Here is a 144179-nt window from a genome sequence, read left to right on the forward strand (position 1 = left end):
ATAAACAATAAACCCCAAAACCCAAACTCCCCAAGCCTTTAGTCCCGGTTGGTGTTACCAACCTGGACTATAGGTCCCCGCCCCCAGCGCACTCTGCCAGCCACGTGGAAGGGAATTAGTCGTGGGTCATGGCAAACCGGGACTAGAGAGGGGGGGCTTTAATCCCAAGTTATTAGTCCCGGTTGGTGAACCGGGACTAAAGGCCCTTACCAACCGGGACTGAAGCCTTGTTTTCTACTGATGACCCGAATGACCGAGGCGAACATGCCAAATCTTGAACTCATCAAGATTCTTAAAAAATATCTTGTATGCAATATGCCTCTCTCGTTTAATGTATGTATAATACAACTCAAAAGATAGAGAAGACAAATTCTCAACGATTTCCTTTCGATATCCCTTTTGACGAGTTATGAGTAGGCATTTAACCCCACTCTCCATTATTTTGCACATGGAAACCATTTTTGCGGACATCCTCAAAACTTAGAATGGTACGAGTAGATTCTGGATATAATAGAGCATCCTAGATTACTAATTTAGTACCCATAGGGAGTGTGATTGTGGCTTGATTAGAATCAACAATTACTATGTCTCGACCAACAATTTTCATGACACTTCCATTACTCTTTTTGAGTGTGAAATACTTCATATCCAAAGTAGTTTTTAGTAGATCCACTATGCACTGAACACATTTTCTCATTCATTGTATTATTTATGAAGTTCTATAGAGTAAAAACATTGAACTAGTGGTACATGAACGCTTGGCAGCTTGGCATGTACGGTGGATTAGTTACACATCTTCCGTGACGGTCAGATAACAAATGATATTCATCTCCCAGGAAAAAAAGACATTAATTGACATTTAAAAAACCACATACATATGTTCAACCTTCTACGGCTGGTCAGAATAGGAAATAACATATACTACTATCATACATGATAGTAGTGTATGATATTACCTCTATAATGCATAATATCATAATTTGATATCGTAGTGACTTCGTATCTTGTCATGTCCGACACATAATAGTATATCATAATATGATACTTTATTATATTATGATACACAATCCTCCTTTTCCTCATTTAATTGTGTATCACCTCGGCAAAAATGCCAAGTTGACATGCATATTACATACTCCCTCTGTCCCAAATTACTTGCCGCAGGAATGGATGTATCTAGACATGACATGTAAATCGAGATGATGGGAGTATAATACTTTCATTTGACTAGCCTAAGATATTAAGCTCCCTAATTTTGGAGTGTCCGGATGCATTGAGGTTGTGGGGGTCGATATGGGCCTCCTTGTAAGGGTATGCAACACAGTGGCGTTTTTAAGGTTAGAAATAAGTTATTGAGTTATTCCCTTTGTTGTATAACATAGTGCATATAGATATTTTGAAAAGAAATTACATCTACAATACTAAATACATATCTATACATACTAATAAAAAAATGATACTCTTGGTCCCTCATGCTGTTTTCCAGACAACCATTAAATGTTTCTGGTAATCAAGCCACTCTTCAGTTTTAAGTCCGATTTTTTGCTTTCATAGAAAACCCCCTAATGTTTTTGCTAATCAACCTACAACCCAGTTAATTTAGATTTTTTGCTTTTGTAGGAAATCCCCTGATATTTGGTTAATCAATCCGAATACATATTAAATAATGTTTTAAAATACCATGCAGTTTAAAATCTAACTCCAAATTTAACATGTTATAAATGAAATTTTATTAGAAAAATATGTAAGATCTGAATATAATGTTACTTTACATGTTAACCATATTAAAAATGTAATTATGGGGTGCAAACTTAATCAATAGTGCATGATGCCTTTTCTTTATAGAGTGCCAGTGTAGATTGGAAATGAACAGCTCAACAAAACTAGGATAGGAGACGAAAGAAACCACATATAGCCACACATGCACACCTCGTCAACACCTCATAAAAAAATAGTAAATTTGTCATCTTATGCCGAGAGAGAGACGTCTTAGGATTGACATCATTCAAATGCGTCGTGATTGTGTGAGCACTGAGGCCACGGTCAACAAGGAAGGGAAGGAGGGTAAGTGACAACACAGATTAGATGTCATGTGTTGAAATAAATTATGTGGGCCTATTTGGCTCTTGAGACATAATTATTAGGTTAGAGAAATGTGATATTTTTTCCTCCCGTTGCAATGGGCTCTTTTACTAGAGTCATTAAATTCATTATAAGATGTAGTTTCATATTTTATATATTTGACATTGTAGGTATAAACACTTTTGTTTATAAACTAAGTCAAAGTTTGTAAAGTTTGATATTTCAAAAATTCTATACTCATCGCATTATAAAATGGAGGAAGTATATATTAAGGGTTGTGCCAACGTCTCGGTGTAAGAGATGGTACATATGGCGACTCTTTACAACCAAAAAGCAATGAAGGACTATAATTGTGCATTGTGCTCGCACCTACAGATGAAACCATTAATCACTTGTTTTGGGACTGTCGGTATGCACTATCCTGCTGGTCTTCTTTCACCCCTTTGAAAAGCAGAGGCATTTCAGTCTATGATGAGATCATGTTCACTATGGAACAATTACCCACAGATATTGCAATGAAGATTGTAATCATGGGATGCTGGAGCATCTGGTCAGTCAGGAATGACAAAACTTTCAGAAGATAACCTCGAACACTAAACATGTGAAATACTATTTGAAAGAAGGATTACAGATGACGCAAATTATAGCAAAGCAAAGTAAAGCAGACAAGATCAGCATCTGGTCACAACAGAATTCGTAACTTAATTTTAGTGTTTGAGAGAACATGCATTGGGTAACCTGATTGTAAGATACTTTGGTATTTACTTTTATGCTTTGATTAATAGAAGATTACTGTAGAACAATTGTTCTACGGTTTCTGCTCAAAAAAACAATTTAACGCCCATCCTTCTTCCCGTCCTGTAACACCGTTTCACTCCAGATTAGCCCACACACTTTTTTCAGTCCAGTACTGTACACCCAGACGTGCCCAGTACCACTTGCATACATGCATGCACATCATTGGAGCGTACATGTAGTTAAGTCGAGCAGCACAGTGATCGCTTTATCGTACATGGGCACGCACAGGAAATCAATAACCAAACTGCACCGGCCGGCAGCGAGAGACGTACGCGATGCACTAGATAAAAAGAGTTTCAGATCCAGCGTTCACTTATACATATGCGTGCATTTCCATTTCTAAAAGTTTAGCGCGTGGCCGGTTTTGGTATGACCGGAAATTACACGTTGAACTCTCTAGTACACGATGATTTGATCCCGCAACTTGAGAAACATTATAATACCATCTCTATATATGCGAATACATAACACTCTACGGTCCCTGAACGGTAGAGCACCCTGGTACCATCACATGGCGCTGCGTTTTTAGGCTGAACGGGTAGTATCATATACTAGTATCATGCATATGATACTAGTATATGATACTACAACCGTAATGCATAGTATCATATGTTAATATCATAGGGTGGTTCATTTATTGCCATTCAAGACACAAAGTAGCACAACATTTAATATGATACGGTATCATGATACGATACTCAACCTTCTCTTTCTTCATTTAATTCTAAGTCACCTCATCAAAATTACTTAGTTGACATGCATGATACTAGTATACTACCTATGATACTCCCATTACGGGCATCCTTATGGGTAACCCCGCGCATTATGCGGAAACATCCCCTGCTACCTCGGTCCATGCACCCTACCAACTGGTCCACGCGGACCCACTTGTCATTGTCCCGCGCAGAGTAGTCAAATAGACACAAATTTATTCAGTAAGCCAACCGCATCCTACACCACCACTCTAAGCCCCTTCTCTTCCTTGTTTTCCCAAATTTCGTCATCCGATCTCGTCCATATCCCTAACTCTTCTCGCCTGAGCCAATCAATCTCCCAAACGTCGTCGTCCAATCTTCAATCCTCAATGGAGACCATTCCTTCGTTGTTCAAATCCTTGTTTAAATGGTCGTTGGCGATGCGGAGAAGCTCACCCGACTACGTGAGATATGCTCGTGGTTCCCTAACATTGCGATGCTCTGCGAGGAGGCGCTCGTCATCGCCAATGGTTTCACAGGCAGGGAGAAGGACAACATGCCCATGAACCACTCTCTTTCTATGGAGTATCTCTAGTAGGCGATGATGGAGGCGGAGAATGATGATCGGGCGTAGAGGTACCGCTAGAAGGCATACAAATCAATCCATGTCGATGGCGCGCCTCATGGGGCTGAGCGGGGCTCGAGCGCTGGTGCAGGTCATGCGGCTCGTCGGGGCGGCCATGGTGATGCGACCCTGGACGCGTCTGGTTATGCCGATGCGTCTCTCGATGCCTTGCCCAATGTGTTATCACCCAACCTACATAGGAAGAGGGCGCATGCAAAGCCAAAGGAGGTGACCTTGCTGTGTCTCTCTCCCAGCTTCCTGTGGCGCTCTCCGACGATTGCACACCGTAGATATATAACCAATCTCAATGTTATTGTAGCTAGGTAGAAAATTTACATTAGGGTTTAGTAAGCATAAATAAGTAGTAAAACATAGTTTTAATTATATTGTGTTATTAGACACATTTGGAAAAGAAATTAGTTTGAATTCCGTTGGGTTATTAGGCACATTTAAAAAATCAGTTTGAATTATGTTGGATTATTAGGCACATTTAAAATAATTATTTTGAATTTTATTGGGATGCACATTTAGAATTTTCAGTGTGAATTATATTGCGTTATTAGGCCCATTTAAAAAAATTGTTCTATTTTTTTTGGCTATTAGGCACATTTAAAAATAATAGTTTTAATTATATTGTGTAATGAGGCAAATTTCAAAACTTTAGTTTGAATTTTGTTTGGCTATTAGGCACGTATAAAAAGGTTAGTTTGAATTATGTTGTGTTATTAGGCACATTTAAGAAAAGATGTTCGGATCATATTGTGTTATTAGCCACATTTAAAAAAATAGTTTGAATTATGTTGTGCTATCAGGCACATTTAAAAAATAGTTTGAATTATATTGTGTTATTAACCATATCGAAAACAAAGTTTGAATTATGTTATGTTATAAGGCACATTTAAACAATTAGTTTGAATTATATTGTGTTATTATCTTAAAATAGTTTGGATTCTATTGTGATCCTAGACACATTTGAAAAAATTAGTTCGAATTATGTTCACTAGTAGAAAATAGGACTTTCGTTCGGAGCATTAGTCTTGGTCTGGTTTTGGACCGGGACTAATGTGACCACTAGTCCCGGTTCCAAAGGCCAAGCTTTAGACCCGGTTCATTTGTGACCTTTAGAGTCCCGGTTGGTGTTACCAACCGGGACTAAAGAGGTCGTGGGAAGTTTGCGTGAGGCCTAGGCCCCTGCAATCCCCTTTAGTCCCGATTGGTGCTACCAACCGGGATTAGATGTCCATCTCTAGCCCAGGTTTGTATCACCAACCGGGGCTAAAGATAACACTATATATAGTGTTTCGTCCAGCCCGAGCCCAAGGGCTCTCCTTTCTGTGTTTTCTCTTCTCTCCTCTTCTCTCTTCCCCTTGCTCGAGCTCATCCTCCATTTTTGTCAATATTTGTCAAGATTTGATGCACCCCATCAATTGAAGTGTTCACAAAGGTTAGCAACTTTGTCCTTTCATCCCCTGTTGCTAGATTAGCTCGTGGAATGCTCTATAAGTATAGTGATTTGTGGGTTTTAGTTGGGGAGTAATTATATAGGAGTTTATTTCATTTATATGCCATTTGAGCTCAAATTAACATCTTAGTTTGCATATGTGTAGGTGTGGTTTACTTAGTGCCTTCCCATACCCGTCCTAACCACCGTCGTTCGCCCACACCGTCCCGTCGCCGGCACCACCTTCTCTTGTTCTTACCATTTGTATAAAAAAAATCTTATTTGTATGACTTAGATAGTTACTTGTATACTTTTCTTACTTGTATGATTGTTTGTTATATATAGTGCCATGCTTTTATTATCCATGCCCGTCGGCCCTCGTCCGATTTATGATTCGAATGTGGTATATTCTCTTTTATAACTATTTGTTGCATTTCGTGTTTATGACAATTATGCTCATCAAGTTGACATAGATACTTTTATCTATGAGGTATGTGAAACGGAAATTGCAACCGACCCTCTTGTCGAGAAGTTAAATTTAGTTGAAAAAGAAAACAAGTATTTGGAAGAAAAATTGAAAATAATTGAAGAAGAGAAGATGAAATTGGAGTTGTATGTTGCTGATGTCGTCGATGATCACAAGATCAAGATGGATGCAATGCGCTTGAAGATTAGAAAGATTAGAAAATATGCCATTAATAAAGAGGCTTAATATCATTATGCTATTGGATCAATTATTACCTTAGTTGCGGTTTTAATTGCATTTGTTGTTGCATTTAAATGCTTTAGCTAGATAATTTTATGTTGTTTTATGAGAATAGGTGTGAATGAACTTTATGTATGAATTTGTATTAATTTGGTCTTCTTGGTGTTGTGTAATGAAGATGAGTCGACAATGGATGTACGATGACACACACTCTCCCTCATTTATTGACGGCGTGCATAGTTTTCTGCATGCGGATGGGGCAAACAAGTGGAATGGCTTTATGTGTTGTCCATGTGGTGTCTATAAGAATGATAGGAATTACTCTAGCTCAAAAGTCATTCACGTCCACTTGTTTACGTCCATTTTCATGTCCGGCTATAACTGTTGAACCAAGCACAGAGAAAGAGGGGTTCTAGTTGAAGAGAATGAAGAAGAAGAGGATGATGAAAACTATCATGGGTTCCCTGAATGTGATGGTACTACAATTGGGGAAGAGAATGACGAAGAAGAAGCTGAAGAAGAGGCATCGAATGAGCGTGCTGATGATCTTCGGTGGGCCATTGCTGATGCAAAGAGAAACTACGAAAATGGAAAGGAGAAGTTAAAGTTTTAGCGCATATTAGAGGATCACGAAAAAATGTTGTACCCAAATTGCGAAGATGACAAGGAAAAGTTGGGTACCAGACTGAAATATCTGCAATGGAAGGCACAGAATGGTCTATCTGACAAGGGATTTGAAAAGTTGCTGAAAATGTTAAGGAAGATGGTTCCAAAGGACAATGAATTGCCCGATAGTACGTATGAAGCAAAGATGGTTGTCTTCCCTCTAGGATTAGAGGTGGATAAGGTACATGCATGCCCTAATGACTGCATCCTCTACCACGGTGAGGAGTACGAGAATTTCAATTCATGCCTGGTATGCGGTGCATTGCGCTATAAGATCAGCAACGATGATCCTGGTGATGTTGAGGGCGAGCGCCCCAGGAGGAGGATTCCTGCCAAGGTGATGTGGTATTCTCCTATAATACCACGGTTCAAACGTTAGTCCCCAAAAAATAGCATGCCAAGTTGTTGTGATGGCACAAAGAAGACCATAAGAAAGACAGGAAGTTGAGAGTACCCGCCGATGGGTCGGAATGGAGGAAAATTGAGACATAATGGTCGGAGTTTGCAGATGACACAAGGAACTGTTGGTTTGGTCTTAGTTCATATGGCATTAATCCTTTTGGGGATGAGAGCAGCAATCATAGCACGTGGCGTGTGACTCTATGTATATATAACCTTCCTCCTTGGTTGTGCATGAAGCGGAAGTTCATTATGATGCTAGTGCTCATCCAAGGGCCTAAGCAACCCGACATTGACATTGATGTGTACCTAAGACCATTAGTTGAAGTACTTCTACAGTTGTGGGATATAAAAGTTGTACGTGCGTGGGATGAGCACGAAGTGGAGGAATTTGACCTACGAGCATTGCTGTTTGTAACCATCAATAATTGGTGTGCTCTTAGTAGCCATTCAGGACATGCAAAGGGATACAATGCATGCACGCACTATTTAGGTGAGACCGAGTGTATATATTTGGATAAATGTAAGAAGAATGTGTACGTGGTACATCGTCGATTTCTTTCGATCAAGCATCTCTTAATAAAGAAAGGCAAGCATTTCAAAGGTGAGGCACATCATCGAAAGAAGCCTCACCACCGTACTGCTGATCATATACTTGATATGGTCAAGGATTTAAAACTAATCTTTGGAAAGGGTCCTGGCGGACAATCTTTTCCGAATGACATGGACATACACACACCCATGTGGAAGAGGAAATCTATATTTTGGGACCTATCCTATTGGAAAGTCCTTGAGGTCCGCTTTGCAATCGACGTGATGCACGTGACGAAGAATCTTTGCGTGACCCTTCTAGGCTTCTTGGGCATGTATGGGAAGACAAAAGATACATTGGAGGCACGGGAGGACCAGCCACACATGCACGGAAAAGACGACATACATCCAAAGCAGTATCAAGGTCCTGCCAGTTACGCACTTAGCAAATAAGGGAAGAAAATTTTCTTTTAATTCGTGCAGAGTATGAAGGCCTTGTCTAGCTTCTAATCAAATATAAAGGGAATAATAAATATGGTAAAGAAAAATTCCAAAACCTTCTCATGACTGTCACGTGATTATGACGCAATTTCTTCGTGTTGCATCGATGGGCCTTCTACCAGAAAATGTTTGATTAGCCATTGTGAAGCTATGTGCATTCCTCAATGCAATATTTCAGAAGGTAATCGATCCAGAAATCCTATCAAGGTTACATAATGATTTGGTGCAATGTCTTGTTAGTTTCGAGTTGGTGTTCTCGCCAACCTTCTTCAATATCATGACACACATCTGATATGTACCAAACGTATCTATAATTTCTGCTTGTTCCATGATCTTTTGGGTGACATTGTTACATGTTTTGCTACACTTTTATATCTTTTTATAAATATTTGGACTAACCTACTAACTCGGTGCACCCAGTGCCAGTTCCTGTCTGCTGATGTATTTTTTGCACTAACTTTTACCCTAATTTTCAGAGCCCCAAAAATCCTGAGAAAAATATATAAAAATCAGCGTGACGGATGCTTCGGAGCACCGAAGATGGGCCAGAGCGGAGCCACGGGCTGCCCAGGCGGCCTCCCTGCGCGGCCTGGCCCCTGGCCGCGCCCACAGGTCGCCTGGGTAGGCCCCACCTCCTTTGATGCCCTCCTTTGGCCTATATTTACCCCTCTGATCGAAAACCCTTCCAGCATATCCAGAATCGCGAATTTCTCCATTGTTCCGCCGCCGCAGCACTTCTGAGATCGAGAGCGTCCGGAGACCTCTTCCCGACACCCTACTGGAGGGAGGATTGACCTCCGGGAGTTTCTCCACCACCATGGACGCTACCCGGACGTGCCATGAGTAGTCCTCCTTGGACCATGAGTCCATGACCAGTAGCTATGTGTTTTTTCTCTCCAATCTTGTGCTTCAATGATTAGCCCTTGTGAGTTGCCCTACATGATCAAGGCATCTATGTAATTTTCCTGCTATTGCTATGCTCGGTTTGCTGGGATCTCATGGATTATGAAATTATGTTCAGATTGTGATGAGTTATATATTTGATTATCCTTTTATATTATGTTCTTTAGTGATTCATGCATGTTCTCCGTTGCTTTTTATTGCTTTGGCCGAGTAGTATATTGTAACTCCAAGAGGGAGCGTTATGCATGATTGTGGGTTCGTGCCCCCCCCCCCCGATGTCTAGCTTGAGTGACATAAACATGAGACTAGGGGATGTGTTGTTGCCACCAGGGAAAAAACAACTATGCTTGTGACCGCGGTTGCAAGTAATTTTTACCTTACGCAAAGTTTGTTAATGAAGTTGTCTGTTGATTTGAGTTTACACTTTGGGTGGGGCTCGCAACTTAATACCAGCGAGATGTTCTAGATAGATATCTCAAGGTGGATGATTAGTAAGTAGATGTTGATGAATAAACGGTCTACTTGTCTTGGCGTACTGCCCATTACTATTGAGCCTCTAACTTTCAAGTAGCATAATTAGCATTGCGGTGCGTTTATAATTCTGTCAATTGCCGAGTTGTAATTTGTTTACCCATGCATAATTGTTTGTCGTCTTTTTGGAGAGATACATCACTAGTGAACATCATGTGACTTGGGTCCATATTACCACTATTGCTTACGCCTCCACCATTTACCGTTTTTATTTACTTTTCCATTGCAATCACTATCACTATCCCCGCTTGTGTTTTGATCCTTTGCAAACTACAAGGCCGGAGAGATTGACATCCTCTCTGTACTCGTTGGGTGCAAAGTTATTTGTTGTGTGTGCAGGTCCACGTCTTCTGCTAGCGCCAGAGCAGCGAACAACTACTTGTTGATCCTCGGAGTCCTCCTGGTTCGATAAACCTTACAGTCCCCGTGTAAGGGAAATCTGCTGCTAACTACATCTCCACCTTTCACTTGGGGTAACCAACGAGGGGCAAGAAGTATATCCATCAACTCGTCATCAAGCAAATTTCTGGCGCCGTTTCTAGGGACTCCAGTCTTTAAGATAGGGGAGTTGCACTCTATCTTTTACCTTTGCTTTTTTAGTCTTGTTAGTTTGCTTTCTAGTTTTTGCTTTAGAGTCTTATACCAAAAACCACAAAAAAATTAGATGACCGTGGCTTAATGGAAAACAATCAAAATATCAGAGAGCTTTATAAACTTTATCTTGAACTAGGACATGAAGTGTTTGAGGATAAAATTAAAAAACCTATGGAACTGTATTATTTGCATAACAATTATGATGGTGGCAATGTTATTAGTATGCTTTCTTTGAATATCAATATTGCTAATGACATGGAAAGCTCTAAGCTTGGGGATGACGGGTTTGATGAACATGATATTTTTAGTCCCCCAACTTTTGAGAAGAAAATTTGCTTTGATGATACTATGCTTCCTAAATATGATGATTACCATGATGATAATGATTGCTTTACTCTCACTATTCCTAATAAGAAAGATTTTGCTTATAAGAAGAGTAATGATACTTTTATGCTTTTGGATCATGGAAATAATGCCTTATGTGATAGTTATATTGTTGATTTCAGCCATGATGCCACTGAAATTTATAGTTAGGGGGGAGACATGGTGCTAAATATCTAAAAAATAAGAAGTTTCCCCTCTTTATGTCGAAGGTTTTGAGGTTGCGCTTGTTTTGCCTTCCTATGCTTATTGCTTTGTGCTTCAATGATTTATTCTATTGCAATATTCCTATGCATAGGAAGCATGTTAGACTTAAATGTGTTTGGTATTTTCTTCTTGATGCTCTCTTTTGTTCTACAACTCTTATTCCTACGAGAGCATCATTAAAATCTTAAGCCTATCTTTATGGCTATAAAGAAAGAGATCTAGGGAGACAACCCTTGTTATCTTTACTTTGAGTTTTTTACTTTCAGTTTTAGTGGTCTTGATGCTTGTTACTACTGTAGCAACATCACTGTATCTTTATTTTCAAGCTTTGTGCCAAGTTTTAGCCTCCGATTGCAAGAAAGTTCAAAAGTTGTGACATGCTGTCCAGAAACAGATTATGTCTGCCTGACGGAAAAATTCTCCAAAACTCAACAGATCATCTTTTTAATCTGATTTTTTTGAACGCATGCTCTATATAATTTTATTTCTGGCATATGTTCTGAGTTTTTTGATTTGAGTTGCAGAAGTGCCCCGAACAAACTATGTACTACCTGCTCTTCTGTTTTTCTCAGCTTCTGCCACGTTTTGTGTTTTCATCATTTTGCAAATCTTAAGCTTGCTTTTTCTTTGCAAAAACCTTTTGGCAATCTTGATATACAGTATCTCTTCATGAAAATCCTTATTTCCAGTAGATAATAAATTATTTTATCATGGGCACTAACCACTCTAATCAGGTTATGATGAGTTCCGTATGAAGGGAGTTTTCAAGTATGCGATGGAACATGATGAAAGAAGATCTAGGAGTGTCAAGCGATCAAGCTTGGGCATGGCCCCATGCACCCCCAAGAAATATTCGAGGAGACTCAAGTGACTAAGCTTGGGGATGCCCCCGTGCATCCCCTTCTCCATCAACAATCATCAGTTCGTCCATCTCCATGCTATATTTGTATCACTTCATATGTTATGTGCTATGCTTGGAGCGTCCCGCTCTTTACTTTTTACGTTTTTCTAGTTTTACTTGTTTTTAATAACAAGTTGGAACCTAGCCTTCCTTGTTTGGGAGAGAAACATGGTCCACTCCACCCTAGAACACAACATTGGTTTTCATGCTTATCTTTTTGTGTGTTCTTTATCTTTCATAGCTGATGTCATGCTTAGCTCTTTGTTTTCATACTTTATATTTTTAAGAGCTATTATTTAGGTTGCTTTTGGAACTATCTTGAGTTATCATGCTTATCTTGTTTAGAGAGTTGGCTTGTTGCAATGAGTTGCGTGTCTTGCATGAGTAGGTAATTGAGGTTGCTATTTAAGTATAATAGTAACTTGCAATAGTTTTGAGGTATTGATTTGAGTAATGTTTGGACTATTGGTGCCAAGAGCTTGAGCCTATTAGTGTTAGGTGTCGTATTTTGCGAAATCCTTGTGTTTTCAAAAACTAAAAAAAATAGTTGAGAACTCTAGCTACTAAATTGATCGCTAACCTCTCGAGGGGTTAGAATATATAGAGTACCCTCATGTTACCATGGGTCGAGGATGCGCAAGGATAACCAAACCCCCAAACAATCCTCCTCGGGGTAGTTGTCCCTTTGTGAATTTCCTAATAGATAGAGAGTTACCGGTAATACGTGTATGCGTTCTTCGGACTAATGCGAGTATTCGATTGTTGGCACTTCCACCATCCATATTTTGCTAGCCTCTTCGGGACCGTGCACTGCCCTTTCTCATCTTGAGAGTTGGTGCAAACTTTGCCGGTACATCCAAACCCTTGGCATGATATGCGCTGTCATCATAAGCCTCATTATATCTTTCCTCAAAACAGCAACCATACCTACCTATTAAGGCATTTCCATAGCCTTTCTGAGATACATTGCCATGCAACATCCACCTTCTCATGACTTGATCTTCATGTCATACATGATTTTGCTTGATCGAGGAGACGCATGCTAGTTTGGCCTGGCCCTTATTGTTGCTACATGACGCGCTAGTTTCATGGCATATCCTACTACACTGGCAGAGGCATACATTTGCATACATCATGATAGTTTTCATTTGTCTTTATGTGAGTACTTCTTATAAAGTGTGGTGATCTTATTTTTATTCTTGTAAAACATAGAGTATTGCCCATAAGTGAGGAAAAGATCCTAAAGAGGACAAATTAAAAGATCCCAAAGAGGACAAATGAAATATCCCAAAGAGGACAAATGAGAGATAAATATAAAGAGACAAAGAGGCCACACACAAAAAGAAAAAAAAAAGAAAAAAAGAGAGAGAAGGGGGCAACACTACTATTTCTTTTGAAAGATCCACACTCGTACTCCATTGTTATATTTGTACTCCATAGAGATTATTATTCATGCATAACTATGTGGGGACCCTTACACTATAGAAGTTGGCTTGTATATTCCAATGATGAGCCTCCTCAAATGAGCTCTAGGTATTCATGAGAAAGCAAGTTGGATGCACCCCCACTAGTTCCATTAGAGAGCTTAGCTTAGCTCATATGTGCATCCGTTGCATGGCAATCCCTACTCCTCACATCATATCTATCATTTGGCTTTCTCTCGCCTATGGTTGTCCTCATTGATGTGAGCCTTTCACACCTTTTGGTCTTCCTCCCCCATCATTATTTTCTTTGCCATCCTAAGTGCCAACATATCTTGCTTGCGCTCATCCATTGCATGAGTGCTCAAAGTCGAAAGGGAGAGGATCATTTTGACTTGTGCCTGACTAGTGGTCTCGGGATGAGTCAAAATAAGATTCCGAAGGAGACCAAGTGTGAAGTTTAGTAGATTGAGCTCTCAATTAAAAATATATTTTTATGCTCTAAACCCATCTCCCACTCCTTACACGCAAACACCATTTGGAAACATTCGAGTCACGGGCAGCTAGAGCTCTTGCACCTTTATGTTCTTACTTTGCTATTTTCAATACTAAATATAGACTCTTGCTTGTTATTGTCTTTACTTGAATTGCATATCTTACTTGCTTTACTTTTAAGTTCTTATATGTGTGTTGGCATGTCACCCCAAAAATTATTTGTGTTATTATTTACCTACTCGAGGACGAGCAGGAATTAAGCTTGGGGATGTTGATACGTCCCAAACGTATCTATAATTTCTGCTTGCTCCATGATCTTTTGGGTGACATTGTTATATGTTTTGCTACACTTTTATATATTTTAGACATATTTGTACTAACCTACTAACTTAGTACACCTAGTGCCAGTTCATGTGTGATGATGTCCTTTTTGCAGGGACTTTTACCCAAATTTCCATAGCCCCAAAAATCCCGAGAAAAAATAATAAAAATCAACATGAGGAAGCTTCCGGAGCACCGAAGATGGGCCACAGGGGAGCCAGGGGCTGCCCAGGCGGCCTCTCTGCTAGGCCTGGCCGCTGGCCGCGCCCGCAGGTCGCCTGGGTGGGCCTCACCTCCTCTGACGCCCTCCTTTGTCCTATATTTACCCCTCCGATCGGAAACCCTTCCAGGATATCCAGAATCGCGAATTTCTCCATCGTTCCGCCGCCGTAGCGCTTCCGAGATCGGGAGCGTCAGGAGACCTCTTCCCGGCACCCTTGCCGGAGGGAGGATTGACCTCCGGGAGTTTCCCCACCACCATGGACGCTTCCCAGACGTGTCGTGAGTAGTCCGCCTTGGACCATGCGTCCATGACTAGTAGCTATATGATGTCTTCTCTCCAATCTTGTGCTTCAATGATTAGCCCTTGTGAGCTGCGCTACATGATCAAGGCATCTATGTAATTTTCCTGCTATTTCTATGCTCGGTTTGCTGGGATCCAATGGATTATGAGATTATGTTCAGATTGTGATGAGTTATATATTTGATTATCCTCTTATATTATGGTCTTTAGTTATTCATGCATGTTCTCGGTTTCTTTTTATTGCTTTGGCCGAGTAGTAGATTATAACTCCAAGAGGGAGCGTTATGCATGATTGTGGGTTCGTGCCCCATGATGTCTAGCTTGAGTGACAGAAACATGAGACTAGGGCATGTGTTGTTGCCACCGGGGAGAAAACTACGGTGCTTGTGACCGCGGTTGCAAGTATTGTTTACCTTACGCAAAGTTCGTTAATGCAGTTATCTGTTGCTTTGAGTTTACACTTTGGGTGGGGCTCACAACTTAATACCAGCGAGATGTTTTGGATAGATATCTCAAGGTGGATGATTAGTAAGTAGATGCTGAAGAATAAATGTTCTACTTGTCTTGGCGTACTGCTCATTACTATTGACCCTCTAACTTTCAAGTAGCATAATTAGCATTGCGGTGCATTTATAATTGTGTCAATTGCCCAGATGTAACTTGTTTACCCATGCATAGTTGTTTATCGTCTTATGTGAGAGAGACATCACTAGTGAACATCATGTGACTCATGTCCATATTACCACCATTGCTTACACCTCCACCATTTACCGCTTTTATTTACTTTTCCGTTGCAATCACTATCACCATTCCCGCTTGTGTTTTGATCTTTTGCAAACTACAAGGCCGGAGAGATTGACAACCTCTTTGTACTCATTGGGAGAGAAGTTATTTGTTGTGTGTGCGGGTCCACGTCTTCTGCTACCGCCGGAGCAGCGGATACCTACTTGTTGATCCTCGGAGTCCTCCTGGTTCGGTAAACCTTACAATCCCTATGTAAAGGAAATCTGTTGCTGACTACATCTCCACCTTCCACTTGGGGTAACCAACGAGGGGCGAGAAGTATATCCATCAACTCGTCATCAACATCCTAGTTCACCTAGTCAAAGAGATTGCCATTGTGGGTCCTGTATTTCTACACAATATGTTCACCTTTGGGAGGTTCATGGGAGTCTTAAAGAAATATGGTCATAACCATGCTAGGCTAGAAGGAAGCATCTCCAAGGGCCATGAAAAAATAAGGTTATTGAGTTTTGTGTTGACTTTATTCCTGACCTTAATCTGATTGGTCTTCCTGAATGGTGGTATGAGGGGAGACCGAGTGGAAAAGGCACACTAGGAAAGAATTCGGTAATATGTTGGGACGGGAATTCTTGGGCGCAAGCACACTACACATTTCTACAAAATTATACCTTCCTGGCCCCGTATATCAATGAACACAAGAATATTCTATGCTGTAAACACCCGGAGCAGTCTGACGACTGGATTACACGTGAATAGATGGGGACTTTCGACGGTTGGTTGCAAACACATCTCATGGGTAACAACACTCTTGGAGATGACTGGTACTTGTTGGCCAAGACACCATCTTCGATTGTATTGAGTTTCGAAGGGTATGAGATAAATGGGAATACATTTTACATGATCTCCCAAGATAAAAAGAGCTCCAACCAAAACGGTGGTATCCGCTTTGATGCACCAAACACCAATAGGGCGAAGGACACATATTATGGTTACATAGAGGAGATATGGAAACTTGACTATGGACATGATTTTAAGGTCCCTTTGTTTCGGTGCAAATGGGTAAACCTGATAGGAGGCGGGTTAATGGAAGAACCATTGTACGTGTGACAGCCCGAAGCCGACGTTACAGAAGATTCCCTTTTCTTTCTGTTTTCGTCGTGTGTCTATTTTTCTTTTGTCGCATCATCATCGCATCATGCGCATCATCAGCATTGCATCGGCGTCTTCGTTGCCGCCCGTTTTCAAAACTTGCATCCGTTGTTAGTTGCCGGTTCTCGTCGTTGTTCGTTCTGAGTCCGACCGCACACGCACGTGCCCGCAACACCGTCAAAAAACCTGTTTTAAAAGTGTGCGTAAAACCTTCTCTGATTGGGTTGAGATTTGACGTGCGGTCGTATTTTAATATAGGTAGGCCGCCTGTCAAGTTTCGTCGCAATCGGAGTCCGTCTGGTACCCGAACGGTCGACCGCAGCAGCACCGTAGTCGGTCTACCATCTGACGTCTGTTGGTGTTTTAAAATACGTTGCCGGGTCGCCCGTTTTCCCTCTAATCTTCGCCTAACCCCTCTGCACAGTGCGTCGACCCTGCGCGCGGCCCAGTCCGAAAACCTCCAGGTACCCGAACCGGACGATCGTGACCGTTGGGTCCGGATCAACCCCATTTTACCGCAAATAGTCATCAGTTTGTCCAATGGTCTCCCTAACCTAGTTATTTTCCGACCATCTGATTTAATCGGAGGGTCCAAATACCCCTAGACTAATGCTTTTACTTTATATATTCTGCTTAGCCTAGATCAGACCAAAACCTAGGGATCCTCCCTGTCCCGATCCAGCCGCCGCCGCTAGCACCTGGTCTCTATTTCGTTTTGCCCACCGGTCCAACCGCAGCTCACCCGCAGCCCTCTCCTCTCTCGATCTGAGAGCTGGCCCGATCCTGACCGCAGCGAGGAGTCCTGTGTCCGCGCCTCCCAAGCCAGCCAGCTGCCGTGCCTCAGCGCCGCGCTTGCCTCCTCCCCGCGATCTGGATCAGGGATCCAGATCGGGGGCCATTCACCGTGCCGCCCGAGGCTGCGCTGGCCTCGCTTCTCCCCCTCCCCCCCCCCCCCCCGTTGACCGCGCAGCGCCAGCTCTCTGGCGTCATCCCCGCTCGCCCCGCCTCGTGAGACAGCCGCCTGCCCAATCCAGCGAGCGGCGAGCAGCGCGCAGCGCCTCCCTCCCCTCGGCGCGTTGACCGCGGCCCAGGGAGCCAGCTAGGCCTCGCCCAGCGCCAGGCGCGCCCCCGGCCCAGTCTGCCCGTGTCAGCAGCCGGCCTCGCCCCGGTCCATCACCAACCGTCCAGCGAGCCCTTCCCCAACCGCCGGCCCAAGGAGAGGTGAGATCTTCCCTCGCCTGTGCGTCTTTTATCTAAGTTGAGCCCACTGTTCGGCCTAGTAGGTTTATTTTGTATTTTAGGAATTAATAAATTCCAGTAAATATCCGTATATTAAAACGCCCGTAGTTTTAAATTCGTAAGTCGGATCGCGACATATTGTATATGGTTTTGGGTTAGTTTTGCGCGTAGATCACAATTTCACAACTTGCATATTTGTTTGACGTCGTTTAGCATGCCGGATGCCTAGAATAACGTGCTGTCTTAATAGGATATAGTTCGTATTTAATTTTCATGCAAGTCCGGATTGCTCGTATGCCGTAGATTAAATGCCCATGTTTTAGGAATCCTTTTTGCATGTATTTTAGAGCGGTCAATTGTATTTTTACGTGTAGGGATTTGCCGGTAATTTATTTTTCCCGCGTAAAGGTATTTTTCTCGCATTATGTGCGGCATTATTTTGTGTTGTAAACCCCACATATTTTATATGTTTCCGGGGTAGAAAAATCCCATGGATTTTTCTGTGCAATTAGTGTTAGCTTTCGAGTAAGTTAGTTCGCGAGATATTTTGCTATGTTGCCCTTTTGATTAATTCGTAGGATTTATTTCGTGCGTCGTTTGACGGAGTTGTCAACTAGAGAGTTGATCTTGGATGTTTTGTTTAGCCGCTGGTATTTTTGGTTGCAATAGAAATGCATGTTTAGGTGTGTTTTGCTTGCTCTCAAATTGCTAGAAATAGTGCTGTTTTGGACGTGCTGAAATATTTCTAAGTCTGGAATCTGTTATATTTTGTTGCTGTCTTGTCTTGCTTACATCTTGTGATCTGTAGCTATTTTGAGGTTGGTCCAATGGAGTTAGTTGTACCCCTTGTGTTTCTCTAGCATGCTGTTAAGTTTCATGCCATTTGGAGTCCTGTAGATATAGGTTTTGCTGCTGTCAATATTGCTTCAGATCGAAAACTGCACTTTCATGAGGTGAAATTTTCACTAAGTCTGAAATAGTGTGTGAGATGCCATTTTGTGTCTTCTTTTCCTAGTGCTCCTTTCTGCCACGCTAGTTGTTTTTGTTGTTTGTTTGTAGTAGTGTTTCTTGCCCTCTTCCGTGCCGTGTCTTGCTTGAGCATAACGGAGTTGTGTAGTCGTAGTTGTGGGGCGTAGGAAACGCTATGTGGCTGATTTTGGCAGATTGTAGACATTTATTGTTTTGCTCGTAAATGTTGAACCGTAGCTCCGATTTGATCGTTTCCTACATGAAACTTGCTTAGAATCTCGTGTAGTTTCATTTTCTCTTGCTGGTTGTATGTTTTGAAGTGCTCGTGACCGTCGATGCACACATACTGCATTCATGCCATCATATCTTGCGGTGCTTGTATCTTTTGAACCGTAGCTCCGTTGGAGATGTTCTTTTTGTGTAGATTGCTTGCCTTGAGGCGTAGGATCACGTGAACCTATTTGTTTTGCTGTTTAACAACTATTTAAAGGTGTTAATTCAGATCTGGACAGAATTGTAAATTAACATTTGAGGTCGTTTCGGAGGTGCTATATGACATTTCCGACCTCATTTAAAATGCCTAGGTAGGTAGTTTAATTGCGCTTCACCTCTTGCCATGTTTAACCACATTTAATATTGTCGTGTATCTAATCGGGATAGAACTAAATAATTAACGTGGAGTTTCGTCAATATGCTACTCGTTGCATATTGAACTTCACTTAATGTGTAGTGTCTGATTGTGTGAATTGTCATGCCGTTACTTGCATGTATCCAGCTGCTCATGCATCATTTGTGTTGTGCATCGCGTGGTGAATTCCGTGTGATGATTTGTGTTCCCGGTTTGCTTCGTCTCGATAGGGCTCCGCACGCTTGCCGGATTGTGAGGACCCGTTCAACTACGTCAGTTCGTCTGCTTCATGGAGGAATTCTTCTTCCAAGAGGGATCTCAGGCAAGATGATCATTTCCCCAGATACCATTACTATCATTGCCATGCTAGTTTTACCGTTTCTATCGATTATGTCTCGTTGCCTACCACTTGTTAAATACCAGCCTCTCAACAATGCCATGGTAACCTTCAACCTGTTCGACCTAGCAAACCACTGATTGGCTATGTTACCGCTTGCTAAACCCCGTGTTACCGTTGCTAGTTGAAGGTGTAGTTGCTTCCATGTGAAAACATGGGTTCCCTGTTATATCACCATATTTAAATGTTATTTAATTTAATGCACCTATATACTTGGTAAAAGGTGGAAGGCTCGGCCTTTCTAGCCTGGTGTTTTGTTCCACCTTTGCCCCCTTAGTTTCCGACTACCGGTGTTATGTTCCATAAACGAGTGCTCCTAACACGATCGGGGTTATTATGGGGACCCCCTTGATAATTCTTTTTAGATTAAAGCTGGTCCGGCAAGGCCCAACATTGGTTCTACATTTGCCCAACATAATAACTTTGTTAATATTGAAATGCATAGGGCGTCATGAACCCGAGGAGTAATTTTACATAAACAGGGAGGCCAGTGCTGATGGTGTTGGTCCCAAACGGTCTGCCTGCGGGGCCACCACGGGGAAACTCGAGGTTTGGCACCCGTAACTAGTTCCATCCGCCGTGTCCTGAGAACGAGATACGCGGCTCCTATCGGGATCGTCGACACGCCGGGCGGCCTTGCTGGATTAGGTTTACCTTTGATGAGATATCTTGTGCATCGGGATTCCGGTGATGCTTTGGGTAATCTCAGAGTTGAGGTTTTCCACTAGGGAATCCGACGAGATCGCGAGCTTCGTGATTGAGGATTTCTATGCGGCTTGTGGTAATTTGTGATGGACTAGTTGGAGCACTCCTGCAGGGTTAAACATTTCGGAAAGCCGTGCCCGCGGTTATGTGGCAACATGGAAACTTTGTTTAACACTGGTTCTAGATAACTTGAAGTTAACTTAATTAAAACATGCCAACTGTGTGCATAACCGTGACTGTCTCTTTCATGAGTTCTTTCTCCGATCGAGGACACGGTGGGGTAATGTATGACATAGGTAGGTGTTCAGGATCATTCATTTGATCAACAGTAGTTCACGTTCGCTATGCGTAGATTTCCCCCCTCTTATTTGTGGTACTCGTAAGTTAGTCACCAAATATATGCTTAGTCGCTGCTTCAACCTCACCACTTAACCATACCTCACCCATTAAGCTTTGCTAGTCTTGATACCTTTGGAAATGAGATTGCTGAGTCCCCTATGGCTCACAGATTACTACAACACCAGCTGCAGGTACAGGTAAAGGTTACTTGACGCGAGCGCGTTGATTGTTCATTTGGAGTTGCTTCTTCTTCTTCATCGATCTAGGATGGGTTCCAGGCCGGCAACCTGGGATAGCAAGAATGGACGTCGTTCTTCTTTTGTCGTTTGTTTTCGTCCATAGTCGGACCCTGCTCTTACTCTTGATGATTATGTAATGTACTGATGTGACTCTGATGTAGCTTGTGGCGAGTGTAAGCCAACTCTTTATATATCTCTTCTTTTCAGTACATGTACTTGTAACGATATCCATTCTTGCGACACGACGAGATGCGCTTCTATCCCTGACGAGGCCTTCGTGCCAAATTGAGGATAGGGTCGCATCTTGGGCGTGACAAGTTGGTATCAGACCAGTACCGACCTAGGAGCCCCCTTGGTTGATCGAACTTGGCCGAGTCGAGTCTAGTGAAAAACTGCTTTGAGTCTAGTTATATAGCGGAGAGTAGGATTCTTTTTTCTCCTCTTCTATGCTCTAGTGAGGAATCTTGACGTAATAATTTATTCTACTCCTCTTCACACTCAAATTTTTTTTAGGATCACGCGGGTATTTTTGGAATCTATATGATGCCGATGTGACGGAGTTCTGTCTTGGTGCCTCCTGTCTGACTTGATTTTCTTCCGGGGAGTTGAGCTCCAGGGGATTCTTGAGCACATCGTTATCATTCAGATTTCTTAGTATCTCAGGACGAAGGATGTTCGTAATTGCTTCAATACTAGTAGTGGCGAGATAACCCCGATGTCCCCAGTACTGGTGCAGATTGTTCGGGGGTACTGCCATACTTTGTATCGTTGTGATCACGAGGGTCTGTCGTAGATGAAGGTCCGAGATTCTGGTTGTGTGTTGACGGATGTGATACAGGTGACGGGTTAGTATAGGAGTTGTGTGTTATTACTCCTTGTATCCGTGTACCAGATTGCATGACCAGATATTTCGGGAATTCATAGGTGGGAATTCAAGTAGTTACTTATAGGACATTCTTCCAACAAATGCATGATGTTAGGTTGGGGTTCGACATCTAGTGGATTCGTTTGTTCATGGCCGACTTACAACGGTACACGTTGTGTCTTAAAGAGTCCTTGTAGCTTGCTACGACTCGGGGACGCTTCGTATGTCGGGTGCACTGCCTTGCACTTGATGGCTACTGTAAAATCGGCCCGTGCGATCCTGTCCACGAAAATATCATACGAAATCTTTCTCATGAGTTTGTTCTAGCTTGTTTCATAAGCCACACCTTTTGTTTTTGTTGAATATGGTAATTCGTGTTGCTTCGATGTCAAGTGGTGATTTCAGATCTTTCCTAATCTGTGTTCTCATATTTTTATGTGAGAGTGATAATCCTTTTGCTCAATCAATTGTCTCATCAATTTTGTCAACCGGAGTCGTCATGTTAATTCTTTTCCAATCGGTGTGCTTCTCTGCAACTGAATTCAATCTTCTCAAGTTGTTGCAGATCGTTCTCTCATTTCATACGGAGTTCATCTCATCTGTCCCAAGTCGTCTTTGTTTTTCCCCGCCCTCCCACCCTTTTCTTCAGTGATTGGATGTCATCCAAGTGCATTTCATTTCATTGTTGCTTCCGCTATCTTTTCTTCCTTTCGTAACCGGTGATTCATGGTGAACATTCTCAGGAGCTTCATGTTCATCTTTATTCATTCTTGTCATCCTTACCGGTGAATTCATTTCAGTTATCCAAGGTCATCATATCCTTTTCAACCATTAAATTATTTCCGACGTTGGAAATACTTTCAGCCTATCTTGTTTATTAATTCCTCTCTCTTTCTATCCGGAGTGTTAAATATATTTCAGTAGTTTCTCGTTTCCAATCTTTTCAATTATTTCGAGGTGCTAACCTCATCTAGTTTTCTTATACCGGTGCAATATCTATCGTTCTAAGAAATCTTTTCATCGGTGGTTTCTATGAGTGGGCCCATAACCCACAGGTTATTTCCCAGGATCTTTCCTGGCTCTTTTAATTCTTCCCCGGAGATCTCCAATTCTTGTCAACTATGACGTAAGTATGATTTTCATTAGTCATATCCCTTCGTCAAGATCTATTTGAATTAACTCTCATATTTGGCTAAACCTTGCATTCTCCTTTATTCCGGAGTGTCTCAGTATTCTTGGTGATGTTCTTCTCGTCATTCTCTCCATTGAAGATTCGAAGGAGTGTTTCTCTCAGTCTTTTTCCATTCTTGTGAAGATTGTCATCTCAGCTTCGTGTTATCATCTTGAATTTGTTTTCTATCATGAGTAATTCCTTTCTTGCTATCCGGTGCATTTCTGAGTTGTTTTTATTTCTCGTTCCTCCGAAGGCCATCATTTCTGAAGATTCTTCATTCTCAGCTTTCAGCTTTCATTCTCTAATTCTTCTCAATTATTGTCTCTTCGTTCGTCTCTCAATTGTTCCGATGCCTTGTTCTAGTTTTTTCTCTCATGTGGCTCATGATTTCTTCATTCTCGTGTATCTCCATTCATTCATGGTTGCCTCGTTCATTTCAATTCTCACCGTTGTTTCTTGCAACATTTCTTCTAGTTTGTGCTCATATATCTCTCCTAAATCATTTCTAGAAGAATAAGGGGTATGCTAAATCCGTTGATTGTCATCAGTTTAACTTGATGAAGGATAAGCTTAACATAATTCTTATTCTTGTTCGTAGTATTTTGAATTCTTCTTCCGGAGTGGCTCATGATGTCAATTCTTTTCTCAAGTGTTCTCATCTTTTTTTTCCGGAGTTCCAAGTTTTATCAAGAATCTTTTGTGAAGCTTCATCTAAATCCTGGCAAGGTCATAATCTTATTCTTTTCTACCTTCATATCTTTGCATCATTCATTTATATACGGAGGTCCTTCTTGGTGGTTCTTCAAGGTTTCAATTCATTCTCAAAGTGTTCTTCAAGATTCTTGTTGGAGAACCTCAAGTATCCTTCCTCTTGCATTTATATGTGCAATTGTTCTTCCTTTATCCTTTGAGGTGGTATTATAGCATTCTTGTTAGTGTAGGAGTCTCGAAGAGAATTCCTTTCAAGAATGAGATAATTAAATCCACCAATCCTTTGATCATGAGATTATTCTTAACCCATGATTTCTTCATTGAGCTATCTTGGTTTGGATTTCACCTAAAGCTTTTCCTATGGATTGTGCTATCATGTTGCTTGTCATTAATCCAAGTTCTCAATGTATCCTCTTGGTGTAAGTAATTGTTCATATCTTGTTTCTCGTAAGCAATCCTTGTTTCTGTTAGTGGCTGGTTGTCACTTCATTAGTTTGAAAGGTGTTCATAAGCCCACTACTATCTTGTTCTTTTCGTTGTTGTTTTTTCCAACAACTCTGTTCAATTCTTCGTGCAAGGCTGCTTGCCAAGTTCATTGTAGATAGTATTGTCATGTTTCTCTTCATTTTCTTCTTCCGTATGAGCTAGTTCGTATTCTATTGTTCCGGAGGCATTGTGATGTTGCTCTTTTGGGTCAATCTTGTTGTTCTATCAAGATCATGGTGTTACCTTGCTCTACTTAGTTGTTTGTTATAAATATTGTCTAATTCTCTCTTCTTATCGAATTTTTTGTCCCAATTTCCTACCGAAGTGCTGCCGAAATTTTCCGTGAATTCTTGCTTCTTCCTCATATCAGTCCTCATCTCTTTGTAACCTTCAAGGATCGTTGGTTTCACTCGTTTGTCAAAGAAGCGACTAAGTTTTTACCTCTTGTTCTTTCTCACCCTCTCCCCCTTTCATTCTTGGATCTCAGGGCGAGACCCTCTTGTAGTGTAGGAGACGTGTGACAGCCCGAAGCCGACGTTCCAGAAGATTCCCTTTTCTTTTCGTTTTCGTCGTGTGTCTATTTTTCTTTTGTCGCATCATCATCGCGTCATGCGCATCATCAGCATTGCATCGGCGTCTTCGTTGCCGCCCGTTTTCAAATCTTGCATCCCTTGTTAGTTGCCGGTTCTCGTCGTTGTTCGTTCCGAGTCCGACCGCACACGCACGTGCCCGCGTCACCGTCAAAAACCCTGTTTTAAAAGTGTGCGTAAAACCTTCTCTGATTGGGTTGATATTTGACGTGCGGTCGTATTTTAATATAGGTAGGCCGCCTGTCATGTTTCGTCGCAATCGGAGTCCGTCTGGTACCCGAACGGTCGACCGCAGCGGCACCGTAGTAGGTCTACCGTCTGACGTCTGTTGGTGTTTTAAAATACGTTGCCGGGTCACCCGTTTTTCCCTCTCATCTTCGCCTAACCCCTCTGCACAGTGCGTCGACCCTGCGCGCGGCCCAGTACGAAAACCTCCAGGTACCCGAACCGGACGATCGTGACCGTTGGGTCCGGATCAACCCCATTTTACCGCAAACAATCATGAGTTTGTCCAATGGTCTCCCTAACCTAGTTATTTTCCGACCGTCTGATTTAGTCCGAGGGTCCAAATACCCCTAGACTAATGCTTTTACTTTATATATTCTGCTTAGCCTAGATCAGACCAAAACCTAGGGATCCTCCCTGTCCCGATCCAGCCGCCGCCGCTAGCACCTGGTCTCTATTTCGTTTTGCCCACCGGTCCAACCGCAGCTCACCCGCAGCCCTCTCCTCTCTCGATCTGAGAGCTGGCCCGATCCTGACCGCGGCGAGGAGTCCTGTGGCCGCGCCTCCCAAGCCAGCCAGCTGCCGTGCCTCAGCGCCGCGCTTGCCTCCTCCCCGCGATCTGGATCAGGGATCCAGATCGGGGGCCATTCACCGTGCCGTCCGAGGCTGCGCTGGCCTCGCTCCCCCCCGTTGACCGTGCAACGCCAGCTCTCTGGCGTCATCCCCGCTCGCCCCGCTTCGTGAGACAGCCGCCTGCCCGATCCAGCGAGCGGCGAGCAGCGCGCAGCGCCTCCCTCCCCTCGGCGCGTTGACCGCGGCCGAGGGAGCCAGCTGGGCCTTGCCCAGCGCCAGGCGCGCCCTCGGCCCAGTCTGCCCCTGTGAGCAGCCGGCCTCGCCCCGGTCCATCACCAACCGTCCAGCGAGCCCTTCCCCAACCACCGGCCCAAGGAGAGGTGAGATCTTCCCTCGCCTGTGCATCTTTTATCTAAGTTGAGCCCACTGTTCGGCCTAGTAGGTTTATTTTGTATTTTAGGAATTAATAAATTCCAGTAAATATCCGTATATTAAAACGCCCGTAGTTTTAAATTTGTAAGTCGGATCGCGACATATTGTATATGGTTTTGGGTTAGTTTTGCGCGTAGATCACGATTTCACAACTTGCATATTTGTTTGACGTCGTTTAGCATGCCGGATGCCTAGAATAACGTGCTGTCTTAATAGGATATAGTTCGTATTTAATTTTCGTGCAAGTCCGGATTGCTCGTATGCCGTAGATTAAATGCCCATGTTTTAGGAATCCTTTTTGCATGTATTTTAGAGCGGTCAATTGTATTTTTACGTGTAGGGATTTGCCGGTAATTTATTTTTCCCGCGTAAAGGTATTTTTCTCGCATTATGTGCGGCATTATTTTGTGTTGCAAACCCCACATATTTTATAGGTTTCCGGGGTATAAAAATCCCATGGATTTTTCTGTGCAATTAGTGTTAGCTTTCGAGTAAGTTAGTTCGCGAGATATTTTGCTATGTTGCCCTTTTGATTAATTCGTAGGATTTATTCCGTGCGTCGTTTGACGGAGTTGTCAACTAGAGATTTGATCTTGGATGTTTTGTTTAGCCGTTGGTATTTTTGGTTGCAATAGAAATTCATGTGCTGTTTTGGACGTGCTGAAATATTTCTAAGTCTGGAATCTATTATATTTTGTTGCTGTCTTGTCTTGCTTACATCTTGTGATCTGTAGCTCTTTTGAGGTTGGTCCAATGGAGTTAGTTGTATCCCTTGTGTTTCTCTAGCATTCTGTTAAGTTTCATGCCATTTGGAGTCCTGTAGATATAGGTTTTGTTGCTGTCAATATTGCTTCAGATCAAAAACTGCACTTTCATGAGGTGAAATTTTCACTAAGTCTGAAATAGTGTGTGAGATGCCATTTTGTGTCTTCTTTTCCTAGTGCTCCTTGCTGCCACGCTAGTTGTTGTTGTTTGTTTGTAGTAGTGATTCTTGCCCTCTTCCGTGCCGTGTCTTGCTTGAGCAAAACAGAGTTGTGTAGTCGTAGTTGTGGGGCGTAGGAAACGCTATGTGGCTGATTTTGGCAAATTGTAGACATTTCTTGTTTTGCTCGTAGTTGTTGAACCGTAGCTCCGATTTGATCGTGTCCTACATGAAACTTGCTTAGAATCTCATGTAGTTTCATTTTCTCTTGCTGGTTGTATGTTTTGAAGTGCTCGTGACCGTCGATGCACACATACTGCAGTCATGCCATCATATCTTGCGGTGCTTGTATCTTTTGAACCGTAGCTCCGTTGGAGATTTTTCTTTTTGTGTAGATTGCTTGCCTTGAGGCGTAGGATCACGTGAACCTATTTGTTTTGCTGTTTAACAACTATTTAAAGGTGTTAATTCAGATCTGGACAGAATTGTAAATTAACATGTGAGGTCGTTTCGGAGGTGCTATATGACATTTCCGACCTCATTTAAAATGCCTAGATAGGTAGTTTAATTGCGCTTCACCTCTTGCAATGTTTAACCACATTTAATATTGCCGTGTATCTAATCGGGATAGAACTAAATAATTAACGTGGAGTTTCGTCAATATGCTACTCGTTGCATATTGAACTTCACTTAATGTGTAGTGTCTGATTGTGTGAATTGTCATGCCGTGACTTGCATGCATCCAGCTGCTCATGCATCATTTGTGTTGTGCATTGTGTGGTGAATTCCGTGTGATGATTTGTGTTCCCGGTTTGCTTCGTCTCGATAGGGCTCCGCACTCTTGCCGGATTGTGAGGACCCGTTCGACTACGTCGGTTCGTCTGCTTCACGGAGGCATTCTTCTTCCAAGCGGGATCTCAGGCAAGATGATCATTTCCCCAGATACCATTACTATCATTGCCATGCTAGTTTTACCGTTTCTATCGATTATGTCTCGTTGCCTACCACTTGTTAAATATCAGCCTCTCAACAATGCCATGATAACCTTCAACCTGTTCGACCTAGCAAACCACTGATTGGCTATGTTACCGCTTGCTAAACCCTGTGTTAGCGTTGCTAGTTGCAGGTGTAGTTGGTTCCATGTGAAAACATGGGTTCCTTGTTATATCACCATATTTAAATGTTATTTAATTTAATGCACCTATATACTTGGTAAAAGGTGGAAGGCTCGGCCTTTCTAGCCTGGTGTTTTGTTCCACCTTTGCCCCCTTAGTTTCCGACTACCGGTGTTATGTTCCATAAACGAGCGCTCCTAACACGATCGGGGTTGTTATGGGGACCCCCTTGATAATTCGTTTTAGATTAAGGCTGGTCCGGCAAGGCCCAACATTGGTTCTACATTAACCCAACATAATAACTTTGTTAATATTGAAATGCGTAGGGCGTCATGAACCCGAGGAGTAATTTTACATAAACAGGGAGGCCAGTGCTGATGGTGTTGGTCCCAAACGGTCTGCCTACGGGGCCACCACGGGGAAACTCGAGGTTTGGCACCCGTAGCTAGTTCCATCCGTCGTGTCCTGAGAACGAGATACGCGGCTCCTATCGGGATCGTCGACACGCCGGGAGGCCTTGCTGGATTAGGTTTACCTTTGACTAGATATCTTGTGCATCGGGATTCCGGTGATGCTTTGGGTAATCTCAGAGTTGAGGTTTTCCACTAGGGAATCCGACGAGATCGCGAGCTTCGTGATTGAGGATTTCTATGCGGCTTGTGGTAATTTGTGATGGACTAGTTGGAGCACCCCTGCAGGGTTAAACCTTTCGGATAGCCGTGCCCGCGGTTATGTGGCAACGTGGAAACTTTGTTTAATACTGGTTCTAGATAACTTGAAGTTAACTTAATTAAAACATGCCAACTGTGTGTGTAACCGTGACTGTGTCTTTCGTGAGTTCTTTCTCCGATCGAGGACACGGAGGGGTTATGTCTGACTTAGGTAGGTGTTCAGGATCATTCATTTGATCAACAGTAGTTCATGTTCGCTATGCGTAGATTTTCCCCCTCTTATTTCTGGTACTCGTAAGTTAGCCACCAAATATATGCTTAGTCGCTGCTGCAACCTCACCACTTAACCATACCTCACCGATTAAGCTTTGCTAGTCTTGATACCTTTGGAAATGAGATTGCTGAGTCCCCTGTGGCTCACAGATTACTACAACACCAGTTGCAGGTATAGGTAAAGGTTACTTGACGCGAGCGCGTTGATTGTTCATTTGGAGTTGCTTCTTCTTCTTCTTCATCGATCTAGGATGGGTTCCAGGCCGGCAGCCTGGGATAGCAAGGATGGACATCATTCTTCTTTTGTCGTTAGTTTTCGTCCGTAGTCGGACCCTGCTCTTACTCTTGATGATTATGTAATGTATTGATGTGACTCTGATGTTGCTTGTGGCGAGTGTAAGCCAACTCTTTATATACCTCTTCTTTTCAGTACATGTACTTGTAACGATATCCATTCTTGCGACACGACGAGATGCGCTTCTATCCCTGACGAGGTCTTCGTGCCAAATTGAGGATAGGGTCGCATCTTGGGCGTGACAGTACGAAATGACAACAGTTGATCTCAACAATCTTGGGTACACAGACGAACCATTCGTTCTAGCCAGTGATTTGGTGCGGGTTTTCTATGTGAAGCACATCTCTACCAAACCGAGAAAAGAAAATATGAGGAAGCAAAAACATCATACGATGAGCCAAAGCGCCACACAGTTCTTTCACGGAAAAGAAACATCGTGGGAGTGGAGGACAAGACACACATGTCACAAGATTATGAAACGTTTCATGAAATTCCTCCCTTCACAGTGAATACTGACCCAATCATCCTTTGAAATGATGAAAATTCTCCGTGGTTACGGTGCAAAGGAACACACGCGAAGAAAAAGTTTTATACCCCAAGATCCCATTCTGGGTTGAGACCAGTTCACCGTCATCACTTTCTTCTCTAGTGAGTTTCCATGCCTATAGCTGGAAAGTCCAACTTCGGACAACCCGGAGGGAATCTTTGTAAGAGATAGGGTATACATGTGTTTTGGCATTTTAAACGCGAAGTAGTAAACCCGCGCATATTGAAGAGTTAGGGTCATTTAGCTCAAAAAATCATTAGATACATGAAAATAGCAAATGAAGTCGGAAAGGGTTGAAAATTGATGATGTGGATTTGAATGGTGCATATTGCACACACAAAAAAGTCTCGAGTTTAAATAAGCTTATCATGAAATGTCCTTGTTACAAATGTGTTTTCGTTCAAAACCGTGAGACTTCGAAAGAGATTGTCTAGTTTGTACACAAAGTGCATCCAGTTTTTGCCGTAACCCTCTCAACTTTTTAGCACATGCTATGTGGATTAAATGATGATACCATGCCAAATTTCAACCTTATTAGAGTTCATTTGTAGTTTTTTTCCGTTTCAGGGTCATTTAGCTCAAAAAAATCATTAAATGCATGAAAAATAGCAAATGATGTCGGAAAGGGTTGAAAATTGATGATGTTGCTTTGAATCGTGCTTATTGAACGCACAAAAAATCTGGAGTTCAAATAAGCTTAAAGAAACGAAATGCTATGTAACACATGAGTTTTCGTTCAAAACTTCGATACTTCGAAAGAGATTGTCCAGTTTGTACACGAAGTGCATCCAGTTTTTTTCCGTAACCCTCTCAACTTTTTAGCACATGCTATGTGCTGAAATGAATATACCATGCCAAATTTCAACCTTTTTAGAGTTCATTTGTATTGGTTTTCAATTTCAGGGTCATTTAGCTCAAAACAAATCATTAAATGCGTTAAAATACCAAATGAAGTCAAAAGGGTTGAAAATTGATGATGTGGCTTTGAATGGTGTATATTGAACGCAAAAAAATCTGGACATAAAATATGCTTAACGAAATGAAATGCTTTGTAACAAATGAGTTCTTGTTCGAAACCCTGATACTTCGAAAGAAATTGTCCAGTTTGTACACAAAGTGCATCCAGTTTTTGTCGTAACCCGCTCAACTTTTTAGCACGTGCTATGTGGGTGAAATGATGATATCATGCGAAATTTCAACCTTTTCACAGTTCATTTGTAGTGCTTTTCGGTTTCCGAGTCATTTAGCTCAAAAAATCATTAAATGGATGAAAAATAGCAAATGAAGTCACAAAGGGTTGAAAATTGATGATGTGGCTTTCAGTTTCAGGGACTTTAAGCCTTTGTGACTTTAAGCTTTTGCTTTAAGCATTGTAGCAAATGAAGTCACAAAGGGTTGAAAATCCAAATTCCAACCTTTTCATAGTTCACTTATAGTGGTTTTCAGTTTCAGGGTCATTTAGCTAAAAAGTCATTAAATGCATAAAAATAGCAAATGAAGTCAAAAAGGGTTGAAAATTGATGATGTGGCTTTGAATACTACATATTTAAAGCACAGAAAGTCTGGAGTTGAAATAACCTTAAAAAATGAAATGCCTTTGTTACACATGAGTTTTCGTCCGAAACTGTGATACTTCGAAAAAGATTGTGTAGTTTGTACACGAAATGCATCCAGTTTTTACCATAGTCCTCTCAACTTTTTATCACATGCTATGTGGGTGAAATAATGAAACCATACCAAATCTTAACCTTTCCAGAGTTCATTTGTAATGATTTTCAAATTAATAAGTGCAAAATTAATTATGGAATTTCCTCTAACAATGGTACTATATAGTTGATAGAAATCTTCAAGATGAATCCATAGAAAGTTGAATCAACTCATTGGGTTTAGTTTGAAATTGTTATGTATTTTACATGAATTAATTTCAATACGTAAAATTGAATCTATCGAATAATTTAAACAAAGGAAAAAGGTATAAAACTAAAAGAGCTAAACCAAATCTGTTTTTGATTAAAACACCTATTTAAAATATCATAAAAATTCCCAAATTGAACATACATATAAAACACACTAATATTAAACAGTAGGAAAAAGAGTCACTCGAAAATCTATTTTTAAACTAAAGTTATTAAAAAACTAGTGATTCACACAAATTTCAATGAATTCAAATTTGAAAACTACTAGCACTAACAGAAATTTATAATTTTTTTTGACCTAAAGCAAAAAGATTCACCCAAAAATCCTAAATATTCTAACATTTTTTCAAAATCTAAAAACAGAAAATGTTCTCTTTAAAAAAAATGCATCTTTAGTCCTAGTTGTAATCACCAACCGGGACTAAAGGTCCCTTCCTGCACATAATTTGGCCCACCAAAAAGGATGCCTTTAGTCCTGGTTGCTCATACCAACCGGGACTAAAGGATCTTACCAACCGGGACTAAATGTCCTATGGTATTTAGTCGTTCTCTTCTCCCTCCTCTCCATTTTCATCAAAACAGAGGAGATCGAAGCCGCGAGCTCTCGCGACGCCGTCAGGCTTCCCAATCGCACCCCTCGACGTCCGCTCCCACCGACTACTCTTCCTCTTTGATCGTCACCGCCAGCTCTCCAGTCGGTCACTCTACTCCACGCGCCGCTCCTCCATGCGCCGCCCGACCGTGCCCTCGACATCCGCTCCCGCCGGCTGCTCTCCGTCTTTGGTCGCCGTCACCGGCGTGAGCCGCTCCTCCATCTTCGGCGTCCTCCCCGCCTCCCTGCACCCAAATGATACCGACAGTGAGCCTCTCCTCCCTATTTTTTTTCAGTTTTAGATGCTTAGATATGTATACAATGTATATATATGCATGTATGTACTAGCAAGATCTTAGTCTACAAAAGTGCAATTTAAGATTCCACGGGTCTTGTATTTAAATGGTTAACATATAAAATAACATCTTATTCAGATTGTACATATTTTTCTAATCAAATTCCATATATAATATGTTAAATTTGGAGTTACGGTTTAGAAGATATGAGTATTTTAAAAAACATTTGATATGTACTATGTTTTTGATGTTAGAAACATCAAGGGGTTTTATATAAAATAGCATGACGGACTAAGAATACCTATTTTCTTTATTAGTAGGTATAGATATTGTAGTGATTTTATTTGTGGAATAGTGAATTACTTTACGCCATGTGAGTTAAATGAGGGGTGAAATACATATTAGTTGGTATAGATCTTTGATACGCCTCCGTCGTATCTACTTTTCCGAACTCTTTTGCCCTTGTTTTGGACTCTAATTTGCATGATTTGAATCGAACTAATCCGGACTACGTTGTTTTCAGCAAAATTATCATGGTGTTGTTTTTGTGCAGAAATAAAAGTTCTCGGAATGACCTGAAAATTTATGGAGAATTTTTTTGGAATTAATGAAAAATACCTGCGCAAAGATCCACGAGAGGAGGTGAGCCAGTGGGCCACAAGCCCACGGGCGCGGCCACCCCCTGGCCGCGCCTCGCAGGCTTGTGGGGCCCACGTGGCTCCACCGCCTTCAAACTCAGCTCTATATATTCCGTTTCGCCCGGAAAAAAATCAGAGAGAAGGATTCATCGCGTTTTATGATACGGAGGCGCCGCCACCTCCTGTTCTTCATCTGGAGGGCAGATCTGGAGTCTGTTCTGGGCTCCGGAGAGGGGAAATCGTCGCCATCGTCATCATCAACCTTCCTTCATCGCCAATTCCATGACGCTCTTCACCGTTCGTGAGTAATCTCATCGTAGGCTTGTTGGACGGTGATGAGTTGGATGAGATCTATCATGTAATCGAGTTAGTTTTGACGGGGATTGATCCCTAGTATGCACTATGTTCTGAGATTAATATTGCTACTACTTTGCCATGCTTAATGCTTGTCACTAGGGCCCAAGTGCCATGATTTCAGATCTGAACCTATTATGTTGTCGCCAATATATGTGTGTTTTAGATCCTATCTTGCAACTTGTAGTCACCTACTATGTGTTATGACCCGGCAACCCCGGAGTGACAATAGCCGGAACCACTCCCGGAGATGACCATAGTATGAGGAGTTCATGTATTCACTAAGTGTTAATGCGTTGGTCCGGTTCTTTGTTAAAAGGAGAACCTTAATATCCCATAGTTTCCATTAGGACCCCGCTGCCACGGGAGGGATGGACAATAGATGTCATGCAAGTTCTTTTCCCTAAGCATGTATGACTACATACGGAATACATGCCTACATTAGATTGACGAACGGGAGCTAGTTACTTATCTCTCCGTGTTATAGCTGTTACATGATGAATCACATCCGGCATAATCATCCATCACCGATCCAATGCCTACGAGTCTTTTACTACTGGTCCTTACTACGTTACTTTGCCACTACTGCTGTCACTACTGCTGTTACTTGTTACTTTGCTGTTACCTGCTGCAAGACTATTTTCTGGCGCCGTTGATACAACAAGTCAGGAATAGTCTGCCGTCAACAGACCTTTTTCTGACACCGTTGCTATCATACCACTTTGCTACTGATACTTTGCTTGCAGATACTAATCTTTCAGGTGTGGTTGAATTGACAACTCAGCTGCTAATACTTGAGAATATTCTTTTGCTTCCCCTTGAGTCGAATCAATAAATTTGGGTTGAATACTCTACCCTCGAAAATGTTGCGATCCCCTATACTTGTGGGTTATCAAGACAATTTTCTAGCACTGTTGCCGGGGAGGCACAACTATATTCTCTGAGTCACTTGGAATTTTCGTTTGCTGGTCACTATGAGGAATCCGATAGATCCAAGAACTAAAGTCTTGCCTTCTAGCTCTGCACTTGATTCACCTTCAGTTATGAGTAAGTTTGTGACATCACCTCCTGCTAGAAATCTTGATATGTCGCCTGTGGTTGATGATGCTACTGTTGGAATTATGCCCTAGAGGCAATAATAAATATAGTTATTATTATAATTCCTGTATCAAGATAATAGTTTATTATCCATGCTATAATTGTATTGAATGAAGACTCATTTACATGTGTGGATACATAGACAAAACACCGTCCCTAGCATGCCTCTAGTTGGCTAGCCAGTTGATCGATGATAGTCAGTGTCTTCTGATTATGAACAAGGTGTTGTTGCTTGATAACTGGATCACGTCATTGGGAGAATCACGTGATGGACTAGACCCAAACTAATAGACGTAGCATGTTGATCGTGTCATTTTGTTGCTACTGTTTTCTGCGTGTCAAGTATTTATTCCTATGACCATGAGATCATATAACTCACTGACACCGGAGGAATGCTTTGTGTGTATCAAACGTCGCAACGTAACTGGGTGACTATAAAGATGCTCTACAGGTATCTCCGAAGGTGTTAGTTGAGTTAGTATGGATCAAGACTAGGATTTGTCACTCCGTGTGACGGAGAGGTATCTCGGGGCCCACTCGGTAATACAACATCACACACAAGCCTTGCAAGCAATGTAACTTAGTGTAAGTTGCGGGATCTTGTATTACGGAACGAGTAAAGAGACTTGCCGGTAAACGAGATTGAAATAGGTATGCGGATACTGACGATCGAATCTCGGGCAAGTAACATACCGAAGGACAAAGGGAATGACATACGGGATTATACGAATCCTTGGCACTGAGGTTCAAACGATAAGATCTTCGTGGAATATTTAGGATCCAATATGGGCATCCAGGTCCCGCTATTGGATATTGACCGAGGAGTCTCTCGGGTCATGTCTACATAGTTCTCGAACCCGCAGGGTCTGCACACTTAAGGTTCGACGTTGTTTTATGCGTATTAGAGTTATATGGTTGGTTACCGAATGTTGTTCGGAGTCCCGGATGAGATCACGGACGTCACGAGGGTTTCCGGAATGGTCCGGAAACGAAGATTGATATATAGGATGACCTCATTTGATTACCGGAAGGTTTTCGGAGTTACCGGGAATGTACCGGGAATGACGAATGGGTTCCGGGAGTTCACCGGGGGGGGGGGGGGGGCAACCCACCCCGGGGAAGCCCATAGGCCTTTGGGGAGACACACCAGCCCTCAGTGGGCTGGTGGGACAGCCCACAAGTGCCCTATGCGCCAAGGAGAAGAAAATCAAGAGAGAAAGAAAAAAAAAGGAGGAGGTGGGAAGGAAGGGGACTCCCTCCCACCAAACCTAGTCCAACTCGGTTTGGGGGGGGGGAGAGTCCTCCCCCTTGGACTCGGCCGACCCCCTTGGGGCTCCTTGAGCCCCAAGGCAAGGCCCCCTCCCTCCCACCTATATATACGGAGGTTTTAGGGCTGATTTGAGACGACTTTTCCACGGCAGCCCGACCACATACCTCCACGGTTTTTCCTCTAGATCGCGTTTCTGCGGAGCTCGGGCGGAGCCCTGTTGAGACAACGTCATCACCAACCTCCGGAGCGCCGTCACGCTGCCGGAGAACTCTTCTACCTCTCCGTCTCTCTTGCTGGATCAAGAAGGCCGAGATCATCGTCGAGCTGTACGTGTGCTGAACGCGGAGGTGCCGTCCGTTCGGTACTAGATCGTGGGACTGATCGCGGGATTGTTCGCGGGGCGGATCGAGGGACGTGAGGACGTTCCACTACATCAACCGCGTTCTCTAACGCTTCTGCTGTACGGTCTACAAGGGTACGTAGATCACTCATCCCCTCTCGTAGATGGACATCACCATGATAGGTCTTCGTGCGCGTAGGAAATTTTTTGTTTCCCATGCGACGTTCCCCAACAGCTACTTCTGCTGCCCATGATGCTTATGATGATGCGATGCTTGATACTATGCCTGATGATGCTATGCTTGATACTATGCCTGATGATGCTGTGCTTGATACTATGCCTGATGATGCTATGCTTGATACTATGCCTGATGATGCTATGCTTGATACTATGCGTGATGATGCTATGCTTGATACTGCTTTGCCACTAGGTGCATTCCTTGATGCAAAAATTTCTAGAGTTCCTGCTAGATAGGATGATACTTCTGAAACTGTTGATACTATTGAAGTAGAACCTGCTATTTTGCCTGCTAGAACTAGCTCTCCTAGACCTGATATGCCTGTTATGCCTGAGCGTTATGTTATGGAGGGAGAGATAGCTGAGGATTTTCTTGTGTGTAAGGATAGCTATGATGTTGAGAAATTACTGCACAAGTGGAAAGAAAAATCTCTGAACGCTAGGATGAAATACGACCCGAAGTTTGCTACTTCGCCTATCTTTGTGACCGATAAGGATTATGAGTTCTCTGTCGACCCTGAGTTAATCACTCTGGTCGAATCTGATCCTTTTCACGGTTATGAGTCTGAAATGGTTGTATCCCATCTTACCAAACTGCACGACATAGCCACCCAATTCACTAGTGAGGAAAAGATCCGCCACTACTATATCCTCAAGTTGATTCCTTTCTCGCTAAAGGATAATGCTAAGACCTGGTTCACTTCTCTTGCTCATGGTTGTGTGCGTAGCTCCAGGATATGGTCTACTACTTCTGTGAAAAATATTTCCCTGCCCATAAGAAGCAAGCTGCCTTGCAGGAAATATACAGCTTTGCTCAAGCTGAAGAAGAGAGTCTCCCACAAGCTTGGGGGAGGCTTGTCCAGCTACTGAATGCTTTGCCTGATCACCCTCTTGAGAAGAATGAAATACTTGATATCTTCTATAATGGACTTACCGATGCTTCCAAAGACCACCTAGATAGTTGTGCCGGTAGTGTTTTTAGGGAACGATCTGTAGAACAAGCTGAGATTCTATTGAATAACATCTTGTGCAATGAGAATGCTTAGACTATTCCCAAACCACCTCCTAAGCCAACTCCGAAGAAAAGAGGTATTCTATTCCTCAGTCCCGAAGATATGAAAGAAGCTAAGAAATCTATACGAGAGAAAGGCATTAAATCTGAAGATGTCAAAAATCTACCACCTATCGAAGAGATCCATGGTCTTGATAACCCGATACAGGTAGTAGAAGTCAATTCTCTGCGTCGGTTTGATGAGAGTGATATTCCTTTTGATAAACCTGCTAGCTTATGCCTCGAAGAATTTGATAACTTTATTGCCAAACAACAGAGTTTCAATGATTATGTTAGCAGACAATTGGAACAGAATGCTCGTATGCTTAGTCATTTAAGTGCTTGTGTGGACAGAAACATCAATGATCTTAAACTTCTGAGTAAACATGCCTCTATGGTTACTACTCAGGTAGAACAAGTACTTAAAGCTCAAAATGACTTGCTCAATGAGTTGAATGACAATTCTGTCAGAGTCGTCACTAGAGGCGGTAGAATGAACCAAGAACCCTTGTATCCCGAGGGTCATCCGAAGAGAATTGAACAAGATTCTCAAGGAGTTAGCACTGGTGCACCTAATCATCCTAGAAATAAGAAGAAACATGATAGGAACCTGCACGCTAGCAACACTGTTGCTGCTACACCTGAGAGTCCAAATGATGTCTCTGTCTCTGATGCTGAAACACAATCTGGTGATGAACATGAGCCTAATGATAATATCAATAGTGATGTTCATGAAGATGCTCAACCTAGCAACAAAAAGGATGTGGAGATTGAACCTGATCTTGATAACCCACAACCTAAGACTAAGAGATACGATAAGAATGACTTCGCTACTAGGAAGCATGGTAAAGAAAGGGAACCATGGGTTCAGAAACCCATGCCCTTTCCTCCCAAACCATCCAAGAAAATGGATGATGAGGATTTTGAGCGCTTTGTTGAAATGGTCAGACCTGTCTTTCTGCAAATGCGTTTGATGGATATGCTCAAGATGTCTCCGGATGCTAAGTACATGAAAGATATTGTGACTAATAAGAGGAGGATACCTGAGCTTGAGATTTCCACCATGCTCGCTAATTATAACTTCAAGGGTGGAACTCCTAAGAAACTAGGTGATCCCGGTGTACCCACTATACCTTGCTCCATTAAAGGTAAATACGTTAGAACTGCGTTATCCGACCTTGGAGCCGGTGTTAGTGTTATGCCTCTCTCTCTTTATCGTAGGCTTGAACTGGATAAGTTGACACCCACTGAAATCTCTCTGCAAATGGCCGACAAATCAACTGCTTTCCCTATCGGCATTTGCGATGATGTGCCTGTTGTGGTTGCTAACGTCACTATCTTAACAGACTTTGTTATCTTGGATATTCCCGAGGACGATGCCATGGTTGTCATCCTCGGAAGACCCTTTTTAAACTACTGCAGGGGCTGTTATAGATTGCAACAAAGGCAATGTCACTTTCCATGTCAACGGTAATGAGCATACGGTGCACTTTCCGAAGAAACAATATCGAGTACATTGCATCAATGCTATCGAAAAAACTTCATTGATTCTTATTGGTAGCTTTGAATGCCCTATTCGTCGTGTCAAGATGAAGTATGATTTGCTTGTTGAGGAGATACACATCCCCATTGAGGTAACCTAGTGACTATTCCAAAATTCTCCGTTCTCTTTTGCGATTCGAAAAGTTTTGTCGAGGGGATTTGATCAACCCCATTGACAAATTTCTTTCGATGACCATGAGATGGATGAATCAAGGAGTCACAAACCTCTGTTCCAAGCTTTCACTTTAGGTTGATTAGAAGAAAAACGATAGGTTTAGTTTAGTTTTCCCTATTTTCTGTCTTAGCGTCCCGTGGAAAAGTACCCCGAAAATAAAAGTTCTCCGAACGTCCTGAAAATCAATTATGATTTTTTCTGGATTTTTTGAAAAATACCGAGACGAAGAGCTTGTCTGGGGGCTGCACCAGTGGGCCACAAGCCCAGGGGGCGCGGGCACCCCCTGACCGCGCCACCCAGGCTTGTGGGGCCCACAAGCACCCCCTCCACTCATTCTTGCTCTCATCCGCTTCTCCTACATCCAGAAAAAATCGTTTCACAGCTCAAACATGTGTCCTTGCTCCTCTTGCTGGGATTTTCGATCTCTTTGCTGAAAGCGCCATTCTCCGAACTATTTTGGGGAAATTACTCCTTGGTAAGTGACTCCTCCATTGGTCCAATTAGTTTTTGCTCTAGTGTCCTATACTTCACGTATTTTTGCTACCTTGGTGACCCTGTTCTTGAGCTTTGCATGCTAATTTTAGCTGGTCCCAAGTAGTTTTGATGCGTAATATGGCCTCTAGGCACTTGTGGGAGTAGTTGCTACAAGTTTTGTTGAGACTTGTTCGCTTTTCCTTAGAGTCACTAAAATTTTCAGAAATTTTCAGAGATAGAAAAGGAAAAGACGAGGAGGTTCTTAAGAGGCTCTTCAAGTCGTGACCCCAAGGATGATGGGAGTGAGACGAAGCCCAAGTATCTGGTCCCTCGAGTCGCAGAAGTTCGAGCGTGCGAGTGGCCAAGCGACGTGTTCTTACGCGCCGCTGAAATTTATGAGGACTTTTATCACTTTGTGGAGAACGCAGGCCTTACCGCCTTCGTTGAAGATAAGTGTCTGCAATACCTCCTCCTCAATAATATCTTCGTACAAAGCTTTAACTTCTATCCGAGGAAGAATCCTCCTATGGTTGAGTTCGAACTTTGTGATATCCGCCAGCGCATGTCATCCAGGATTTTTGCAATGCTTGCAAATTACCTTACGTTGGGGATATTCATGAACCTCGTCCACGGGACTTGGAAGCTTTCATCGATACAATTGTTGTAGGAGAGGAGAGAGGAGTGTCTTGCGCTAGAGCTGATAGCATTAATTTTCCCGTGCTTCGATACTTCTCATTATTTGTGGGAAAATGTTTGATTGGCCGTGGGAAAGCTGGGTCACTTAGTTCCCCAGATCTTGCGGCCTTGCGAAAAGCACTTTATAACGATAAAACTTATAGCTTTGGCTCTATAGTAGCTCAACGGTTGAACACAAACCGTTGTAAGGGCATTGTCTATGGAGGTATCTATGCTACTCGTCTCGCTAGACACTTTGAGATACCTATTAGACTGGACGAGGAAGAAGAGGTTCTTCTTCCCGAGAAATATCTAGATTATGATAGCATGGTTCGCCATGACTTTCTTGATAGAGATATAAATAGAAGGATGATTTATAACCTGGTATTTAGTCAGGGTACTCGTGAGACTATTACTTTGCCTGCTCCTTGTTTGTTCAATCTTCATGCAAGCAGGTACATTATTATGCCATCGGACATCTACGCATATTGGGGCTTATCCCAACCACAGGTGCCCGTGCCCGAGCCACCAGTCGAGTACCACACGCCAGTTTATCAGTGGGACCCAGAGGACCTCACACAGCAGTGGCATCCTCAGTCCACTCTGGAGTACCCCAGAGCTGGTTATTTCCCTCCTTGGGAGTAGACCAACTTAGGCCAAAAGCCTAAGCTTGGGGGAGTATGTGTTCTCACTAACTTTACATTCTTGCTTATGCTTTCACTTTCACTACACCACAACACTACATTCTTAACACACAAGTTGGTTGGTATAACAACTTCCACCATCAGACAGTCTATTGGGAAAAAGTATTGCCGACCGATCAGGTCTGTTGGGGAAAAACCACACGGGAAAGCCCATTGCCGACCGACAAAGTTTTGCCGACCAACAGACCGATGAAAGTACGAAGAAGTGCCGACCGACAGTCCATCGGCGATGTCATGGATCTTTCTCGACCGACGACATGTTGGCCTTTGAAGTAACCTTTCCGGACCGATGTGTCGTTGATATTTTTGTTTTGCCGACCGACTGTCTGTTGTCCATGTATGAACCTTTCCCAACTGATGGCCTGATGGTGGCTTCTTTGCCGACCGACTTGCCGTCAGCCCTATCATAAACATTTCCCAACCAACAGTCTGATGATGTTTTGTTTTGCCAACCAACAATTCAGCAGAGGTTGATGATATATATTATTTGGACTTACTTATAATGCCAACCAACAATTCAGCAGAGGCTGATGATATATATTATTTGGCCTTACTTAAACAATATCAACCACGTTAGATATCTAACTCACCATACAGTATGCATGTACTCCGAAATATTAAGACAGATGCAAACATATCAATTTTTCTTGCTCCGTTACACTTGCAAACATTTATGTTTGTTTGCTACAAAATACCCAGCTAATTAACGAGAGCCAAAATGTGCATTGTTTCTACTCCATTGTTCCCAGTATGGCTAAATGATCCACCATTACAAAACGATAGCTAAGAGATCCACCATTACAAAACGATAGCTAAGAGATCCACCATATAGATTTACAAAACGATAGCTAGATCCACCATACAGGCTCAAACTACCAGCTTCATGGTGCCTTCCTTGTCCTCTTGTCTTTCCTACAATGTTAACAACAGAGATGACATAGTAAGGGTCATAGCGGATTTATAAAAATGCTCAGTATTTTAAGACTTTTATGTATTTTTTTACTATTAGCAAGTAAAATGGCATCTAAATTGTGGAATATGAACATAGGCTCTGTGTCACTAAGTGACATGCACACAAGATCTTTTAATGATCAAAAGTTGGTTGCGACAGTACAGTCTAAACATACAGTACAGTCACAACATCGAAAATGCATCCAACCATACAGTCAGGTTAAAATAAAGCTCTGTATAGTCTTGGGTAGACAAATAAAGCTCCATTCATAAATTACTGACCACTACCAAATTAGTTCCATACTAGAGAGCTCAGAGAAATAAAAATTCATGCCCTTAAAATAATTTGTCAGCCACCAACAACTATTAACCCTGTCATTTCACAGCATATGATACAGCCACCAACAACTATCCTGCTGCTGCCAATTCACAGCATATGATACAACATATGATACAGCCACAAAAATCATCCACACTCCACTTTCCAATTCACAGCATATGTAAAGCTCTAACTCTGCTACAACACGCAGTATAAGCAGTATAAACAATATGATGTGTGCTGCGGCAACAAAAGTCATTCCCTGGCGCGTAGGAATTCTTCTTGTTACTTCTCTGGTTTGCGTCGGTTTTTCCCTTGAAGAGGAAAGGGTGATGCAGCACAGGAGCAGTAAGTATTTCCCTCAGTATGAGAACCAAGGTATCGAACCAAAAGGTGGGCATCGTCAAGTCCAAAGTACCTGTGCAAAAACAAACAAGCTTGCACCCAACGCTTCAAAGGGGTTGTCAATCCCTTCAAGATTGTTTGCAAAAGTGAGATCTGACAGCGAAAAGCGCAACGAAGTGAAAAGTGTAAGGCTAAAAATATGGTGTGGAGTAGACCCTAGGGGCCATAGTGTTCACTAGAGGCTTCTCTCAAAATAGCAAATATTACGGTGGGTGAACAAATTACTGTCGAGCAATTGATAGAACCGTGCAAAGTCATGACGATATCTAAGGCAATGATCTGGCATAAAGGCATCACGTCCGAGACAAGTAGACCGATACTTTCTGCATCTACTACTATTACTCCACACATCGACCGCTATCCAGCATGCATCTAGTGTATTGAGTTCATGACGAACAGAGTATCGCTTTAAGCAAGATGACATGATGTAGCGGGATAATCTCAAACCAATGATGAAAACCCCATCTTTTTACCCTTGATGGCAACAACACGATACGTGCCTCGCTACCCCTTCTGTCACTAGGTGAGGTCACCGCACGGTATGAACCCAAAACCAAGCACTTCTCCCATTGCAAGAATCATCGATCTAGTTGGCCAAACAAAACCCACAACTCGAAGAGAATTACAAGGATATGAAATCATGCATAAGAGAGATCAGAAGAAACTCAAATAAGATTCATAGATAATCTGATCATAAATCCACAATTCATCGGATCTCGACAAACACACCGCAAAAGAAGATTACATCGGATAGATCTCCATGAAGATCATGGAGAACTTTGTATTGAAGATCCAAGAGAGAGAAGAAGCCATCTAGTTACTAGCTATGGACCCGTAGGTCTCTGGTGAACTACTCACGCATCGTCGGAGAGGTCATGGTGCTGATGGAGAAGCCTTCTGTGTCCGAATCCCCCCTCCGGCAGGGCACCAGGACATGCCCCAGATGGGATCTTGCGGAGACAGAAGCTTGCGGCGGCGGAAAAGTGATTACGATGCTCCCCTGATTTTTTTGGGAATAATTGGGAATTTAGAGGCGCAAGATCTAGGTCAGGGGACCTCCAGGGGGCCCACAAGCCTACATGGCGCGCCCCTGGCCGCGAGGTGGGGGATTGTGGGGCCCGTGGGGCTCTTCTGGCTTGGCCCCCAAGCTCTGTGATCTTCTTCCGTTCCAGAAAACATCTTTTTGGGAATTTTCTTCCGTTTGGACTCCGTTTCAAAATCTCCTCTGAAAGGGGTCAAAAACATGGGAAAAAAAAGAACTAGCACTTGGCACTGAGTTAATAAGTTAGTCCGAGAAAATAAATAAAAGGCATGCGAAACATCCAAAGTTTGACAAGATAATAGCATGAAACCATCAAAAATTGTAGATACGTTGGAGACGTATCAAGCATCCCCAAGCTTAACTCCTGCTCGTCCGCGAGTAGGGAAGTGATAAAGAATGAATTTTTGATGTGGAATGCTACCTAGCATAGTTGTCCTTTGCAACTTCTTTCACGTGGCATGAATGTTCAGATCCGTATGATTCAAAACAATAGTTTGCTATTGACATGAAAACAGTAATACTTCAAGCAAACTAGCAAAGTAATCATGAACTTTCAAAATAACAAGGCCAAGGAAAGTTATCCCTACAAAATCATATAGTCTGGCTATGCTCCATCAACCTCAAACAACTAATGTAAATCATGCACAACCCCGGAATGGGCCAAGTAATTGTTTTCGCACTCTTACTTTCTCAAACTTTTTATAACTATCACGCAATACATGAGCGCAAGCCATGGATATAGCACTATAGGTGGAATAGAGTGTGGTGGTGGTTGTGAGACAAAAAGGAGGAGATGGTCACATTGACTCGGCGTATCAATAGGCTATGGAGATACCCAATCACTACAGGAATCGAGCATTTTGCCGTCAAGACACTACAGACGGCAAAGAGCGAATTACAGTCGGCAATTTTTTTGCCGTCAGCCCATGACGGCAAATAATGTCGTCAGACCATGTGCCCGCAAAGGGTGTCTTTGCCGTCAGCGGCCAGGACAGCAGACGGCAAAATGTTTGCCGTCAGTGGAATTATGTTGCCGTCAGCTACTTTGGTAGACGGCATAAAAATGGTCAGAAGACGGAACGACCTAGCTAACGGACGACGTTAGCCTTTTTTGCCGTCTTCCTCACCCCGTACATGACAGCAAAATATGGCATTTTTTTGCTGTCTTCCTAACCTATACATGACAGCAAAATATGGTCTATTTTTTGTCGTCTTCCTCACCCCGTACATGACAACAAAATATGGTCTATTGTTTGCCGTCTTCCTAGCGTGTACATGACAGCAAAATATGACATTTTGTTTGCTGTGATGAACATGACAGCAAAGAGCATAAATAGACATAATTCATACAACATATATATATATATATATATATATATATATATATATATAACATAATCCATACAGCATATGTATATATATAACATAATCCATACATCATATATATACATATATAACATAATCCATACATCATATATATAACATCCATAATCCATACATCATATATATAACATCCATAATCCATACATCATATATATAACATCCTTAATCCATACAGCATATAACACATCCATAATCCATACATCATATATATAACATCCATAATCCATGTCATAATATTTGGCATTACTACATATATATACATCATATATAAAACATCATATATATAATCCATTCATAATATTTGGCATTACTACATAAAATTTGACATTACGATAAATGTCTTCATGTCAATATCGTAGTCCAAAGAACATCCGTATGACAACCTACAAGATGAAGTCATGCACATATGTCAGATTTTGGCACACAATAAATAAAGGTTATCCAGTTCTTGGCACACATTAAAATTTGAGGAACACATAGAAAATCTTCAAGCAGGGAGACTCACAAATCTTATTTTGTGCTATGCACCGTGTTATGACATAGATTTTGAACATGTATATGCATTTTCCTTTGCTTGGTATGGTGAACAACCCAGAACATTAAAACAAGTGCAAGAGCTACAGCCAAGCAAGAATAGACTATGAAACCTGCCAGCACAGATTATAGTTGCATGTCAAAAATGGATTTGGTAACATAAATATTTTACTGAAAAAGTTGGATAGAAAACATAACCACAAACATAAAGAATGTTGCACAAAGGGAAACAACTTCCCTCAGATACTTTCTTGGTGGTGTAACACCATATACTTTTTATGGAAGTATCACACAGATATAGTGCATATAAACATAGATGGTATTAACCTAAAAAGCACCGACACGGCGACACGGACACGGCGACACGCATACGGGGACACGGGATACGGCTTTTTCCAAAAACAGCCCATCGGGGACACGACAAGTATATATATAAAATAAATATAAATGTACATGTAATATACAGTTAAAGACAGAAAAGAGAAAGAAATACTGCCCCATTTGTTGTCTGTTGTCTCCCTCACTCTCACCCACTGATGATTGGCTCCCAGATGTAGTAATGTACATGTAACATAAGCCCAAAGAGGATATTTTGGATCCACCCCACCAGGTCCATGTGGTACACAATAATTATACATGTCGTCAAAATAGTCGATTCCTGTAGTGAACCACCTCAAGCATCTCTACAACAATATATATACAGTGATGGCATGCCTAGCATCAGTTTTAAAAAGCTCCATTTTACATACATCAAAGACCAAAAAAGGTCTCGATGGTCTAAATGTTTCACATCCTCTGCTCAGCACACCATCATCATAATAGTGTTATTGAACTCACCATCATGGTCGATGGTGTCCTGGACAACCTTGGCCAGTTCCAGCATGGTGAACTTACCGGGGTTGCCCAAGTTGAATGGCCCAATGTGATCACCTTCCATCAGCCTCATCAACCCCTCAACCTGGAAGAGTGCTATTTTAGAAAGCACATTCCAGATAGCATAGCCATAATTATTGTTCACTGATGGTTAGAGATGACCTACCAAATCAGAAACGTATTGGAAACTCCTGGTCTGCTTGCCATCGCCGTAAACCGTCAAAGGCTCCTTCCTTAGCGCCTGCCATTATATTAACATAGAGCATTCAAGTGTTAGTTCGGAAATGAAAAGAAACTTGCGGTTTTTTAACTAGCAGAGCAACAGCGCTGTGTGTTTACCTGAGCAACAAAGTTGGTGACAACACGGCCATCATCAATGCACATGCGTGGGCCATAGGTGTTACAGATCCGAGCAATCCTAACCTAAATAGTGAACACAACAAAATACACCAATCACTACACATACAGACCTATTTTTATACAGATGGAATGGAAATTTTAGTGCTTGCAACAATATATTAGTATAACACAAATGACAAAATACTTCAAGGTTGGCACCACGGTGGTAGCCCATGGTCAAGGTTTTAGTTGTACGCTTGCCCTCGTCGTAGCAACTCTTGACACCTGTTGTCCAGAGAAACATACATACACATCAATGGTACTTTTCTGGAGAAAGAGTAATACTATGTTCTATATGTAACGAATTTAAACTGTACATGACAAATGCATTCATAGAAAATGGAGCAACGACTAGCTTGCACATGGTGACAGCATTGCATATAAGATTTTACTTTTTTTACTGTATTTTTTTATTTACACTCTCAAAATTGCAATTTTGGTACTAGCTCATCAAGAGGCTTCCCGCAATCAAGTGCCTCTAGCCTAGCCAGATCAGATTTCCGCTCAATCATCTGAAGTAAAAGGATATCAAATGCATCAAAAAGTAACTTACATGTAAAAAAGTACCAAGTTTTACAAATTTAAGATCAAAAGCATATTTAATTAAATTTACTCATCTAGTATAAAAAGGCTATCATCCATATAGACAGCAGGTCTTATAGATGACTAAACACGGCACATATTTCCTCCATGCGGTTCTTAATTGCTATTTTTTGAATCACTTTCTCGGGTACATACACAAAGTGTACTACTGCAGCACACCATTACACTCTTCAAGAGGGAATCCCTGGGAGCTCGCTGGTAATGCCCACGTCGACGCAAGGTAATCCCTGGGCGCTCGCTGCGGCAAACCTGTTGAATGAACTTGGATCCGTAAATGTGATTGATGAACAAAGACTATGAAGAAAAGTAGTTTGACATTTTTCTTATTATAAATCTATGCCAAACGTTGAGACTAAAAATAAAAACAATACATGAAGGCACCTTGAGGGTGGAGCAGGAGCTCACTTGGAGCTTAGGTGCTTTGCCCCCCATCTACGTTCTAAATAAAATGGATGGCGAATGAGAAAGGGGAGGGTTGAGAGGGTGAGGACAAGCAAAGTAGCACGCACAAGGGATGAGACATGTTGCGATGTTTTAGGAAATAGTCTTCGTCAAAATTGCACTTCTATATATTGATTTATGCCATTTTTTCGTTTTGCTGATTTTAGTGGGACAATTTTGATCAAAATTTCTGCAGCCGACTATTTCACTGTGCTTTTTGACTTTGGTGGAAGATAATTCAATCAAGATGAATAATTACATTCTTGTATTTCAAAATTAATATAATGGTTCACTTCACACCAGTTTACTTAATATTAATTGTTATCTTTTGGCACTATCTTCCACACCTTCCCACCTATATATTTCGGATCATGAACTAGCATGATGCGTTTTTTATACACATACACACAATACAATTGAAATGTGACTGTTGCTGACAATGGCTCCCATTTGGTTTGGACAAAACCCAAGAACCTACCCAAAAAAAAAACTCACGCAACATCTTTATATATTTATATATAAATACATGTATAAAATTATGAATAAATGTAGTAATATTTTCATATCTTAGTTCCACATAGACCAAACATGCACAGAGCAGAAGCTGTTGTCTGCTCAGGTCAATGGAGGTCTTGGGGGTTGTGATCTTTTGGTCGTTTCCGTGACACAACATTGGCCGCCCATAGATGTACTAGTAGGGAGGGCAGCCCTGCGTGTACCTTCCCATCCATGTGTGTATGTGCCCCCAAAACATTCTTTTAAGCTTTAGCCATTATCAGATGATCTACTGGTACATATGTTAGCCTGGCTAAATATTCAGAACCTTTTTCAGGTGTCAATCCATATTCCAAACAAAAGTTTGTTTGGTGGTGTTTCTTTGGGATTAAGGGAGAAACTAAGCACAACAAAACCTAAACCAAACACAGTACTTAACGTTCTTATCTGCATGTACTACGTAGTACTCTACTAACACAGATATGTGTAAAAGCAGATCAAAAGGCGTGAAACAACAAACGATGGAGGGGTATGTGTGATGAAACTGATGATGTGTGCACAACATTCACATGTAGGCTGTCATGTGAGTTGAGTTGGTACGGTACCTTGAGGAGTTGCTCCACCTGGTGCTGGCGTTCCCTACCAAGGACTGGTCCATGTCGCCCCACCGTCGGAGCTCGCCGCTCCCATGAACACACACACACACACAGACCGCCTATGGAGGAAGCGACAGAGTACGTTTGCGGCGGTTGCACAAAGGTACTTGGCCCGGACGGCGCCGGGGGCGCGGGACCAGTTGTGGTCGTGGTTCCTCTTGAAGGCGGCCCGCGCGGCCGCCATCGCGGCGTCCACATCCTCCGAGGTGGCCGTCGGGATCTCGCCTGTCGAAACCTAGTGATGAGAAGGGCAGCCAACGAGACGGGCGAACGGAAAGCAGAGACAGAGAGAGGGGCGGACCTATGGAGACCTCGGTGGTCGGGTTGATGACGGGGAGGCGACGGCCGAGCGCGGTACGCGCCACTCACCGTCGATGAAGAGTTGCCGCTGCGGATCTTGGCCGGCGCGACCATCGCAGCGGGCGGGGAGTGAGAGCCCTAGCGTGCGCAGCTTCGTCAAACCCTAGCGCACGCATCGCATAGACAGAGATAGGGTGAGGGAGGGAGAGGTCGGCGCATCACCCTCTCTCTATCTCTGGACCCCTGTTTCTGCTTCGGATCTGGGATGAGGAGGAGAGGAGAGCGTGCGGCAGCGCTAGATCTGGGAGAAGATTGGGGTGGCGGCGGCCCGGGAGGGCACCTGTGGCGGCGGCGGCCGGTGAGGGAACCCTAGATATTGTTTTCACGAGAGGAGCAAGTCGCGAGAGGGAGGGCTTTGTTTATTTTAGCCGATGCGTTTTTTTATCCAGTGCGCCACTTGGGATTTTTGCCATCTTCTGTACCCATACCTCACGACAACGTTAAGTTTTGCCGTCTGCCCTTGCTAATTCAAGACCGCAAAACTGCGTGCCGTTTAGACCGGTTAGACGCAGTTGTGGATATCTATTTTGCCGTCATCTATAGCGTAAGTAGACGGCAAAAATCGTCTCTTTGCCGTCATCTGCCCATATAGTTGACGGCATAATTTTTTTTTGCCGTGTGGTTTTTTTTGCCGTCTGCTTTTCGTGATTTTTGGCGATAGTATCGCTTTACCGTCTGCCCATGACGGCAAACTTCCTGTTTGCCGTCTGCCCCGATGATTTGCTGACGGCAAAGATTATACATGTCGTCAAAATAGCTGATTCCTGTAGATAATAGATATCAATGTGAATGAGTAGGGATTGCCATACAAGAGATGCACTAGAGCTATAAGTATGTGAAAGTTCAAAAGGAAAACTAGTGGGTGTGCATCCAACTTGCTTGCTCCCGAAGACCTAGGACAATTTTGAGGAAGCCCATCATTGGAATATACAAGCCAAGTTATATAAAAGATTCCCACTAGCATATGGTAGTGACAAAGCAAGAAGCTCTCAATCATGAAGAACATGGTGCTAACATGAAGCACAAGTGTGGAAAAAGATAGTAGCATTGTCCGTTCTCTCTTTTTCTCTCATTTTTTTATTTGGGATCTTAGGCCTCTTTTTCCCCCTTTTTTCTTCACTTTTTTTTGGGCTCTTTGGCCTCTTTTTTTCCTCACATGGGACAATGCTCTAATATTGATGGTCATCACACTTTTAGTTACTCAAAGCTCAAAAATCACAATGATGATGACTCCATAGGACATGCCTCCGACATTGTACCGGGATGTGCAACGATCTAGTATGATCATGCAATGGCAATATGAGAGTGACGACACAAGTCATGAGACAGAACGGTGGTAGTTGCATGGCAATATATCTCGGAATGGCTATGAAAATGCAATAGTAGGTAGGTATGGTGGCTGTTTTGAGGAAGGAATTTGGTGGGTTTGTGCACCGGTGAGAATTGCGCGGTGCTAGAGAGGCTAGCAATGGTGGAAGGTCAAAGTGCATCTATACCATGGGCTCAACATTAGTCACAAAGAACTCACATACTTGTTGCAAAAGTTTTTAATAGTAATCAAAACAAAGTGCTAAACGCATACTCCGAGGGGAAGGGTTGGTAGGTGTAAACCATCGTGCGATCCCGACCTCAACACAAAGGATGACAATCAATAGATCAATTATGCTCCGACTTCCTAACATAGCGGTTCACCATACGTGCATGCTACGGGAATCACTAACTTCAACACAAGTATTTCTAGATTCACAACACCTTACTAACATAGCTTTTTATATTACCGAATCCATGTCTCAAAACTAATTGAGAGGAATCAAAACTTTTCTTTCTACTCAACGCACATGAAGATGTAGGGTTTTGCATCCTCTTTGGGTACTTAGCACATGGGACTTCTTTCATAGCATAAGCCAACTACCAAATCACGCACGGTCGTGCTCTAAACATATAAAGTGAAGCACAAGAGCAAAAGTATCTAGCTCAAAAGATATAAGTGAAGCACTAGAGCAAAAGTATCTATCTCAAAAGATATAAGTGAAGCACTATGAGCATTCTAGCAAAATAACGATGAGTGCATGTATATCTCTCTCAAAAAGGTGTGCAACAAGGATGATTGTGACACAACAAAAAGAAAAGACTCCTATGATACAAGACACTCCAAACAAAACACATATCATGTGGTGAATAAAAATATAGCCCAAAGTAATGTTACCGATGGATTGTAGACGAAAGAGGGGATGCCTTCTCGGGGCATCCCCAAGCTTAGTCTTTTTGGTGTCCTTGAATTTCGCTTGGGGTGCCTTGGGCATCCCCAAGCATGAGCTCTTTCCACTCCTTGTCTCTTTGTCCATGAGAACGTCACCAAAAACTTGAAAACTTCACAACACAAAACTTAAACATAAACTTGTGATAACATTGAAGATCCAAGAGAGAGAAGAAGCCATCTAGTTACTAGCTATGGACCCGTAGGTCTATGGTGAACTACTCACGCATCGTCGGAGAGGTCATGGTGTTGATGGAGAAGCCTTCCGTGTCCGAATCCCCCCTCCGGCAGGGCACCAGGACATGCCCCAGATGGGATCTTGCGGAGACAGAAGCTTGCGGTGGCGGAAAACTGATTACGATGCTCCCCTGATTTTTTTGGGAATATTTGGGAATTTATAGGCACAAGATCTAGGTCAGGGGACCTCCAGGGGGGCCACAATCCTACATGGCGCGCCCCCTGGCCACGGGGTGGGGGCTTGTGGGGCCCCTGGGGTTCTTCTGGCTTGGTCCCCAAGCTCTCTGATCTTCTTCCGTTCTAGAAAAAATCTTTTCAGGGATTTTCTTCCGTTTGGACTCCGTTTCAAAATCTCCTCTAAAAGGGGTCAAAAACATGGAAAAACAGGAACTGGCACTTGGCACTGAGTTAATAAGTTAGTTCCAGAAAATAAATAAAAGGCATGCAAAACATCCAAAGTTTGACAAGATAATACATGAAACCATCAAAAATTATAGATACGTTGGAGACGTATCAATGTGCTGTATGTTTAGACTGCCAAAAATGATGGGATGTTAAGTATAATTTGCACCAACTAAATGCATGACAAGAACTGTCCATGCTTGATAGCAGCAAACAGGCCACCAGCAAAAAAAGGCCTGACGAGTAGGAAAGAATGTGATGCTCGAGAGTAACATGTGCTTTGCGTAAATGCAGCTAAAATTGCTAGGTAGCTTGCCGCTTCTTGCCAAGGAATTTTTTTTTCATAATGTACCTAATTTTGCATGCCGACATCAAATATAGAAGAGTTTCTTATTTCAGTGGTGCAGTGAATCGGACAAGACAGTAATAAGTACTCTAGTACATTTGAGGAGCAAGTTCAACTGCAAACTACCAGCTAAAATTATAGGGATCAAACAGAAGTGCACTCATATATAATCTATGCCCAAGGAAACAGAAGAGTTAAAAGAAGAGGTAAACAGAAGGATAAGATCAGTCAGATAGCAGGACCAACTAAAAAAATAAGATCAGTCACACAACAGGAGTTTTTATGCCCATTGTCGCAGCAACGGTTTTGTGCCCATTTATGACATTGCACTGTTTTCCAATTTTCTACAGTGCTTTGTTTTCATGATAACTCTGTCATTGCTATGGTTTTGATCATGCAAAAAATTCTATGAAGTCTCTAACTATTAACCCTATCATTGCTATGGTTTTGGTCAAGGACAGTACCTTAGCGGCGGGTCGAGGAAGATGCCCCTGGCTTGTAGGGCTTCGTCTGGCAATGTAATCATGAGTCTATATCACATGCCAAACAATTCGAGGCAAGTGGACAAAACATATATTTTTGGTGATTACCTTGCTAGATGGCCATGCAATGGACTTTGTGACAGCATCAGCGATACATTGTAAACCGTCACATTCAAAAGGCACCGTAGCATCCCTTGTGATCGCAACATTGACAACAACCTCATAAGTCCCTGGTCCAAGGGGCTCTTCGCCCACAATAGTGTATGGATCAACTGAGATAATTGTTGCCTTAGCAACAGGAGTTTCAGGATCAGTCCATGCATATAGAAGCACCTCCATACCAATCTGAATCAATGATAATTTTAGAAACATGTAAATAATATAGAATTTAAACATATAGGTAAGCATGAGAAGATTACCAGGCTTTCATCTTAATGGGCTGATGAGCTTATTGCAGGGGGCTATGCAACAACTCTTCTATGAACAAAGGGCTCTTCATCATCCCCTTGATCATCTTCTTCGCCATCATTATCTTCCTCAACTGCAAGTCTTGAGTTCTATTCAGACAACAATATGGAAAATAGAGTTATTGCATGCAAGAAGGATTATTGATGCAATGAAAAGATGTGGAAATATTTCTTTACTTCTCGAGAATTGGAACCGTTATACGAGCTAGGAGTTTCCATATGATGCCCTCTTTGTGAAGCCAACATCAATTCCATTCGGTCCATTCGTTCATGCATTTCTAACACATGCTCCTCCAGCATGCTAACACGATTTTCAGCTACACGACGCCCTTCCATTGCAACTAGAACTCTTGTGCTCATTTTACCACGTGTACCCGGTGTGCCCTAATCTTGAGGCGTTGGCCCTAGACCAAACACACGGACATGACCCCTTGGCTCCTTAATTCCACATACATGTGCAAACGGATCACCTTCTTTAATACTTTTCCGTTCCATTCAGGGTGTGTTTTAGCTTTCTCTATGAGGTCTTTCTGCAAAATGACATTCACTTGCTATGTTAATTCTACTTGTACAATTTCTGAGTAATTCTACTTGTACAATTTCTGAGCATGGCAAAAGAGACTTACAATTGTTGTTGCTGCGTGAGGCACATAACTACCTTTCCTATCCCCTTTCTTGCATGTATGTGTTTCGATATAAACTTGATCTCTTCGAGGCTCATGCCCAAGTTTGACAGCCTGCAATCATTTATTTATGCATTAGCAACAGAGACTCTTGCTACCATTTTTAATGGGGGTAACTATTTTTACCATTTCATCGGCAACACGGGCATGACTCTTGCTGCCAGATGTATGAGGCACTGCCTTGGCACGATTCCTCTTTGCGATAGCACTGCTACACTACAAGAAGAAAGGAAAGCAGATTTATGATGAGTAGCCATGTTGACAGAGTGCTGCATGTATACTATGATTCAGCGGGATGGCTTACTTCAAATACTAAAGATCTCCAGTAAGTAATAAGGGGCTTCCAATCAACTTCACTAATTCTGCTATCACGTCTTTTCATAAGTTGTGCATCAGTGAATGCAACATCAAACTTGTGCCTCTTCAAAACTGACTTCCAATCCTTCCATTTTATGTGTGAAGTGTTGATAACAAAGCTCAAAGCGGATGAATCCAGATCATAAAATGCCTATTAAAAAGAGAGAAACCAGGAAACTCAGTTAGACAAGAATTGAAATAGTGTACGTTATACCTTCAAAACTGATCCAAACTATGCCCATTTATACCTTCAAGGTCTCCCACACCAACAACTTCTTTTCTACATCAACATCTCTCCAATCTAACTCTGCAGGTGGTATATGCTTCCTCACAAAAGTACCAATGAAATTGGTAAATTCAGTGGCATCTGGCCCAACAGGCTGGCCATTCCCATTAAGTGGTATATAGATTTTGGGTTGATTGAGCCTAGCATATATGTTGGCCTTTCGAGTAATTTTTCGTCCACCTTTCTTTTGACTACCTTCATCATCAAGCTCACGAGTAATCTCTTCATGCAAGAAAATTAACATAGTCATACAACAATTCTAGCAAGTGACATTAGGATACAATATGAGCAACTATACTACAATACCTTTGGAAGGCTGATGCTGAGGATCTACATGATCTTGAGCTTTTGATACCCTAGACCTCAAAACGCTCCCTTCATTCGTGATTACAGGTACGCCCTGCATAGATATATAGTTAGTGTTGAAAGCTACATTTGCTTTCTTCAGGTAGAAAATGAATCTGATGGAAATTCACCTTTCTTTTTTATGGAGGATTGGTTTGCCTCCATATTTGCCTGCATAGAAGCTTTTGTTGCTCGTACCGCTGCTAGCCGTTTATCATTTTCTTCAATGTGCTTACTTCTGTGTAGCTCATACTCTACCGCTTTAAGTTGATCCACCGTGACCCCGCCATATTTAGCTTTTCCGTTTAAGCTTGCCATTTTTCCTCCTGCAAAATACACATTATATGAGTACATGTACATCACTGTAAATACTTACAAAATCGCACACAACACTTACTTTTTTTTCAGTATCACTAGCTTTAAGAACTAGTCCTTCTATATCTGTCCTAGTAGAACCAATGCCTCCATCCGCAACACTCACACGTATGGCAGTACATTGATCAGGCAACGTTACACGTAAAACATTACCATTGTCATCTTCAGACTCTTCTATGTCATACAATGATGGCACAACAACACTAGACCACTCAGCATCAATGGGATCTTCAACATAGTAAACTTGAGTTGCTTGTGTGGCTAATATGAAGGGCTCGTCTGATATTTTATCACCGGTATTAAAAAGATGCTTGAAATTCACAGAAGTGATCCCAAACTGATCGGTTTTTACCCATTCATCTTCTACACGATTATCAACCCAGTCACATTTGAACAACACTACTTTCCCTTCATGTTGATAGTTTAACTCAAGAATTTCCTTTATAATGCCATAATATGTCTTGTTTCTTACACTAATATTGCCACCTTCTCCTTTTGCAAAAGACGTGGTTTGTGCAACAAGAGCTACTCCACTACTCTGAAACGGCCGACCCTCATCGTATGCTTGTGTATGAAAGTCTACCCCATTTATAGTGTAGCTACTATACTTCATCGCAACCTTGTTTGGGCCTTTAACTAATATTTTTATCTCGTGTGGTGCTTCATCACCCATTTCTGCCACCTGTGATTACAAAATGCTAATGTTACTCTATAATGGAATTATGTATTGTAGGTTTACAAAGTCACATGCCCACTTACGTGCATTTTAAACCACTCATGAAAGGTCTCATAATGCACACGATTGACTTCTCAATGACTTCGAACACCAATAGAAGAAAGGTACTCCATATGTTTGCTGCATATATAGGCTACATTTATCAACCGACAAGGAAGAAAAAAATAACGTAAAAGCAATACCTAGTATGGATATCTTACTCTAGGTATGGTTCTATGTTGTCATAGTTGAACAAGACATATTTGTGTGCTTGCAGCCAAGTTTTGTTATCTAACATCACCATGCACTTTCCGGCCAGCCCTCGACCAATGTTGTGGAAGAAAGGAGTTGTATCATCAACTTCCATATCCAAACCTCCATCATTCCTAGCTCGGTTGGATCGAGTCTCACCATCTAAATAGTGTGAGAAAAATGTCAAGCTCTCGTCAAACAAATAGCCCTCCGCAATTGATCCTTCCACATGACTTCTAGTGTGTACATGTCCCTTGAGCTTTCCTATATACCTCTCTACAGCCCACATGCTGCGAAAATGTACTGGACCAGCTATCATTGCTTGGGTTGGAAGATGAACCATCAAATGCACCGTAATATCAAAAAATGAAGGGAGGAATATAGCCTCAAGAAGGCTCAAGGTCTCAGCTATTTCATCCTGCAACCTTTGCATGTCACTTATGCGAATAACCTATGAGTACATTTTCTTGAAAAATCTGCTCGCACGAATCAATACCGCACTCACTCTTTCTGGTAATGTTCTTCTCACAGCAAGTGGCAGCAAGTCTTGCAAAAGTACATGGTTGTCATGGCTCTTTAACCCAATTATCCTTTTCTCCTTAACATGCACATTACGGCGTATGTCAGATGCATAACCATTAGGAAACATGGCATTTTTAAATGCTTTGCAAAATGTCCTCTGCTGACCAGATTCCATTGCGTAAGGCGTCGGAGGGAAAAAAACTTCATCATCATCAAGATCAATAGGTTGAAGATCCTTTCTAATATTGAGTGCTTCAAGGTCATATCGAGAATTAATGTTATCCTTGGTTTTTCCATTCACAACCAACAAAGTGTTAACTATGTTATCACACACGTTTTTTTCAATGTGCATGATATCAAAGTTATGATGCATCTTAAAATCCTTCCAATAAGGTAGTTTAAACCAAATAGACTTTCTTTTCCAAATGATAAGCAGATCCCCTTTCTTGCGTTTCTTAGTTCTAGCCTTCTTCGTTTTAGGGTCCTCCCCAAACTTGGTTTGAATATTTTCTATCAGCTCTAAGATTTTCCTACCGGTAAGTGGAACAGGTGTTGTCCCAAGTTCTGTGTCACTGAATGTGCGTGTATCATACCTCAAGGGGTGATCTGCATGTAAGAACATATGATGCCCCATGTAGCAAGTCTTGCTACCATTTTTTAGCCTAAGAGAACATACATGGGAGTGGCATTCAGGGCAAGCTCCTTCTCCAGAGGTAGCACAGCCAACCAAAGACCCAAGACCCGGTTAATTTGTAATTGTACATATTATCGTAGCACGCAACTGAAAATACTCTCCGGTTGAAGCATCATAGGTCCTAACACCATCAACAAACATATCTACCATATCATCAACTAGTGGCTCAAGATAGACATCCATGTCACTACCAGGAGCATTTCGGCCAGTAATCAACAATGATAGAATGAAATTTGATTGCTTCATAATCAACCAGGGTGGAAAGTTATAAGGAACCAATAGTACTGGCCAAATGCTATAGCTAAGATTCATGGATCTAAATGGATTAAAACCATCTGCACATACTACAAGCTTAAGATTTCTGCTGTCTTCTGCAAAATCTTTATTCTTTTCATCAAAGTCTTTCCATAGGAGAGAATCTGCAGGATGCCTAATCGAGCCATCTTGTGTGCGCTCTTCTGCATGGTGAGAGCCGCAGTTCTGGAACACACAAACAACCTTTGAAGCCTCTTCTTTATTGGGAAGTAACGAAGAACCTTCTTAGCAACCTTTTGGACACGTTTCCCATCTGCACTCTTCCTTTTAGATTTCCATCGTGAAGCCTTACATTGTGGGCATGAATTAGCATTGGCATTGTTCTTCCAAAATAGAATGCAGTCATTTTCACATGCTTGGATATTAACATACCCAAGTCCTAAGCACTTGACAAGTTTTTTGGCTTCATTCGAGTTTTTGGGTATCGCAGACTCAGGGTAAGCATCTTTTAGTAGACCTAACAATAGATCAAAACTTCTATTGGACCATCCTCCAAGCAGTTTGGTGTGAAGAAGTCTCACTAGGAAACAAAGCTTTGAGAATTTCTTATAGCTTGGATATAGCTCCTATTTAGAATCAGCTTCAAGTTTGGGAAGAGATTCTAGAAAAGAATCATCCTCATCTAAACCACAGTCATCTTCAAGATCTCCCTCTTTATCTAAACCAGCAGCAAGGTCTCTAAGCAAATCAGATATATCATCGTCCTCATCCCTATCGCCGCCCTCATCTAGATTTGGAGGAATGGCAGAAGAAGAGACGCATTCACCATGAAATATCCACTGCTTGTAGCCATCTACAAATCCCTCGCATACCAGGTGCTCACGGACTTCAGATTCTTCTCTCCAGTACGAGTTCACACAGTTTTTGCAAGGACATAAGATTTTATTCTCGACTGCTGATTTACTAAATGCGTAGCCTAGGAATTTGGTGAGCCCATGTAAGTACTTATTTGTATGCCTACATCCAAACATAAATGTGTAGTGTGTTATATATGATTTCAGCATCTAAGAAATTTAAAATAGATGTGGCATTATACACAGGCGCATCCATCCAACTTCTATCCATGGTAGGTTAGCTTCACACACTTGGTTACTACCAAAGCAACACTAAATCCAGAATGGATAATATCAGAACCAGAGAATGCAAGGAATTACTTAAGGAATGAAGAATCATGGAACAAATTCAATGGTAGTACACATAGTAAAAATAGATACCACCATAAATAAAATAGATCAGAGATGTGGTTGACTCACCAAGTAGTGAAGGATGCAGTGACAAGCACGGAAGGCGGCTCACTGTGAAGCTGTCGGTAGCTGAGTCATTGGAGAGAGAGTAGACGATGGTGCAGAGGGCGTGGAGACGATGGTGAAGAGGCAGACGGCGTGGGGCGGCGGCCAGAGGAGCAGGACAGCGTGGGGAGGCGGTCGGAGGAGCAGCACGATGTTGGGTGGCCGGAGGAGAAGGACGACGTGGGGCGGCGGTCGGAAGAGCAGCACGATGTTGGGTGGCCGGAGGAGAAGGACGACGTGGGGCGGCGGCCGAAGGGCAGGACGACGTTGGGGATGAGCACGATGGCGGGGCGGCGGCGGGATAGAGTGGGGATAGATGGGAAGCTCCGGTCGGCGTGGGTGGGGGGTGTGGGTCGACTCCATCGGCGGCGAGCGGCTGGCGGCGGGCGGCGAGCCCCGGTCGGTTGCGAGTGGCAGGCTGCGAGCGGCGTGGAGATCGACGGGAGGTGGAGGCGTGGAGATCGACGGGACGGAGGTGGGGAACGAATAAGCTAGGCATTTGGCTCCTGGAGAACGACTGTTGTGATTTCTGCAAAAAAATACGGGATGGGCCAGTATATGGCAATAAAATATTGGTTGTTCGCGCCAAAGGCCCATAACGTCGGAATGTTGGTCGGGGTTATTTACCGACCGATCGGATACGTGCCATAATAGAATTCCCAGCAGATAGTTCGATGGTATATGCTAGTGCATTCCCGACCGACGGTGGGTCACCATTAGTAGTTTTCCCGACCCACAGTACGTTAGCAGTTTTCTGGTCAGACAGTGGGTCGGCAAAAGTCCTCTTTTCCCAACAAACGTCAGTAGGGAATTCTGGTGCATGGTGTAGTGTTTGTTCGTCGGTGTTCACACATTGCCTCTGTATCATCCATGCTAGTTTATTTCATTTTCTTGTTTTCTTCTCGTGTGTTTGTCTAGTTTGAGAAAACCCAAAAAGATTTTATTTTTCTTCTTTTGCTTGTTGGGAGCTTTCCCGTGTAAATAGTTTTCTTTTTCTTTGGGTCAAGGTAGAAGACCATGGTTACACTATTTAGTGGCTCTTGCATGCATAACTATTTAGCTTTCAAAGAGCCATATTACTTTGTCTTCTCCTTTGTGTTTGCCTGCAGATTCCAGCGTAGTCCAATGCACGAACACTCTTATTATTGTTCATATCATTCGGTCGTGCAAGTGAAAGGCAATAATGACGATATATGATGAAGTGACTGATGTCAGCTATGCTTCCCCGGCAACGGCGACAGGAATAGTCGTGTCGACGGCATCGGGAATCCTTCTCCTACGTCTATGGAGCCTTGTGTTGGTGTTCCCTTGAAGCGGAAAGGGTGATGTAGCACAGCGGTGGTAAGTATTTCCCTCAGTTTGAGAACCAAGGTATCAATCCAGTGGAGGAGTATCACAAGATCCTACACAAACACAAAAAGCTTGCTCCCAACGCTATGAAGGGGTTGTCAATCCCTTATAGATTGTTCTCCAAGTGAGAACTGGAAGCAACAAAGTAACAAAGCAAAGTAAAAGCGGAGGTGTAAATGATAGATGTGAATAGACCCGGGGGGCCGTAGTGTTTACTAGTGGCTTCTCTCATGAAAGCAAGTAGATAGTGGGTGAACAAATTACTGTCGAGCAATTGATAGAACCACGCAAAGTCGTGACGATATCTATGGCAATGATTATATCTATAGGCATCACGTCCAAAACAAGTAGACCGATACTGTCTGCATCTACTACTATTACTCCACACGTCGACCGCTATCCAGCATGCATCTAGTGTATAAAGTCCAAAAGAACAGAGTAACGCCTTAAACAAGATGATATGATGTAGATGGACAATCTCATATCAACGACAGAGCCCATCTTGTTACCCTTGATGGCAACTACTTAATGTGTGCCTTGCTGCCCCTACTGTCACTGGGAAAGGTCACCACATGGTAGAACCCAAAACCAAGCACTTCTCCCATTGCAAGAATCATAGATCTAGTTGGCCAAACAAAACCCAAGACTCGGAGAGACTTACAAGGCTATCAAATCATGCATATAAGAAATCAACAAAGACTCAAATATATATCATAGATAATCTGATCACAAATCCACAATTCATCGGATCTCGACAAACACACCGCCAAAGAAGATTACATCGGATAGATCTCCATGAAGATCAAGGAGAACTTTGTATTGAAGATCCAAGAGAGAGAAGAAGCCATCTAGCTACTAACTATGGACCCGTAGGTCTGAAGTGAACTACTCACGAGTCATTGGAGGGGCGATGATGATGATGAAGAAGCCCTCCAACTCCAAAGTCCCCTCCGGCAGGGCGCTAGTAAGGGTCTCCAGATGAGATCTCGCGCAAACGGAAGCTTGCGGCGGCGGAAACGTATTTTCGAGGCTCCTCTGATTTTTTGCTGTATTTTAGGGAATATATAGGCCAAAGATCTAGGTCAGGGGGCGGCCAGGGAGGCCACAAGCCCTGCCACCGCCGCCTCCCCTGGTGGCGGAGTGGGGGCTTGTGGGCTCCCAGGAGCCCTCCTGGCTTGGCCCACAGGCCCCCTGATCTTCTTCCGTTCGGGAAAAAATCATTTCCGGGATTTTATTCCGTTTGGACTCCGTTCCAAAATCAGATCTGAAAAGAGCCAAAAACACAGAAAAAACAGGAACTGACACTTGGCACTGAATTAATAAGTTAGTCCCAAAAAAGATATAAAAGGTACATAAAACATCCAAGGATGACAAGATAACAACGTGAAACCATCAAAAATTATAGATACGTTTGAGACGTATCAAGCATCCCCAAGCATAACTCATGCTCGTCCTCGAGTAGGGAAGTGATAAAGAATGAATTTTTGATGCTTTCATGCTACCTAGCATAGATGTCCGCTATAACTCCTCTTATGTGGCGTGAATGTTGAGATCCATTAGATTCAAAACAATAGTTTGCTATTGACGTGGAAACAATAATAATTCAAGCAAACTAGCAAGGTAATCATGAACTTTCAAAATAACAAGGCCAAAAGAAAGGTATCCCTACAAAAGCATATAGTCTGGCTATGCTCTATCATCATTGCACAACGAATTTAAATCATGCACAACCTCGGTATTGGCCAAGTAATTGTTTCACACCTTTACTTTCTCAAACCTTTTCAACTCTCACGCAATAGATGAGCGTGAGCCATGGTTATACCACTATAGATGGTGTGGAGTGTGGTGGAGGTTGCAAGACAAAAAAGGAGAAGATAGTGACATTAACTAGGCATATCAATGAGCTGTGGAGATGCTCATCAATAGATATCAATGTGAATGAGTAGGGATTTCCATACAAATGATGCACTAGAGCTACGAGTAAGTGAAAGCTCTTAAAGAAAACTAGTGGGTGTGCATCCAACTTGCTTGCTCACGAAGACCTAAGGCAATTTTGAGGAAGCCTATCATTGGTATATACAAGCCAAGTTATATAATGAAAATTTCCCACTAGCTATATGGTGGTGACAAAACGAGAGACTCTCAATCATGAAGACCATGGTGCTTAATATGCACAAGTATGGAAAAGGTGGTAACACTGTCCCTTCTCTCTTTTTCTCTCATTTTTTTGGTGGGCTCTTTGGCCTCTTTTTTATTTTATTTTGGTGGGCTTCTTTGGCCTCTTTTATTTCCTCACATGGCACAATGCTCCATTAATGATGTTCATCACACTTTCAACTCGAAACTTCGAGCAAAAATGACTCTATATGGAATGCCTTCGGTAGTATACCGTGACAATGATCTAGCCTGGCATAGACATTAATGGAAACATTATGCAATCTATCTTACGATCATGCAATGGCATTGTAGACGTGCTGGCACATGTCATGGTGGTAGTTGCATGGCAATATATCTCGAAATGACTTTGAAAAAGCCATAGTAGGTAGGTATGGTGGCTGTTTTGAGGGAGGCTAATGGTGGGTTTTGTGCACCGGCGAAAGTTGCACGGCACTAAGAAGATAGTGATGGTGGCAGGTGAAAGTGCATCTAAACCATGGACTCAACATTAGTCATGAAGAACTCATATACTTATTGCAAAAGTTTTATTAGTAATTGAAACAAAGCGTTCAACGCACACTCCTAGGGGAAGGGTTGGTAGGTATAAACCATCACGCGATCCCGACCGCCACGCAAAGGATGACAATCAATATACTAATCATGCTCAGATTTCATCACATAGAGGTTCACCATACGTGCATGCTACGGGAATCACTAACTTCAACACAAGTATTTCTAGATCCACAACACCTTACTAGCATGATTTCAATATTACCATAACCACAACTCAAAACTAATTGAGATGAATCAAACTTCTCTAACTATTCAATGCACATGAAGGTGGAAGTTTTTGTATCCCTTTGTATAACTACCCCTTTTGAGACTACTTTCAAAGCATAGATCAACTACCAAGCCACGGACCGCTGTGCTCTAAAAGATATAAGTGAAGCACATAGAGCAAAAGTATCTAGTTCAAAAGATATAAGTGAAGCACATGTGAGCTGAATTGTCTACCAAAAGATATAAGTGAAGCTCGACAAAATCACGATGAGTGCATGTATATCTCTCTAGGTGTGCAGAAAGGATGATTGTGACACAACAAAAATAAAAGACTCCTACGATACAAGACGCTCCAAGCAAAAACACATAACATGTGGTGAACAAAAATATAGCCCCAAGTAACGTTACCGATGGATTGAAGACGAGAGAGGGGATGCCTTCCCGGGGCATCCCCAAGCTTAGGATTTTACGGCATCCTTGAATCTCTTGGTGTGCCTTGGGCATCCCCAAGCTTGAGCTCTTTATCTCTTTGTCCATAAGAACTTCACCCAAAACTTGAAACTTCACAACATGAAACTTAAACAGAAACTCGTGATAACATTAGTATGAGAAAGCAAACCACCAGTTCCTTCGGTATTGTAGAAAACTTAAATTCTACTTGTGTTGATGTTGGGTTACTGTATTTTCAATCTTCCATGGCTAATACCCACCGATACTATCCATAGTTTCATCAAAATAAGCAACCAACACAACAAAAACAAAATATGTTAACAACAGACTAGTCTGTAGCAATCTGTATATTTCTTATACCTCTGGTACTTCAAAAATTCTTAAAAATTACGACAGTTTGTAGAATTTGTATAGAAATCATCAGCAAAAAGAATCAACTCAAAATCTCTTACAGAACAAAAATGAAAATTGTTTTCGTGAGCAGAAAGTTTCTGTATTTTCCAGCATGACCAAACGATCATCCCCAAGACTAATCATAACGGTTTTTCTTGGCACAAACGCAAAAAGAAACACAAAAAACACAATCATAACAGAATTATGAAAGTGTGTGAAACACAAAACAGAAAGAAAAAGGATAGATTTGTTGGGTTGCCTCCCAACAAGCGCTTTTGTTTAACGCCCTTAGCTAGGTAAAAAGTGATGGAATCACGTAGAGTCATCTTTGGTGCTCAAACCATAGGTAGCGTGATCATTTATCATCTTAAGATCTTCATCTTTATTATATGACTCACCACTAGCTTTAGGAACAAAAACAGGCTTGACGGTCTTTTTGAGAGTGGGATTTGGAGTATTTTGCACAGCGGCAAAAGCGGAACCCAAGTTGGTTATGACATCTTCTAATTTGCCAATTCTAGAAGAATCATTAACTATAAGTTCCTTCTCCCTTAAATTTTTCAAAAAGTTTCCCACTTTGGATCCGTACTGAGTAATTTGATTGTGGATATTTCTATCCAAACCCTCAATAAGTTCAACTATGACAATTTTGTTTTCAATAACGTCAAGCCTTTGCATCACGTGTTCCAAGGTCAAGATAGTTCCATTAACCATGAGCGGGGGTGAGCCTACCAAATTCATGATAGCTCTATAGGAGTCAACAGTATGGCTCCCCAAAAAGTTCCCGCCTACAATGGTATCAAGGATATACCTATTCCAAGGAGAAATTCCAACATAGAAACTACGAAGGAGGACGGTAGTGGATTGCTTACGAGTAGATCTACTTTGAGCATTAAAAATCCTGTACCAAGCGTCCTTCAAAATTTCTTCCTCATTTTGCCTGAAATTGAGAACTTCATTTTCAGGAGTGTCGTTTGGAGTGCTGGGTCTAGCCATTGATGGACTATCTCACACACAAACGAGCAGGAAGAGAGAGTGAAACGGGCAAAAGAAAACGACAAAAGAGAAAGGCAAAGGAGAAAGGCAAATGAAAACGGAAAATGTGAAGTGGGAGAGAGGAAAACAAGAGGCAACTATCAACAAAAGTAAATGCAATAGATGAGTTTGTGAGACCTGCTTGGATAGATCTTGATCTCTCCTCCCCGACAACGGTGCCAGAAATACTTCTGATGTCAGCTGTGCTTCCCCGGCAACGGCGACAGGAATAGTCGTGTCGACGACACTAGGAATTCTTGTGCTACGGCTATGGAGCCTTGCGTTGGTGTTCCCTCGAAGCGGAAAGGGTGATGTAGCACAACAGTGGTAAGTATTTCCCTCAGTTTGAGAACCAAGGTATCAATCCAATGGAGTAGTATCACAAGATCCTGCACAAACACAAAAAGCTTGCTCCCAACGCTATGAAGGGTTTGTCAATCCCTTGTAGATTGTTCGCCAACTGAGAACTGAAAGCAACAAAGTAACAAAGCAAAGTAAAAGTGGAGGTGTAAACAATAGATGTGAATAGACCCGGGGGGCGTAGTGTTTAATAGTGGCCTCTCTCATGAAAGCAAGTAGACGGTGGGTGAACAAATTACTGTCGAGCAATTGATAGAACTGCACAAAGTCGTGACGATATCTATGGCAATGATTATATCTATAGGCATCACATCCAAAAAAAATAGACCGATATTGTTTGCATCTACTACTATTACTCCACACGTCGACCGCTATCCAGCATGCATCTAGTGTATTAAGTCCGAAAGAACAGAGTAACGCCTTAAACATGACATGATGTAGATGGACAATCTCATATCAACGCAAGAGCCCATCTTGTTACCCTTGATTGCAACTACTTAATGTGTGCCTTGCTGCCCCTACTATCACTGGGAAAGGTCACCACATGGTAGAACCCAAAACCAAGAACTTCTCCCATTGCAAGAATCGTAGATCTAGTTGGCCAAACAAAACCCAAGACTCGGAGAGAATTACAAGGATATCAAATCATGCATACAAGAAATCAGCAAAGACTCAAATATATATCATAGATAATCTCATCACAAATCCACAATTCACCGGATCTCGACAAACACACCGCCCAAGAAGATTACATCGGATAGATCTCCATGAAGATCATGGAGAACTTTGTATTGAAGATCCAAGAGAGAGAAGAAGCCATCTAGCTACTAACTACGGACCCGTAGGTCTGAAGTGAACTACTCACGAGTCATTGGAGGGGTGATGATGATGATGAAGAAGCCCTCCAACTCCAAAGTCCCCTCCAGCAGGGCACCGGGAAGGGTCTCCAGATGAGATCTCGCGGAAACGGAAGCTTGCGGCGGCGGAAAAGTATTTTCGAGGCTCCCCTGATTTTTTCTGTATTTTAGGGAATATATAGGCCAAAGATCTAGGTCAGTGGGCGGCCAGGGAGGCCACAAGCCCTGCCACCGCCGCCTCCCCCTGGTGGCGGAGTGGGGGCTTGTGGGCTCCGAGGAGCCCTCCTGGTTTGGCCCACAGGCCCCCTGATCTTCTTCCATTCGGGAAAAAATCATTTCGGGGATTTTATTCCGTTTGGACTCCATTCCAAAATCCGATCTGAAAAGAGCCAAAAACACAGAAAAACAGGAACTCGCACTTGGCACTGAATTAATAAGTTAGTCCCAAAAAAGATATAAAAGGTACATAAAACATCCAAAGATGACAAGATAACAGCGTGAAACCATCAAAAATTATAGATATGTTTGAGACGTATCAATGGCTGAGCCTGGAAAAGCTGGTATGAACTCGATCTATTTTTTTTTTGTAAATATGACTAGCTCATCATGCTTGATTCAGCTTTGTTGTGAGAGAAACATGTTTGCAATGACAACTTAGAGATCATAGTTGTTGATGCCATGCTTAATTAGCTAGGAGCTTATAAAGGTTTGTCTTGGATGCCGACATGAATTTTGAGATGACTATGATGTAGTATGATAGGATGGTATCCTCCTTTGAATGATTCAAGTGGCTTGACTTGGCGCATATTCACGCATGTAGTTGAAACAAAATCAACATAGCCTCTATGATATTCACGTTCATGGTGATTTGTGTCCTACTCATGCTTGCACTCAATGTTAGTTAATCTCAATGCATTTTGATGACTGTTCTCGCTCTCTAGTTGGTCGCTTCCCAGTCTTTTGCTAGCATTCACTTGTACTAAGAGGGAATACTGCTTGTGCATCCACTTCCATAAACCCAAAGTTGTTCCATATGAGTCCACCATACCTACCTATGTGCGGTATCTACCTGCCGTTCCAAGTAAATTTGCATGTGCCACTCTCTAAACCTTCAAGAAATAATCTGTTTTGCATGTCCGAACCGCTCATGTGGTGACAGGGGGCTATCAGTATCTTCCATGCTAGGCATGTTATCCTCGATATGTGTTTATTCACTATCATTCACGAGAAAGGGGCCGGTAATTGGAATTCCTAGTTCCATGCTCAAATCGAAAAGATAATTGCAAACAAAACTCCCCCAGGACTGATGTTGGTATAGACGGTACCCGAGGATTCGGCTAGCCGTGGAGTGTGATTGATTGGTGGTGGGGGAGTCAAAACTTTACTTTTCTGTTTGGGAACCGCCTATAGCATGTGTAGCGTGGAAGATATTGAGAACTCTTAGTCATTGCGTTGACAATGAAAGCATGCCACCCAAAATTATTATCCCTGTTTTCAAAGCTTGAGCTCTGGCACCTCTGCAAATCAATGCTTCCCTCTGCGAAGGGCCTGTCTATTTATGTTCCTATTGAGTCATCCTCCTCTTATAAAAGCACCAATTAGAGAGCACCTCTGTCATTTTTATGCTTTTCTTTTAATTGTGTTGAATATGACTGTGACTGGATCTTCTTTGCCATGAATTACAATGTTTAATCAGCCCTTGGTCTTTGAAGGTGTTGTGCATTTATGTTTTGCGGTCTCAGAAAGAGCTAGCGAGATACCATCTATTCGTACTACTTCATGATTGTTTTGATTGAAGTGTTGACATTTGAGACTTGTTATTATTTGCTCGCTAGTTGATTATGCCATTGATATGAGTTTACCGTGAGACCTAGATGTGATTTTCTTATGTGGTTTGCTTGTGATCTTGCTGAAACTCTGGATATGAGTTAGACATAGTTGCAACAACAATATCAAACATAGTTCGTCAAAGTTTTTCTTTTGTCTCTTTCAGTTTGTCAACTGAATTGCTTGAGGACAAGCAAGGCTTTAAGCTTGGGGGAGTTGATACGCCTCCGTCGTATCTACTTTTCCGAACTCTTTTGCCCTTGTTTTGGACTCTAATTTGCATGATTTGAATGCAACTAACCCGGACTAATGCTGTTTTCAGCAGAATTGCCATGGTGTTGTTTTTGTGCAGAAATAAAAGTTCTCGGAATGACCTGAAAATTTACGGAGAATTTTTCTGGAATTAAAGAAAAATATCTGCGCAAAGATCCACCGGAGGAGGTGAGCCAGTGGGCCACAAGCCTAGGGGGCGCGACCACCGCCCCTGGTCACGCCTGGCAGGCTTGTGGGGCCCACGTGGCTCCATCGCCTCCAAACTCATCTGTATATATTCCGTTTCGCCCGGAAAAAAATAATAGAGAAGGATTCATCGCGTTATACAATACGGAGGTGCCGCCACCTCATGTTCTTCATCTGAAGGGCAGATCTGGAGTCCGTTTTGGGCTCCGGGGAGGGGAAATCGTCGCCATCGTCATCATCAACCTTCCATCATCGCCAATTCCATTATGCTCTTCACCGTCCATGAGTAATCTCATCGTAGGCTTGTTGAACGGTGATGACTTGGATGAGATCTATCATGTAATCGAGTTAGTTTTGACGGGGATTGATCCCTAGTATCCACTATGTTCTCAGATTGACGTTGCTACTACTTTCCCATGCTTAATGCTTGTCACTAGGGCCGGAGTGCCATGATTTCAGATCTGAACCTATTATGTTGTCGCCAATATATGTGTGTTTTAGATCCTATCTTGCAAGTTGTAGTCACCTACTATGTGTTATGACCCGGCAACCCCGAAGTGACAATAGCCGGAACCACTCCCGGAGATGACGATAGTATGAGGAGTTCATGTATTCACCAAGTGTTAATGCGTTGGTCCGGTTCTTTATTAAAAGGAGAACCTTAATATCCTGTAGTTTCCATTAGGACCCCGCTGCCACGGGAGGGATGGACAATAGATGTCATGCAAGTTCTTTTCCCTAAGCACGTATGACTACATACGGAATACATGCCTACATTAGATTGACGAACGGGAGCTAGTTACTTATCTCTCCGTGTTATAGCTGTTACATGATGAATGACATCCGTCACTAATCTTTCAGGTGTGGTTGAATTGACAACTCAACTGCTAATACTTGAGAATATTCTTTCGCTTCCCCTTGAGTCGAATCAATAAATTTGGGTTGAATACTCTACCCTCGAAAATTGTTGCGATCCCCTATACTTGTGGGTTATCAATCTTCTTGCTAGAATTCAATTACATCTTTTTTAAATATGAGTATCTACTATATAGTCCAGGATGCCCGGCCCGCATCCTCGTCGTAAAATTGGCGGTGACAACCTATTTGAGAGGCGCCATGTCCAGGACGGGGTTCTGTCGGGCTGGCACTCGGAGGTGCTACCTTCCGGGGCGTGCAGGTTGGTGAGACATCGAGGTCTCGTCATCGACCCGAAGCTTATTTGGTGGCGGTCCTGTGGGCCACTATCGGTACGGAGGCAGCCGGGCCCCAAGGTGGAGGTACATCACCGTGGCAATGAGGAGGACGAGCACGTGTGTCGCTGATATGTCTCAAACGTATCGACTTTTCCAAACACTTTTGCTAATGTTTTGGCCTCATTCTTGCATGATTTGAATGAAACTAACCCGAACTAACGTTGTTTTCAGCAGAGCTGCTTGTATGGTTTTCTTGTGCGCGGGAAAATGGATATTTAGATGTCCTGGAAAATTCTCATAAAAAATAGAGAAAATCCACGCGCCAAGAGGAACCATGGGCCAGAAGATGGGCCAAAGGGGAGCCACATGGTTCCTAGACGACCTGCTGGCGCGGCCTTCCCCCTGGCCGCGCCGGGAGGCCGCCTGGGTGGGGCCCACCCCCTATCGTGCCCTATTTTGGCTCCTATTTTTACCCATGACTAAAAAAATCTCTGAACAATAGTCATTTTGCAAGTTCTCGATGCGGAGCCGCCCCCACCCTCGGTTCTTCTTCGGGAGAGCTAATCTCGAGGCTGTTTTGGCCTCTGGAGAGGGGAAATTGTCGCCATCGTCATCACCATCACCACTCTATCATCCTTACATGGCTTCTCCCATCATGTGTGAGTAATCCCCTGTTGTAGGTGAAGGGGATGGGAGAGATTGGATGAGTTAGATCATGTAATAGTTCGTCGGATTGTTGGAGGCATGTTGCATATCATCTACTATGGTGTTTATCATCTTTGCTATACTTGTTAATCTTAATGCTTGTCACTTTGGGATCAAGCGCTATGATTTCAGATCTGAATACCTTATGTTTTCATGAATATATTTGTGTCCTAGATCCTATCTATGAGTAGTATGCACCTATTATAGTCCAGAACCAGCGATCCCAATGGTGACAGCTTGGGACACCAAAGGGGATAGACTATAGTTTGAGGATTCCATGTATCCATTGATTGTTAATGCTTTGTTCCGGTGCTCTTTGGCAGGATCACCTTAATCTCCATAAGTTATTTTTGGCCCCGTTGATAGCAGGATGGTAGGACAAAAGATGTTGTGCAAGTTCTTATTGCAAGCACGCATGGCTACCTCGGGATACATGCCTAATGTTTGATATATGCCTAGGTGATCATTACTTTTGTATGTGCGTTGGCCCAAATTAAATACATGATATCTCTCATCCATGACCAACCATCCATCTCCCTAGCCTACAGTGTTTTAATCCTGTTGGTCACAAGTTGCTTTACTTTCGTTGTTTTACTTTCGCTGCTTTGTCACTATTATTTCCGTTGCCACCATCACTTCCATATCACCGTTGCTACTAATAGTTTGTTGCCAAGCAAGTATATTTCAGGTGTGGTTGAATTGACAACTCAACTATTAAATCTTATAAATATTCTTTGGCCCCCCTTGTGTCGAATCAATAAATTCGGTTATCTTACCCGCGAAAACTGTTGAGACCCCCTACACTTGTGGGTTATCAAGACCATTTTCTGGTGTCGTTGCCGGGGAGCATAGCTTTATTTACAAGTCTACTTGGAGTTATTTTGCTTGCTGCGATTTATTCACTATGGGTAAGAAAGGAGAACCCAAGGTTCCAATTTTAGCATCCACTACGAGAAAAAGGTACTGTTCTTAGCACTAGCGCTACGCTTGATTCACCTTCCGTTATGAGTAAGTTCGCTTCACCACCATCACATGTTGCTTCTACTGAGTGTGTTACTATGCCTGATAATTTTGATGATGCTTCCACTACTATTGATGAGCCTGGTTTACTTGGTTATTTTATTGAGTCTCAGATTGCTAATGCTGCTAAACAGTGTGGAATCGAACTTCCTGTTACATGCTACCCCATTGGTAGATCTTTTTGTTTCCCAGACTTGAGTGGTCTCAAGGAAATAATTCTTGATGATGATTTGTCACGCCCAAGATGCGACCCTATCCTCAATTTGGCACGAAGGCCTCGTCAGGGATAGAAGCGCATCTCGTCGTGTCGCAAGAATGGATATCGTTACAAGTACATGTACTGAAAAGAAGAGATACATATAAAGAGTTGGCTTACACTCGCCACAAGCTACATCAGAGTCACATCAGTACATTACATAATCATCAAGAGTAAGAGCAGGGTCCGACTACGGACGAAAACAAACGACAAAAGAAGAACGACGTCCATCCTTGCTCTCACAGGCTGCCGGCCTGGAACCCATCCTAGATCGATGAAGAAGAAGAAGAAGAAGAAAATCCAAATGAACAATCAACGCGCTCGCGTCAAGTAACCTTTACCTGTACCTGCAACTGGTGTTGTAGTAATCTGTGAGCCACAGGGGACTCGGCAATCTCATTTCCAAAGGTATCAAGACAAGCAAAGCTTAATGGGTAAGGTATGGTTAAGTGGTGATGTTGCAGCATCGACTAAGCATATATTTGGTGGCTAAACTTACGAGTACAAGAATAAGAGGGGGAAGATCTACGCATAACGGACGTGAACTACTGATGATCAAATGAATGATCCTGAACACCTACCTACGTCAGACATAACCCCACCGTGTCCTCGATCGGAGAAAGAACTCACGAAAGAGACAGTCACGGTATGCACACAGTTGGCATGTTTTAATTAAGTTAACTTCAATTTATCTAGAACCAGTGTTAAACAAAGTTTCCACGTTGCCACATAACCGCGGGCACAGCTTTCCAAAAAGATTTAACCCTGCAGGGGTGCTCCAACTAGTCCATCACAAATTACCACAAGCCGCATAGAAATCCTCAATCACGAAGCTCGCGATCTCGTCGGATTCCCTAGTGGAAAACCTCAACTCTGAGATTACCCAAAGCATCACCGGAATCCCGATGCACAAGATATCTCATCAAAGGTAAAACTAATCCACCAAGGCCGCCCGGCGATTCGACGATCCCGATAGGAGCCGCGTATCTCGTTCTCAGGACACGATGGATAAGCGAAGCGTACGAGTGGCAAACCTCGAGTTTCCTCGCGGTGGCCCCGCACGGTGCTCTGTTTTGGACCAGCACCATCAGCACTGGCCCTCCCTGTATTATGTAGAATTACTCCTCGGGTAGCGCTAACTCACTATGCATTTCAATTTAACAGAATTATTATGTTGGGCAAATGTAGTACCAATGTTGGGCCTTGCCAGACCAGCTTTAATCTAAAACGAATTATCAAGGGGTTCCCCATAACAACCCCGATCGTGTTAGGAGCGCTCAATTATGGAACATAACACCGGTAGCCGAAACTAAGGGGGCAAAGGTGGAACAAAACACCAGGCTAGAAAGGCCGAGCCTTCCACCTTTTACCAAGTATATAGGTGCATTAAACTAAATAGCATTTAATAGGGTGATATAACAAGGAACCCATGTTTTCACATGGAAGCAATGCACCTGGGTTAAGCAAGCGGTAACATAGCCAATCAGTGGTTTGCTAGGTTGAACAGGTTGAAGGATTCATGGCATTGTTGAGAGGCTAATATTTAACATGTGGTAGGCAACGAGACATAATCGATAGAAACGGTAAACTAGCATGGCCATGATAGTAATGGTATCTGGGGAAATGATCATCTTGCCTGAGATCCCGCTTGGAAGAAGAATGCCTCCGTGAAGCAGACGAACCGACGTAGTCGAACGGGTCCTCACACCCGACACGCTTGCGGAACTCTATCGAGACGGGGAAAACCGGAAACAAGCATCAACACATGATATTCACCACACGATGCACAACACATATGATGCATGAGCAGCTGAATACATGCAAGTCACGGCATGACCAATCACACAATCAAACACTACACATTAAGTGAAGTTCAATATGCAACGAGTTGCATATTGAAGAAACTCCACGTTAATTATTTAGTTCTATCTCGATTAGGTACACGTCAATATTAAATGTGGTTAAACAAGACAAGAGGTGAAGCGGAAATTAAACTACCTATCTAGACATTTTAAATGAGGTCGGAAACGACATATAGCATCTCCGGGACGACCTCACATGTTAATTTACAATTCTGTCCAGATCTGAATTAACACATTTAATTAGTTGTTAAACAGCAAAACAAATAGTTTCACGCGATTCTACGCGTCATTTCAAGCAATTTACACATAAAGAACATCTCCAACGGAGCTACGGGTCAAAAGTTACAAGCACCGCAAGATATGATGGCATGAATGCAATATGTGTGCAACGACGGTCACGAGCACTTAAAAACACACAACCAGCAAGAGAAAATGAAACTACACGAGATTCTAAGCAAGTTTCATGTAGGACACTATCAGATCGGAGCTACGGTTCAATAACTACGAGCTAAACAAGAAATCACTACAATCTGCCAAAATCAGCGACATAGCATTTTCTACTCCCCACAACTACGAGCTACACAACTCCAATCTACTCAACCAAGGTATGACATGAAAGAGGGCAAGAAGCACTAAAACAAACAACTAACAACAACTAGCATGGCATCAAGGAACACAAGGAAAAGAAGTCACAAAATGGCTTCCCACACACTATTTCAGACTTTGTGAAAATAGCAGTTTTTGAAGCTGCAGTTTTCGATCTGAAGGCATATTGACAGCAGAAAAACCATAAGCTACAGGTCTCCAAATGGCATGAAAATTCACAGCATGCTATAGAAACACAAGGTCTACAACTTACTCCATTGCACCAACCTCAAAAGAGCTACAGATCGAAAGATAGAAGCTAAACAAAACAGCAACAAAATATAACAGATTCCAGACTTAGAAATATTTCAGCTCCTCTAAAACAGCACTATTTCTAGCAACTTGAGAGCAAGCAAATCACACCTAAACATGCATTTCTATTGCAACCAAAAATACCAGGGGCTAGTCTAAACATCCAAGAACAACTCCCTAGTTGACAACCCCGTCAAACGAAGAACGGATTAAATCCTACGAATTAAACAAAGGGGCATCATGGAAAAATATCGCGCGAACTAATTTGCTCAAAAGCTAAAACTAATTGCACAGAAAAATCCAATGGGTTTTCTACCCCGAAAACATGTAAAATATGTGGGGTTGTGCAACAAAATAATGTCACACGAAAATGCGGGAACAATAACCTATACACGGGAAAATAAATTTGCGGCAATACCCTACACGCACAAATACCAACGATCGCTCTAAAATACAAGGAAAAGTGGTCCCTAAAACATGAACATTTTATCTAAGGCATTCGGGTATTTCGAACACGCGCGGAAAATAAATGCGGGCACTAAACCTATCGGGACAACATGCTAAACTAGGCGTTAGGCATGCTAAACGACGTCAAACAATTGTGCAACTTTTATAATCGGATTCTATGCGAAATTCTACACCAAAACCATATTCTACACGTCGCGATCCGACTTACGGATAAAAAGATACACGCGTTTCAATATCGTCATTTTTTTCTGGAATTTTATAATTCCAAAAAAATCCTAATAATCTAAACGGGCCGAACTGGGGACAGCGCTGTATAACTACCTTACGCACGGGGCGCAACATAGGGATCTGGGGGGTTACCTTCGCGGGCTGGGCCGAGGCGCTCGAGAGGGAGGCGAGGCCCACGTAGCGCGCTGCGGTGGAGAGGCGAGCTGGGCCAAGCTCGCGGCACCGCAGGCAGGGCGACTGGGCCGCTGAGGAGGTCAACGCGGGGAGGCCGAGGCGGGGTCGCGGAGGCCCAGGAGGGGGCGCGCTGGCGAACGGGCGTCGCCTCGTTCCTTCGATCGGGAGGCCATGGCCGCTGGTTCTCCCGAGATCGAGCAGGAGGAGGAGCTCGCCTCGCCGCGAGGGAGGGGAGGCGCAGGGGGCCGGCCGGATCTGGAGCTGCGCTGCGGTGGCCGGGGAACCGTTGTGGCGGCGGGATCCGGCGAGACTCCGGCGCGGGACTTCGAGCTCTTGCAGGAACTGGGTGGGGGAAGAAGTTGCAGCGCCCGTTCGGGTGACCGGGGCACGACCGGCGGTGGGCGGCGGCCGGGGACAGCGCGGCGAGCCCGACAGGGGAGGCGGCGACCGGCGAGGCCTCCGGCGAGGGGCGGCGGCAACCTCTGGCTAGGGGCGCTCGGGGCAGGGAGAGAAGGAGCTCGGGCGCAGGGAGGAGAACGGGGGCGCGGTCGGATGGGCTTCGGGCGGGCCACGCACGGGCTCTGGCGGGCCCGACGGCTGGGGGAGGAGAGAGAGGTGGGAGAGGTAGTGAGGGTTTCAGGGGGCATGGAAATCGAGGCATGGCTAGGGTTGTTGTCAAAAATAGGAGGGGATCTATTTATAGACAAATGGGGGGGGGCTAGGTTAGCCGGAATTTCGTCCCGGATCGAACCGTGCGGTCGGATTCAAACGATTCCGAATGCGGGAACGGTTACGAGGCCGCGTAGAGTGGTTATCCGGAGACGAGAGGGAGAACGGGCGGCGTGGCAACGAGTTTTAAAACACTGACGAACGTCCGACGAATAACCGGAGACGATGCCGCTACGGTCGACCGTTCGGGTACCAGACGGTCTCCGATCGCGACGAAATTCGACTGGCGGCCTAGTTATATCTAATTACGACCGCATGCCAAGTTTCACCTCGATCAGAGAAAGTTTTAAACGCACTTTAAAAACAGGGTTCAACGATGCCGCGGGCGCGTGCGAGTGCGGTCGGGCTCAGAACGGACAACGACGCGAACCGGCAACTAACAACGGATGCAAGTTTTAAAAACAGGCGGCACGGAGATGCCGATGCAATGCAGATGATGCGAATGATGCGATGATGATGCACAAAATAAAATAGACACACGACGAAAACGGAAAGGAAAGGGAATCTTCTGTAACGTCGGCACCGGGCTGTCACAACTCTCCTACACTACAAGAGGATCTCGCCCCGAGATCCAAGAATGAAAGGGGGAGAGGATCAGAAAGAACAAGAGGTACAAACTTAGTCGCTTCTTTGACAAACGACTGAAACCAACGATCCTTGAATGTTGCAAGGCGATGAGGAATGATATGAGAAAGAAGCAAGAATTCACGGAAAAATTCGGCAGCACTTCGGTGGGAAAATGGGACAAAAAATTCGATAAGAAGAGATAATTAGACAATATACATAACCAACAACTAAATAGAGCAAGGGAACACCATGATCTTGATAGAACAACAAGATTGACCCAAAAGAGCAACAACACAAGGCCTCCGAAAGAAGAGAATATGAACTAGCTCATACGAAAGAAGAGAATGAAGAAAGAATGACAACTACTAACTCCAATGAACTTGACAAGCACCCTTGCGAGAAGAATTGGACGGAGTTGTTGGAAAAACAACAACAAAAGAACAAGATAGTAGTGGGCTTATGAAAATCATCTCAACAAATATGAGGTGACAACCAACCACTACAAGAACCAAGGATAGATGAAAGCAAAGATATCAAAACTTCTTACACCAAGAGGGTGCATTGAGAACTGGGATTAATGACAAGCACCATGATTGCATAATCCATAGGAAAAGCTTTAGGTGAAGTCCAAACCAAGATAACTCTATGAAGAAATCATGAGTTGAGAATATCTCATGATCATAGAATTGGTGGTTTTAATTATCTCATACTTGAATGGAAATCTCTTCGAGACTCCTACACTAACAAGAAGGCTATAATGCCACCTCAAAGGATAAAGGAAGAACAAATGCACTTGGAGATGCAAGAGAAGAAAACTTGAGGTTCCCCAACAAGAATCATGAAGAACACTTGAGAATGAATTGAAACCTTGATGAACCACCATGAAGGACCACCGTATACAAATGAATGATGCAAAGATAAGAAGGTAGAAAAGAATAAGATTATGACCTTGCCAAGATTTAGATGAAGCCTCACAAAGAGATACTTAAAAGAACTTGGAACTCCGGAAAAGAAATATAGGCACTTGAGAAAAGAATTGATATCATGAGCCACTCCGGGAGAAGAATTCAAATTACTATGAACAAGAATAAGACTTATGTTATGCTAATCCTTCATCAAGTTAAATTGATGACAAGCAACGGATCTAGCATACCACTTATTCTTCTAGAAATGAATCTTGAAGAGGCAGAAAGATAAGCACCACTTGAGGCAAAATTGAAGGAAGCACCGGTAAGAATTCACAATCGAATGGGAACACCATGAATTAATGGAGATGCATGAGAATGAAGAGATCATGATCCACCTAACAGAAAACTTGAACAAGGCACCGGATAATCGAGAGACGAACGAAGAGACAACAATTGAGGAGAATTGAGGATGAAAGCTGAAAGCTGAGAACGAAAAAGTCTTCTGAAATGAGGGCCTTCGGAGGATCGAGAATTAAAACCACTCAGAAATGCACCGGATAGCAAGAAGGGATTACTCGCGGTAGAAACAATTGAGAGGATAACACGAAGGTGAGACGACAATCTTCACAAGAATGGAACAAGACTGAGAGAAACACTCCTTCGAATTTGCAAGCTGAGAATGATGACGAGAAACAACACCAAGGATAACTGAGACACTCCGGAATAAAGAAGAATGCAAGGTTGAGCCAAATATGAGAACTAATTCAAATAGATCTTGAAGAAGTAATATGACTGATGGAAATCATACTTACGTCATAGTTGAAAAGATTTAGAGATCTCCGAGAAAAGATTAAAAGAGCCAGGTAAGATCCTAGGAAAGAACCTGTGGGTTATGGGCCCACTCAAAGAAACCATCGTTGAAAAGATTGCTAGAATGAGAAATATTGCATCGGTATAAATGAAAACTAGATGAGGTTGAGAACCTCGAAATAATGAAAGATTTGCAACAAGAAACTCTGAGATATCTTCAACACTCCGGATAGAAAGAGAGAGGAATGAATAACAAGATAGGCTCATAAGAATTCCCAACATAGGAAAGAATTTAATTTTGAAAAGGATATGATGACCCTGGATACTGAATTAAATTAACCGGTAAGGATGTAAAGGATGAATAAAAGATGAGCATGAAGCTCGTGAGAATCTTCACAATGAATCGCCGGCTACAAAAAGGAAGAAGAGATAGCGGAAGCATCACTGAATAAGAAGGCATTTGGATGAAATCCAAACACTGAAGAAAAGGGCGGGAGGGCGGGGAAAAAACAAGGACAACTTGGGACAGATGAGATGAACTCCAGAATAAAATGAGAGAATGATCTTGCAAAATTAGATAAGTTTGAATTCAGATGAAGAGAAGCACACCGGTTGAATGGAATTGATAGGATGACTCCGGTTGAAAGGAATTGATAAGACAATTGATAGAGCAAAATAATTAATACTCTCATAAAAATATGAGAACACCTCTTAGAAAAGATCTGAAATCACCACTTGACATCGAAGCAACTTGAATTACCATATTCCAACAAAACAAAGGGTGAGGCTTATGAAACAAGCCAGAACAAACTCATGAGAAAGATTTCGTCCGATATTTTAGTGGACAGGATCGCACGAGCTCGATTTTACAGTAGCCATCAAGTCCAATGCAGTGCACCCGACATACGAAGCGTCCCCGAGTCGTAGCAAGCTACAAGGACTCTTTAAGACACAACGTGTACCGCTGTAAGTCGACCGTGAACAAACGAATCCACTAGATGTCGAACCCCAACCTAACATCATGCATTTGTTGGAAGATTGTCCTATAAGTAACTACTTGAATTCCCACCTATGAATTCCCGAAATATCTGGTCATGCAATCTGGTACACGGATACAAGGAGTAATAACACCCAACTCCTATACTAACCCGTCACCTGTATCACTTCCATCAACACACAACCAGAATCTCGGACCTTCATCTACAACAGACCCTCGTGATCACAACGATATAAAGTATGGCAGTACTCCCGAACAATCTGCACCAGTACTGGGGACATCGGGGTTATCTCGCCACTACTAGTATTGAAGCAATTACGAACATCCTTCGTACTGAGATACTAAGAAACTTGAATGATAACGATGTGCTCGGGAATCCCCTGGCGCTCAACTCCCCTGAGACTTAGAGCAGATAGGAGGCACCAAGACAGAACTCCGTCACATCGGCATCATATAGATTCCAAGAATATCCGCGTGATCCTAAATTTTTTTTTGAGTGGGAAGAGGAGTAGAGTAAATTATTACGTCAAGATTCCTCACCAGACCATAGAAGAGGAGAAAAAAGAATCCTACCCTCCGGTATATAACTAGACTCAAAGCAGTTTTTCACTAGACTCAACTCGGCCAAGTTCGATCAATCAAGGGGCTCCTAGGTCGGTACGGCTCTCATACCAACTTGTCACGCCCAAGATGCGACCCTATCCTCAATTTGGCACGAGGGCCTCGTAAGGTATAGAAGCGCATCTCGTCGTGTCGCAAGAATGGATATCGTTACAAGTACATGTACTGAAAAGAAGAGATATATATAAAAAGTTGGCTTACACTCGCCACAAGCTACATCAGAGTCACATCAGTACATTACATAATCATCAAGAGTAAGAGCAGGGTCCGACTACGGACGAAAACAAACGACAAAAGAAGAACGACGTCCATCCTTGCTATCACAGGCTGCCGGCCTGGAACCCATCCTAGATCGATGAAGAAGAAGAAGAAGAAGCAGCAGCAACTCCAAATGAACAATCAACCCGCTCGCGTCAAGTAACCTTTACATGTACCTGCAACTGGTATTGTAGTAATCTGTGAGCCACACGGGACTCGGTAATCTCATTTCCAAAGGTATCAAGACTAGCAAAGCTTAATGGGTAAGGTATGGTTAAGTGGTGATGTTGCAGCATCGACTAAGCATATATTTGGTGGCTAAACTTACGAGTACAAGAATAAGAGGGGGAAGATCTACGCATAACGGACGTGAACTACTGATGATCAAATGAATGATCCTGAACACCTACCTACGTCAGACATAACCCCACCGTGTCCTCCATCGGAGAAAGAACTCGCGAAAGAGACAGTCACGGTACGCACACAGTTGGCATGTTTTAATTAAGTTAACTTCAATTTATCTAGAACCAGTGTTAAACAAAGTTTCCACGTTGCCACATAACCGCGGGCAAGGCTTTCCGAAAATATTTAACCCTGCAGGGGTGCTCCAACTAGTCCATCACAAATTACCACAAGCCGCATAGAAATCCTCAATCACGAAGCTCGCGATCTCGTCGGATTCCCTAGTGGAAAACCTCAACTCTGAGATTACCCAAAGCATCACCGGAATCCCGATGCACAAGATATCTCGTGGAAGGTAAAACTAATCCAGCAAGGCCGCCCGGCGTGTCGACGATCCCGATAGGAGCCGCGTATCTCGTTCTCAGGACACGACGGATAAGCGAAGCGTACGAGTGCCAAACCTCGAGTTTCCTCGCGGTGGCCCCGCACGGTGCTCTGTTTTGGACCAGCACCATCAGCACTGGCCCTCCCTGTATTATGTAGAATTACTCCTCGGGTAGCGCTAACTCCCTATGCATTTCAATTTAATAGAATTATTATGTTGGGCAAATGTAGTACCAATGTTGGGCCTTGCCAGACCAGCTTTAATCTAAAACGAATTATCAAGGGGGTCCCCATAACAACCCCGATCGTGTTAGGAGCACTCAATTATGGAACATAACACCGGTAGCCGAAACTAAGGGGGCAAAGGTGGAACAAAACACCAGGCTAGAAAGGCCGAGCCTTCCACCTTTTACCAAGTATATAGGTGCATTAAATTAAATAGCATTTAATAGGGTGATATAACAAGGAACCCATGTTTTCACATGGAAGCAATGCACCTGCAACTAGCAACGCTAACACAGGGTTAAGCAAGCGGTAACATAGCCAATCAGTGGTTTGCTAGGTTGAACAGGTTGAAGGTTTCATGGCATTGTTGAGAGGCTAATATTTAACATGTGGTAGGCAACGAGACATAATCGATAGAAACGGTAAACTAGCATGGCAATGATAGTAATGGTGTCTGGGGAAATGATCATCTTGCCTGAGATCCCGCTTGGAAGAAGAATGCCTCCGTGAAGCAGACGAACCGACGTAGTCGAACGGGTCCTCACACCTGACACGCTTGCAGAACTCTATCGAGACGGCGAAAACCGGAAACAAGCATCAACACACGATATTCACCACACGATGCACAACACATATGATGCATGAGCAGCTGAATACATGCAAGTCATGATATGACCAATCACACAATCAAACACTACACATTAAGTGAAGTTCAATATGCAACGAGTTGCATATTGAAGAAACTCCACGTTAATTATTTAGTTCTATCTCGATTAGGTACACGTCAATATTAAATGTGGTTAAACAAGACAAGAGGTGAAGCGGAAATTAAACTACCTATCTAGACATTTTAAATGTGGTCGGAAACGACATATAGCATCTCCGGGACGACCTCACATGTTAATTTACAATTCTGTCCAGATCTGAATTAACACATTTAATTAGTTGTTAAACAGCAAAACAAACAGGTTCACACGATTCTACGTGTCATTTCAAGCAATTTACACATAAAGAACATCTCCAACGGAGCTACGGGTCAAAAGTTACAAGCACCGCAAGATATGATGGCATGAATACAATATGTGTGCAACGACGGTCACAAGCACTTAAAAACACACAACCAGCAAGAGAAAATGAAACTACATGAGATTCTAAGCATGTTTCATGTAGGACACGATCAGATCGGAGCTACGGTTCAACTACTACGAGCAAAACAAGAAATCACTACAATCTCAAAAAATCAGCCACATAGCATTTTCTACGCCCCACAACTACGAACTACACAACTCCAATCTACTCAACCAATGCATGACATGAAAGAGGGCAAGAAGCATTACAACAAACAACTAACAACAACTAGCATGGCATCAAGGAACACAAGGAAAAGAAGTCACAAAATGGCTTCCCACACACTATTTCAGACTTAGTGAAAATAGCAGTTTTTGAAGCTGCAGTTTTCGATCTGAAGGCATATTGACAGAAGCAAAATCATAAGCTACAGGTCTCCAAATGGCATGAAAATTCATTGCATGCTAGAGAAACACACGCAAAAATACCAACGACCGCTCTAAAATACAAGGAAAAGTGGTCCCTAAAACATGAACATTTTATCTAAGGCATTCGGGCAATTCGAACACGCGCGGAAAATAAATGCGGGCACTAAACCTATCAAGACAACACGCTAAACTAGGCGTTAGGCATGCTAAATGACGTCAAACAATTGTGCAACTTTTGTAATCGGATTCTACGCGAAATTCGACACCAAAACCATATTCTACACTTTGCGATCCGACTTACGGATAAAAAGATACACGCGTTTTAATATCGTCTGTTTTTTTCTGGAATTTAATAATTCCGAAAAAATCCTAATAACCTAAACGGGCCGAACTGGGACAGCGCTGTATAACTATGTTACGCACGGGGCGAAACATAGGGATCTGGGGGGTTACCTTCGTGGGCTGGGCCGAGGCGCTGGAGAGGGATGCGAGGCCCACGTAGCGCGCTGCGGTGGAGAGGCGAGCTGGGCCAAGCTCGCGGCACCGCAGGCAGGGCGACTGGGCCGCTGAGGAGGTCAACGCGGGGAGGCCCAGGCGGGGTCGCGGAGGCCCAGGCGGGGGCGCGCTGGCGAACGGGCGTCGCCTCGTTCCTTCGATCGGGAGGCCATGGCCGCTGGTTCTCCCGAGATCGAGCAGGAGGAGGAGCTCGCCTGGCCGCGAGGGAGGGGAGCCACTGGGGGCCGGCTGCATCTGGAGCTGCGCTGCGGTGGCCGGGGAACCGTTGTGGCGGCGGGATCCGGCGAGACTCCGGCGCGGGACTTCGAGCTTTTGCAGGAACTGGGTGGGGGAAGAAGTTGCAGCGCCCGTTCGGGTGACCGGGGCACGGCCGGCGGTGGGCGGGGGCCGGGGACGGCACGGCGAGCCCGGCAGGGGAGGCGGCGACCGGCAAGGGCTCCGGCGAGGGGCGGCGGCAACCTCTGGCTAGGGGCGCTCGGGGCACGGAGAGAAGGAGCTCGGGCGCAGGGAGGAGAATGGGGGCGAGGTCGGATGGGCTTCGGGCGGGCCACACGCGGGCTCGGGCGGGCTCGGCGGCTGGGGGAGGAGAGAGAGGTGGGAGAGGCAGTTAGGGTTTCAGGGGGCACGGAAATCGAGGCATGGCTAGGGTTGTTGTCAAAAATAGGAGGGGATCTATTTATAGATAAATGGGGGGGGGCTAGGTTAGCCGGAATTTCATCCCGGATCGAACCTTGCGGTCGGATTGAGACGATTCCGAAAGCGGGAACGGTTACGAGGCCGCGTAGAGTTGTTATCCGGAGACGAGAGGGAGAACAGGCGGCGCGGCAACGAGTTTCAAAACACTGACGAACGTCCGACGAATAACCAGAGACGGTGCCGCTACGGTCTACCGTTCGGGTATCACACGGTCTCCGATCGCGACGAAATTCGACAGGCGGCCTAGTTATATCTAATTACGACCGCATGCCAAGTTTCACCTTGATGAGAGAAAGTTTTAAACACACTTTAAAAACAGGGTTTCAACGATGCTGCGGGCGCGTGCGAGTGCGGTCGGGCTCAGAACGGACAACGACGCGAACCGGCAACTAACAACGGATGCAAGTTTTAAAAACGGGCGGCACGGAGATGCCGATGCAATGCAGATGATGCGAATGATGATGCGACAAAATAAAACAGACACACGACAAAAACGGAAAGGAAAGGGAATCTTCTGGAACGTTGGCACAGGGCTGTCACATGATTATATTGAACTTGATGATGATTTATGCAGGGAACTTACAGAGTGTGCTGACTCTGACCCTGCTTGTGTTAAGAAGCTGCTTGAAAAGAAGTTTATGAAGAACAAGTTTACTCCTTATCCTAAGTTTGTTTCATCTCCTATTTGCATTGAGGATTCTAATTTTGATTTCTCTGTCGATCTTTCACTTATATCCACAGTTGAGGCTGACCTCTTTTATGGCAGAGAAGATGATGATGCTATTCCACGCCTTACCAAACTCACTGAGTTGGGTGGCTTATTCACTACAAAGGACAAGAAGAGAAATTATTATGTTACTAAGCTACTTCCTTTCTCTTTGAAGGAAGATGCTAAAGCATGGTATGATGCACTACCGTGTTGTTCCACTAAGAGTCCTCAAGATTTAGCCCAATCTTTTGTTGCTAAATATTTTCCGGCTCATAAGCAACATGCTTCTTTGCAAAGAATTTATAACTTTAAACAGTTGCAGGATGAGCACATCCCTAAAGCTTGGGGAGGTATTGCACTTTTATTAAGGCTAGAACGGTACATGGAATCCCTAAGAATGAATTGCTTGATATATTTTATGCTGGTCTAACCGATGAATCTTGAACCTATCTGGATAGTTGTGGTTGTTGTGTTTTCAGGGAAAGAACACTGGACGATGCCGAAGAATTAATGGGAAAGATAGCTAAGAATCATGATGATTGGTCCATTCCTGAACCACTCCTCCATCACCCAAGAAGAGAAGTATGCTTTTCTTGAGCCTAGAAGTGATGCAAGAAGCCAAGAAGTCTATGAAAGAGAGAGGTATTAAAACTGAAGATGTGAAGAATCTACCTCCTATTGAGGAATTATGTGAGCCTACCACTCACCCGCCTATGGTAGGGATACACTCTCTTTCAGAATTCAATGCAACTGACATCCCTCATGGTAAGCCCCCTGATCAATGTTTAGATGAGCTTGATAATTTTATGGTCAAGAAAAATGACTTTAATGAGAGGATTCAAAGCCAATTGCATGATAATTCCCTTGGTATCAAAAGTTTTCTTGATATTTTAAGTAGAACTGTCAATGATGTTAAAGGTATTGTTAAGCATTTTCATATGGTTCAAACTCACCTTGAAAAAAATTCTAATGTGCGAAAAGATTTGCTTGCTAACAATGCCAAACAAGTTGATACGCGGGCATATGGTATAAAGACCCGAGGAGGCACACATACCCAGGACCCCCTTTATCCGGAGGGGCATCCAAAGAGGATCGAGCAAGATTTTCAATTGCAGGAAGGAGACTTTGTCAGATCTCCGAAGGAGAAGAAGAAACACAAGGAGGCTGACATCTCCAATGATCCCATAATTGATGAAGAACCTATTGTTGATCCTAATAGTATATCTATTTTTGATGCTGAAACTCAAGATGGTGTTGAACCTGATAAAGATAACGAGAAGATTGATCCTCTTGAGATACGAGAAGCACCCGACAAGCTCAAGAGATATACTAGAGAATATTTTATTGCAAGAAAACATGGGAAGGAAAGAGAACCATGGGTACAGAAATCAATGCCCTTCCCAGGTAAGTCTTTCAAAACCAAAGAAGAAGAGCATTACAATAAAATTTGTGAATGGATGAAACCTCTTTTTCTTCAAATTCCTTTGACTGATGCTATTAAGTTACCTCCGTACTCAAGGTATATGAAAGATACTGTTACTAATAAAAGAAAATTTCCTAATGAGGCAATATCTACTATGCTTGCTAATTACTCTTCCAGTGGCAAGATTCCTCAGAAGCTGGGTGATCCAGGTATACACACAATTCCTTGCTCCATAAAAAATAAATATGTCAAAACTGCTTTATGTGATCTTGGTGCAGGAGTGAGTGTTATGCCTTTCTCTCTTTACAAAAGGCTATGTCTAGATAAACTGATCCCTACAGATATCTCTCTTCAAATGGTTGATAAGTCAACAACTGTTCCTGTAGGTATTCGTGAGGATGTTCCCGTTGAAGTTGCTAATTGCTTGATCCTTAATGACTTTGTTTTGCTTGACATTCCCGAGGATGGGAACATGTCTATTATTCTTGGTAGACCTTTTCTTAACACCGCAGGTGCCATTATTGATTGCAATAAAGGAAAGGTGACCTTCAATGTTAATGAGAAGGAGCACACGGTATATTTTCCGAAGAAGATTGATAAAATGCATGGCCTTAATTCTATTGAGAATATTGAGACCCTGAAGGCTGGAGAGTGTGATTGTCCTCTACATGTGCACCACAAATACAAAACCATTATGGTGGGGACAATATCCATCGAAATAAAGGTACCATGATTGCTTTATAAGAAGTGAAACTTTTTTCTCAAATATAACACCTATTTGGTAGTAAGACTTGATCAACCTTGCTAACAAATATGTTTTATATGAGTAAAAGAGAAGCTTGTTATGTTTTCATTTCCTTTATCTTTCATCATCCTTGATGTACTAAAGTTTAATGTTTTTGAAGCTTCATATATTTAACCAGTGTTTCGAGCTTTCTGGAAGTTTTGCAGCTTTCAGTATTTCGAAAACTTTTCAAAAGTGAAATTGTCAGAAAAAAATCCAAAAAATCAATAATAAAAATTTCCATCAAAAAAGAGACGCACGTGCACCTGGAGCCAGCCAGGACGGGCCACCCTTGGTCCAGGCGGCCAGCTGGCGCGGCCTGCCCCCTCGCCGCGCCCACAAGTCGCCTGGGCCCGCCTGGGCTCCTTTCGAGGTACTTCTTCCTCCCTTCTCTCTCTCTCACTCCAAAAATCCCGATTTTTCTCCTGGAGCTCGAGTTCTTGCTCTTCTTGGTGGCAAATTTCGATCTCTCTCTACAGCCGATCATTTGCATTGAGAATTTGAGAATTTGCTCCCTGGTATGTGACTCCCCCACTCCTCCAATTAAAATTTTGATTGGTGGTCTTATATGTGAGTATTTAGGAGTTCTTGGTGTTGTTCATATGAGCTTGCATGCATGTTTAGAAATTTATTTGTGAAGTTTTGATGCAAGCTTATGCATGAGGGAAGTGAGTGGAATAGTTTGCTCCAACTCATTTTTGCTGAAACCTCCATTTTTGTGTTGAACGAAAAAAATTCAGAAATGAGATTGTTTGGAAAGGCAAAAGAATGGCTTGGGAAGAAGAGACTCGAGCCTACTGATAGAATAACTAGAGCTGGAGCTTCATCCTCTACTGTGAGGACAAGTTACAATGATGATATTGTGCCACCGGAGTTGTTCCATGAGCCGGACACGGCACGTGCCATGGCATACCCGTGTTCAGATTTCCTTATGGCGGTAGGTATTAAGGATGAGTTGGATAACCTCTGTGCAGCTACAAGTTTGACACATCTCGTAACACAATGTGTGCAACAATATTCAAAACTCACCTATTATTTTGTCAACTGGTTTAGATATAATGATAAAACTTCCATGATTAAATTCAGATTATATGAGGATGTCTTCACCATGTCTTTGGCAGAATTTTGTGATATTAGAGGTGTGAGGAATGTCGGGAAGATGACCAAAATGAATGTTCACCCATACGAGCTGAAATCCCTATTTGCTTCCCTTTGCAGTAAGGACCCGCGAGAAATTCACCGGGGGAAGATCTCCAGCATCTTGTTTCCTCACATCAGGTATTTCGCATACTATATTGCTTGAGGGGTGCTAGCTCGTGACAACATGAGTAACATTTCGGCTCCACATCTCGCTGTCATGGTAGCCGCCCTCTTAGGAGATAACACGTACAATATTAGTTCTTTGACCGCTCGTCGCCTCATTGCTAACAGTGGCAAAGGGCCTCACTTTGGTGGCATTTATGCCACGCTTATCCTCGAGCACCTCGGGTGCACTCTGCGCACGGATGATACGTGTTTTTCATTCATAAGCTTTGATCTTATCGCTCTGAAGAAGCATGAGTTTGTTACTAGGACTTTCAAGTTTGGTAATCTTGTTTATATTATGAGGTTTGGCGAGCTTACTACTCGCGAGATCCGTCTACCTGCACCACTTTTGTTTGATTACACCAGCAGGAACGGGTGGTCTTTTGCCCCGACTGAGCTAGACGAGTTCGTGATCTAGCATCAGTTCCACAACCCCATGGAGGAGGTTGGTCCCGAGGAAGAAGAGCCATCTCCTTGGCAGGCTGCTACTGCAACAAAAGACCTTCCAATGGCGCCAGAAATAGGCGTGTTGACGGCACCAGGAATCGTTCTGCTATGGCTACACCTTAAGGGACTTCCTAGGCAAATATGCAAAGGATTTCCCCCGTGGGCTTGGAGCCTTGCATTGGTGTTCCCTCAAAGCGGAAAGGGTGATGTAGCACAGCGGTGGTAAGTATTTCCCTCAGTTTGAGAACCAAGGTATCGATCCAGTGAAGGAGTATCACAAGTGCCTGCACAAACACAAAAAGCTTGCTCCCAACGCTATGAAGGGGTTGTCAATCCCTTATAGATTGTTCGCCAAGTGAGAACTGAAAGCAACAAAGTAACAAAGCAAAGTAAAAGCGAAAGTGGAAACGATAGGTGTGAATAGACCCGGGGGCCATTGAGTTTACTAGTGGCTTCTCTCATGAAAGCAAGTAGACGGTGGGTGAACAAATTACTGTCGAGCAATTGATAGAACCGCGCAAAGTCATGACGTCATCTATGGCAATGATTATATCTATAGGCATCACATCCAAAACAAGTAGACCGATACTTTCTGCATCTACTACTATTACTCCACACGTCGACCGCTATCCAGCATGCATCTAGTGTATTAAGTCCGAAAGAACAGAGTAACGCCTTAAGCAAGATAACATGATGTAGATGGACAATCTCATATCTACGATAGAGCCCACCTTGTTACCCTTGATGGCAACTACACGATGTGTGCCTTGCTGCCCCTACTGTCGCTCGGAAAGGTCACCACATCGTAGAACCCAAAACCAAGAACTTCTCCCATTGCCAGAATCATAGATCTAGTTGGCCAAACAAAACCCAAGACTCAGAGAGACTTACAAGGATATCAAATCATGCATATAAGAAATCAGCAAAGACTCTAATATATATCATAGATAATCTGATCACAAATCCACAATTCATCGGGTCTCGACAAACACACCGCCAAAGAGGATTACATCGGATAGATCTCCATGAAGATCATGGAGAACTTTGTATTGAAGATCCAAGAGAGAGAAGAAGCCATCTAGCTACTAACTACGGACCCATAGGTCTGAAGTGAACTACTCACGAGTCATTGGAGGGGCGATGGTGTTGATGTAGAAGCCCTCCAACTCCAAAGTCCCCTCCGGCAGGGCACCGGGAAGGGTCTCCAGATGAGATCTCGCGGAAACGGAAGCTTGCGGCGGCGGAAAAGTATTTTCGTGGATCCCTTGATTTTTTGCTGTATTTTAGGGAACATATAGGCGAAGGAGCTAGGTCAGGGGGCGCCAGAGAGGCCACAAGCCTGCCCACCGCCGCCCCCTGGTGGCGGATGGGGGGCTTGTGGGCTCCCTGTAGCCCTATTGGCTTGGCCCACAAGCCCCCTGATCTTCTTCCGTTCGGGAAAAATTTAATTCGGGGATTTTATTCCGTTTGGACTCTGTTCCAAAATCAGATCTTAAAAGAGCCAAAAACACAGAAAAAACAGGAACTGACACTTGGCACTGAATTAATAAGTTAGTCCCAAAAAAGATATAAAAGGTACACAAAACATCCAAAGATGACAAGATAACAACATGAAACCATCAAAAGCATGATTGCAATGGTTTCACTATAAATCCTATTAGTGACAATCATGCTAAAAATATGCAAAACCCTAAGCTTGGGTATGCTAGTTTTTCTATGTCCCCTACTTGTTGCAATAATCATGATTCGGGTGATGATCTTTCTTATGATCGTGAAAAAAAATTCAAGCCTCATGATGATTATGATCTTGGGGGCATGTTGCCTATCATCTACTATGGTGTTTATCATCTTTGCTACTACTTGTTACTCTTAATGCTTGTCACTTTGGGCCCGAGTGACATGATTTAAGATCTGAATACCTTATGTTTTCATGAATATATTTGTGTCCTAGATCCTATCTATGAGTAGTATGCACCTATTATAGTCCGGAATCGGCGATCCCAATGGTGACAACTTGGGACACCAAAGGTTATAGACTATAGTTTGAGGACTCCATGTATCCATTGATTATTAATGCTTTGTTCCGGTGCTCTTTGACAAGAGCACCTTAATATCCATAAGTTCCTTTTGGCCCCGTTGATAGCGGGATGGTAGGACAAAACATGTTGTGCAAGTTCTTATTGCAAGCACGCACGACTACCTCGGGATACATGCCTAATTTTTGATATATGCCTACATGATCATTACTTTTCTATGTGCCTTTCCCAATTTAAATACATGATATCTCCCATCCATGACCAACCATCCATCTCCCTAGCCTATAGTGTTATAATCCTTCTGGTCACAAGTTGCTTTACTTTCGCTGTTTTACTTTTGCTGCTTTGTCACTATTATTTCTGTTGCCACCATCGTTTCCATATCACCGTTGCTACTAATATTTTGTTGGCAAGCAAGTATATTTCAGGTGGGTTGAGTTGACAACTCAACTGTTAACGCTTATAAATATTCTTTGGCTCCCCTTGTGTCGAATCAATAAATTGGGTTATCTTACCCATGAAAACTGTTGCGACCCCCTACACTTGTGGGTTATCAGTCGCTACATGGTTGAGTTGGACACGAGGTTCTCCAATACCTCGCAGGTTCTTGAGGGATATCACCTGAGCTATGATCATGTGATGGTTCCTTCTCTTTGGTAGTTCACCGCCTGCGGCTCAGTACAATGGCAAATCTTCGGGTGATGAGTTTGACAGTGGCAGATATTCGAGATGTATTAGTGACATTATATGATATAGTTCGAGATGTATTAGTGATAATATTCGATGATGCATTAACTGGATTATTCGAGATGTATTAGTTAATCTATGAACCGTTTTCTTATTTAATGCATTCTAATTTGCTTATTGAAAGCATTCTAATTTGAATACTAATTTGTTTGTCTTTCTTCTGGATTAGTTAAGCTATGGACGATAATAGCGGCAGGTACAACCATGATGAAGAGGATCTCCTCTTCGAAATGATACACTCCCAAAACCCAGAAAATGAAGTAGTAGATGACGACACACAATATGTGAATGATTCCGGTGAGGGAATATTGAGATAGAACAAAGAGAGGAAGGGCACACAAACGATGACAGCGAAGGAAATGTTCTTCAATTAACAAAGTCTGGCAAGGTATATATATAAGGCCTCTCATGATCTATTTACATATATTAACGAAATTTCTTCTTTTATCCCTCCGGATCAAGCAATGCTTCTACACGGGTAGTATGAGGCCAGGCCAAAAAGTTTCCCGATATCATAAAGTACAACATCGATAAAATCAAAGCAGATGGCCAACCAATTGGTCCTGAAAATAATGCCGGCATACTTATAGCTCAGTGCGGAGTTATTGTTAGGGACAATATCTCGATCACCATTCAAGAATGTAATAATCCAAAGGAGCATCGAGGAGTTAGTTTTGTCGACGAAAGATCAAAAAATTGCTTTGGGATACGCTCATGTCACATTTTGACCTACCGGAGGGTTTCATAGAGAGCGAACGATCGAGAGTCAAGCATTTGGCTCTTAAGAAGATGGTCACACAATTCCATACGTGCAAGAATAATATTATGGGCCGACTACGTCAGTGCAGGAAAGAAGACTCCGGATTTCATTGGAGCACTAGCGAAGGTAAAAGATCACTAGGATGCATTTGTGCAATTCAAGGAATCAGAAGCAGCAAAGGAACGGTCGAGAAAAAATAAGATAAATGCTGACAAAAAGGTTTCACCATGTTCTGGGGCCAGGTGACTACAAGATTGGCCTATCTAAGTGGGTAGAATCTGAGGCCAAGATGATTGCTGATGGGGCACTCAAAAAACAGTGGCTTGGCCCGACAGGCGCAAGAGTTGGTTTTATGTGCATGGGGTGAAGTTGGACCCAAAGACAGGGCGGATTATTGAAAAGGCAAATCATAAAGATGCCTCGGGCGCTTCAATTCAAGCAATAGAAGATTCTGCAACGGGGGTGTTCCAGCCCAATATAGAGAACGTGAAAGCACAATTGCTCCCTAGGGTGGTTTTGATAATTGATCACAACATATGCATCATTGGACTAATATGTTTATCCAAGTGTATTTCAGAAAAGTTCAAAAGATGCTTTAGTTAAAGTCTTATGTGGAGATGCCCCTTGATGCAAGGAAGGAATAGGTTTGGCCCAAGCATCAATCTAGAAGACTCTTCATTTTATGTTTGTGAGAAATCACTTTTCAGTCCATAGGAAAGCCAATACTATTAAAAGGGGGTGAGGTATTAAAATGAACTGGTTGCTCAAGTGCTCAAAGTTAGCCACCAAAACACTCAGACATTTTTTCCCACATAACCATTCTGTCCAAAACCACACACTCAAAATCGGTGCCACCAACTTTCCCATTTTGGCCTCACCGAGTTTGATCTCAAACAGAACCTTAGCCATTCCCACCAAATTGGTGCAACCGAAACCATGTCGGTGCTACCGAGTTTGGGTGACAAACTTTTTGTTTCCTCGGTACACAAAATCGTAATTTCTAAGTTTGAGTATCGGTGTCACCGGGTTTGGTCATCTGACCATTAAGCACCTTTTCGGTGCCACCGAGTTTCGTATATTGGTTCCATCGAGATTCAAAAGTTGTTGCATTTAGTAAAAGTCGGTACCATTGACTTAATGACTTCGGTGTCACCGAGTTTGCCACTTTGGGTGTAATGGTTGGATTTTGTGTGCTGCCTATATATACCCCTTCGGCCACCTCTCATTCATGGGAGAAGCACTGAGAACAAACACTTCATTGCCAGATCCATTTTCTGAGAGAGAGACACCTACTCATGTGTTGAGATCAAGATATTCCAATCCAACCATTTGAAACTTGATCTCTAGCCTCCCCAAACTGCTTTCCACCAAATAAATCTCTCCTATCCATGCCTCTTCTGTGAGAGAGTGATTTTATGTTGAGGAGACTATCTTTAGAAGCACAAGAGCAAGGAGCTCATCGTTCTATCCCATTTATTACCTTTTGGAGGGTGCTGCCTCCTAGATTGGTTAGGTGTCGCTTGGGAGCCTCCTACCTCATGTTGTGGAGTTGAACCAAGATGTTTGTAAGGGCAAGGAGATCTCCTACTTCATGAAGATCTACCATGAGTAAGCTAGTCCTTCATGGGCGGAAGCTGTGGTGGGATAGACAAGGCCACTTCCTCGTGGAATCTTCGTGGGTGGAGCCCTCCGTGGACTCTCGCAGTCGTTACCCTTCGTGGGTTGAAGTATCCACTAACATGGACGTAGAATAGCGCCACCTATCGGAACCATGCTAAAAATCGTCGTGTCAACCTCATGTGTTTGATCTCCCTACCTTATTCCTTTACTTTACACTTGCATGTTTTACTTTCCGCTGCTACACTCTTAGAACTGCATGTCTAAGGTGTACCTCAGGCCTAGGCGTAAAAACTGATGAACCGAAGACCGAACCGAAGCCGAAACCAAAAGAAACCGAATTTTCGGTTTTCTCATTGGCACAGCCAGGTTCGGTTTTCATGTCTACTAACTGAATAGAATTTACTCGGTTCGATATATGCCCGGTCACCGAACAAATAACCGAAACAAATGGTAGTCACGACTCATGACTCATGAGGCTGGTCAGGCGCCTGAGAGTTTTCCTATGGTAACACGTCTCGTCAACTTTGTTTCTGAGGGAACACATCTTGTCAAGTGCTTGCGGCGGCATGCACGTCGTCTGGACACAACGAACGGACGAAGGCCTGCTTGGCATGGGGCGGCCACTTTATGTAGCTTTTTAGGAGCCACGTTAGCTAGGAACAACTAGTAGATTGATAGGCATGGGCCGGCCACATTATGCAAAGTCCAAATGACGTGCCTTTGTGGGTGAAGTGTGTGATCAAAGGAGGCGGTAGTTCAGTCCCACCTCGACTGCCCATGCAAAAGGGGACAGAGCATTGGTGATATAAGCGGTTAGCGAGAAGAGAAGTGCTCATAGGCAAGCTATGCAAATCATCGTTTCAGTAAAAACTGGAAACCGAACCGAATTGGTCGGTTAACCGAAATTTCGGTTAGCTAATTCCTTGAATTTATTTCGGTATCACTTTTGCAAACTAAATTGATAAAAACTCGAATAGCATAAACCGAAATTTCGGTTTCTACCGAACACCCACGTCTGGTGTACTTGACATGCCTTAACTGCCAAAACTGTCCTTCAAGTAAAATTGGGAAAAGGCTAAGTTTTTATCTTGTCAAATAGTCTATTGACCCCCCTCTAGACATACTTTCGATCCTACAAGTGGTACCAAAGCTTTCGATACTACAACCTAGGAGAGCATGGTGTCTACTGAGGGAAATTATCACCGTAGAGGTCCATACTTCGATGGCACTAATTAGCTAGTTGGAAGCATAAGATGAAAATGCATATTCTTGGTTTTAATCCTCATGTTTGGGTTATTATTTATGTTAGTGTACAAGGTGATTTCTTCGGAGAAGTGCGTGAACCTGATCATGATGTGACAGCCGATGAACTGGAGATGTTGCAACTCAATGTACCAGCCTGCGGCATCATCTTCAATTGTATATGCCGTGAAGAATTCAACAAAATCAGCAGCCTTGAGAATGCAAAAGAAATTTGGGATACATTGATCGATATGCATGAAGGTACTCGTTCTATCACAGAATCTAAGTTGGATATGCTTCAAAGTCAGATTGACAAGTTCAATATGAAGGATGGTGAAGGTGTCGCTGAAATGTACTCTAGGCTAGCTCTCATCACCAATGAGATTGTCAGCTTAGGAAGCGAAGAGATGACTGACAAATTCATCATCAAGAAGATACTTAGAGCTCTTGATGGAAAGTATGACACCGTGTGCACATTGATTCAAATGAGGCCAAACTACAAAGATCTCAAGCCAACTGAAGTCATTGGTAGGACTGTTGCTCATGAGATGTCACTCAAGGACAAAGATGAGCTGCAAAACAAGTCAAGCAGTGCTTACAAAGCTTCATGTGATGCTCCCTCAACTTCAAAATAAAATATTGTCACTTATGAAGAGATAAGCCTCATGGTCAGAAAATTCAACAAGTTCTACAAGAGTAGAGTCAAAGAGAGAAGCTCAAACTCAATACATGATGAGAAGCGCTCATCCAGTCATAACCGAAACTGCTACAATTGTGGGAAGCCGCACACTACTCCAATGAGTGCTCGTCTCTCTACAAACAAAGAGAAGAGTCACCTCAAAGACGAAGCTCGAGAGATGAGTCACCTCGCAAAGAGAGAAGGAGTAGAGAAGATCGTTATGAACGAATACACTCACGGAGAGGAAAGGAATCGGAGAAGAAGGACAAATACACCAAGAGCAGCTCAAGAAGAAGACATCAAGCTCATGTTGGTGAACGGGTTTCTGGCTCCAAGTCTGGCAACCAACCCGAGAGAAACTACCACTCCAACTCCGACTATAGTCAAGATGAAGGTGTTGCCGACATTGCACTTGTTTCCTCCAACTCCTTTGACTTATTTGATTCACCAAATGAAGGATTCGGGAACTGTTTCATGGCTAAAGGCCCCAAGGTATCACACCTCGAGTATCTTGATTTCAATAGAAGATGACTTGCTCTTTGATTAAATTAGTGATTGCACTGGAAATGAACTTGCTAATTATCATGCTAGTCAAGAGAAATCGAGTGATGATAAGAAAGTGATTGAACGACTAAATCAAGAACTAAACACTCTTAAGTTAGCTCATGAAACTACTCTAGAATATCATAGAGAGCTTTCAAGAACTCTTGAGAAGCTACGCTTCGAGAATCTCAATTTGGAGCAAGAGCATGGGTTCCTAAAAGAGATCATGATGATCTTCGAAAGAAGAGTTCTTCTTATCTAGCCAAACAATTACTCTTGTCTACTTTTGTTGCACAAGTTAAACCTAAGAACACTAGTAACAAAGGCAAGAAAGTTTCTTCATCTAGTAACAACAATGCTAAAGCTAAATCTAGTGAATTGCTAGTATCTCTCTTGTTTCCACTAATGATTTTCTTAGCCAAGTTACACTTGAGCAAGAAAACGATTTATAGAAAGGGATTATAGAGAGAGGTGTCTTCAAAAGTCTTGTCGAAAGTAAGCAATTTGAGGAAAGTGTGTGCAAGCGAGGAGGACATGAAAAGAAACAAGGTGTTAGCTAGTTCAACATCAACGGAGATGATTGGGAAGAAGGTCCATATCCCACTCCTAAGTTTGTTCCTCAAGAGGAGAAGAATGATCCTACTCCTCCCAAGGGAAAAATCTCACTACATGACCTTCTACCACAAGACCACAAGGGCAAGGTAAAGCTTCAAGAAGACATTGACATATTTGAAGAGGAACACCAAGTCAAGATCAAGTGGATTCCCAATGACACTTCTAGCACTACCTCATCTAGTGCTACCACAACTCCAAGGATTCCCATCAAGTTGATGTGGATTTCCAAGAGGAAGAACTAGAAAGTTATTGAGGGGTGACTTCACTAATGAAATTCACTCTCATTCATTTTGGCAAGAACTATATGCAATCAACCTCAACCATATGCATTAGGTCAAGGAGTCACACATTCCCTCAAGGGTAAGCAAGGAACAAGGTAAGAAATACATCCTTGGACATCATCCCATTTGTGTTTCACTCCATGTCCATAGATATTCTTACATATGTTCCTCGTGCTTTGGGACTAACCCATGTAGGTGAGAAGAGTAAGAAACAACAAGGATTGCTCCCAACTCAAGATGATCTTCATCAACATTGAGCATCCTCCACTACTTCACCTACTTGAAGTCTTCTACGACAAAACCCAAGGTTAGTTTATCCCTCTTAGGGGGATGTCATATCAAGGGGCAGATTTACTCTAAATCTTGAGTATAAGCATCTCCTAAGGATATGAACACATTAATGCTTATGTAAAAGTGGTAACCCCACTTGTGCTTGACGATGAGTATGACTTATGATCAAGTATTCTTACTTGGCTCCTAAGTCAATATACTCATATATAGATGACTCTGTCATCGCCCAAGTGCTTGATAGATGCTAGGATGTTTGTGCATGTTCACAATATTTTATATATTATCTTATTGTGTGAGCATGTTGGTCTGCATATTCTTGCCCATTCGAGGACATCCTATTGTTGTAATTTGGGTCTTGATTTGTCTTTTGCCACTTGGATGGACAAGAATGCCTAGGACCCTTCTCTAGCTATCTACGCTTTCTCATCTCAAGTTCTATTCATGCTTCATCACAAAACATTAACAAGCACTCGTCGATCCCTTTGTGTGAAGGAGCACTCGGAGTTTCGTACCGTCAAAGGCTGCCTTCCAAAACCTCTTTGTGAATCTCGGTGAAACCAACCCCGCAGACTCGGTTCCACCGAATTCCCAAAGTCGATCTGGGTTTTTAATCTCGGTACTACCAAAATCACAAACTTGGTTACACTAAGTTTCCCTATCAGCTGATAGCAGAGGAACTCGGTGACACCGATTTTGTAATCTCGGTGACACCGACAGCAACAAGTATATAACTTCGCAGACCGGACGCTTTGAAACTACCTCCTCAAACGTCTCGTTTCCAAAACCCTAAGCTGCCCCCAAAGGACCCCTCGTCGTGACATTTGCATCCCCGAGAACCTCCGACGTTGGGATTCGCCTTGTCGACGGAATCTTCACCGTCATCACCGCCGTAGTCGGACCGCCCCCAACTTAGGGTACGGATCTGCTTTTGTCTTGCACTCCTTTGATCAATCTCATGCGCATTGGAATTTTTATCTAGAGGCCACAATGTGCAGACCCTCTTGTCCTCTAGAAAATCTCGTAGCATAGAGAACGATGGAATTTAGGATCTGATCCCCCGCAGCATGCAATTTGGTGAGACCGAGTAGGCAAATCCAGTTCCACCGATTTCAGTTTTAGGGTTCCTGAGAAGCAACTCGGTGAGACCGAGCAATTCACAAATTGCATGAATGGTACGTGAGAGAAGTAAAGGCGGGGAGACAGTGGCTCATGGTGAAAGTACTGAAGGAGCATTACTTCCGTGCAAAGGAGCTATGGATTGAGTTTTCAGAACTCTTTCAGTCATTCAATCAAGACGCACTCAACTAGAGTATCGTGAGCTGCTATTGTCTGTAAGTGATTTCTTTCTATAATTTAAGTCTCTAGCTTAGCTCGTTCATTGCCTATGATTATCCTCACCATATTTTTTGTGTGCTATTATGCACAATGAAGATTTTCGAATGCAAAAGAGATAAAGTCTATGACATTGGGTTCATTGAACCAAATACCGTTAATGAAATTACGTTAAAAACACACCAAAGACTCACATCATAACTTGCTAAAGTTTTTTATGGAACTAAATACCATAACAGAAATACTATTATCTTACAAGTTCAAGTGAGTGTTACTATCTTATACTACAAATTCTATTTTTGCTTACTCGATGTTAAGCTTAGTTGATGAGTTATGCATGCCCGCTTATAAAAATGTGTGTGTAGTTTCAACTAGATCATGGTAAGCATTAGAGTTGACGAGGGAACTGTCGAAACACTGGACTCACTAGGTAAAGACCCTACTGAATACAAGAGCCTGGTTTTGATGCTCGACGGGTAATTTCAAACATTATCACTCTTTAGTTCATTTCCTGATATCAAGTAATTAACAACTCATTTATTCATTTTTTTTGCCGAGAAGGATTTGGAAAACAATTCATCAAAAAGGAAGCGTGTGCATGGCAAGCAAAGCTGAAATGGTGATGAAACAATTTTGTAATTAAGTAGTACTAGCTACGTCTGCGCATCTCTTTAATTCTAGTTTCAAGCCCATTATCATGCTTGATTATTATCTTATTAAAGTCAATTCTCGTAAAGTGCATGAAGCCGGGACTAATTTATGTGCATACTACGTTTGCGAGAACATTCGCTTTATGACCGAACGGCGCAGAGATGATAGACATCATTGGGTATGTAAACACTATTCACAATATTTTTATCATGATCTAATATATACGCACACAATTAATATATTCATATTGGTCTCCTGTAAATATGACAAAGAAGCGGGATAGGCTCCTACCAAGGGACCACATACGAGCACTTCAAGAGGAAATTGCGGAATTTTTGGTTGAGCATGTCATATCTCGTCACGAAGAATCCCAGTACACCTAATACCTACATGTAATGATCTCCAAATTGTAGGAGAAAGTCTATGATATATATATATATATATATATATATATATAATTGGTCATACGAGAAATTCTATTATATAGGCATAACGTGTACAGTATATGTAGTAGCATAAAATATGTCTGAAATGAAACAGAATTAAATGCAAAACGCAAAATGAAAAGGAAAAATAAACCATAAACCCAAAAAACCTAAACCCCAAAACCCCTAAATCCCTAGTCCTGGTTGGTGACATCAATCGGGACTAAAGGTCCCTAGCCCCCGACGCGCGCTAACTGCCACGTGGTGGGACTTTTAGTCCCGGTTCATGGCCAAACAGGACTAAAGAGGGGGGAGTCTCTAATTATTAGTCCCGGTTGGTAAACCGGGAATAAAGTCCCAACCGAGACTACAGTCCTGTTTTCTACTAGTGGTTGTATTCCTAAACACATTTGAAACTTTTTTGAAATATTTTCCATTCATGGAAAGATATGACAGTTTTATTTAATATGCATTATTTTACTCATGGATGGAAGAAGTGGTGGTGCAAGTTGATCTAGTGAGTAGTAGTAAGAGATGATGCAAGTTGTAATAAGAGGTGATCCCAAGTTCTGTGAACTCTTCTATCTATATAATTGAACTATGAAGTAAGTTGTAATTTATGCACTTGATTAAATGAGACCGAATTGATCTAGTCAATAGTATTAACACACTATGCAAGTTGTAACCAAATTTGTGGTAGTTGGTAAAATAGTTTATGCACTGGTTGTACCCTCTAGTTTCATTTTTGTCATTCGCTTGTCTAGTTAGCTTAAAGTTATTTTTTGCATTTAAACACCGAGAGCTAAGGATTAGGCCACAAATTGAAAATATTCCACAATCATTTAAAGTTAATCATCACAAGCAAATTTCATTCAAATCTTATGATTTGTAGTGTTGTACAATGTGAACGAAATAAATTCAAAAATACAAACCCTATCAAACTACTCCACTTCACTCCCGCTCCAGCACACGTCAATGACTCCCATGTTGTCATCTTCTACGTTGTCGTCCGTGTCGTCGTCGGTGTTGTTGACAGCGCTGCCGTCGTAGTAGTTCAAGAAGTCTTTCCCATTTGTAGTCAAATTCGCGAGCGACTCCAATGAGTCCCTCGACACCTTCGTGTGCCCCAACTCATTGCTACCTCTTGAGCTTGCATTGGTTTTCCCTTGGGAGGAAAGGGTGATACAGCAAAGTAGGTAAGTATTTGCCTCAGTTTGCTGAGAACCAAGGTATCAATACAGTAGGAGGAACAAGCAAGGATCCAATAGTAGTACCGACACAAATAATCAAACACTTCCACCCAACGCTATAAAGGGGTTGTCAATCCCTTCAGAGTTATTTGTAAGGATGAGATCTGATAGAGATAGATATAAAATATTGATAGATTTGAAAGTAAAACTGAAGTAAATAAATTGCAGCAAAATATTTTTGGTATTTTTGGTTTATAGATCTGAAAGTATAATATGGAAAATAGACCCCGGGGGCATAGGTTTCACTAGAGGCTTCTCCCATAAAGGAAAATAATACGGTGGGTGAACAAATTACTGTCGAGCAATTGATAGAAAAGCAAATAATTATGAAGATATCTAATGCAATGATTATGCATATAGGCATCACATCCGTGTCAAGGAGACCAAAAGGATTCTTCATCTACTACTATTACTCCACATATCGATCGGCTCCTGTCGTCATCTAGAGTATTAAGTTCATGAAGAACAGAGTAACGCATTAAGCAAGATTGAACCCAAAACTAAGCACTTCTCCCATTGCAAGAATTACCAATCGAGTTGGCCAAACCAAACAAATAATTCGAAGATACTTGCAAAGATATGAAATAATGCATATAATAATTCAGAAGAGACTCGAATAATATTCATGGATAATCTGAACATAAATTCACAATTCAACGGTTCTCGACAAACACACCGCAAAAGAGTATTACATTGGATAGATCTCCATGAAGATCATGAAGAACATGGTATTGAAGATCAAAGAGAGCGAAGAAGCCATCTAGCTACTAGCTATGGACCCGTAGGTTTGTGGTGAACTACTCATACATCATCGGAGGGGCAATGGAGTTGATGTAGATGCCCTCCATGATCAATTCCCTCTCGAGCAGATTACCGAAAAAGGCTCCAAGATTGGATCTCTCGGGAATAAAGGCTCCCAGCGGCATAAAAGTATTTTCGTGGCTCTTTTTGGCAATACGGGAATATTTGGGAATTTATAGGCCAAAATTAGGGTTTGGAGACCTGCATGGGGCCCACAAGCTAGGGGTTGCGGCCACACCCCCCCCCCCCAGGGAGCTCCCTCCAGGCTTGTGGCCTCCCGGCAATTGCCTTGCCCCCTACTCCAAGTCTATTGCATGTCTTCTGGTCCAAGAAAAATCTTTTTGGAGATTTTATAACGTTTGGACTCCGTTTAATATTCCTTATCTGCAATATTCAAAAACGTGGAAAAAATAGAAACTGACACTAGGCTCTAGATTAATAGGTTAGTCCCAAAAATAATAGAAAACAACATATCAAACATCCAAAACATATAATATAATAGCATGGAACAATTGAAAATTATAGATACGTTGGAGATGTATCAAGCATCCCCAAGCTTAATTCATGCTCGTCCTCGAGTAGGTAAATGATAAAAGCAGAATTTTTGATGTGGAATGCTACCTAACATATTTATCCATGTAATATTCTCTAATGTGGCATGAATATTCAGATCCATAAGACTCAAAACAAAAGTCTATATTGACATAAAAACAATAATACTTTAAGCATACCAATAAGGTAATTGCTTCCTTTCGAAATAGCATGGTCTTAGAAAGTTATCCCTACAAAATCATATGGTCTGGCTACGCTCCATCTTCACCACACAAAGTATCTAAATCATGCACAACCCCGATGAAAATCAAGCAATTGTTTCACACTTTTTATGTTCTCAAACCTTTTCAACTCTCACGCAATACATGAGCGTGAGCTATGGATATAGCACTATAGGTGGAATAGAGTGTGGTGGAGGTTGCAAAAAGAAAGGAAGAAGAAAGTCTCTCATCCCAACATGTGAGGGAATCATCGCTTCCATCATCCTTTTTCTCACACGAGACAATGCTCTAATAATGCAAATCATCACACTTTTATTTACTTACAACTCAAAAGATTACAACTCGATATCTAGAACAAAGTATGACTCTACAAGCAATATGGAAGTGATGGTGCGTGTCATAAAAAACGGGACGGTTGTGTTGCATGGAAATATATCTCGGAATGGCTATGAAAATGCCATAATAGGTAGGTATGGTGGCTGTTTTGAGGAAAATATATGGTGGCTTTTTTGAGGAAAATATATGGTGGCTGTTTTTAGGAAGGTGGGTTTAATGTACAGGCGAAACTCGCGAGGTACTAGAGGGGCTAGCAAACGTCGAAGGGTGAGAGTGCATATAATCCATGAACTCAACATTAGTCATAAAGAACTCACATACTTATTGCCAAAGCCTATTAGTTATCGAAGCAAAGTATTAGACGCATGCTCCTAGGGGAAGGGTTGGTAGGAGTTAACCGTCGCGCGATCCTGACCTCCACACAAAGGTTGACAATAATTAAACAAGTCATGCTCAGACTTCATCACATAACGTTTCACCATGCGTGCATGCTATGGGAATCACAAGCTTCAACACAAGTATTTTTCTATTTCACAATTACTTACTAGCATGACTCTCATATTACCATATTCACATCTCAAAACTATATGCAAGGAATCAAACTTCTCATCATATTCAATGCACTTAATATGAAAGTTTTTATTATACCCCTCTTGGATGCATATTATATTAGGACTAATTTCATAACCTAAACCAATTACCATGCTGTTTAAAGAACTCTCAAAATAATATAAGTTAAGTATGAGAGTTTAAAAAATTTCTATAAAACAAAACACCGCTGTGCTCTAAAGATATAAGTGAAGTACTAGAGCAACATTGCCTAGCTCAAAAGATATAAGTGAAGCATAAAGAGTATTCTAATAAATTCACGATTTAGTGTGTCTCTCTCTCAAAAGATGTGTGCAGCAAGGATGATTGTGGCTAACTAAAAAGTAAAGACCCATATCATACAAGACGCTCCAATCAAAACACATATCATGTGTTGAATAAAAATATAGCCTCGTGTAACTTTATCGATGGATTGAAGACGAAAGAGGGGATGACTTCCCGGGCATCCCCAAGCTTATGCTCTATGGTATGCTTGAATATGGCTTGGGGTGCCTTGGGCATCCCCAAGCTTAGGATCTTGCCACTCCTTATTCTTTAGTCCATCAAATCTTTACCCAAAACTTGAAAACTGCACAACACAAAACTCAACAGAAAACTCATGAAATCCGTTAGTATAAGAAATATAAATCACCACTTGGGTACAGTTGTGAACTCATTCTTTTTTATATTGATGCAATAATTGTTGTATTCAAACTTCTCCATGGTTCATACCCCCTATACAACCCATAGATTCATCAATGTAAGCAAACAACACAAAGAAAAAAGAATCTGTCAAAAACAGAAAGTCTATAGCAATCTATTTACTTCGAATACTTCTATAACTCCAAAAATTATGAAAAATAGGACGATCTGGGAAATTTGGAAACCAATCTTTTTTAAAACAATCAAATCAAAAGGACATTCCAGTGAATTTATAAAATTCCTCGAGGGAGAGCTAAAGTTTATGTTTTTCAACAAAATCAAGTTGCAAACACCATACACCATCCCAAAGGTCTTACTTGGATCAAACATTACTTAAAACAAGAAATCACAATTATTACAGAGGTAATAATGTGTGCAGCACTCAAAAACGGAAACAAAATCAAAATCAAAACAAATAAAATTGGGTTGCCTCCCAACAAGCATTGTTGTTTAACGCCCCTAGCTAGGCATAATGCAATAGATCTAGGTATTATCATCTTTAGTATGCAATCCATAGGTAGCTCTCATTATAGATTCATAAGGTAATCTTATTTTATTTCTAGTAAAGTGCTCCTTGCCTTTCCTTGATGGGAATTGGAATCTAATATTACCTTCTTTCATGTCAATAATTGCACCAATCGTTCTAAGGAAGGGTCTACCAAGAATAATAGGACATGTAGGATTGCATTCTATATAAAGAACAATGAAATCTACGGGCACATAATTCCTATTAGCAACAATAAGAACACCATTAATCCTTCCCGCGGGTTTCTTAATTGTAGAATCCGCTAGATGCAAATTTATAAAAAAAAGTCATCAAATTCAAGGAATCCTAATACATCACATAAAGTTTTTGGAATTGTGGAAACGCTAGCACCCAAATCACGCAAAGCATGGCACTCATAATCTTTAATTTTAATCTTAATGGTAGGTTCCCACTCATCATAAAGTTTTCTTGGTATAGAGACCTCTAACTCAAGTTTCTATTCAAAAGCTTTAGTTGGACTACAAGGATGAGGAGAATTTAACATGGATTGCAACAAGGAAACACAATCAACTAAAGAGCAACTATCATAATTATAATCTTTGAAATCTGAAAGAGTGGGCTCATTGCTATTTAAAGTTTTGACCTCTTCCATCCCACTTTTATTAATCTTATCACTAAGAACTATGAATTCCGAATCATTGGGATGCCTTTTAGCTAAAGTTGACTCACCTCCAGTCCCATCTTTTTCAGGATTTATGCTAGAAAACAAAGATTCAATAGGTTTCACACCAATCACTTTCAGATCTTCATCAATGCTTAAAGATTCTGGATTTGCGGTCATTTTATCAACTAAAGGGGCTTGTTTGTCAGAAATATGTCCTAATAAAATTTTGAGGTGAGCGAACTAAGATTTCAAACCATAAAATTCCTCGATCATAGCATCAAGCTCTTTATTCATGAAATCGAGCATAGATTTTTATTCTTTAAGCTAGTTCCTAAAGAAACTATTGTGGTCAAATTGAAGAGACATAAACCCCTTAGCATTATTTTAAATATTTTCGGACTTCTTGAGATGCGGATCAAAACTTTGGGGTTGAGCCATGGAATCGGGCAAACGAAAAAGACGAAAGGAAAAAAGGGCAAATAAAAAGGCAAATATTTTTGGTATTTTCTGAATATATTTTTAGAAGTGGGGGGAGAGGAAAACGAGAGGCGAGTGGCAAATAAAGTAAATGCAAGATATGAGTTTGTGATGGGTACTTGGTAATCTTGCTATGTATCCTCCCCGACAACGGCGCCAGAAATCCTTCTTGCTACCTCTTGAGGTTGCGTTGGTTTTCTGTTGAAGAAGAAAGGGTGATGCTGCGAAGTAGATCAATATTTCCCTCGGTTTGTTGAGAACCAAGGTATCAATCCACTAGGAGGAACAAGCAAGGCTCCAATAGTAGTACCTACATAAATAATCAAACACTTGCACCCAACGCTATAAAGGGGTTGTCAATCCCTTCAGAGTTATTTGCAAGGATGAGATCTGATAGATATAGATATAAAATATTGACAAATTTGAAAGTAAAACTAAAGTAAATAAATTGAGCAAAGTAGTTTTGGTATTTTCGGTTTATAGTTCTGAAAATATAATATGGAAAATAGACCCGGGGGTCATAGGTTTCACTAGAGGCTTCTCTCATAAAGGAAAATAATACAGTGGGTGAACAAATTACTGCCGAGCAATTGGTAGAAAAGCAAATAATTATGAAGATATCTAAGGCAATGATTATACATATAGGCATCACGTCCGTGTCTAGTAGACCAAAACGATTCTGCATCTACTACTATTACTCCACACATCGACCAACTCATGTCTACATCTAGAGTATTAAGTTCATGAAGAACAGAGTAACGCATTAAGCAAGAAGACATGATGTAGAGGGATAAACTCAAGCAATATGATGAAACCCCATATTTTTATCCTCGATGGCAACAATACAATACGGGCCTCGCCTCCCCTAATGTAACTAGGTGAGGACACCGCAAGATTGAACCCAAAACTAAGCACTTCTCCCATTGCAAGAATTACCAATCTAGTTAGCGAAACCAAACAAATCATTCGAAGGGACTTGCAAAGATATGAAATCATGCTTATAAGAATTCATAGGAGACTCAAATAATATTCATGTATAATCTGAACATAAACTCACAATTCATCGGATCTCGACAAACACACTCCAAAAGAGTATTACTGCGGATAGATCTCCATGAAGATCATGAAGAACATGCTATTGAAGATCAAAGAGAGAGATGCCATCTAACTATGAGCTATGGACCCGTAGGTCTGTGGTGAACTACTCACACATCATCGGAGGGGAAATGGATGTGATGTAGATGGCCTCCGTGATCAATTCCCTCTGCGGCAGATTATCGGAAAAGGCTTCGAGATTGGATCCTTCGGGAACACAGGCTCCCGGCAGCGTAAAAGTATGTTGTGGCTCTTTTTGGCAATACGGGAATATTTGGAAATTTATAGGCCAAGAATTAGGGTTAGGAGACCTGCAAGGGGCCCACAAGCCAGGGGCGCGGCCACCCCCCCCCCCTCCAGGGCGCGCCCTGCAGGCTTGTGGCCTCCCGGCAATTGCCTTGCCCCCTACTCCAAGTCTGTTGCATGTCTTCTGGTCCAAGTAAAACTTTTCAGGGATTTTATTCCATTTGGACTCCGTTTAATATTCCTTATATGCAATATTCAAAAACGTGGAAAAACATAAACTGGCACTAGGCTCTATATTAATATGTTAGTCCAAAAAATAATATAAAACAGCATATAAATGCATATAAAACATCCAAAACATATAATATAATAGCATAGAACAATAAAAAATTATAGATATGTTGGAGACGTATCACTCATCCGTCGGGTCTCTAGTGTCCATGAATTGCGATGATGGAACCCGGTTGGGTGCAATAGTGGAGTCTTCGGTCACGTGGACAAACACACGCTTGTCCTCGGGTTGCAAGCCTCCTTAAGCGCCACCAGTCAGGGTGAGGGTTGGGCCTAAACGGGGGTGGCTGCAGGTGCGGTTGGAGTAATGGTTGCACACGCGCTGCAGCGGCCAGTAGCACACGCTGACGGGTGGGAACGAGGGTAGTGTGGGGAGTACTAGGGTTGCTTGGGTGCCTTGCTGCGGGAGGCCCTATGGATGTACGCATGGAGGACACTGTAGAAATTGCTCCCTCTCCAGTAGCGGGGATATTCTACCTTTTTCCAACGGCCGTCAGGGTGGGTGTGTAGTTCCTCGAGGGTGTCATTGGGACCAGGCGTTGGTAGCTATCGGTGGTGACATGCCATCCTATCGCTAAGAGTGATGATGGAAACACCAAGATGTTGTACGGGTAGAGCTCATAGGTCTCCGGCTACGAAAGGCTAGACGACCATTAGCGTGCGGGTGTGGCGCCGCCACCGCGGCTGCTTTCATCATCGAAGTTGGCCATCACCGTTGAGGGAAGAGAGAGTAGATGGGGTTGGGCTTGGCGGCGGTAGAGAACAACGATGGTAGAGGAGGGAAGAGATTCATGTCGGGGGCGGCCGACAAACTAGGCTTTTATAGCCGTTCAGCGGGGGCGGAACAATTGGGCGGCTTAACGTTGCCATTAATGACAAGGAAGACCTCTCTTGTCGTTGCATCAGGGTCGGATCGAGGCGTATTGCAGTTTCTGAGTGGCCTCCCACACGATAGGTCAAGAACTCTCGTGGAACCGCGTGCATGCAGATTCAGCTTTCAATGGTTTCTCACTGGATCCCATGACAATATCGTGGGAGACGTACAAGTGGGCATGGCAACGATGGGGCAGGACACGTGGACAAGGTGGCAAGGCGTGTGAATGGAGGGAGCGTGTGTTACTTCCACAAAACAAGAGGGGTTATCCACAAAAGCATGGTGCCACGCGGAGACACGAGGGAGCTCTACCGTCGAGGAGGCCTAGGGTGATTGTATAGTGTTATGTATTCGCATGTATAAGAATCGTATTGTTGTGTTTCTTGAGTTGTGGGACCAAATCATAGTGCGCAAGAGGGTTCAAGGACAAAACATGTGATTTTCTCAACCAACTTTTGTGCTCCACCACGCATGCATGATGACATGAATGAATATACGTATACAGTAAGCAATTCTTGAATATGAATGGAAGTTATGGAACCGGCTACGTGTAAATGGGTTCCAATTGATCATCTCTTTCAGCCGACCCTGTTGGGGAACGTTGTATGGGAAACTAAAACTTTTATGTGAACACCCAAGATCTATCTATGGAGATGCATAGCTGTGAGAGGGGAAGTGTATCTACATACCCTTGTAGATCGCGAAGCGAAAGCGTTAAGAAACGCGGTTGATGTAGCAGTACGTCTTCATGATCAAATCGCGATCCGTCCCGATTTAGCGCCGAACGAACGACACCTCTGCCTTATGCACACATGTGGCTCGATGACTTCTCCACCTCCTTGATCTAACGAGTGAGGGCGGAGTAGTTGATGGGGTCTCCGGCGGCGCGACGGCGTGGCAGCAGCGGTGGTGGAGTTATTCCGGCAGGGCTACGCCGAGCACTATCGAAATTGCAATCGTAGGAGAAAACAATCTAGAGAGAGGGAGGGCTGCACCAAAGGCTTGGTGTCTGGATGCCCTCCCTCTCCTCTCATGTATATGTATATAGGGAGCAGGGTGGAGGTGTGCCGGCCCTAGGGCTGCCTCTAAGGGGGCGGCGACCTAGGCGGGTTGGCTTGCCACCCAAGTTAGGGTCACGCCACCCCTAGGATTGGCCCTCCACCAGCCCTAGTCGCATGGGCCTAGGTGGGGCAGGGAGACCAGCCCACTAGGGGCTCATGCGCACCCTTCTCAGCCTCTGTGCCTGCTACCTCTTGAGCTTGCGTTGGTTTTTTTCCTTGAAGAGGAAAGGGTGATGCAGCATGGTAGCAGCAAGTATTTCCCTCAGTTTGAGAACCAAGGTATCAATCCAGTAGGAGTATCAAGATGAGGCACCAATGTACCTGCGCAAAAACAGCAAACTTGCACCCAACGCTACAAATGGGTTGTCAATCCCTTCACGATTGATTGCAAGGTGAGATCTGAAGGCGGAAAGTGCAACAAATAAAAGTGTAGGGCTGAAAATATGATGTGAAGTAGACCCGGAGGCCATAGTGTTCACTAGAGGTTCTCTCAAAATAGCAAATATTACGATGGGAGAACGAATTACTGTCGAGCAATTGATAGAACCGCGCAAAGTCATGACGATATCTAAGGCAATGATCATACATATAGGCATCACGTCTGAGACAAGTAGACCGATACTTTGTGCATCTACTACTATTACTCCACACATCGACCGCTATCCAGCATGCATCTGGTGTATTGAGTTCACGACGAACAGAGTAACGCCTTAAGCAAGATGACATGATGTAGAGGGATAAATTCATGCAATAGATATAAACCCCATCTTTTACCCTTGATGGCAACAACACGATGCGTGCCTCGCTACCCCTTTTGTCACTAGGTGACATCACCGCACGGTATGAACACAAAACCAAGCACTTCTCCCATTGCAAGAATCATAGATCAAGTTGGCCAAACAAAACCCACAACTCGAAGAGAATTACAAGGATATGAAATCATGCATATAAGAGATCAGAAGAAACTCAAATAAGATTCATAGATAATCTGATCATAAATTCACAATTCGTCGGATTTCGAATAACACACTGTAAAAGAAGATTACATCGGATAGATCTCCATGAAGATCATGGAGAACTTTGTACTGAAGATCCAAGAGAGAGAATAAGTCATCTAGCTACTAGCTATGGACCCGAAGGTCTATGGTGAACTACTCACACATCATCGGAGAGGCAATGGTGTTGATGAAGAAGCCCTCCGTATCTGGATCCCCCTCCAGTAGGGCACCAGAACGTGCCCTAGATGGGATCTTGCGGAGACAGAAGCTTGCGGCGATGGAAAAGTATTTTCGTGGATCTTTCTCGTGGTTTTTAATTATTCGGGGATTTATAGGCGGAAGAAGTAGGGAAGAGGAGCCACAGGGGGCCCACAAGCCTGCTAGGCACGGGCCCCCTTGGCCGCGCCTAGGGGGTTGTGGCCTCTCCTGGTGCCCTCTGCCTTGGTTCTCAAGCTCCCTGCGTATCTTCTGTTCCGGAATAAATCTTTTCGGAAGTTTTATTCCGTTTGGACTCCGTTTAATATTCTCCTCTGAAAAGGGTCAAAAACACGGAAAAAACAGGAACTGGCACTTGGCACTGAGTTAATAAGTTAGTCCCAAAAAAGATATAAAAGGCATACAAAATATCCAAAGTTTGACAAGATAATAGCATGGAACCATCAAAAATTATAGATACGTTGGAGACGTATCAGTGCCCCCGGGAGCATGTTTGCCCCTTCCCGTGGACCCCTGATACGTCCATTTTGCATCATGCTTTCATGTTGATATTTATCACTTTATGGACTATTATTATACTTTGTGGTACCATACTTATGCCTTTTCTCTCTTATTTTGCAAGGTTTATTTGAAGAGGGAGAATACCGGCAGCTGGAATTCTGGACTGGAAAAGGAGCAAGTATGAGTCCTCTATTCTGTGCAGCTTCAAATGCCCTGAAAATCAACGTGGAATTTTTTGGGCATATATAAAAAATACTGGGTGAAAGAAGTGCCAGAGGGGAGCTGCCAGGGGCCCACAAGCCTGGTAGCCGCGGCCTACCCCCCTGGTCGCGGCTACAGGGCTTGTGGGCACCCTAGTGGCCCGCTGTCCCCCCTCTTCTGCTATATGAAGGGTTTCATCCGGAAAAAAATCAGGGCGGAGCTTTTTCGTGGATTCTCCGCCGCCTAGAGGCGGAACTTGAGCAGAACCAATCTAGAGCTCCGGCAGGACGATCCAGTCGGGGAAACTTCCCTCCTGGAGGGGGAAATCGTCGCCATCGTCATCACCAACACTCCTCTCGTCGGAGGGGAGTCATCTCCATCAACATCTTCATCAGCACCATCTCATCTCCAAACCCTAGTTCATCACATGGAACCAATCTCCGTCTCGCGACTCCGATTGGTACTTGTAAGGTTGCTAGTAGTGTTGATTACTCTTTGTAGTTGATGCTAGTTGGATTACTTGGTGGAAGAGTTTATGTTCAGATCCTTGATGCTACTCATTACCTCTCTGGTCATGAATATGATTATGCTTTGTGAGTAGTTACTTTTGTTCCTGAGGACATGGGATAAGTCATGCTAATAATAGTCATGTGAATTTGGTATTCGTTCGGTATTTTGATGTGTTGTATGTTGTTTTTCCTCTAGTGGTGTTATGTGAACGTAGACTACATAACACTTCACCATTATTTGGGCCTAGAGGAAGGCATTGGGGAGTAGTAAGTAGATGATGGGTTGCTAGAGTGACAGAAGCTTAAACCCCAGTCTATGCGTTGCTTCGTAAGGGGCTGATTTGGATCCACTAGTTTAATGCTATGGTTAGACGTTGTCTTAATTCTTTTTTCGTAGTTGCAGATGCTTGCGAGAGGGGTTAATCATAAGTGGGATGCTTGTCCAAGTAAGGGCAGTACCCAAGCGCTGGTCCACCCACATGTCAAACTATCAAAGTAACGAACATGAATCATATGAACATGATGAAACTAGCATGATAGAAATTCCCGTGTGTCCTCGGGAGCGTTTTTCCTCCTATAAAACTTTGTTCAGGCTTGTCCGTTGCTACAAAAGGGATTGGACCACTTTGCTGCACCGTTGCTATTACTTGTTACTTGTTACTTTTCACCTGCTACGTTTCACCTCACTACACCATCACTTGTTACCGCTACTTTCATTGCTTGCAGTTATTACCTTGCTGAAAACCGTTTATCAGAGCCTTCTGCTCCTCGTTGGGTTTGACACTCTTAGTTATCGAAACGACTACGATTGATCCCCTATACTTGTGGGTCATCAAGACTCTTTTCTGGCGCCGTTGCCGGGGAGTGAAGCGCCTTTGGTAAGTGGAATTTGGTAAGGAAACATTTATATATTGTGCTGAAATTTATTGTCACTTGTCACTATGGAAACTCTTCCTTTGAGGAATTTGTTCGGGCTATCTTCACCACGAAAGGAAGCACGAGGAGTTGCTCCTCAACCTAAGGTACCTACTGAAAATATCTTTTATGAAATTCCTTCGGGTATGCTTGAGAAACTGCTGGCTAATCCTTTTACAAGAGATGGATCATCACATCCAGACTTGCATCTAATCTATGTAGATGAAGTTTGTGGTTTATTTAGGCTTGCAGGTTTGCCCGGGGATGAGATAAAGAAGAAAGTCTTTCCTTTATCTTTGAAGGATAAGGCGTTGACATGGTATAGGCTATGTGATGATACTGGATCATGGGACTACAATCGGTTGAAATTGGAATTTCATCAAAAGTTTTATCCTATGCATTTAGTACATCGTGATCGGAATTATATTTATAACTTTTGGTCTCGTGACAGGGAAAGCATAGCTCAAGCTTGGGGGAGGCTTAAATCAATGCTATATTCATGCCCCAATCATGAGCTCTCGGGAGAAATTATCACTCAAAACTTTTATGCCCGGCTTTCTCATGAAGATCGTACCATGCTTGACACTTCTTGTACCGGTTCTTTTATGAAGAAGGATATTGACCACAAGTGGAATTTATTGGAAAGAATCAAACGTAACTCTAAAGATTGGGAGCTTGAAGAAGGTAAGGAGTCAGGTACGAATTTCCAGTTTGATTGCGTTAAATATTTTGTTGAAACAAACACTTCTAGAGATTTTAGTGCTAAGTATGGACTTGACTCTGAGATAGTAGCTTCTCTATGTGAATCTTTTGTTGCTCATATTGATCTTCCCAAAGAGAAGTGGTTTAAGTATCATCCTCCTGTAGAAGTCAACATAGTTAAACCCAATCTAGTTGAAGAGAAAGTCATTGCCTGTAATGATCCTATTGTTCCTTGTGCCTACACTGAGAAACCACCTTACCCTGCTAGGAAAAAGGATTATTCTAAAGCTCCAACTATGATACGTAGGGGTTACATTAGACCACTTGCACCCCCTGAGGAAATTAGAGTTGAACCTAGTGTTTCTATTATCAAAGATCTCTGAGCCGAAGACATAGACGGGCATGTTATCAAATTCTGTGAGGACTCCACTAGAATTGCGAAACCTCACGCGAAAGACAAATACGGACCTGTAGTTGGCATGCCCGTTGTTTCTGTCAAGATAGGAGATCAGTGTTATCATGGTTTATGTGATATGGGTGCTAGTGTTAGTGCAATACCCCGGTCCCTATATGATGAAATCAAAGATGAGATTGCACCTGCTGAGTTAGAACCCATTGATGTCACTATTACGCTAGCTAATAGACACACTATCTGCCCTATGGGAATTGTGAGAGATGTAGAAGTCCTGTGTGGTAAGACGAAGTATCCTACTGATTTCCTCGTCCTTGCTACTGCACAAGATAGCTTTTGTCCCATCATATTTGGTAGACCCTTTCTCAACACTGTCAATCCTCATATTGATTGCATTAAACAGACTCTCACTGTTAGTTTCGAGGGCGTGTCTCATGAATTTAACTTCTCCAAGTTTGGAAGACAACCTCATGAAAAAGTGTCGTCTGGTAGGGATGAAATCATTGCTCTTGCCTCTATTGCCGTGCCTCCTACGGATCCTTTAGAGCAATATCTGCTTGAGCATGAAAATGATATGCATATGGATGAAAGAGATGAGATAGATAAAATTGTTTTAGAACAATATCCTATTCTTAAGAATAATCTGCCTGTTGAACTGCTTGGGGATCCTCCCCCACCAAAGGGTGGTCCTGTGTTCGAGCTAAAACAGTTACCAGATACACTTAAGTATGCCTATCTTGATGAAAAGGAGATATATCCTGTTATTATTAGTGCTCACCTCTCGAATCACGAAGAGAAGAAGTTATTAAAAACATTGAGGAAGCACCGTGCTGCTATTGGATATACTCTTGATGATCTTAAGGTTATTAGTCCCACTCTATGTCCGCAGAAGATTAAAACCGATCCTGATTCTAAGCCAGTTGTTGATCATCAACGGAGATTAAATCCTAGGATGAAAGAGGTCGTGAGAAAAGAAATATTAAAGCTTCTGGAACCAGGAATCATTTATCCTCTTGCTCATAGTTATTGGGTAAGTACAGTACATTGCGTACCTAAGAAGGGAGGTATCACCGTCGTTCCTAATGATAAGAATGAACTAATCCCACAGAGGATTATTACTGGCTATAGGATGGTGATAGACTTCCGGAAACTGAACAAGGCAACCACGAAAGACCATTATCCTTTGCCACTTATCGACCAAATGCTAGAAAGGCTATCTAAGCACACACACTTCTGCTTTCTAGATGGTTATTCAGGTTTCTTGCAAATACGTGTTGCACAATCTGATCAGGAGAAAACCACTTTCACCTGCCCTTTCGGCACCTTTGCTTATAGACGTATGCCTTTTGGCTTATGCAATGCACCTGCCACCTTTCAAAGATGTATGATGGCTATATTCTCTCGCTTTTGTGAAAAGATTGTTGAGGTTTTCATGGATGATTTCTCCGTTTACGGTTCTTCCTTTGACGATTGCCTCAGCAACCTTGATCGAGTCTTACAGAGATGCAAAGATACCAACCTCGTCTTGAACTGGGAGAAGTGCCACTTCATGGTTAATGAAGGCATCGTCTTAGGACACAAAATCTCTAAGAAAGGCATTGAAGGTCATAAGACTAAGGTTGATGCAATTGAGAAAATGCCTTGCCCCACAGATATCAGAGGTATACGAAGTTTCCTAGGTCATGCTGGTTTCTATAGAAGGTTCATTAAAGACTTCTCTAAGATTTCTAGGCCTCTTACCAACCTCTTGCAGAAGGATGTTCCTTTTGTTTTTGATTAGGATTGTGAGGAAGCTTTCGAAATACTTAAGACGGCCTTGATAACAACACCTATTGTTCAACCACCTGATTGGAACTTGCCCTTTGAAATCATGTGCGACGCTAGTGATTATGTTGTTGGTGTTGTTCTAGGACAAAGAGTTGACAAGAAGTTGAATGTTATTCACTACGCTAGTAAAAATCTAGACACTGCCCAAAGAAACTATGCCACTGATACGTCTCAAACGTATCTATAATTTTTGATGGTTTCACGCTGTTATCTTGTCAACTTTGGACGTTTTGTTTACCTTTTATATCTTTTTTGGGACTAACTTATTAATTCAGTGCCAAGTGCCAGTTCCTGTTTTTTCTGTGTTTTTGACTCTTTTCAGATCTGATTTTGGAACGGAGTCCAAACGGAATAAAATCCCCAAAATAATTTTTTCCAGAACGGAAGAAGATCGGGAGGCTTGAGGGCCAAGCAAGTGTGCCCACAGGGAGCCCACAACCCCTGTTGCCGCGGCCAGGGGGGAGGCCGCGGCAACCAAGCTTGTGGCCCCCCTAGCGCTCCCCTGCCCTAGGTCTTTGGCCTATAAAATCCCTAAAAATCCAGAAAAAATGAAGGCGTCCACGAAAACACTTTTCCGCCGCCACAAGATTCCGATTCCGCGATATCTCATCTGGAGACCCTTCCCGGTGCCCTGCCGGAGGGGACTTTGGAGTTGGAGGGCTTCTTCATCAACATCATCGCCCCTCCAATGACTCGTGAGTAGTTCACTTCAGACCTACGGGTCCGTAGTTAGTAGCTAGATGGCTTCTTCTCTCTCTTGGATCTTCAATACAAAGTTCTCCATGATCTTCATGGAGATCTATCCGATGTAATCCTCTTTGGCGGTGTGTTTGTCGAGATCCGATGAATTGTGGATTTGTGATCAGATTATCTACGATATATATTTGAGTCTTTGCTGATTTCTTATATACATTATTTGATATCCTTGTAAGTCTCTCCGAGTCTTGCGTTTTGTTTGGCCAACTAGATCTATGATTCTTGCAATGGGAGAAGTTCTTGGTTTTGGGTTCATATCGTGTGGTGACCTTTCCCAATGACAGAAAGGCAGCAAGGCACACATCGTGTTGTTGCCATCAAGGGTAACAAGATGGGCTTTGTCGTAGATATGAGATTGTCCATCTACATCATGTCATCTTGCTTAAGGCGTTAATCTGTTCTCATGAACTTAATACACTAGATGCATGCTCGATAGCGGTCGACCTGTGGAGTAATAGTAGTAGATGCATAAAGTATTGGTCTACTTGTTTTGGACATGATGCCTATAGATATAATCATTGCCATAGATGACGTCATGACTTTGCGCGGTTCTATCAATTGCTCGACAGTAATTCGTTCACCCACCGTCTACTTGCTTTCATGAGAGAAGCCACTAGTGAACACTACGGCCCCCGGGTCTATTCACACCTATCTTTTCCACTTTCGCTTTTACTTTGCTTTGTTACTTTTTTGCTTTCAGTTCTCACTTGGCAAACAATCTATAAGGTATTGACAACCCCTTCATAGCGTTGGGAGCAAGCTCTTTGTGTTTGTGCAGGTACTTGTGATACTCCTTCACTGGATCGATACCTTGGTTCTCAAAACTGAGGGAAATACTTACCACCGCTGTGCTACATCGCCCTTTCCGCTTCGAGGGAACACCAACACAAGGCTCCAAGGCCACGGGGGAATCCTTTGCATATTTGCCTAGGAAGTCCCTAAAGGCGTAGCCGTAGCAGAAGGATTCCTGGTGCCGTTGCTGAGGAGAATCAAGACAAGAATAGTCTCCCATTAGCACGCTTGTTTCTGGCGCTGTTGGAATGTCTTTTGTTGTAGTAGCAGAAGTATTTCTCGCGCCGTTGCCGGGGAAGGAGAGATCTATCCAAGTAGGTCTCACAAACTCACCTCTTGCATTTACTTTTTTGCCAGTTGCCTCTCGTTTTCCTCTCCCCCACTTCACATTTGCCGTTTTCATTTGCCTTTCTCCTTTGCCTTTTTCTTTTGCCTTTTTTGCCGTTTTCCTTTGCGGCTTTCTTTTGCCCTTTTCGGTTTTATTGCTTTCTTGTGTGCTTGTTTGTTTGTAGAAGTCATCATGGCTGAAAACACCAAACTTTGTGACTTCTCGAGTAACAATAATAATGATTTTATTAGTACTCCGATTGCTCCCGCCACTAGTGCAGAATCGTATGAAATCAACGCAGCTTTGCTGAATCTTGTTATGAAAGAGCAATTCTCTGGCCTTCCTAGTGAAGATGTCGCATTCCATCTCAATACCTTCATTGATCTTTGCGATATGCAAAAGAAAAGAGATGTAGATAATGACGTGATTAAGTTCAAGCTTTTTCCTTTCTCGTTGCAAGACCGCGCAAAAACTTGGTTTTCTTCTTTGCCTAAAAATAGTATCGATTCTTGGGATAAGTGCAAAGATGCTTACATATCCAAGTATTTTCCGTCGGCTAAGATTATATCCTTACGTAACGATATCATGAATTTCAAGCAACTTGATCATGAACACATTGCACAATCTTGGGAGAGGATGAAGCTTATGATTAGAAATTGTCCCGCTCATGGCTTGAGTTTGTGGATGATTATACAAATCTTTTACGCTGGTTTGAATTTTGCTTCTCGCAATATCTTGGACTCTGCCTCAGGTGGAACGTTCATGGAAATCACGTTAGGAGATGCTACAAAACTCCTAGACAATATCAGCACCAACTACTCTCAGTGGCATACTGAAAGGTCACCTGCTACCAAAAAGGTACACACTATAAAAGAGATTAACTCGCTTAGTGCTAAGATGGACGAGTTTATGAATTTGGTTGCTAGTAGAAACGCTCCTTTAGATCCTAATTACATGCCACTATCTTCCTTGATTGAGAGTAGCAACGCTAGTTTGGACGTTAATTTTGTTGGTAGGAACAATTTTGGTAACAACAATGCTTTTAGAGGACACTATGTTCCTAGGCCTTTTCCTAATAACTCCTCTAACAATTATGGCAATTCCTACAACAACACTTATGGAAATCACAACAAATTACCCTCTGATTTAGAGAGTAATATCAAAGAGTTCATCAACTCTCAAAATATTTTCAATGCGTCCATAGAGGAAAAACTACTCAAAATTGACGATTTGGCTAAGAGCGTTGATAGGATGTCTTGTGATATTGATGCTTTGAAAGTTAGATGTGCTCCTCCCAAGGTCAACTTGGATGAAACTTTGAAAGCTATGTGTGTCTCCATGAATGAGAGCAAAGAAAGAACCGCCCAAATTCGCACTAGGCATGAATTGTTTAAAAGGGTGCGTTCTAGTGATGCAAATCACGAAGATCTTAAAGTGCTTGGTGTGACTCCTCTTGAATCTTTGTTTTCGCGTGTCAAATCTATTGATGAAGGGGCTGGATATGAATCCACTTTGGTTGAAAAACGCCCCAATGATTGAGAGACCACCTATCTTGATGATAAAGGTGTGGAGAGTGGAGTAGAAGAAATCAAAAATTTGGGTAGTAATGAAACTCCCACTTTGGATTTCAAGGAATTCAATTATGATAGTTGCTCCTTGTTTGAATGCATTTCTTTGATGCAATCCATTGCAAACTCTCCACATGCTTATAGCCAAATCAAAGCCTTTACCGCGCATATCGTAGATGCTATGATGAAATCTCTTGAAGAGAAGCTCGAACTAGAAGTCTCTATACCTAGAAAACATCATGATGAGTGGGAACCTACTATCGAAATCAAGATCAAAAACTATGAGTGCTATGCTTTGTCTGATTTGGGTGCTAGTGTTTCCACGATTCCAAAGTCTTTATGTGATATTCTTGGTTTTCAAGAGAATGAAGAGTGTTCTCTTCATTTGCATCTTGCGGATTCTACTGTTAAGAAACCCATGGGAAGGATCGATGATGTTCTTATTGTTGCAAATAAGAACTATGTACCCGTGGAATTCATTGTACTTGACATAGATTGCAATCCTTCATGTCCCATTATTCTTGGTAGACCTATCCTAAGGACTATTGGTGCTATCATCGATATGAAGGAAGGGAATATTAGATTTCAATTTCCCCTAAAGAAGGGCATGGAGCATTTTCCTAGAAAGAAAATAAGATTGCCTTATGAATCTATGATGAGGGCTACTTATAGTTTGAGCACCAAGGATGACTATACGTGATTCCATCACCTTTGCCTAGCTAAGGGCGTTAAACAATAGCGCTTGTTGGGAGGCAACCCAACGAATCTATCCTTTTTCGTTCTGTTTTGTGTTTTCCACACTTACATAATTCTGTTATGCTTGTGTTTTTTGTGTTTCTTTTTGCGTTTGTGCAAAGCAAAACTGTTATGATTAGTCTTTGGGATGATCGTTTGGTCATGCTGGAAAAGACAGAAACTTTCTGCTCACGAAAAGAATTTTCATTATTTTTCTGTAAGAGCTTTTGAGTTGATTCTTTTTTCTTTGATTGCTACGCAAATTCTTCAGACTATCGTAATTTTTCAGAATTCGTGAAGCACCATAAATATACGAAGCATATAGATTGCTACAGACTGGTCTGCTGTTAACAGATTCTGTTTTTGTTGTGTTGGTTGCTTATTTTAATGAAACTATGGATAGTATCGGGGGGGGGGGGGGGGGGATATTAGACATGGAAGATTGAAAATGTAGTAACCCGACATCAACATAAGTAGAATTTAAGATTTCTACAGTACCTAAGGAAGTGCTGGTTTGCTTTCTTATACTAATGTTATCACGAGTTTCTGTTTAAGTTTCGTGTTGTGAAGTTTTCAAGTTTTGGGTGAAGTTCTTATGGACAAAAAGATAAAGAGTGGCAAGAGCTCAAGCTTGGGGATTCCCAAGGCACCCCAAGATGATTCAAGGATGCCGTAAAAGCCTAAGCTTGGGGATGCCCCGGGAAGGCATCCCCTCTTTCGTCTTCAATCCATCGGTAATGTTACTTGGGGCTATATTTTTATTCACCACATGTTATGTGTTTTGCTTGGAGCGTCTTGTATCGTATGAGTCTTTTATTTTTGTTGTGTCACAATCATCCTTTCTACACACCTAGAGAGAGAGACATGCACTCACTGTGATTTTGTCGAGCTTCACTTATATCCTTTGGTAGAGAATTCAGCTCACATGTGCTTCACTTATATCTTTTGAGCTAGTTGATTTTGCTCTATGTGCTTCACTTATATCTTTTAGAGCACAGCGGTGCGTGGCTTGGTAGTTGATCTATGCTTTGGAAGTAGTCTCAAAAGGGGTAGTTATCCAAAGGGATACGGAAACTTCCACCTTCATGTGCATTGAATAGTTAGAGAAGTTTGATTCATCTCAACTAGTTTTGAGTTGTGGTTATGGTAATATTGAAGTTATATTAGTAAGGTGTTGTGGATCTAGAAATACTTGTGTTGAAGTTAGTGATTCCCGTAGCATGCATGTATGGTGAACCGCTATGTGATGAAGTCTGAGCATGATTAGTCTATTGATTGTCATCCTTTGTGTGGCGGTGGGGATCGCACGATGGTTTATACCTACCAACCCTTCCCCTAGGAGTATGCGTCGAATGCTTTCTTTCGATTACTAATAAAACTTTTGCAACAAGTATATGAGTTCTTCATGACTAATGTTGAGTCCATGGTTTAGATGCACTTTCACCTTCCACCATCACTATCTTCTTTAGTGTCGTGCAACTTTCGCCGGTGCACAAAACCCACAATTAGCCTCCCTCAAAACAGCCACCATACCTACCTACTATGGCTTTTTCAAAGTCATTCTGAGATATATTGCCATGCAACTACCACCACGACATGTGCCACCACGTCTACATTGCCATTGCATGATCGTAAGATATCTAGCATGATGTTTCGATTAATGTCCATGCCATGCTAGATCATTGTCATGGTACACTACCGAAGGCATTTCATATAGAGTCATCGTTGCTCTAAGTTTTGAGTTGTAAGTGTGATGATCATCATTGATGGAGCATTGTCCCATGTGAGGAAATAAAATAGGCCAAAGATGCCCACCAAAAAAAGAGGCCAAAGAGCCCATCCAAAAAAGAGAGAAAAAGAGAGAAGGGACAATGCTACCACCTTTCCACACTTGTGCATATTAAGCACCATGATCTTCATGATTGAAGGTCTCTCGTTTTGTCACCACCATATATCTAGTGGGAAATTTTCATTGTATATTCCAATGATAGGCTTCCTCAAATTTGACTTAGGTCTTCGTGAGCAAGCAAGTTGGATGCACACCCACTAGTTTTCTTTAAGAGCTTTCACATACTCTTAGCTCTAGTGCATCATTTGTATGGCAATCCCTACTCATTCACATTGATATCTATTGATGAGCATCTCCACAGCTCATTGATATGCCTAGTTGATGTGACCATCTTCTCCTTGTTTTCCTTGCAACCTCCACCACACTCCACACCACTTATAGTGCTAAAACCATGGCTCACACTCATGTATTGTGTGAGAGTTGAAAAGGTTTGAGAAAGTAAAGGTGTGAAAACAATTACTTGGCCAATACCGGGGTTGTGCATGATTTAAATTTGTTGTTTAATGATGATAGAGCATAGCCAGACTATATGATTTTGTAGGGATAACTTTCTTTTGGCCTTGTTATTTTGAAAGTCCAAGATTACTTTGCTAGTTTGCTTGAAGTATTATTGTTTCCACGTCAATAGCAAGCTATTGTTTTGAATCTAATGGATCTGAACATTCACGTCACATAACAGGAGTTACAAAAGGACATCTACGTTAGGTATTATGAAAGCATCAAAAATTCATTCTTTATCACTTCCCTACTCGAGGACTAGCACGAGTTAAGCTTGGGGATGCTTGATACGTCTCAAACGTATCTATAATTTTTTATGGTTTCACGCTGTTTTCTTGTCAACTTTGGATGTTTTGTTTACCTTTTATACCCTTTTTGGGACTAACTTATTAATTCAGTGCCAAGTGCCAGTTCCTGTTTTTTCTGTGTTTTTGACTCTTTTCATATCTGATTTTGGAACGGAGTCCAAACGGAATAAAATCCCCAAAATGATTTTTTCCAGAACGGAAGAAGATCGGGAGGCTTGAGGGCCAAGCAAGTGGGCCCACAGGGAGCCCACAAGCCCTGTTGCCACGGCCAGGGGGAGGCCGCAGCAACCAAGCTTGTGGCCCCCCTGGCGCTCCCCTGCCCTAGGTGTTGGGGATATTACCTGTTAATAACCCGCCCTAGTTGGGCCGGGTCACCAATCAGGCGATTCACCTAAACAGTGATTTGGGCCTTGGCCTGGCCGGATCAAGGTCGTATGGCGGTTTATGATTTCTGGAAGGTCTCCAAGCTTTGGAAGACGGCGACTTAAAGACCACAGGGGTCACGATTTATAGGAAGGAAAGTATCCTTCTAAACCCTAAGGGTTCGACATGTATATAAAGGCGAGTCCCAGGGAAGGAGAGGGCAGGTGAGAAATCATCGAGTGCTAGGTTTGGCGAGTTACGCCCTCCTTGTAATCGAAACCACATCAATACAAACAAAAGCAGGACGTAGGCTTTTACCTCCTCACGAGGGGCCGAACCTGGGTAAATCGCCGTGTCTCTCCTGCTTAACCCCTTTGAGTCACCACCAAGGTGCGATGGCTCCAGTACTAAGTCCTTTCACGAGGACATCTGCCGTGACAAAACCACGATAGTTGGTGCCCACCATAGAGCCTACGCACGGTGGAGTTGAGTTCTCAAAGGGAGCCTTACCAGGGTTTGGGAGTTACACGACGGGGCTCATGACCCGGAGCCGCTGCGGCAAAACCTACATCGACAACCAGCAATGGGGACCTGAAGCGGATTCGATTGAATTTGGTTACAGGGTCCCCTTCGGCAAGATCAACATCTTCATCGGCATGATCGGATAATCCGTGCCTGAGCCGGACATCTCCACCGACATCGTTGAGCCGGCCAGGTACGTCCGCCCAGTAATAACGCCAAATTTGACTCGTCCAGTCTTTGTGGGGTTCACGCAGGGATCGAAGGAGCCAGAGCGCTCGGCGACTCAGGAAACTACACCGGTCAACTCTGATGACGAATCATCCATTGCCGATTCAGATTCAATCTGGTCTCTCCATGGGAATTGTCTTGGGGGCTTGTCGCTGGCCATGGACCCCGAAGTCCTTGACCGAACCCGCCGCCAGATTGCCGTCTACATGGCGGGGGCGACTCAACCCACACAAAACCCTACCGGAGGCGATGGAGCCGGCGAGACGTCCAGGAGCCCGGCCGCAGTCCTGGTGGATTTAGCGGCGGAGATCACAACGCTGATGGAGACTCCCCTCACACCAGAAAACCAGGAGGAGATAAACACGGAGCTGGCAAAACTCAGAGAGGCAGTGGCAAAGGATCATCAGGATGCCGAGATAGAGTCCGCCAGGATCGAGACTCGGCAAGCTCAAATTACGGCCGAAAGGATGCGTTTAAACACTGACAGCTGGCTGCTCGAAAGACAGCAGCGCGCATCTGACGCCGTCCATCAACGGAGACACCAGGGTCGCCTGCCCCATGATCTCAAGCCGACCCGCCTGTTCAACACTCCACGAACCCCTGGGGCGGGAGCTGCCCCGGGGGGAGGACCGGGCCGCCCGCCTAACCCGCCGTTTCAGCTGGCTGAGGATCGCATTCCCCGATTTTGGACGCCTCAAGGCCACTTTTCCAACCCGGTGGACAACGTTCTTGCCGCAACTCGCCATCTGGAGTCTCTTCCGATTCATGGCAACACCCCTGCCGAGATAGAAGCAAGGAACGCCATCGAGATGTTGAAGACGGCGGGGGTTCAAAACGCCCAGTTCTCACATAGCCTCGAGAGGTTGCATTCCACCCCCCATGCAAGTTACACCAGGAGCCGGCCAGAGGACTAGCCCGCCGTAAACAGCGGGCCGCGACACGTCCGACAGGACAACCCGCCTGAACAGAACCCGCTGGGCCGGGATCTCCCGAACACCCAAGACGCCCCGGCCCCCCTCGTCGGGGGCGGAGGGCGAGTAGGGGTACCATGCTTGTCCCTCGCCCTTCGTAACGAAAGGATGCCCAAAGATTTTAAGGGACCAAGAAAGGTGCCTAATTACACCCCGGACCTTGAGCCGGCATCGTGGATCGAGAGTTATGAAATCACCATGGACATGCTCGACGTGAACGAGGCGGTTTGCGCCAGATACTTCACGATGATGCTCGAGGGGTCAGCACGTACTTGGTTGAAAAACTTACCTCCCAACTCCATCCAGACCTGGGCCGAGTTAAAAGAGCGTTTCATTAAAAACTTCTCAGGAACTTGCAAACGTCCGATGACGATCGTCGATCTACAGCACTGTGTTCAGCGCCCGGATGAGTCGGCTCACCATTGGTCACGGCGGGTTGCAGAAATTATCCATTCGTCAGATGGTATTACGGCGGCTCAAGCTGTGATGATCCTCGAGCAGAATTGCCATTACGAACCCTTGGTGCAAAAATTGGGGCGACTCAAGCGAAAGGTCCAAGACATGGGAGAGCTGATGGACACCCTCACTAGGTACGCTGAGGCAGATGACACCAAAGATCCTGGTGAGGACGGTAAGGCTAATTCGCCCAAGAAGGGCGAGTCATCCAAAAATCATACCCGGTTCTAGGGACGTAACCGCCACAATCAAGGGGCCAGTGGCAAGCGAAGACCGCAAGAAGAGCCCTCGGACTTAGTCGCCAATACCAACGCCAACAACGGCAACCAACGCCAGAAGAAAAACAGGGGGTTTAGCGGGAAGAGGCCGCATAACTATGAAGAGCTACTCAAAGGCCCTTGCCCGCACCATGCCACGGCAGACGGTCCGACGACTCACTCCTGGGAGAACTGCTATATAATGCGGGAGTTTCGGGCGGAGGCGATCAAGAAAAGCCAAAACGATGACCCGGACCAGCGCCAGGAGCAATTCGCCGCACCCAACCAACGACAGAACCCCTTCGACGGCTTTCCCGAACAGGGGCCTCAGGGAGGCCCACAGCCAGGCGACGGCCAATACCCGGTGCACCACCAGCGGCGGTATAACCCGCCAGGAGCCTTTCAGCAGCCACCCCCACAGGGGGCTCCGTGGGGTCAGGATGATAACGGGGGTTTCCGCAGCAACCCCAAATAGTTAAGTAATGGGCAGTATCATGTTTTCACCACCAATGCTTGCAGGCGCGATAAGAAGGTGAGTCACCGGGCGTACAGTGTATCTGAACTGGCGCTTCCCAGATACCTCCATTGGTCTGAGCAAACCATAACATGGAGCAGGGAGGATCACCTGCCGAGAGTTGACAACCTAGGCGATCTAGCGTTGGTCGTGGCTCCCCAAGTTGGGGGTTACACCCTATCCAAAGTGCTAAGGGATGGTGGCAGCAGCATCAATATCTTATATTTTGACACTTTCCAAAGGATGAACCTATTGGAAAAGGACCTGATGCCTTCAACCACGGTTTTTCACGGAATCGTCCCGGGCAAGTCGGCCTACCCCATAGGCCGGGTCAGGCTCACGGTGGCGATTGGAACTGCACAAAATTACAGGTCGGAGTCACTGATTTTCGAGGTGGTCAAATTAAAAAGCCCCTACCATGCGTTGTTTGGGCGGCCGGCTTACGCCCGCTTCATGGCTCGCCCGTGCTATGTTTACCTCAAGCTCAAAATGCCTGGTCCTAAAGGACCTATCACGGTTGATGGAGATAGAAGGATTGCAAAGGAGTGTGAATAAGGGGACGCGGCTTATGCGGAAGTCGCTTGCGCTGCAGAAGAGCTCAAACACCATCGGGCCAATGTTGACCCGGCGGACATGTCACCCCTAAAGAAGCCGACTACAGATTCTGAGTAGCCCCTCAAGTTCAAGCCAACGGATGACACTAAGACAATCGATTTCGTTCCTGGCGATTCATCCAAGCAGTTCACCATTGGGACGGGTCTGGACCCCAAATAGGAAAGCGCGCTCATCGAATTCATCCGTGAGAATCGGGACATCTTGGCATGGAAACCTTCTGACATGCCTGGTGTGTCGACAGAATTCGCTGAGCACCATCTTAATGTTGACCCAAGTGCCAAACCCATCCAACAGTACCTTCACAGATTTAACAAGGAGCGACGCAAGGCGATTGGGGAAGAGGTTGCCCGTCTTTTAGCCGCCGGATTCATCGTGGAAGTTTTTCACCCCAAATGGCTGGCTAACCCGGTTTTGGTACTCAAGAAGAACGGTACCTTTCGTATGTGCACTGACTACACAGACCTCAACAGAGCTTGTCCAAAAGATCCCTTCTCTCTTCCCCGCATCGACCAGGTCATCGACTCGGTGGCGGGATGCGCACGATTGTGCTTTTTGGACGCCTACTCAGGATATCACCAAATCAAGATGGCCGTGGAGGATCAAGAGAAAACAGCCTTTATAACCCCCTTCGGGGCTTTTTGTTATGTGTCCATGCCTTTTGGACTCAAGAGTGCGGGGGCGACTTATCAGCGCTGCATCCAGAATTGCCTTTGCAACCAAATCGGTCGCAACGTCCATGCCTATGTCGACGATATTGTGATCAAAACCCGTGAGGGGGAGACACTACTGGAGGATCTCAAGGAAATGTTCGATAGTCTACGGGTATATCACATGAAGCTAAATCCCACCAAATGTGTTTTTGGTGTGCCTGCAGGGAAATTGCTGGGTTTCCTGGTATCGGAGCGCGGCATTGAAGCTAACCCGGACAAGATCGAAGCAGTTACATCCCTTGGAAAGCCGGCAAACGTTAATCAAGTTCAACGACTGGCGGGTCGCATTGTGGCCTTAAGTCGTTTTGTGAGTCGCCTGGGTGAGAAGGCGATTCCTCTTTATCAGTTATTAAGGAAGTCTGATCGGTTTGTTTGGACGAATGAGGCAGACGAGGCGCTCGAAGCCCTGAAACGCCAATTGGTTAACCCGCCGGTCCTGGCCGCCCCGACTGAAAAAGACCCATGCTTCTGTATATCGCGGCAAATTCCAAAGCAGTAAGTGTGGCAGTGGTCGTTGAAAGAAAGGAGAAAGGGAAGGAATACCCAGTGCAACGCCCGGTATATTTTATCAGCGAGGTGTTAACTCTTTCCAAGCAACGGTACCCACACTGGGAGAAGTTGGTATATGGGGTGTTTATGGCGAGTCGAAAACTTAAGCATTATTTCCAAGAACACCCTATCATAGTGGTTAGCTCTGCCCCCCTTGGGGACATCATCCAGAATCGGGAGGCAACAGGGCGGATTGCTAAGTGGGCAATAGAACTTGGGCTGCATCACATACAGTATACCCCCCGCACAGCCATCAAATCTCAGGCTTTAGTTGATTTCGTCAACGACTGGACGGAGTTGCAGGCTCCGGAAGACAAGCCTGATCTCACTTACTGGACTATTTACTTTGATGGATCTAGGCAGCTGGAAGGCTCGGGGGCTGGTGTGGTGTTGGTGTCCCCTCAAGGAGATAAATTCTGTTACGTTCTCCGACTCATGTTTCCGTGCACTAACAATGCGGCGGAATACGAAGCTTTGCTTCATGGCTTGCGACTCGCCAAGGAGATGAATCTAACACGAGTCAGATGCTTTGGCAACTCTGATTTGGTGGCACAGAAAGTTTCAGGTACCTGGGATTCTCGGGACCCCATAATGGCGGCTTACAGAAGAGCTGTGTCTGATGTGGCGGGTCATTTTCATGGTTATCAGGTGGACCACATTGATCGGCGCCTCAACGAGGCAGCTGACGCCCTCTCACGACTTGGCTTCCAGTGAAAGCCAGTTCCTCCCAATGTTTTTCTGGATATCTTGCATAAACCATCCGTGATTCTACCATCGGAGGAGGAATTGGCAATACCAGATCCTGAGTCTCAGCTCGTGTCGGCTCTCCACGTCACGCCGGATTGGGTTCTTCCTTATCTGGCTTATCTCGCTCGGGGCGAGTTACCAGCAGACGAAGTTTCGGCTCGTCAAATCGTTCGGCGCAGCAAATCCATGGTCATCATCAATGGCGAGTTATATAAGCGGAGCGCCTCTGGAGTTTTTCAGCGATGCGTTTCCTCCGAAGAAGGATGCATAATCTTAAATGACATTCATTCCGGAGACTGTGGGCATCATGCCGGGTCACGCTCTTTGGTGTCAAAGGCTTTCCGTCATGGTTTCTTTTGGCTGATGGCTCATGCAGATGCAGAAGATATAGTTCGTCGGTGCGAAGGATGCCAGCGTTATGGGCGACAGGCTCATGTGCCGGCTCAAGAATTAAGAATGATTCCCATCACTTGGCCTTTTGCGGTCTGGGGGCTGGACATGGTCGGCCCCTTTAAAATGTCCTCTAACAAGAAGACCCATCTGCTGGTGGCGGTTGATAAGTTCACCAAGTGGGTTGAGGCGGAACCTATTGGAGCTTGCGATGCGGAAACAGCGGTCAAATTCTTGAAAAGTTTGATTTTCCGGTTTGGATATCCGCACAGTATCATTACTGATAATGGTACTAACTTGTCCCATGGGGCGATGCAGGAGTTTTGTCATCGAGAACATATCCGGCTTGATGTTTCTGCAGTCGCTCACCCACAATCTAACGGGCAGGCGGAGCGGGCGAATCAGGAGGTTTTGCGAGGAATTAAGCCCCGACTCATGGTTCCCCTGGAAAAAAACCCAGGGTGTTGGGTTGAAGAATTACCTTCAGTACTGTGGAGTATTCGGACCACCCCGAACCGGTCCACGGGTTTCACCCCTTTCTTTCTGGTCTACGGAGCAGAAGCTGTTCTTCCTACTGATATAAGGCATGACTCACCTAGAGTCGCCGCATATGTAGAACAAGACAATGAGCTGGCGCGTCAAGACTCTTTGGACGCCTTAGAGGAGGCACGTGACCTGGCTGCGGCCCATTCAGCTATCTACCAGCAGGATCTACGGCGTTATCACAACCGCCGGGTTAAGAGACGGACCTTTCACGAAGGCGACTTGGTTCTTCGGTTGATACAAGATCGTGCAGGCATGCATAAGTTGTCACCACCTTGGGAAGGACCGTTCATCGTCAGCAAGAATCTCCGCAATGGCTCTTATTATTTGGTTGATCTCCGGCCTAACCGGCCAACCACGGAGGCTGAGTCAACTCGCCCCTGGAATATTGCCCACCTGCGGCCTTATTACACTTGAGCTCTTAAGCTCTACATTTTGTAAGTTTTTCAGTTTCATTATGAAGTAATAAAGTTAAAAAATACTCCCCGACTTGGGGGCTCCTTCATTAAAGAACAATTTTGTCATCCTGTTGCGACCTTATGAGCCGACAGAATCATCATCTTAGGGTGGCGCTTGAGCTTTCTGACTCGCCCCATCCGGTGGCGCTTGCGCTTTCTGACTCGCCCCATCCTATCGCGACCTTATAAGCCGACGAAACCAGAATTTTAGGGTGGCGCTTGAGCTTTATGACTCGCCCCATCCTGTAGCGACCTTATGAGCCGACGAAACCAGCATTTTAGGGTGGCGCTTGAGCTTTCTGACTCGCCCCATCCTGTCGCGACCTTATGAGCCGATGAAATCATCATCATCTTAGGGTGTGTGCTCGAGCTTTCTGACTCGCCTCATCCTGTCGCGACCTTATGAGCCGACGAAACCAGCATTTTAGGGTGTGTGTTCAAGCTTTCTGACTCGCCCCATCCTATCGCGACCTTATGAGCCGACGAAACCATCATTTAGGGTGTGTGCTCGAGCTTTTTGACTCGCCCCATCCTGTCGCGACCTTATGAGCCGACGAAACCATCATTTAGGGTGTGTGCTCGAGCTTTCTAACTCGCCCCATCCTGTCGTGACCTTATGAGCCGACGAAACCATCATTTAGGGTGTGCGCTCGAGTTTTCTGACTCGCCCCATCGTGTCGCGACCTTATGAGCCGACGAAATTGCTGTTTTTATTTTCCTTCATGGCATGACCACGAGGGTTTCAAAATCTTTTTCCTGATTCATCTTGAAAATATTTGTTATAATTTATTTGGTTTGTCATATGTTGTTTTCAAAGCCTAAGTCAGGTTGATGATCAAAGTTACTTCATCCATGGCGGACTAAGCATTTTATAGGATTCTCAAATGGCGGATCAAAATATTTCAAATCGCCTTAAGGGCAATATAAAGATTCTTTCGAGAGTATCACAAAAGCAGTACCAACTTATAAAAAAACCTATTACATGGCTCTCAGGCCAAATCGATGAAGTTTACTCTGTTGGCGCCTTCGGATCATCTTGCTGCGAGCTTTGGCCGACTTCAATTTGCAAGTCGCCCAGTATTCAGTTACACTTGGCCAGAACTGCGAAGTCATCTTGATCGGTCAGGATTGATGCCAGATTTGCTTCCAAGTCAAAAGGGTTCTTGGGTTGCCGAGGAGTTAAACTGGTCGTCACAAAGGTTGGCGGGCTGATACTTTGATAAATCCAGACTTGCTGCGAGTTGGGTAGCCGCTAGCCGGGAGTCTTTGACAACACGTTGATAGTCCTCTTCGACGAATTCTGACCCGTCATCTTTGAGTTGAGGAAAGCCTGCCGCTACCTCTTCCAGGTTGATCTCTGGAGCATATGCCAAGCAGCGACTCAAGGCAGTCAGTACCCCCTTCCGGGCGGCTGACCGAGTCAACTCGCCAATCTGAGGGGGAAGCATAGATAGGCAGCCGAGCATTTTCTTTATGGAAGTTATGGGCTCTTTGGCACCCATCACAGCTTTAACAGTTAGAACACTGTCGGTGTACAGCTGCTCTGTCAGTGTGTAAATCGCCTTCAGCATCAACACGCAATCATCTTGAAGGTTGGCGACTATCGGACCTGTGTAAGGGGTCATGATGATCAGCGACTTACAAATAAGAGTTATTGATATAAAAAAAGGGGATCAAACGTCTGAGTAAGTTTACCAAAGACGGCTTGGTCATGTTTGAGATATGACGCTTCAAGCCGGACAATTCTTGTTGCACAGTGGCCAGCCTGCCTTCAACCTTCTCTGCTCTTTTCGTTGCAGCATCTTGGTCAGCTTGAGCTCTTTTCAAATCAGCTTTGAGTTTTTCCAGCTCATCCATGACCAATTGATGTTTCTCCTCCGACTTAGGTCGGGCATCTTGCTGACCAGATAAGTTTTTCTTTAAATCGCTAAGAGTCGATTCAGTCTGAGCAAGAGTTTCCTGTTGAAAGTACGAAATAAGGGGCAAGTCTCAGAACTATTGCAAGCAATATCCCTCACACTTGGGGGCTAATGTATATTTTTTTTCTTTTCAGATGAAATTATACAATATCAAGACCCGGCTCATCTTTTTACTGATGACCCGGCCCTTGGGGGTTACTGGTCGAAAGTTTTTTCTAAATTTTTTAAGACCCGGCTCATCTTTTTACTGATGACCCGGCCCTTGGGGGTTACTGGTCAAAAGTTTTTTCTAATTTTTTTAAGACCCGACTCATCTTTTTACTGATGACCCGGCCCTTGGGGGTTACTGGTCGAAATTTTTTTCTAAATTTATTAAGACCCGGCTCATCTTTTTACTGATGACCCGGCCCTTGGGGGTTAATGGGAGTAATACAATATAACAAAACTTACCTCATGTTTGTTTTTTAGCATCCACAGGAGGCTTTTCTCCATCTCATAACTCGCCTCCAGGCGACTTGCAAAACCAGAGCAGAGTTCCTTGAACTACAGATTTTCATATTCAGAAAGCTTAGCCTTGGAGAGTCCAGACTCAGGAATGGTTTGAGAGGAGGATGCCACATGCCTTGACAAAACCGTTGCCGCCGGTTTGGAAAAGTCGGTACCAGTAATAACTACAGCATCCGGATCTTCTGCTGTCATCAATGGACTTGGCGGTTTAGGGGCATCCATTGTTTCCTTAGGCGAGTTTGGAAGATCCATTTGATTTTCGGGCTCGCCTTGATCTGGGTTATCCTGGATCGGCACTGACGCTTTGATGGGCTCTGAAATTGTGACAGGAGTTGGTCCGCTGGTTCTCCTTTTCTTGGCCTGTGCCCTAAAAGAAGGGAAAAGCGCATTAAGGAACTGAAAGTTTATTACCCTCAGGTTCAAAGTAAGATTATCAAAAGACTTACCCAGGGACTCGAATCATTGGCGGAAGTGTCGACATCACTGAGTCGCCAGATGTAGGAGGAGAGTCCTGCAAGAATTATACGTCAAAAATATAGGCGGGTTATAGACGTGATCCAAAGAAACATGAAGAATTGTTATTCATAAGTACCTCATTTGGTTTCCTCTTGTTCGTGGCTGGTAAGCCGGACACCAGATCACCGGAATGACTTCGGGTCTTCCGATTTGAAGTATGTTGTGCTTTATTCAGTAGGAAATTTGGGTCCAAACAAGCATTTGGGGTGTGAGAAGGGAACTTTCCCACAAATTCTCCTGGCCGGCTTAGGTGGAGAAGGAGATGAATCGGAGGAAACAGAAATTACCTCAACAGAGTCCTCCTGGCTTTTGTTGTCTTCATTCTATTCAAGAGAGGCAGAGTTATAAATACAAAGTTAACAGTAGTGGATGGCGAGTGAAAAGAGGATAGGTTTTTACCTCCGAAAGTGCATCGCCGACTTGAGACTCATCGACTTCGGATGGCTCAGCCGCAACAGCTTTGCCCTTGCCCTTGGTTTTCTTTAGGGGCGGCTTAACGTTTTTCATGGCTGGCCTTTTGGGTTTCTTGGACCAAAATTTATCGCCTTTCTGAAATAGCATATGTTACAAAAACCACAATACAAGTGAAACATAAGTAAAGAAAAAAGGCGGTTTAGATTTGCTCACCTTGGGCGCCGGATTAATTTTGCAGAAAGGCTTGAGGCTGATTTGGCCGCATTTTCCCGCAGGCTCGCCAGTCAGCTTCTTGATGATGGTGACAATATCCTTTTCTGTGAAAGCCGTGTGGAAATAACATTGAGGATGATCTAAGGTGCCATCAAATTCGCACATTAGCCCGTCCCGGCGACTCAGAGGGAGGATGCGCCATTCGACCCAGCAGCGGATCAGGTCAACCCCAGTAAGGTTGTTGTTTGTCAAAGATCTTAACTCAGACAATACTGGGATGAATTTTGATTCCTCCTCCTCGGTGAGCTTCTCTGGAAGCTTGAAGTTCGTTGGAAGGCGATCTTTCCTATAGCCCAGAAGCTTGTTTTCGCCTGCAGGTGAGGTCTCTTGACAATAGAACCAAGACTCGCCCCAACCTTTGGGATGGCTGGGCATGGCGAGTGAGGGAAACGGGCAATCCCTGCGGCACTGGACATTGACACCGCCGAGTTCCAGGCTGGGGCTGTTGTGAAATTCCGTTTGGCGATTCAGATGGAAAAAGTGCCAGAATAAGGGGACAGAGGGTTCAATCTGCAGATAAGCCTCACAGAACACTTGGAATTGGCATAGGTTACTTATCAAGTTAGGTCCCAGATCCTGGAGGCGGACGTTCATGAAAGCCATGGCGTCTCTAAGAAACTTCGATCCGGGCGGCTTAAAACCTCGCTCCAGGTGTTCAACGAAAACGACTATCTCCCCTTCTTTGGGATTGGGGAGATCCTCTCCGAACCCGTTACGCCAGCCGGTAACATTCTGAGGGTCCAAGTTGCCCGTTTTCACATAGTCTGCTAGTATGGTGTCGTTGACTTTGGTAGGAAGCCAGTCACTTTTGAAGACGGCGCCCATGCTACAAAGAAGTAAAGTATGGATGAATTTACACGCCTCGAACATCTACTGTAAGGGGTGAAATAAGTTCATTTAACTCGCCAAGTAATTTGTCCACGGACTGAGGGAAAAAACTTGACCCGCCATATCAAGAGCCGAGTTGGGTTGCTATGGCGACTTACGAAGTTTGGCTATTCACGAGAGCTGCGTTCTAAAGATGATGGAGACGTTCGTTCAAAACATCAAAGTGTGAAGACTACAAACAGCTTTTTGCAAACAGTAGGTAAATTATGGATCTACTGGACAGATGAAAAAACATGAGAAAAGTGGCTGGATGCAGCAATTTATTACCAGGGCAAGGTGATGCCCTTCGCTTGATGAAACATTACTCTAGATTCGCAAGTAAGAGCGGATAAATGAAGGTATTCAAAGCATTGGCTATCTCGTCGACATTTGTGCTAATCAGTTCAGGACAGGCAACAAATGCTCGCGAAGAACATCAAGAACATGGCAGTGCTGGAGCTTCGAACGGAGATTAGATCTGTTCTTAAATGGGCGGTGGCCTAACCTGATGCTTTCGGTCGGAAAAGGCCGACAGTGACGGAGATTGTTGGAGAAGCACGGAGGTCCCGTCGAGCGAAGAGATCTTCGACGGTGGCGGAGTTCTTGGCGAGCGACGAGACGGTCGACGATGATGCGGTGGTCAATGGCGGCGGACAGATCGGCCGCGGTGCGAAGCTTGACGACGACGAAGATCTATGGGCGGCGCCGAAGCCTCTCGAACGAAGACGGATAGTGCGGTCAGCGGCGGAGCCCTCGGGAGGCGATGAGACTTCCTCGCTGTGATGATGGGGAGGAGATTGACGAGACTGGTAGATGGGAAGCACCAGTCCTGTCCCCCCCCCCATCAATTTAACAGGGCGGGCGCTGGAATCGAGGTGCCGTGAGCGGGAACCGCGAGGGAATAAAAAGATTCGCCATAATAGCGTTCCGAAGATTTTGGGATAACGATGCACCAGGATCCATTGGGATTATGTCAGTCTTCCCGGAAATCGAGGGATAAGAAGATGCCAACAAGAAATGGTTTGGCGACTTAAAGATTTTTCAGTGCCAGATGGAGAGTTACAATTTCTGACGTATGGAGAAAAATGAGGAATGAATCGCCTTCAACTGAGCAGAAGTATTGGCGTGAAAAGAGTTCAAGTCAATCTGGGGCCTAATGTTGGGGATATTACCTGTTAATAACCCGCCCTAGTTGGGCCGGGTCACCAATCAGGCGATTCACCTAAACAGTGATTTGGGCCTTGGCCTGGCCGGATCAAGGTCGTATGGCGGTTTATGATTTCTGGAAGGTCTCCAAGCTTTGAAAGACGGCTACTTAGAGACCACAGGGGTCACGATTTATAGGAAGGAAAGTATCCTTGTAAACCCTAAGGGTTCAACCTGTATATAAAGGCGGGTCCCAGGGAAGGAGAGGGCAGGTGATAAATCATCGAGTGCTAGGTTTGGCGAGTTACGCCCTCCTTGTAATCGAAACAACATCAATACAAACCAAAGCAGGATGTAGGCTTTTACCTCCTCACGAGGGGCCGAACCTGGGTAAATCGCCGTGTCTCTCCCGCTTAACCCCTTTGAGTCACCACCAAGGTGCGATGGCTCCAGTACTAAGTCCTTTCACGAGGACATCTGCCGTGACAAAACCACGACACTAGGTCTTTGGCCTATAAATTCCCTAAAAATCCAGAAAAAATCAGGGCGTCCACGAAAACACTTTTCCGCCGCCGCAAGCTTCCGTTTCCGCGAGATCTCATCTGGAGACCCTTCCCGGTGCCCTGTCGGAGGGGACTTTGGAGTTGGAGGGCTTCTTCATCAACATCATCGCCCCACCAATGACTCGTGAGTAGTTCACTTCAGACCTACGGGTCCATAGTTAGTAGCTAGATGGCTTCTTCCCTCTCTTGTATCTTCAATACAAAGTTCTCCATGATTTTCATGGAGATCTATCCGATGTAATCCTCTTTGGCGGTGTGTTGTTCGAGATCCGATGAATTGTGAATTTGTGATCAGATTATCTATGATATATATTTGACTCTTTGATGATTTCTTATATGCATGATTTGATATCCTTGTAAGTCTCTCTGAGTCTTGGGTTTTGTTTGGCCAACTAGATCTATGATTCTTGCAATGGGAGAAGTGCTTGGTTTTGGGTTCATACCGTGTGGTGACCTTTCCCAGTGACACAAAGGGCAGCAGGGCACACATCGTGTTGTTGCCATCAAGGGTAACAAGATGGGCTTTGTCGTAGATATGAGATTGTCCATCTACATCATGTCATCTTGCTTAAGGCGTTACTCTGTTCTGATGAACTTAATACACTAGATGCATGTTGGATAGTGGTCGACGTGTCGAGTAATAGTAGTAGATGCAGAAAGTATCGGTCTACTTGTTTTGGACGTGATGCCTATAGATATAATCATTGCCATAGATGACGTCACGACTTTGCGCGGTTCTATCAATTGCTCGACAGTAATTCGTTCACCCACCGTCTACTTGCTTTCATGAGAGAAGCCACTAGTGAACACTATGGCCCCCGGGTCTATTCACACCTATCGTTTCCACTTTTGCTTTTACTTTGCATTGTTACTTTGTTGCTTTCATTTCTCACTTGGCAAACAATCTATAAGGGATTGACAACCCCTTCATAGCATTGGGAGCAAGCTCTTTGTGTTTGTGCAGGTACTTGTGATACTCCTTCACTGGATCGATACCTTGGTTCTCAAAATTGAGGGAAATACTTACCACCGCTGTGCTACATCGCCCTTTCCGCTTCGAGGGAACACCAACGCAAGGCTCCAAGGCCACGGGGGAATCCTTTGCATATTTGCCTAGGAAGTCCCTAAAGGCGTAGCCGTAGCAGAAGGATTCCTGGTGCCGTTGCTGAGGAGAATCAAGACAAGAATAGTCTCCCATCATCACGCTTGTTTCTGGCGTCGTTGGAAGGTCTTTTGTTGAAGTAGCAGCCACTATAGAGAAGGAAATTTTAGCAGTCATGTTTGCATGTGAAAAGTTCAGATCTTATATAGTTGACTCCAAAGTCATTATTCACTCTGATCATGCTGCTATTAAGTACCTTATGGAGAAGAAGGACGCTAAGCCTAGGCTAATCAGATGGGTTCTCCTGCTATAGGAATTTGATTTGCACGTTGTTGACCGAAAGGGTGCTGATAACCCTGTAGCAGATAACTTGTCCAGGCTAGAGAATGTCCTTGATGACCCACGACCTATTGATGACAGCTTTCCCGATGAGCAATTGAATTTCATCCGCACTTCACATAGTGCACCGTGGTATGTTGATTACGCAAACTATATCGTAGCCAAATACATACCACCCAGTTTCACCTACCAACAAAAGAAGAAATTCTTCTTTGATTTGAGACACTACTTTTGGGATGATCCTCACCTTTATAAGGAAGGAGTAGATGGTGTTATTAGACGTTGTGTGCCTGAATATGAACAGGGACAGATCCTGCAGAAGTGTCATTCCGAAGCCTACGGAGGACACCATGCTGGAGATAGAACTGCTCATAAGGTATTGCAATCAGGTTTCTGTTGGCCCACTCTCTTCAAGGATGCCCGTAAGTTTGTCTTGTCTTGTGACGAATGCCAAAGAATAGGGAACATCAGTAAATGTTAGGAAATGCCTATGAACTATTCACTTGTCATTGAACCATTTGATGTCTGGGGCTTTGATTATATGGGACCCTTCCCGAGTTCCAATGGGTATACTCACATCTTAGTTGCTATTGATTACGTCACTAAGTGGGTAGAAGCTATTCCCACTAGAAATGTTGATCACCACACCTCTATTAAGATGCTTAAAGAAGTCATTTTCCCAAGATTTGGAGTCCCTAGATATCTGATGACTCATGGCGGTTCACACTTCATTCACGGTGTTTTCCGCAAGATGCTCGCTAAGTATGATGTCAACCATAGAGTTGCATCTCCTTATCATCCTCAGTCTAGTGGTCAAGTGGAGTTGAGTAATAGGGAGATCAAATTGATCTTACAAAAGACTGTCAATAGATCTCGAAAGTATTGGTATAGCAAACTTGACGATGCACTATGGGCTTATAGGACTGCTTATAAGAATCCCATGGGCATGTCGCCGTATAAAATGGTTTACGGTAAGGCCTGCCATTTACCTCTTGAGCTAGAACACAAAGCTTATTGGGCAATCAAAGAGCTCAACTTCGATTTCAAACTTGCCGGTGAGAAGCGGTTGTTTGATATCAGCTCATTAGAAGAATGGAGGGCCCAAGCATATGAGAATGCCAAGTTGTTCAAGGAAAAGGTTAAGAGATGGCACGATAAAAGAATACAAAAACGTGAGTTCAATGTAGGTGATTGTGTCCTGCTATACAATTCTCGCTTAAGATTCTTCGCAGGCAAGCTTCTCTCTAAATGGGAAGGTCCCTACGTTGTCGAGGAAGTATATCGTTCCGGTGCCATCAAAATCAACAACATGGAAGGTAATTTTCCAAGAGTGGTATATGGTCAAAGAATCAACCATTATATCTCTGGTACTCCCATAAATGTTGAGACCAATATCATCAATATCATAACTCCAGAGGAGTACATAAGGGATGTTTATCAGCCTGTTTCAGACTCTGAAAACGAAGAGGTATGTGTTTTAGTAAGTAATTGGACTCCAAAACTTTTCCAGTAGGAAATTTCCTCCGTTTTGGAATTTATGGAAAAATAGAAAAATAAAAAGCAGTTCGGAGAGCGCACGAGGTGGCCACAAGCTTGGTAACCGCGGCTTCCCCCCTGGTCGCGGCTATAGGGCTTGTGGGCACCTCGTGTGCCTCCCGGACTCCGTTTTCTTGCGGAGCACTCCTTCTGGTCCAGAAAAAATCATTATATATACGCCCGAGGGTTTTGATCTCCGTATCACGCAGTTTTCCTCTATTTTTGTTTCGAGCCTGTTTTTTACCGCAGATCTAGGTCAAGATGTCTTCTCAGGATTCATAGGGGGAGAGCTATGTGGCTGATAACCTTGCTAACCCCAAGGTCTATGGGGACTTGGAACCATATGGCTGGACCACTGACGAGGAAGAGGACTATGATCCCAAGGGGAAGGAACAAACGAGTTCCGATGAAGAGGAGGCTCCTCTATCTCAACCTGGACGCACTCATGTGGAGTTCAAGAAGTCGAGCCTCCCTGACTCAAGGAAGAAGCCTAAGAACTTGTTTATCCCTTCTTGTTTCTTGCAGGAGAGTAAGCTGGAACTTTGTCAAAGGGTGTTGAAGCTTGAGGAGGAAAATGATGATCTGAGAGAGCAGAATTTTATGCTCAAGTGGAAATTAGACAAGCTCAATACCTCTGCAACAACTCCTCCACCACCACCAAAGGAAGACAACTAATCATTGGTATGGGCAACTCCCTTGGCTTGTGCCAAGCTTGGGGAAGTTGCCCTGGTATCGTATCACCTTTATATCTTTTGCTTTCACCTTTGTTTTAGTTCTTTCCTTTTCAGTTTTATTTCTTCTCTTAGTGGGATAAGTCTTTAGTGTTTAGTTTGAGTCTTTTGCCTTGTGTCTCCCCCGATGTATTCTATCTTGCGAGCTATATAATAAAGAGTATCTTAGTCAAGGGCTTTGTTTTGTGTCGTGATCAAAATTATGAAAAGAACGATAGCATGAAAGATCATGAGATGATCTTATGGAAAGTGATAGCTTCACATATAACCAGTATGATGATTGAAACTTGTTGAGAATAGACCAACATAGACCCCAGTCATTGTTGCAATTAATAAGAAGTAATAAGGAAAGAGAGGTTCACATATAAATATATCATCTTAGACACCTTTTACAATTGTGAGCACTCACCAAACTATTACATGCTTAGAAGTAGATGTTGGACAAGGAAGACAACATAGTGAATTGTGTTTGCTTGATTCCAAACAATGTTATATGTTTAGGGATCCCTTAGCATGTGACGATTGCTTCCACCTCATATTAGCCAAAACTCCCGCACCAAGTAGAGATACTACTTGTGCATCCATAAACCTTCAAACCAGTATTGCCATGAGTGTCCACCATACCTACCTATGGATTGAATAAGATCCCTCTAGTAAGTTGTCATCGGTGCAAGCAATAAAAATTGCTCTCTAATATGTATGATCTATTATTGTGTGGAAAATAAGCTTTATACGAACCTGTGATGAGGAAGACATAAAAGCGACAGACTGCATAATAAAGTTCTTTATCACAGGAGGCAATATAAAGTGACGTTCCTCTGCACTAAGAGGACACGCATACAAACCTCAAAAGCGCATGACAACCTCTGCTTCCCTCTGCGAAGGGCCTATCTTGTACCTTTAATTTTGTCCTTGTGAAAGTCATGGTAATCAACACCAATTCCCTATTTCGTCTTCATCTTGGTGAACGTCATATGCTAGGGAAAGATCTATATTCATATATCAACTTGGAGATGAATACTTATGCTTTATTATTGTTGACTTTAACCTTGAGGTAAATGGTTGGGAGGCAAAATTATAAGCCCCTATCTTTCTCTGTGTCCAACTAAAACTTTGATGCCATGAGTACCACGTGAGTTGTAACAATTGTGGAAAACAAAAGAGATGATTGAGTATGTGGATTTGCTTTACAAGCTCTTATTTGACTCTTTCTGATGTTATGATAAATTGCAATTGCTTCAATGACTATGGACTCTTGTTGGCTACTTCTCGGTAAGGTTTTTGATTCATACTTTGCTTTGTGAAGGAATTGTTACTTTCCCATAAGAATCTTTATGATGTATTGATGTTCTATGTGTGATCATGATGCCCTCATGTCCGTATTATTTTTTATCGACACCTTCATCCCTAAACATGTGGACATGTTTCTGGATCTTGGTTTTCGCTTGAGGACAAGCGAGGTCTAAGCTTGAGGGAGTTGATACGTCCATTTTGCATCATGCTTTCATGTTGATATTTATCGCTTTATGGACTGTTATTATACTTTGTGGTACCATACTTATGCCTTTTCTCTCTTATTTTGCAAGGTTTATTTGAAGAGGGAGAATACCGGCAGCTGGAATTCTGGACTGGAAAAGGAGCAAGTCTGAGTCCTCTATTCTGTGCAACTCCAAATGCCCTGAAAATCAATGTGGAATTTTTTGGGAATATATTAAAAAAATACTGGGCGAAAGAAGTGCCAGAGGGGAGCTGCTAGGGGCCCACAAGCCTGGTAGCCACGGCCTACCCCCTGGCCGCGGCTATAGTGCTTGTGGGCACCCTGGTGGCCCACTGGCCCCCCTCTTCTGCTATATGAAGGGTTTTGTCCGGAAAAAAATCAGGGCAGAGCTTTTTCGTGGATTCTCCGCCGCCACGAGGCGGAATTTGAGCACAATCAATCTAGAGCTCCGGCAGGACGATCCTGCCGGGGAAACTTCCCTCCCAGAGGGGGAAATTGTCGTCATCGTCATCACCAACACTCCTCTCGTCGAAGGGGAGTCATCTCCATCAACATCTTCATCAGCACCATCTCATCTCCAAACCCTAGTTCATCACTTGTAACCAATCTCCGTCTCGCGACTCCGATTGGTACTTGTAAGGTTGTTAGTAGTGTTGATTACTCTTTGTAGTTGATGCTAGTTGGATTACTTGGTGGAAGAGTTTATGCTCAGATCCTTGATGCTACTCATTACCTCTCTGGTCATGAATATGATTATGCTTTGTGAGTAGTTACTTTTGTTCCCGAGGACATGGGATAAGTCATGCTAATAAAATTCATGTGAATTTGCTATTCGTTCGGTATTTTGATGTGTTGTATGTTGTGTTTCCTCTAGTGGTGTTATGTGAACGTCGACTACATAACTTCACCATTATTTGGGCCTAGAGGAAGGCATTGGGGAGTAGTAAGTAGATGATGGGTTGCTAGAGTGACAGAAGCTTAAACCCTAGTCTATGTGTTGCTTCGTAAGGGGCTGATTTGGATCCACTAGTTTAATGCTATGGTTAGACGTTGTCTTAATTCTTCTTTCGTAGTTGCGGATGCTTGCGAGAGTGGTTAATCATAAGTGGGATGCTTGTCCAAGTAAGGGCAGTACCCAAGCGGCGGTCCACCCACATGTCAAACTATCAAAGTAACGAGCGCAAATCATATGAACATGATGAAACTAGCATGACAGAAATTCCCGTGTGTCCTCGGGAGCGTTTTTCCTCCTATAAGACTTTGTTCAGGCTTGTCCCTTGCTACAAAAGGGATTGGGCCACTTTGTTGCACCGTTGCTATTACTTGTTACTTATTACTTTTCACCTGCTAAGTTTCACCTCACTACGCCATCACTTGTTACCGCTACTATCAGTGCTTGCAGTTATTACCTTGCTGAAAACCGTTCATCAGAGCCTTCTACTCCTCGTTGGGTTCGACACTCTTACTTATCGAAAGGACTACGATTGATCCCCTATACTTGTGGGTCATCAACCCCCGGAACCCTTCTAACTTTCCCGGTACACCGTCGGTAATGCCCAAAATCTTTCTAGTGACCAAAAGAGAACTTTCCATATATAATTCTTTACCTCTAGACTATTCCGGAGCTCCTCGTCATGTATGGATCTCATCTGGGACACCGAACAACATTTTTTCACCGACACACATATGCCAATAATACTATATCGTCATCGAACGTTAAGCGTGTGGACCTACGGGCTCGAGAATCATGTAGACATGGCCAATACACCTCACCGGTCAATAACCAATAGCGGGACCTTGATGACCATGTTGGTTACTACATATTCCATGAAGATCTTTATCGGTCGAACCATGATGCC

The sequence above is a fragment of the Hordeum vulgare genome, chromosome 5H, assembly GCF_904849725.1.
Source record: "Hordeum vulgare subsp. vulgare chromosome 5H, MorexV3_pseudomolecules_assembly, whole genome shotgun sequence".
NCBI lineage: Eukaryota > Viridiplantae > Streptophyta > Magnoliopsida > Poales > Poaceae > Hordeum > Hordeum vulgare.